Source organism: Abramis brama (genome assembly GCF_963993115.1).
Source record: "Abramis brama genome assembly, chromosome: 13".
Taxonomy (NCBI): domain Eukaryota; kingdom Metazoa; phylum Chordata; class Actinopteri; order Cypriniformes; family Leuciscidae; genus Abramis; species Abramis brama.
Genome location: NC_139975.1, coordinates 7,503,933 through 7,648,111, shown reverse-complemented (window position 1 = coordinate 7,648,111; position 144,179 = coordinate 7,503,933). Strand labels below are relative to the sequence as shown.

Below are 144,179 nucleotides of genomic sequence, written 5' to 3'. Positions count from 1 at the left end.
ATATCAGGACGTTTGTTTTTATCTCCAGATGAACTTGGGTCTGCACTTTTTGGTGAGTCTTTTTGCGCATCTTGCATTTTCTTTGACAACACGCTCTTGATAATGCAAGATGCCATTTGTGTCTTAGGGGAGCCATCATCTAAAGACACAGACTTCTGCAATGTCCTTTTCCTGTAATTTTGTGGTGAATCTGGTACCTCCTTGGAAAACACCTCTTGCACAAAAGCTGGTGTGCTATGTTGACGAACAAGGTTGTTTTGTGAGTGCCTACTTGTTGAGGGTGAATTCAAAACATTTTCAGAGTTCCCTTTATGTTTTGTTTCATCTGTGTTCCGCCTTAACAGTTGTATCTGCCTTTTAGGTACTGTTCTCTTTCCTCTACTGGACTCTTCTTTGCTCTCTAAAGCAACATCCACACACTCAAAACTCCCCATTTCAAAGTGTTTGTTTGGGTCCAGGCTGTCACGGGGTAGAAAAGATGAGCCATCGTTTTCATGTAACGCTGAGCCACGTAAGTCTGCGTAGGACATCCATGCAACAGCACCAGGGCTGTCTACGGTCGATTGCTGAGAAACATTTGTTGATGACCTGTGGCTTGAATTGTACACATCCAAATAATCCACCTGAGGGCTAGACAGACTTCTGAAGGCCAGATCTGTAAACCATTTTACTTCATTATCTGCTTCATCTAACTCACTTCCCATGCTGGAGTTCTCACCAGTATACTCAGGAGAAAGAAAGCCTGCACTGCTGTGTTTACCAGTTGACTTGAGCCTCCTGGCGCCACCCTTGTTCTCTTGTTGTGAGCCCTGAGATCTGAGCGGACTCTGTTGCTGCAGAGTTGTTGGGTGCGACTCAAAATAACAGCGAGCTGGAATTCCCGACTTTGGGTCTCGACTTGAGAGTGCTGGGCTGTGGCCTGCAGGCCCTTTTCTATTCCTGGCACTGAATGACAGCTCAACCTGTTGCCCTCTGTAACTACTATCTCTCATAGTCTCCTCCCCCTCTCCCTCCCTCTTTCCACTCTCCTCCTTTTCCCTGCATAGCTGGCTGTCAAATTTACCACCACTGTCCCTACTGATAACCCCTGGACTTTCTCTTAAAGCTACAGGCACTTGGCTTTGCCTCTTGTCACTGCTTGGGCAATCATTTTCCAACATTTCTGTTCCCTTGTTGCTATCATAAACCTCAATATGGCATTGTTTCTTTTCTACAGATGTCACTGGCATTGGCACAGATGAAGCCCATGGACTCAGAGAGGCAGGTGTTCCACAGACAGTTAAATCTGTTATGTTGTCAGTGACAATTTCCTGATTTTGCTCCATTTTTACTGTGGACGACCCAATACTTGAATGTTTAGATGGTGAATCTTGCAAGATCTGCATTTGGCTAAGAATTTGTGGTCCACCGCCTGCACATTCATCTGGGACAGATGGACTGCTTTTGAAGGTCTCTGTGTCAGCAACGTCATTAAAATGATCACTGTCTATTGGGTTAGGAGATTGAGGATTAATTTCCTTAAAGATTATGGGTAAAGGCATATTTTCTGCTTTTTCAAGAGGGATGGAAGGCTCGGTTTGGAGATGAGGGGATAGTGCCGTGTCTCTGGTATGGTCTGATGCAGTTGATGAGGGCCTTGATCTACTCTCTGGTGTTGACAAAAAGTTCCTTGAGGTAGGTGAGACAGAGGTGTCATTTCCAAAAAGAGAGTTGGAAGTTTCAGAAGATTTGCCAGAGACAGTTGTCTCTACCACAGGTGATTGTGTTAAATCTTCATTTGGTGAAACGTTATACGTGATGCCTCCAATCACAGGGGATTTTGTATTGTGTGGCAGAACACTATAAGATATTGTTTTGATTTCGGGTGAGCAGGTGACTGATCTCAATTCTAGTGAAGGGGTTGGGGAAATGGGCTCTGGTGTAAGGTAGTGTTCTCTGCTGTTTGGAGTGGAGGTAATGCTCCTTAATGCAGGCGTGGAATCTCTACTGCATGTTGGTGTTGCTCTGTAGTCATTTTCATTGATGGCAGGGGAGGATGGCAGGTCATCAGGTTCTGTTGAATAAACCATTCTCTCATTTGTAGGTGACTGGCTGATGGTATAACCCATTGGTTCTGATGAGTGAGCTGAAACGGAGTGATCAGAAGAGGAGTAGATATCAACGTGACAGCAGGGGGAAGATGTTGAGGCTTCAGTTTCAGTTGAATAAACCCCTTTCTCATTTGTAGGTGATGGACTGATGGTGTAACCCAGAGAAGAGTGAATGTTTACTGGTTCTGGGTTATCATGAGAGGAGCAGATATCTCTGTAGTCAATCCTTGTGCTTACAGGGGAGGATGGTGAGGCTTCAGGTTCAGAGTTATCAGGAGAGGAGCAGACATCTCTGTAGTCAATCATTGTGCTTAAAGGGGAGGATGGTAACGCTTCAGGTTCAGTTGAAGAAATTATTCTCTCATTTGTAGGTGATGGGCTGATGGTGTAACCCAGAGATGAGTGAATGTTAGCTGGTTCTGAGTGATCAGGAGATGAGGAGATATCTCTGTAGTCACTCTTTGTGCTTACAGGGGAGGATGGTGAGGCTTCAGGTTCAGTTGAAGAAATTATTCTCTCATTTGTAGGTGATGGGCTGATAGTGTAACCCACATGTGAGTTAAATATTACTGGTTCTGGTGAGTAAGCAGGTGCTGAGTGATCAGGAGAAGAGCATGTTTCATTGATCTCTGGTGATTCCAGACTTTCTCTGCCATCTATGGATGAGCACACCTGTCCTCTTGTTTCAGTGGAAATTGCAGACACAGATAGGGAATCAATTTCCACATTATCACTGGTAGATGTAGATACTGAAAAAGATGCACCATCAGTGTCTTCCAAGTTTGGAAACTCTGATGTGTTCCCCAATTGAGTTGAGCACAAATTCAGCAGCTCAGGTGAAGATCTGCCTGTGGATGCAGGTGTGGAGCTAATTTCCCTGCTTACAGGGGAGATGGAGTTTAATCTGGGCTCTGGCATGACACTGGGTATGGGTAGGATATTAATATCTCTGTTTGCAGGTGAAGTAGACATTTCCTGAATAGGACGGCAGTCTGTTGGAGAAGTGGTTGACAGTTCTGACGCAGAGCCACAGATAATCATCCTTTGTGCAAGGAGAACGTTTTCCTCTTGTGGACTATGATAGTTCATATTTTCTTTGCTCTCAGAAGACACCACATTATTTTGTTCAAGTGGATATTCTGCCAAGGGTTCACAGTTAGTAGACTCAAATATAGGTATGCAGTCTTGTTTATCTAAAAATGGGCTTGTACTTGTATGTTGAGGTGCTGTAATAAATTCTTCTTGCTCAAAAGTGGCAGGTTCTTTCTCTGAAGGGCAAGATGTAGGATTAGAAAGATCCTTTTCTGGAATAATCTGATTTATAGATGGTGTTGAATCCATGTCCTGTGGTTCAGAAGCATTTGTACATTTCTTTTCATTCACTGGGGCAGCGCTCACTGACACTTGAGGTTCTTTCCAAATGTTCCCAGTATGTGAAAGGTCATTAACATTCACTTTGGTTGCAGGTGGTGTGTAATCAAGTGGGTTAAGTCCATTTTTAGAATCAGATAAGATGTTTGATTCATCTGAATGTGGATGTGATTCCCTGGTGTCCGATGTGGAAAAATCCAGTATATTTTTTGGAGAAGGTGTGTTGTAAGTGACTTCAGTGTTGTCGCTTAAGTCAGATCCATTGGCAGTGTGATAAGATCCTGAAGAGTCATTGGCATCATCTATTGGAAAAGGCTGATCCACTTCTCTTCTGACAAATGTCACAGAGGCTGGGCTACTGGAAAGTGATGGCGAGTCGCCGTCATCCCCAAAAATGTCACATAGGCAGGTTGTTTCTGATATAGCATTACGATGGTTGGGGATTGAAGTGATGTCAAAAATCTCCACGCGATTTGGCCCTTCACGACTCTGCAGGTTGAACGTTTGTGGAGCACTGCGAAGGAAAGAGTAGCTGTCTCCCTCTAAAACCCAGCGCTCCATTTCTTCACTTCAGATAGCAGAGGCATTGGGTTGTCACACTTGAGCCATTTATAAATGCCTGAACTGGTCATTCAGCAAATTTTGAATGTTTTCAGACCTAAAACATCAAAAGAAACAGTCACGAAAACTTGTTACTGTAAAGAGAATATAATTCTCATGACAAAATGTTTTCTTGTAGCTTTATATACCAAGTTCATCTTCTGAGAGCAAATAATAGTTACTTTGCACATACAAAAGTCTGCTTAATAATAGTAAACAGTATTACTTATCAGATTAGAGCATTACTCTTATAACTACTCACAAACATACCTCATGCAAACTGACGCAAAAATATATACAGTAACTTTGTAAGGTGAAACATGTAACAACATACATGCAGATATCAAAGTTCACATAAAAGTCATCAGATATGATACTTGCCTTTTCTGGTGTTTTCTGTCCACATGGCGAGTTTGAATGGAACAGTCCCTCCAGAGAACAACTACAGGGGACAGTTATGCACTGTACCATGAGCTGTGAATGAGGCTCCAACAGGGGGATCCAGTTTTCCGAGTGCCAAACTGACCCTTCATCGTAACAGGCCACTCAGTGCACAGATATGTCCAGCCCCTCAAGCTAAGCCCAAAAAAAAAAAAATGCTACGACTCCTGTACCCTTAGCCCTGTCTGAGCTCACGGAGCCTGGTTATTTCAAACATTAATTGACACCACTTTTTTTTTTTTTAAAGAGACACAAGCATACACAGAAAAAGGACACAAACCTGACCTGAAGCTTTTTTAATCATGCTTGGACATGTCTCTGCCAAGCTTAATAGGGTGTTACAGCTAGGAGCAGGTGCTGCAATGGAATAGATAGAGTCTGTGAAAGGAATCTGACACACTAGGCCAAGACAGTCATAGAGGCTCACTAATTTTAGACCTCTTCTATTAGGGGAAACTTTGCTTTGAGAGGCTGCCTAGAGACACACAGAGGACAGAAAATGGCAACTTTACAAAATATACACCAACTGAACTTTCTGTAGTATTTGATTGCAACATCCAGCTCTTGAAAACTCTTCCTTACATTTACATCTATTTGTTTAGCAGACACTTTCATATAAAGAGCCTTATAAAAGATAAATACATCATAATTAATTGCTTTGAGCTTAAAAATGTTGTCAATTCAAAATTATTTACAAGTAAAAAAAATTGAATTAAACATCAGTGATTTAACCTAGTGACCACTTTAACTTGTGACATAAGCTATCTTCTCCTTTCCACTTTTTGTGCCTATTGTTCAGAGCATCAAAGTACATTTGTTTCATGTGATTATAAACTAGTCCACCACCTTATAGTGAAAGAATGCTGAGGACTTCTGCAATGCAGGGATTTAGTGTCCACACAACACTACTGATAGAAGCAGCATGACAGTACCAAGAATAGGTCTTTGATCATCTGATGGACAGTCAAAACACAATTCTCAATGACCATGAATTAAAGCTAGAGACTTGCATCTCATGAAGCCACCGGACATTTAATATCTTTGACTGAATGGTTGTGAGCTTTTACAAAACTTGGTTAGAATAGATATAGTTTCGCTAAGCAGCAATTTCTAGTAGTTGTGTCTGAAAAGTCAACTGAAAGCCAGCATGACTCTAGTTCACAGAAAACTGTAGTAATTTTAATAAGACAACACAAAAGCATTTAATAAAAAACATCTTTGCCTGTTATTGGTCTCTGTCTAGCGCAATGTACATAAATATGATTGCAGAAATCCCCCTGCAGTAACATGACACATCTCTATCTTGAGGTCAGTGTATTTAGATATTCTATTTTTTGACAAATATGCAGTGGGGGGGAAACTGCCCCACAAATAAAACAGGCTTAGGATGTCACTTGACAATTTGTATGCAAAACATCACACACAGATATGTGTGATATCAGATATGTTGCAGACTTTCTGAAATTCTAAAGCTAAAATTTTGTCCTTGCCCTGGATTACAAGACACCTGAAAAAAAAAAACAAAAAAAAAAAAAAACTAAAAATATGTAATAAATAGCGTATTTCAATTAATTAATTCTAACACTGCACCAACACTATTCCCTTATTTGTTAATTTCCTGCATGAACATCATGACTCAATCTAATAGAGCATATTCACAAACCATTGTTCAACTCCACAGCAGTTCTACATGAGGTAAAAGTCGCAAATAAAAAGACCAACATGTACACGTCTTCCCATGAATCCTTTCCAAAGTCATCTGTGGGTGTTGTTCATTTGATCAGAATCCAGTCTTATTTCTATTGATTCTGGGGTCTAATCAACCCTGATAATAAATAATGTAGCCTGACTGTGCAAATGAAACATTTTGTTGTTTTTATTTAGATAGGTTGAATGAACATCTCCAATTTTTGGTTTTATAGTCAGAAAGAGATCTTCTCCAACAGCTAATCTAGTTCAATTTCACAAGCTGTAAGAAAAAAAGAAACAGCTCTTAAAATCGAATTATCAACAATATGCACCGTTGATAAAATATCAAATGCATTTTTATTTAACTACAATAAATGGAAAGAAAATGAATCTGTCTCTAGGAGTTAAGTAAGTTTATGATCTGGCTGTGACAGTGACTCACGTGAGGGTTTTAGTCTTTGCACTCGAGAGAAATAGCGTGGAGCTAAAAACCCAGCAGCATCTCCAGAGGTCAAAAGCACACCGTTCTCAGACCAGAAGAACTCAATCCCATCTGAGAGAGAGATCATTAGGACTTCTGCACTATAAATATTAAATGTATATTATCTTTATACTGGTTTATACTTAATACCTGACATAGCTTTCGCAACATCAATATACACAGCCAACTCACAACTCTGTCTCATACCTATAAACAGAAAAGAGGTCATTGAACTGTAAATGAACTGAATTACATATAAGGTGAATTGCATGCTTGGTCTGGACTGCTTTCTGCTATCCTAATCTGTTGTGCATGAATGCATGCCTAAATCAGGCATGTGATTGGCTAAGGACAAAAAAGCAGGAAAATATACTGAAAAAAAAAAAAATAGAAATATTTTGTAACAATATACACTACTGGTCAGTAATTTGGGTTCAGTAATTTTTTTCTTTCTTTTTTTGAAATAAATCAATACTTTTATTCAGCAAGGATGTGTTAAATTGATAAAAAGTGATAGTAAAGAAGATTTATATTATTAGAAAATATTTTTTTTATTTTGAATAAATGCAGTTCTTTTTAACCTTTTATTCATCAAATATTTTAGGCAGCAGAACTGTTTCCAACACTCATAATAAATCAGAATATTAGAATGATTTCTAAAGGATCATGTGATTACTGGAGTAATGATCCTGAAAATTCAGCTTTGCTTCACAGAAATAAATTATAATTTAAAGTATAATAAATTGAAAACCAATTATTTTAAATTGTAATAATATGTCACAATATTAAAAAAAAAAAATCAGTATTTTTGATCAAATAAATGCAGGCTTGATGAGCAGAAGAAACTTCTTTCAAAAACATTAAAAATAGTAATGTTTCCAAACTTTTGGCCTGTAGCCTACTGTATTCCCCCCAAAACTGCACAACTGTAGGGTAAAACATTAATAAAAAAGTGATAATAAAAAATGCGTCTTAAAACTGACATGATTGTAACAAAATCACACAGTCTGGAGAACTCAGAACAACTGCTAACATTAAGTTTAAGGTAAAAATAACTGCCATGAAATTATAGTATCTTACTCCTATGCAATTAGATAAACTGTTCATTCACTACATCACTTTACCTCTGTCTTTATCCCCTTTTATCCTCTTCTCTTCTTTTTGGCACTGTATCTATCGCAGACTATAATGCTCATTTATAATGTGTCACGTAAATTCGGCCATCCGTCACAATCAGGAAACTTTCACCGCGTCTAGAACTGGCGCGAGCTGCCAGGCCCGTTTCTACGAGCCTGTGTGTTAAGCGCCCTCAAAAAAAAGCAATGCTGTCTATATGGATGCGGCGTCGCGCACGCTACACAACAAATTACCAACAACTGATCGCGCGCGCGCTCTGTTTCTGACGCACTTCAAGCACTCGCTGGGCGGGGAAAGATTGCATCTCTCTGCCATCTGTAACCATGTTGACGTGCCGCCCGGTGTGGCCGCGATTGTGGTTCCGTCCCGGGTTACCATGGTGACGGCTGTGAGATTACCCCCCCCCCCCCATTTTTTTTTTTTTTTTTTTACAGATCTGCATGATTCACGTAGGTCACATTTTCAGGTTGGAAAATCCGGAATTCCGGATTAATCCGGAAAAATCACATCCCTGCTAAATACATACATACATACTCACATGAAATATAGATCTCTAGAAAATAATCTTAATCTGCACGGCACTGCATGTCACTCACCACTGATGACTTCGCCCTCTCCAGGTAGCCCAGGTGCCAGGTGTATGTGAGTTCTGGTCATTCTGCTGAGGCCCTGACTGCGTATAGAGGACCAGTGTTTCATGTATGAGCCATGAACAGCTTCTCTTGGATAGTCCGGATCATCAAGTGCAACCTTTCTCAACTCCAGATCTTTAACCTTGAAGAGACACATTCTAGGATAAGTTAAATGAATACATAAATCACACAATTTACATCAAGTTTTTTTAAATTTAAAGAATCTGTAAGATTTACATTACATTTATTTATTTGACACTTTTCAGTGAATAAACTAGATTAGTATATCACAAATTATATATACATACACCTGAATAGGTACACCTGTTCAACTGCTTGTTAATGCAAATATCTAATCAGCTAATCACATGGCAGCAGCTCAATGCATTTAGGCAAGTAGACATGGTCAAGGCGATCCACTGAAGTTCAAACTGAGCATCAGAATGGGGAAGAAATGTAATTTAAGTGACTTTGAACATGGCATTGTTGTTGGTGCCAGACGGGCTGGTATGAGTATTTCAGAAAACTGCTGATCCACTGGGATTTTCACACACAACCATCTCTAGGGTTTACAGAGAATGGTCTGGAAATATCCAGAGAGCTGCAGTTCTGTGGGTGAAAATGCCTGGTTGATGCCAGAGATCAGAGGAGAATGGCCAGAGTGGTTCAAGCTGATAGAAAGGCAACAGTAACTCAAATAACCACTCGTTACAACCGAGGTCTGCAGAAGAGAATCTCAAGTCGTATCTTGAGATCTTGACGACTGTCGTACCTTGAAGCAGATGAACAACTGCTGCAGACGACACACCAGTGCCACTCCTGTCAACTAAGAACAGCAAACTGAGGCAATTCACACGGGCTCACTAAAAGTGGACAATAGAATATTGGAAAAACATTGCCTGGTCTGATGAGTCTGAATTTCTGCTGCAACATTCAGATGGCAGGGTCAGAATTTGGCGTAAACAACATGAAAGCATGGATTCATCCTGCCTTGTATCAACGGTTCAGGCTGGTGGGGGTGGTGTAATGGGGGTTATGTGTAACAAACTTCCGTATTCTGTAAAACAGGAACAAATATATACTCAAGATACCTTCAAAGGAGCGAGCAAAAAATTTCTCTTCTCACTAACATTTAATTACTTAAATCAAACAGAAACAATAAAAACAACTAGCTAGGTTAGCTGATTACCTTAAAAGCCCATAGATATAGCAGTCAGAAGTACTGCCGTTAACACTTCCTCCGACAGAGACCTGTTTGTTCATGTGATGTTGGGCATAAACCTTATGGTGTAGGAGGCACACTTTAGGCCCTTTAGTACCAATTGTAAATCATTTAAATGTTATTTATTGTTGCTGACCATGTCCATGCCTTTGTGACCAGTGTACCCATTTTCTGATGTCTACTTACTTGACTACTTTAAACCTATATATCTTAAATTAAGACTGTAGACTTTACGTGACTTCTGAACTACACTGACTTGCACTGAGTGACCCTGATTGGCTCGTATCTGAAGACGACCATTCTCAGTGTGGTTGCAAAGCTTGAATCGCTGTTTGTCATCGGTGGCCACCACTCGCTCCACATCCTCCACTGAAAATGACCGGAACTGCTGATGTGCGAGAATTTCCTCCACAAATACAAAGCCATCTGTGGACAAGGTCACATAAGAATTAGAGACAGACAACAGGGATGATAAAAAAATAAATAAAAAAACTGAATCCAAAACATGTGCTAAGTGAATGAATAATTTGCTGTCTAGTCCAATATTAACAGGAATCATCCTCCACAAGAACTTCATTCCACACAATACCTAAATAACAATTTTGTAAGCAGACTAGTTAGTTTGTGGATATCACTTCTCACCCGAGTTCATCTGAAAACCCATCTTATTGGCACCATGGCGTAATACATAAGTTAGAGATTTAGACAGGCGCACATCTCTGCTCTGAAAGACACACAAAACAGAAATAACAAATTCATTACAGTGCACAGACATAATGGCGTAACACATAACGAATGAATGATCGTTTCTCCCCCCCCCCACCTCTTCATTTCGGTTTCCTCGCCCTCCTCTTCCTCTTCTCCCTCGAGGTTGACAATCCATTTTTTCACTTGTTGTGATATTGTCATTCACAAATACAGCTACAAGATATATGGGCTACTGCAGTTATTTGTTTCGTATAATTCTTCTTGGATTATTTACCTGTACGAAAACTATTTTTTAAACTCCTTTCTATAAGCTTTCGTTGCTGAACTTCACGTTTCGATAATGGAAGCAGCCATTAATGAACCCATCCATCCATTGACCAACAGGGGGCAGTAAAGAATGTTTTATATTTTCTAAGTTTATGTGTATCCTACCTACGCCGTCTAGTGGGAGTGACTGCACTGATTTAATGTTTTTTGAAGAGTGAATTATCGATAAAACATTATTTAAATCTAGATTAAATAAAAAAAAAATTATTTGTTGGAAATACCACCGTTACCTCACACCATCTTGAAAAAAAATAAATGTTTCCTTTGTTACCAATAGTTATCGTCTTATTATAATCACAAGCAAACAATTTATTATTATTATTATTATTATTATTATTATTATTATTATTCAGCTTTTAAAGAAACATGCCCCGCCCAGACACAGAGAGGGGCATCACATCATCAGTCTTCCATCTTTGTGCGGGGCGGCTCGCAGACTGAACTGACGAGTGGAGCAACAAAACACTGCGGGCTTACGATCTCACTCTCAAAACAAAAGCCTGATCTTACGCCGTAGCTTTCTGTTCCGAGAGCTCGACAACATGTCCTCTATCCGCGGTTACCCCGTAATCGCCTGCTGCGTGCTGGTCGCTTTGGTTCTGGGTATAGAAGATGGCCCGGATCGCCCGGTTATCGGAGCTCCGGGGTCCCCGGTCCGTCTGTCGGAGTCTGACCCGGGGGTTATGAAAGCAGTGAAATTTGCCGAGGAACGATATAATATGGGCTCCAATGCGATGCATATACGCCGTGTTAGCAAAATCCTGTCGGCCAGCAAACAGGTAACGTTAACGTAAAATTATAAATCATCCGTTTGAAATTTCTAATATATACAATGTTTTTAACGGATTCAAAACCATTAATTCTGCATACAATATAACTGTAGACAGAATATAATAATTGTTTGTATTATCATGGTTCATGTTTTATTTATGACGACTATTCGTTATTCCGATACTGGACATGAAGTTTATTATAAGGAGTTATTTTTACCGCATTCATGTGATTAGACGTAAACAAGCGCAGAGCGTGCGCAGAGGCCTCATACATAACAGTGTTGAGCGGATTCAAGCACCACAACACTGCGCGCCTTTTGCGCAGCGGTTTATTACAGTAGATAAAAGGAAAGCTGCGCACTTATGAACATTTACCAATGTTTGTAGGACGGTATATTTAAAGGTCGTTTAAAGCCCACTGTTATATAAATACCACAAATACTTGCAGTTTGTGATATAATTGTTTCTGTGTAACCAATGTATGTATTTAGTTACATAAATTATTATAAAAAAGTAATCGTTATCAAGTAAATATATAATCTTTATTGAAATATGTAACCAATGTTTTAAGATTTCGGTAAATGCATTGGTTAACTTAACATGAACAAAGAATGAACAATACTTATGCATTTATTTATCTTACGTTAATCTCAACATTTACTACTACATTTTTATCATCAGAAATTGTATCTGTTAACACTGTAAACTAACATGAACATTTGTAGTAACTAACAATAACAAAAGTTGCTGTAAAAATATATTACACATTGTTAGTAAATGAATGTTAACAAATCAGAAGTGCTACCAAAATGTCTTTATCGAAGTTTGATATGACAGAGCCATAGTTATTCCCTTATTCAAAAAGAGTGATTTGTGTCTTTAATTTCTGTTCTGTCTTCCACAGCTGGTGAAAGGTATACGGTACAGTATTATGGTAGAGATTGGAAGCACTCAGTGTAAGAAATCCCTAGAGCTGAGCACTGTGGACACCTGTGAATTTTTCCCAGAGCCCCACAAACAGAAGGTTAGCAAACACTAATCCTTAATCCATATAAAACGTCACTACTCAGAGTCTGTAATGGCAAACTCTTAATAGTCAAAATGCACTGCATGAACCATTTAAGGTGGGATTCTTTTTTGTGTGTTCATTATTAGCATGCATGCGATTTTTATTTAATGTACAAAATGTGCAATTCCATTCAGTAGCACAAATCCAGTATGATGACCCCATGCTTTTGTTCATTCAAATACTAAAACAATTAGCAAAACAGCACCACTTTGGCAGAAGCTGAACTTGCCCATTGTAAATTTACTATACACATGATTCTCTCTCCTAAACCACACCCATTCTCTGTCTCTCCACAGACGGAGGTTTGTTTGTTTGAGGTTTGGGACATTCCCTGGGAAAGTAAATCCACCCTGCTTAAACAGAAATGCGAGCCTGCGGGTCAGTAGCCTGGGACAGATGGCAGATCTGTCCAAATCATCTTCATCACATGATACACTGCTGTAGTGTAAAACAGACATGAATTCTCATTATTATGTTTTAAGACAGGAATTAAAGTTATTTTTATCATACATCCACTTTTAATGGTTTTCTTCCCAACATGCATTTATATTTACTTTGATATTGTGTATGTCTTAGTTTCCAAGGAGCTCAAAAAGGTTGCATCTGTACCCCTAACCCATGGCAAACCCATGAAGGTAATGCAATGTACACTTCAATAAAATATTTGCAACAGTTAATTAAACATTTTGTGAGCTTTTCGTGATGCATTACTTTTTTGTTTTGTTTGCCGTTTTCAGGAAACTGTGGAGCTTTTGACCCAGTTTAAAAACTTTATAACCACATACAACCGAACATACAGCTCCCAAGAAGGTAAGACACAAGAAATTTATTAAAGAAATTAATTTTTTTAAGAAATTAACTATTTTATGCATTGAATTGATCAAAAGTGACAGTAAAGACATTTATAATATCACAAAAGATTTCTATTTCAAATAAATGCTGTTCTTTTGAACTTTCTATTCATCAAAGAATCCTGAAAAATGTATCAGGGTTTACCCAAAAATATGAAGCAGCAAAACTGCATTGTTAATAACAAATATTTACTGAGCAGCAAATCAGCATATTAGAATGATTTCTTAAGAATCATGTGACACTGAAGTCTAGAGTAATGATGCTGAGAATTCAGCTTTGATCATAGGAATACATTACATTTTAAAATATATTACAATAGAAAATAGTTATAATAATTTGTAATAATATTTCATAATATTAATGTTTTTTTCTGTATTTTTGGTCACATAAATGCAGACCCCAAACCTTTGAATGGTCGTGTACTTTAGATTACAATGAATTTGTCACACCTGTACAGTTTACAGTGAAATAGATACTCATAAATAGTAATATTAAAGTGATTTGTAGTTATATTTATGTATATTAAAGTGATTTTTAGTTATATTAATGTATAATGCCTATCACATGGATACCATAATGTAAACTGATAAGTTTTCTATATTAGTATGTCAGTTAATGTCTATTTGTATTAGATATACACAATTAAAAGTACTTAATTAACCACTGGTCCACTAAACTCCACAGAGGCAGAGAAGCGTTTGCGCATTTTCCAGGAGAATATGAAAACGGCACAAACACTGCAATCCCTGGAACAGGGGTCAGCCGAGTACGGGGTCACCAAGTTCAGTGACCTCACAGGTACGTTTATGGATTTTTAGATGATCATTTATTGCTCAGGAAAATATAGGGAAAATACCAATTAGTGTAGAGTGGCCAATTTTAGAGTGACAAGGTCAACATTTTTATAATTCAGATGTGCATTCCTGTTGTCCCAAAAACACACACATGTGCAAGTCTCTCTATAATGTACTAATCACATCGATGTGTGTAGAGGATGAGTTCAGAATGATGTACCTGAACCCAATGCTGAGTCAGTGGAGTTTGAAGAAGGAGATGAAGCCAGCGACCCCGTCCAGCAAGGCCGCTCCTGACAGCTGGGACTGGAGGGATCACGGGGCGGTCAGTTCTGTGAAGAACCAGGTATGACTGCCAGATTAACTCGCATCAGCCGTTTAGAATTAAAGGGATATTTCACCGCTGGAAAGATGAATGTGTATTTAAACTGGGTAATTTATGTAGTATAAATGTAAAATTATTTTAGCAGTTGGTGCTTTCTAGACTGAGAAAAGCCAGAAAATGTATTTTTGGCTCATGTGGATGAAAGACAACAACTCCCAGAATGCACTTGCTTCGCCTCCCTACGAGGCCACTCCCAAGCCACGCCTACCGGTTACAGATGGCAGTATCGGAAGAAATGATACAACTAGTCTACTAGTTGACTCAAAACTGAAAAGACGCCGTTTTATCGTGAGATCCCCCTATGGGCGGGTTGAAAACATGCGGAACTAGCTCCTCCTACTGGCTGGAGTCTCTCGGCTCTGGCCAAAAAAGCCTCTGATGACGCAAAATGACGATTTTTGGAGTCATCGGATGTTTTTTTCCAGACACACAATACAGAAATCTCTCGTCTCAGGGGGACATGAGGGAGGGAAGCACGGTCATTCGAAAACACTACCGGGTTTCTACTGATACAAAGCTTAATGCTAATCGGTGAAGTATCCCTTTAATCAGTAGGTGTAATTGAACGAAGCATTGATTTTTAATATAGCGCTTTTAGATGCTACAGTACACTCAGAGTGCTTTACAATGGGATAAGGGTTCATTGAATTAAGATTAATATGATGAATGATGAGTGAATCAACAAAATATGAATGCTTTGTATGTCTGCAGAGTTAAAGGGATAGTTCACCCAAAAATGAAAATTCTATCAAGTTGTTCCAAACCTGTATGAGTTTCTTTGTTCTGCTGAACACAAAGGAAGATATTTGGAAGAATGTTTGTAACCAAACAGATCTCGGTCCCCATTGACTTCCATAGTAGGAAAAAAAAAAAATATATATATATACACTATCTGTTTGGTTACAAACATTCTTCCAAATATCTTCCTTTGTGTTCAGCAGAACAAAGAAACTCATACAGGTTTGGAACAACTTGAGGGTGAGTAAATGATGACAGAATTTTCATTTTTGGGTGAACTATCCCTTTAAACTTGAATGAAGAGGTTTATTATAATTGTTTTAATTGACTGTCGGTTGCAGGGCATGTGTGGCTCTTGCTGGGCATTTTCTGTGACTGGAAACATCGAGGGACAGTGGTTCAAGAAAACTGGAGAGCTGCTTTCCCTCTCTGAGCAGGGTAAATATATACTGTACTACACTACCGTTCAAAAAGGGGTCAGTAAGATTTCTGTTTTGAAAGAAATTAATTCTTTTATTCAGCAAAGATGCATCAAATTGATCAAAAGTGACTAAATACATTAGATTAGAAGTATAATGTGACAAAAGATTATAAATGCTGTTCTTTTGAACTTTTCTCTGCAAAGAATTTCACAAATCAGCATATTAGAACAATTTCACAATTTGTTTTTACTGTATTTTTGATCAGAATGCAGCCTAAGATGCAGTATAAGACTTGTTTAAAAATAATAATAATAATAATAATTTCTTACAGACCCCAAACTTTTTGTTCCACCATTGTGCTAGGGTGATGTGGAAAAGGAAAAGCAAACCTCTCCTCAACAAACTGCACGATTTTAGGTGTCAATGTCTATATCACAAATGCTTCCAGATGAATGCCTTGCCTTAGCAAACACCATACATAACATGAGATAAAAAAAAAATAGGGTGTTATTCTAAATGTGAGTTTAAATTCCTTTGTTTTCTCTCACCTCTTTACATAACAGAATTAGTGGACTGTGATAGGCTGGACCAGGCATGTGGAGGTGGGCTGCCGTCTAATGCTTATGAAGCCATCGAGAAGCTAGGTAAGAAATAACAGAGCGGAGGTCATTCCCGAGAAGGCAAATAACTTACAGGGAATCTGTAAGAGTAAACATGTCCTAAATGTCCATGTCCTTCTTTTTTTCACCCCTAAAGGAGGTCTTGAGACAGAAACAGACTACAGCTACACGGGAAAAAAGCAGAGCTGTGATTTCTCTACAGGGAAGGTGGCCGCTTACATTAACAACTCTGTCGAGCTGCCCAACGATGAAAACGGTGAGTGAGAGAGATGAAAATAATAAACACAATTCAATTAAAAACATTAAAACAACACTGATGAGGGAAATACCTGCACTAGAGGAAATTAAAGCAGGAAATTAAAAATATCAATTGTATTTTATCAGAACATTTGGAAAGAAATATGAGCTATAAGCTAATCTTACTTAATTTAAAAGTATTACTTAATACTTAAATATGCAGCACCATTGAAAATTATAGCACACCCAGTGTTTAAAGGGAAATACACCACTGTTCAGAAATGTGGGGGTGGTAAGATTTTTTTTTAATGTTGCTCACCAAGGCTGCACTTATTTGATAAATTACAGTAAAACAGAAATATTGCTATAATAGGTTTACAATTTAATATAACCATTTTAAATTTGAATCTATTTTAAAATGTAATTTATTCCTGTGATCAAAGCTGAATTTTCAGCATCAATACTCCAGTCTTCAGTGTCACATGATCCTTCAGAAATCATTCTAATATGTTGATTTGCTGCTCAAGAAACATTTATCATCAAATGTGGAAAACCGTTACGCTGCTTATTTGTGTGGAAACAAATATTTTTCAGGATTCTTTGATGACCAGGAAATTAAAAAGAGCAGCATTTATTTGAAATAAATATTTTGTAACATTATAAATTTCTTTACAGTCACGTCAATTGAATCTTTGCTGAATAAAAGTTTTTTGTTTTTTTTTATTGACCCCAAAACATTTACAGTAGTAGTGTGTGTTTCCAGTCTGTCTTTTAGTCTAAAATGTCTTGATTTTTCTCATGTCTTGTAGTTATTGCTGCTTGGCTGGCTGAGAACGGTCCGGTGTCTGCTGCCCTCAATGCTTTTGCCATGCAGGTAACACACATGAACAATGGAAAATTATACTGTTAGCTTGGATAAATGTGTTATGAAAATATATTGCCTGGATAAAATGTTAAATTTGTAGTACACTTCAGCATACTATACAACAGGATGTAATAATGAGGGATATAAATTATAAGAAAACAGTTGTTTTTGTTTTTTAAAAGCACACATTTCTGGTGCTAATGTAGATTCAAGCATATATATCTGGTACAACAAAAACAAAATGCTGTTTTACCTGGTTACTTCCTGAAGTTGCCCTTTTTAGACTATTTTGTTGATGTCTTCAGTTCTATAGAAAGGGAGTGTCTCATCCTCTAAAAATCTTCTGCAACCCCTGGATGATTGATCATGCTGTGCTGCTTGTGGGATACGGACAACGTGAGTTATTTTGATTTAAATGGTTTGTACTGATATAGATCTGAACTTCAGGCGTTTAACGGCAAGGCTTAGCAAATGACCATTTCAAAATACCTTGGATAGACATTTATAGCTATGTAGAACCAGGCAACAGAGTCGCGTAGTGCCCGAAGTGATGCAGAGTTTTTCTGCTTTTGTGTGCAGGTAATGGCGCTCCATTCTGGGCCATCAAGAACAGCTGGGGAGAGGACTATGGAGAGCAGGTACAGTATGAAAAACAAAATCACCTGAATGTGCAGTATCACATGTGCAAATAAAATCATGTCTGCTTGTATCAGTCACACATGCCATGTATTATTAAGAAAATAGCAGAGCTCTAAAAATTAATTATATGCTCAAATGAATAATGCACGGCCTCTGTAGACTTCCATTCTTGACTGATGCTGGAAAAAAACATTACCGATGTTTACAAAGTGCCCCTAATATGCTTTTTCGAATATAACCTTTCATGCAGTGTGTAATATACTGTAGCTGGTTGTGAATGTAAAGCTCTGCAAAGTTTTAAGGATCAAAGTGCACGATAAATAAAGTTATTGTCTCCTTAAAGAAAGAAGAATCGATTCTGAAGTGCCTGAAACGAGTCGTCAGTAATTACAGTCTTACTTCTTGCTCGAACCTACATAGGTCTGTAACAAATTTGCATAATTCCAGCCTGTGGTCTTCATTGGCTGCCCGCGAACCACGTCTACTTTGACCCTCAAACCCTGTAGTTGTAGCTGAGACTGCAAGAGTTTGGTTCATGTTGTCAACATGTCGAGAAGACGCTGTTTTCTGAGCTGCGAAAGCAAATGGTTTTCTGACGCTTGCTGTAAGTGGTAGACCAATCACAACAGACTGGATAATCTGACCAATTGGAGCAGACTTTCAGAAAGGAAAAAACGTTTATCAAACCGTGACAGGGTATTCCTTTATCAAACCGTTTCAAACACTGTGAGAAAAGAGGGGATGTTGCAGTGTATATTATGAGAAAATTAAAGTGATTTTTGACTAGATGTATGTAAACCTATTGTAGGAGACCTCCAGAACAAAATAAGGAACCTTGAAAATAGCATAATAGGGGCACTTTAACATGTTTACTAAGTTTGATTGTTAGAAAATTATTAATGGAAAAGTATCTAAAAATTGTGTTATTTGCCATGATTAGAGTATTACATTACTTATACATGTAGACTTTCTGCCAAAATCATCACATAACAATTCTTGACAACATTTAGTCCTGCTCATAACTTATAAGTATGTCAATAGACTATGTAATATATATTATTACAGAAATGTTAAAGTCTTTCCTATACTTCTTTTATAGGGTTACTATTACCTGTACAGAGGATCCAAACTGTGTGGAATCAACAAGATGTGCTCATCTGCAGTTGTGAATTAGACACGCACGCACGCACACACACACACACACACACACACACACACACACACACACACACACAAAAGAGCATGGATACAAAAAAAAATGCAAAACAGTTATGAACATGCAATGATTCTTTACAGAGGTTTGTCATCATGTGACCTGTGAACACAAAAGTTTAAAACACATTCTGAACATATTTCATCCATATAAGCACATAATTCTCCATAGCTCAAAAATGTGAAGTATTTTCTCTTGAGATCATGTGCTTTAGTCATCAGTCATTCCATTCAGAATAGCTGAATTTAACATAATTTACCTCAGATCCTCATGTGCAGTGATGTTACGGACACAGCAAATAACCAAATAGCAAAGGACAAGATAACAGCACACTGTTTACCATGTTACTGATACAAATATTAAAATGTGTTGTGATTTTAGATAATTTAGTTAAATATTTTGTGCTTTACTTTAGTTTTGTTGTTCTGTATTTAATTATATAACTTTTAATTTAATTCCAAAAACACTGAATTGAGCTTGTGTCATGTTCACTTTTAAACCTGCTTAATAGATTAGACAATTTTCAACAGTGGATTTTAGACATCTGAGTGCATTTTACAGAATATTTTTAAGATACTAGTCTTGGAAACCAGATTTTGCACACTATGAATTTGCACAGTATTTTGTGATCATTCCGTTAATGTAAGCGTGGCTCTTTTCCTTCCCCCACATCTTCCTCATTTTTGAGCATATTTGGATGCATGGGAAAAAAGTTGCTGATGCTTCTTCCAAACACACAATGAAAGATTTCTTTGAGGTTTTGTGTTAGAAAAGATGAATCTCTCAGCTGTATCTCTAATGCATTATCAAACCTGTATTGCTGAATAAACTCCCAAATGTGTACGTTGTGCTTCCCGCTGTCATAACTGCCATGTTTTTGTAAGTTCAATAATCGAGCAATATTTAGGCTTAAATTAGTCTTAATTTCAGCCATTTTAAACTGCACAAAACATCCATGATGAAAGCAATCGCAACAGAAAATGAAGCAAGAGAACTAGTTAACCTCAGCGGTTTCTAATTTGTTTTGACACACTGGGCTAGCGTTTCTTACAAAATATTAAGTATACCAGAGTTAAAAGTGGAACTTGAATTGTTGCACATTTGAACATTAGAACAGGAAGTATAGTTTGACCACGTACAACCCTGAACCTTGCAGGAATTATTTTATATCACATACATGTACATGTGTTAGTTGGAATAAGGTCAATGCTTTGAAAATTGTCGAGCGCTCTCTAGTGGTTTTTTGTGGTAGTTTACCTCAATGTGAACATTATTTTTCAAGCCTTGCAATTCACATGACACCAAAATGTTAGCATGGCATTGACCCCAACAGAGATTACACAGTTATAAACATGTCATGTTATTTTATTGTCTTAAAAAGTTACACAATCCCCAAGGGAGGGATTTAGTACACTAAAACATTTAACAGCACAACTACACAAATGGGGATTTTTTTTTATTTTTAATATTATAGACTTTACCAAAAAAAAAAAATCCCCCTTGTAGGTTTTTATACTTAGCTTGACAGATAGCCATCTCTTACAGAATGACATAATGTCACAATAAGGAACAATGTTATTGAGAACCATAAGAAATCCATCATGTTTAGGGAAGACATTTCATGGACTATCAGTATTTCGTATGAAATATGTTCATTATAAACAACATCCATTTGGATGATTTTTTTCCTTATCCTTTTTACAGTCACCAGAGAACAGGCATTAGTGCAAACATGGTATAACAAGGTAGTCCTGGCTGCAGTTTATCCATTTATTCGAGAGCGTGACATTTTACAGTCCTCTAGAACTCATGAGGGGACTCGTACTCTGATGAAATATGACAGATGTTCACTAAATGGAGCAGTGAACATCATTTCACAAAAAGAAAAAAAGATATTCTTTCAGACTTATTTCATAACTTATTTAAAAACTTAGAAATCACTGATTCTTGAATACTGGGACAAAACAGGGCACAGAACATAAAAGTTTATGCATCAAATAATTAACTTGCACGTGTTCAGAGGCATTTACTTTGGCTTGGTTGCTATTTTATAAATCATTTATATATTAACTCATTCACATGTCAATACTGTCATGTTACACGATTTAATAGATTTGTCAATATTTATGATACATATCTGAAATTAATATTTATATTCACAAATCTAGCATTTAGATTTAAAGGGATGGTTGGATGCAAATTAATTGTAAAAATTAAAAGTAATTAATTACTCACCCTCATGTCGTTCCAAACTTGTAAGACGTTCGTTCATCTTCGAAACACAAATTACGATCTTTTTGATGAAATCTGAGAGCTTTCTGTCCCTCCATAAGACAGGTATGAAACTGACACTTTGACTTTGAAAATGTCATAAAGAGATCGTAAAGCGTATCTATATGAATTGAGCGGTTTAGTCCAAATTTTCTGAAGAGATTTGATCGCTTTATATGATGAACAGATTGAATTTAGGCTTTTATTCACATTTAAACATTCATCAGCAAATATAAACAGAAGATCAAACGTGCTGCGTAACACAAGAACGAACCTCATTGGTTCTCACACGTCATGTGAACCTGTTTGATATTCTGTTTGACCAATCAGTTGGTCAATGTTTATATGTGAATAAAAGCCTAAATTAAATCCGTTCATCATATAAAGTCTCTTCCGAAAATTTTGACTAAACCGCTAAATTCATATGGATTTACGATCTCTTCATGAACTTTTTGAAGCGTCAAAGTGGTAGTTGCGTAGCTGTCAATGGAGGGACAGAAAACGCTCAGATTTAATCAAAAAGATCATCATTTGTGTTCCGAGGATGAGCAAAAGTTTTACGGGTTTGGAACGACATGAGGGTGAGTAATAATGACAGAAATAAAATTTTGGGGTTTAGAATTTGAAAATTTTAACTATCCCTTTAAGAATGATGAAAATATGACGCTATCATAACCATATTTTGTTGACAAAACAACCACACAAGTTTTAATTGCAGTAGCCACTTTATTTTTCTGGTGTTGCTACTAGGTTGCTAATAGGACTTAAACTATCCCATACAATTTTATTACAATCTGTAAAATGGAGTTGGCAAATTATGGTCAGGGAATAAGTATAATTACCTACATTAATTTTATATATATAAACCTGTAATTCAGAGTCACATTATCCTTCAGAAATCCTTCTAATATGATGATTTGGTGCTCAAAAAACATTTTTTAAAAAGGTACACTATGCAACTTTTGGCCCTCTAGCGGTAAAAAAACAAAACTGCATGCTTTTTGCGAAAGAACATTGTTTTGGTTGTGCTTGGGCTCTGCGTGATTGTGCGGGTGAATATGACCCTTCACAATAGATAATGCTTTACAATGAACTACATATGGCAATTTATCTGTTCAATAGAATACCATACTCACCTGTTGAGTAATAAAAACACCATAATCTCCACATCACTTTTACAACGTTACAAATCCCTCAGTTCTCACCATCTCCGAAGAGCCAAGCCAATGTTGATTCTGGTTTTATTACGAGCTCTGTCACGTTCTCTCTCTTTGCCAGCAGACTAGCCTCTGTTCGGTGGCGATTCTCCGGAGGTTGGAGATTTATCTGCTCAACCTTTCTCGCTCATTGTGACAACTAACCTATGCCACTCCAACACCATATACGCGCCAAACACTTCTCTATTTAAAGATATGACAAGACACGCACGGACAAGTGACGTATGTATGCAGTTTCCCGCAAAAACCATCGTGACGGGTCTAAATTATAAACACTTATAATAGGCTTAGCATAATGAATCCAGGTAAGACAAAAAGCAGTAAGAAGGATTGATGTATTGACTCTAGGGATGCACGATTTATCGGCCACCATATCGGTATCGGCTGATATATTTTTAATGTTATCGGCCCAATAAGAAAATTTGGCCAATATATTAAAGCCGATAAATAATGGATTATTTTTCTTCCGCTGAGACAGATGCGCACTGTTCGCCTTGATGGTTTTGAATTGCTTGAAATATGATTAGAATTACTTCAAAAAATGAAAATACAGTTAGGTACAACATGTGCAACGTAAGACTGTCAAATAGGCTACATAATATTATAATGAGAACATTATAATTGTGTGCTTGAGACATGGATTTTTAATGGTGAGACTTTTGTTTTTGTAATCAGGCTCTCAAAAATGATATAAAAATTTGGATCTAGATTTAGCGACCAATATATCGGTTATCAGCTTTCAAATATAAAGAATTATCGTTTATCGGTATCGGCCAAAATTTTCATATCGTTGCATCCCTAATTGACTCGCTTAAAAAAAATAATAATAATAATAAATAAAATTACATAGTGTACCTTTAAATATCATTGTTGAAAAAGTTGTGCTGCTTATTTGAAATAGAAATGTTTTGTAATATTAAAAATGTCTGTTGTCACTTTTGATCATTTTAATCCTTGCTGAATAAACAATAAACATCTTTTTTACATTAGTGGTAGTACATTTTATATTCAATAATTCTTTTTTGTAATTATTCACCAGATAAAATTGACATGTTTGGCCCCACATCTCAAGAATCAGTGAAATATTGTTCTAATGCTTACCATGAATTTGTGTACTAAAATAACTGAAAAAAAAGTAATAATAATAATAATAATAATAAATATATAAATAACAAAGAATTGAACATGGCTGGACATATCAGAGATATGAAGTTCTAAATTATCCACTCTATATGGGTCCTATATGATTCCAAACTCTACACAAGTCTCCTCTCTGTTACAATGAGATTCGGCTCTATTAGTATGAGAACAGTAGGTTACTAACGCTTTATGATCGAGATGTGATTGAAAAGCACTAGCAGTACATTCACAGTTTGCAAGCTGATAGTGGTTTGTCTAATACAGCGGACCTAAGGTGGGGGGTGGACGTCACTCTTGTCTCCCTCTACGACTGTACAAATAGTGGAGGTAGCAATGTGTGTATTCTGTGTCGTCTAGTAGTTGAGCACCTGGTTAAAAAGAGAAAAAATCGGGAAAAAATGGATTCCAACTTTTTTTTTTTTTTTTTTTTTTTTTTAAAGAATAACGGTCCATTCATTGAGAAAGCACCAGTACTATTTAAATTGGTATTTTTTTTTATAAACAAATAATGCCTTGGTGGTGGTATGTTTTGTTAAGTTTCAATAAACTACAAACATCCCAGAAAAAAAAAAAAAAAAAAAAAAAATCCCAGGACAGTGGACGATACACAAGGATGCAGTAAAACGATTCCAGCGGAAACAGATGAGCTTGTTCAGATTATCGTGGCCTTCAAGTTACGGCCAGCAAATATGAGCCAGTAAGTCTGTAGAGTTCAGAGGGACCTGAGCGTACAGAATGAAACACTAGACACAGCGATGAATGAATAGGCAGAGGCAACGCAGCCAAGTTTGGATCAGAAGACAGTTAAGACCCGTAGTGGATACATTAAGCTATAAAGGACACCTACAAATGAGTCTGATCAAGGATTTTATCCCAAACATGATCGCAGATCAGCGTAAATTGAGTCCTAATGAACTGACGTGTTTGTCTGCAGTAGTATTTGTTCCAAATATCAAAAAAAGTGAAAGATACCTCCAGTGAATAATGATGACCTGCGTTTTCTGAAACGCGTCTCTATTTGAAATGACAGCTGGAACAGGCGTCACACGAGCTCAGGACGTCCTGCCTGTAAGATTGTAACAGTCCTGGTGAAGTTCAGTTTTGCGGACCCCATCACTACACGCTGGTGATGGAGGCCTGTTTCTCCGTGCGGTTGGCGGGCGGCTCACGGATGGTACGGAAGCTGGGGGGCTGGTAGGGCGGCGGGGGTCTTTTGGTGCCAATGTGTCCTGGACTCAAAGCCATGTTCTGACGCCTGCTATTTTCCACATTACTCGAGGTGTTCGAAGCAAGGCTTTCCCGCGTGCTGAAGCAGTACAGAAGGACAGAAAGGGAAAGAGAACGCAAGTGTTATGAAGAAAGCAGAAGTGGGAAATTGATTAGCAACACGCTGAAATAAGGTTGGAGGGGGGTTAATCAAAGTTTAACAATCACAATCTCGTTATTAGTGCCGATCAGGGTTGTGCACCATTCAGAACTGAACTGAGAATGCCTTTTAATTTCCAAATAAACTCCAGAATTTGAAGTTGAAGCAAACAGGATGTAGAATTCAAATTAGATTATAAGAAGCATAATTAAAGGGCATTAAATTCGAAATGGAGCCAAACACACGTTCTTGTCAATATCTTGCGGTGGACAATGCTTGTGGTGCTGTAAAGCCAAATTAAAATCTATTAGAGAATTTTGATGATTTTTTATTATTTTTTATCTTAGTTGAGAGAAGAATGTCCAATAGACCAATTTTTTTATTTTATTATTCATAACATGGAAAAGATTTGTCAAAATTAATCATTTAATCATTTCTGTTTTGTTGTAATTAAATTCCTGCTGAGTGACTTGAATTTCTTTCAATTAATTTCTGGTAAAAAAAGGAAAAAAAGTCAGCACACCATGGCTCCAAAAATGTGAAAATTTAATAATAGACTCACACACAGGTTACCTTACCTCGAAACGTTACCACCTGTGTGTGAGTCTATTATTAAATTTTCACATTTTTGGAGCCATGGTATGCCGACTTTTTTTCCCCTTTTTTATAAATTTTCTTGTCGAGCACCCAATTTGAGCAACATATTGCTTTGGATGTGCGTGCTTTTGATCTGATTTTAATTAATTTCTGGTAACCATGAGATTCTTTGATAAATTTAGAACGTAAAGAACATTTATTTGTAATAGAAATGTTTGTAACATTATAACATTATAAATGTCTTTACTGTCAATTCTGATCATTTAATTCATCCTTGCTAAGTATATATATTTTTAAACTTACACCAAAAAAATTAAACAGTAGTGCTATAATAAAATATATACATAATGTATATATGTTTGCAACAAAAATTATTTTACAAACATTGTATTGGACTAATGAAATTTCTACTAAGTGACCATGTTGAATTTCTTTGAATACCTTCACTTTAAATTGGAACTTCATTCAGAATTGTGCCCAACTCTGACACTAAATGAAAAGTAGATAAAGGGAAATAGAAAAGAGAAAGGACAGTACAGGAGCAAGAAAAAAAAGTAAGACTATGATAAAATGAGAAATACAAACCTGAAAGAACAAATCATTTATAAAGGTACGGAATTCAATGCTGACTAAAAGCACCCGTGCCACCAGATGTTTCTCGCAAAGAGCCCAAACATGGCCAATGTAAGAAGCAGGACTATATGAGAGGTTGTATAAACGTCACATTAATTGGTCCATTTACATGTGCCTGCTCAAATTTAAAACGGAGAATCTAAATTTAAATCAATCAAATGCAAGAGGAACCCATTCAGGTGACATACAGCTCAGCTCCAACTCTAACTAGTTCATTCAGCTGTAAATAACCAGCACATAAATTAGACATCATGATCAAATTTCAACCCATTCGAATATATCACTCCTATATAGTTCCTACTCGGTCAGATTTGGAAGTTAGCAAATCTAGATTTTTTGTACGTTTCATTTATCAGTATATTTAGTTTGTTTTTAGTAGTACAACCGTTTTCAAATTGATAAATATTACAAACTATACATTTGATAGAGGCTTACAAAATACTGTTGGATGTGTTAATAATAATAATAATAATAATAATAATAATAATAATAATAATAATAATAATAATAGTTATTATCGGCCCAAGAGACTACAAAACGCAAAACAAAAAAAAAACAAAAAAAAAAGGGTATACCCATTAAAGAGTTAATAATAATATTTGCGATGCCTTTTTTTATGTATAGGACAATAACAGGAATTTAGTTGTTTTTGACATACCGCTGTTTGAAACATACCGTTTCCCTTTTCTATGATGTTTTGAACATGGCTTGCCACCAAAATGAAAGAGGGGAGAATGAAAAACACAGGAAGGAACTGCACAAAACAAACACACACACACACACACACACAGTAAAAACTACAACTGAACCACTGTATGAAAAACAACATACTTTAATTTGGGGAAAAACAAAACAAAACAAAAAATATCACAATTAAAAACAAAACAAAACATGGGGGCACATTTTGTTCCTCAAATGTTTGAAATGTCTCATCAGGTTTTTGGCACTGAGCGGGCTTCGCTGTCACTACAGTAAAGTGAACTTGACCCGCTCTGCCTCACAGGGTGACCTGAGTAACAGTACAGTGCTTGTTTTTCTTCATCCAATCACATTTTTCTAAATGCAGACAGAAAATATCCACTTCATCAATTTCAGCAGTTCAAGAGGTCTGATTTTTAAACCGCATGGTATATTTCCTCAAGTGGACGCCACAAACTTCTTTATATCACTCTGGATGATAAGTCTTTTTTTTAATTGTTGGGTTTTTGACTGCAAAACAGACTTTGCACTCAACTTTAAAGTGTTTTCTGAGTCAACATTATTGCACTGCAATATCAGAGCATGAAAACGTCTACTGGAAGTTTGCAGTATGAGAGGTTTCAGACATTTGGAAGACGAGATCAAAGGGTTTGGGTGCAGGTTGAAAGGGAGGACAAGGATAACGTCAGGACGTAAAGTTGCACCAGTTGCATCATGTGCTCAAGGTAATTTATTATTTATTTATTTAAGTAAGGCCTCAAACATATCAATAGATAAAGTGACAGACATGTGCGTATCCATTATATCATGATAATTTTGAGAACAATTTAATTAACCCAATGGATTTTGGTTGAGAACACACAATGCAACACTTACAATACAAACAGGATGTTCATTTAGACAAAAATGACAAAAGGAGCACTCAAAAACAACACATTTAAACAAAAAATTCTGTTTAAAACAAAAGCAAACAAAAACAAATGGTGTAAACCCTTTCAAAGATTGCAGTTATAAAACTGGTAGTGGTTGACCTACATTATGGTGTATTCAGTACCTCTCATGTGTTAGGGCCTCCCCCATTTTAGTGAAAACCTGATACATAGAGTAGCATTAAGCCCACAAATACTCTACGCAAGTATGAACCGTAGCATTGCAAAATTTATTAGAACGCAATTTGTAATGCAACATGTAAAATTCATTCTCCTCACTTCTGCAAGGGCCACTATAGTGGGAAGTTATATTTCAGGTCAACTACTGTCATGGCAGAACAACAGTTTTAACAGTATCTTGCAAGTTAAAGTTAGTTAAACTGTTGACATGTTTATAGTTAGTTATCTGAAATATGACCCACAGGTTGAATGGCACAGACATTTTAACTGAACTCTATCAGACTACTGAGGTTTGTTACCGCCACAGAAATGTAAGAATGCAAGTTAAGTGTATAATAAGACAGCATGCTTACAATGCATTGGCCAAGCACTGGCGTTTTTGTACTTGCATAGAGTATGTTTCTGGCCTTAATGTCATTCACAGAGCTGGTTTATTGCTACTTAAAATAAGAAAATGTAAGGTTTGCACAACTAGGATTAAACTAAGGCAATACGGAATTTGTCATGACTATAAAAGCAAAGAACCCTAAATGTTTCTGTGAGTTAACACTGAGTTAAAAAAAAGAATATGTCTATTCATAGAATAGCATACCCCTCATTTAAGACACACCCTATTGTCAACACAACAAATGAAACAAACCCTTAAAGTGGCCCTGAGTGCCTTACCGTGGGGAATTAAATCCACTGTCCACAGTCACACTGCTGGAGTCCATACTGTCCAATCGGGTAGAATGGACCGATTTTTGGCTGTTGTTCCCCTCACCTTCCTTGGGACTTAGAAAGGTTAGGTTCTTCTCAAACTTCCGCTGCAAATCCCGCTCCTTCTCCCGTTCCAGCAGCCATTGCATTGTCCCTCCCTCTTCTAGAACTTTCTGCTCCACCCGGTTCTTATGACTAGTCTCCTCCGAGTCGTCATCCGACACATTGTAATAGTCAAAGGTTGTTTCTGCACATGAAGCCTGCTCCTGAGCCGAGGATGGAGGCACGGTCAGTGGAAGAGGTTTATCGAAATGCTCCTGAGTCCCGAGGACCTCCGCTGACTTGGTGTGAGGGGACCTACCTATCGTACCTGGCCTTGAGAAGCTGCTCTCCACGTAGTCTGGAGGTTTAAACAAAGTCTCTTGGCTGTAAACCTCTGGCATTTTGTCCAAGTCACCTGAGTCGGGATTGTGTTGGTGCATCAATCGTCCATTGGGGAGATGCTCGGGAGTTTGGCTCGTTGTCGCTATAGGAGTAGTATTTTGTCCCTTGGCTGTCTCCTCTTTATATTCTATAGGGTGAGGTGGTGTTAGATGAGGTGTCAATCGGTCAGAGGAGATCCCCTTCCAGACACTATCCGTAAAGTCATGGCTGGGTTTTACAAGAGATGATGGGGCAGAGAGAGAGACTTCATTTGCCGCAGTGCACTGGAAATAGTCATCCACAGGTGTTTTGGGAGAGCAAGACTTCAGGTCATTGTAAGCAGGAAGACTATCCCTGCTTTTACTCTTCTCCAGCGTCCGGTAAAGTACAGCATCCTCTGAGGATCCTCTTCCAACATCAGGCACACAAACTTCAGAGTGTAATCTAGCAGCAGAGAGCATGATGCGGGAATAGTGGTTTGCCTGCGCAGATGCCCTCAAAGTACCATCGTCAGTGTAGTACCGACTCCTGTCATCGGGACTGCACTCAAAGTCCTCTGGGCCACCTAAATATGGACCACCAAGAGGTCCCTTGGAGTTGTCCATGGAGCGTGACCTTTCTTTGGCCTTGTCCGACCTCTCGTTTCGTGACTTTCTCTCTTGTGTGTGACTATGACTTCGGTGGACTTTGGAATGTGACTGTGCCCTGGAAGGTTCTGGGAATGGCATTTCTGTCCGCCGCTTTGCCAGTTCCCCAGAAACATCCCACTCTGGAGCAGTGGTAAAGTGAGACTCCACAATATTGGGGTTGCTGTGAACCATATACTTCCCCCTATTCCGCTCCATGGACATCATGGTTTCACGTGGAGAACGAACCAACGAGGAGCTGTAGAATCTGTAATCCCGGTCATAGGATATGTCCAGGTTGGATCCTTCAGACGGATCCCCCCTGGACGCTCGTGTTTTGCTATGGGAACGTGAGGCCTTGCCCTGCTGGGTCTTTCGATGGCTGCGGCTCCTCTTGCTGCGTGCACTCTGCTGAGCCGAGGAGTTTGCTTTGTTCCTCTGTGCCTTCTCCTCCTCCAATCGCTTCATTACGGCTGTGTGGCGAGCAAGGTTCTCCACCGTAAGATCTGGGTTGATCCGACGGATGATCTCCATCTCCACCTCTCTGGGAACGGTGGTGGGTGTCTCCTCATCCCGCAGTGGCCACTCCTCAGGTGGGAACTGGGCGGAAAACGTGGCTAGATGTTTCGTCTTGTCCTTCTTGAAGCTCAACCTGAAGAGCTTCAGTCCAAACTTCTTAGACTGCTTCTCCCCACTGCTGCTGCTTCCATCTTTGTGTTTACTGTTCGTCTCTGTTTTAAATGGAAAACTAAGCGCACTCTTACTCTTCTCTGGTGGCTGCTGAGGGGGCGGAGACACAGGAGAAACCTCTTTATGCTCCTTAGACCTTCTCTGTAAGGTTGAGGTATGTGTGCTAGGCATGTCCTCCCGGTAGCTGTTGTTGTAGGAATCATTGTGGTTCTTGTGGTGAGGTCTTTCCCGGATGCATCCGGACGTGGAGGGTGTCATGGTACCTGAGTGAGGAGAGGTACATGGCTGCTGCTGCTGCATGCGATCTGGTATCCTCTCGTCTAGGTGGTACCACTTGCTGTTAGTCCTAATGAGGGAAGGCGTGATGAAGTATGTCTGCTGGGTGACAATGAAGTAACCCTCTGGGGTGGGGTAGATCTTCCGCTCTCGGACCAGCATGTTGAGTGTGTGCCGCAGAATCTCCATACTTGGAGTGGGGACGCCTACCGGACAGAAAAAGAGACAGGAGATGATCAGTCCAATACGGCAAAACAAATACCTTGACACCAACAATATTCATTTGACACTGATAGTATAACCTTAATCTGATTGTAACAAAGTATCACAAGGTGTGATTCCACATAATGACAACATTATGGGATTTAAAAACATGCTGTAATTTTTTGTTTCAAGCACTTACAATTCTTCTTCCATGTATAATAACGTTTACTATGCTTAACTCAAAGGTTGTCTCTCATTTTATCCCCTCAACAGTGACCAATATAACGGATCACAACATGAGTGCTTATAGCTGCATATATGTTCATTGCTCAATAAAGCTAAAATAAACGGCCTTTCGTTAAAATTCCATTCACATTCTGTCCTGTTTGATACTATAGTATAGCTGTGTTTAATGCAGCATATAGACATGGTGCAGTGGTGGCTGTCTTCTGTGCTTGGTTGACCGGTTTCAGAGCTTTGCTCCTCTGCTGGCATTACTCCCCATTACATCATGGAGTCCTTAAAGCCAGCCTAGTGTGACGCAATCCCACCCCCCACCCCCCACTGCAGCTAAAACATAGTAGGCAACACCCCATTCAAATGTCCACGCTTCAGGTGGCAAGTCTACTGTATACATGTATGTCTCTGTCTGTGCCATACACTTCTGTGGTCCAAATAGGGATATTTGTGACGTCACAGTTTTATAAGAGAAACACATTCCATGAGCATTTCTTCCACTCCTGAACTCTTTCAAACAGTAAAGAAGACCCTAAATGTGACAAAATATGGAGTTAAAGATTTGAGCGATGTATCAGTTCTGCGTTGCCATTTGCAGTACACTGGTAGTCCAGCGCACTTCTATATGTAAACGCTGAGGCGGAGTGGGGTTGCCTGTACTTACATCATAGTTGCTGCTTAGTTTCCCTGTCAATGAGGTGCAATCCTAATTCAACCTTACAAACACTCTCTCTCTCTCCCCCTCACACACACACACACACACACACTTAAACAACTGTCTAATCCAATCGAGAACAACAGCCTATCACTTATTGCAGAAATTCACTTTGGTTCTAAACACTTAGCTGTTGAGTTGAGAAGTTCTTCTCAAGATCTTGATAGACGCATTACATTCAAATAACTATTAAACAGCAGACATTTTTGATGTATTAAAATGCTACAAAAAGAAAAAAGGCATCTCAAGATGCAACAACCCAGACAAATGTCCATTCTTCCAAGTTCTGGGAATAAGTTCAGAGAGTTTTATAAAAAAAATAATCAAATCACTACTAGCATTCATTTTCGTGCGGCCACAGCTTTCTCTTGTAGTCGAAGCCTTTTGTGCAGTCGAGGAGGTGCTCGCATTGCCATATATACTGTAGTTACAATTACCAACGTCACATTTGTATTAAATAAAAGCTAACTAAAACATAACAGAAATTTTGTGTTTGTGTTATTTGTTATTTATCATTTCATGGGAATATGGCTAGCATAGTTTATTTATCAGACACAGTTAACTATGACATTTAACTGCGCACATACTTGTATTTTTAACATTCTAGTTTCTAGTTTATAAATATGATGTTGTCAGAAGGCCTGTATTAACCCCCTGGAGCCGTATGGATTACTTTTATGATGGATGTATGCGCTTTTTTGGCCTTCAAAATCTCAGTTACTATTCACTCCCATAATAAAGCTTGGAAGAGCCAGGATATTTTTCAATTATACTCAGATTGTGTTTGGCTGAAAGAAGAAAATCATATACACCTAGGATGGCTTTAGGGTGAGTAAATGATGGGATCATTTTCATTTTTGGTTGAACTAACCCTTTAAGATATTAGTCTAGTTCTAGAATTTCCCTTAACTAACCACAGATCATTTTCCATTCATTAAAAACAATAAAGCACTGCAAAAAGAAAAAAAAGAAAAGAAAAAAAAGGATAACAAATTTGACTCGACTTCAACCCTCTAGTTTTATTCCTCACAAAAAAACTGTCAAAAGAATACACTGAGTCTGCACTACAGAAGTTTCCATCTCAATGTTTTACTTTTATGTCAGGAAGTGTTTTTTCTCCAAACAAACAGACTTTGACCTCTGAAAAATGAGCAGTAATAATGTGATTCTGTGTGCCTCACAAAAATACTTTTTTTAACAACAGGATCCATGCAACATCCTCGTAATAGCAGCTTTCTCCAAAACAAACACAGTGGATTTGCACCTGAGCCAAAACAGAAACTTCACGGGGGATTTTTTTTTTCTGCAACATATGCAGTGAGATGAACTGCTACATGACTCATATCAAAATGTGCTCTGTGGAATAACATATTACATTTCAATGATGCCTGTATGCTTTATTTTCACATTCAATGCGCCAGTCTCTCCAACACACTTTTATCTTTCTAACTGAACAAAACTATTCCCATTAGACTTTTATACACACTCAGATGCATACCTACATTTACATGTATTATTTGGCAGATGCTTTTATCTAAAGTGACTTAAAGCAGTTCAAGGTAACCTTACAAGCTGAATCAAACCAAACCTACTCAGGTGCCCTATTCTCCTGGTGATACTGGAAATATGGTCTAGAGGAGAGGTTCAGGTGTGCAAAAAGTATATGTTAATGAGGTGCAATCCTAATTCAACCTTACAAACATGTGATCATGATTATATAGCAACTTCTGTGTTCACTACAGATTCTATAGCAACCTCACTGCATAAGGGACACAGAGATCATTATGACTCAGCATCTGCTGCATCTCTTTAGCTCAGTCTCACTATCACATGATATAATCAACATCATACCACTGAGATGCTGAAACTGGCCATATCTGACCACAACACGACTGACATGTAACAAAACAACTATGTTTTGTTACAACAACTACAAAGCTGTGCTAACATTTATGGCTAGGCAATGCATTGAATAATCACAATGTGCTTTCTATGATTATACTAGCCACATTAAATTAATCAATAATCTTAAATACTGCAATGATTTTAATGCAGCGTTATTTTTGGGGGGTCATCAAGTTTCCTAAAGACTAATTTCACAATCTTTTCTTGTTTCTTGTATGAGAGCATTAGGATATATAGGGCCACTGATTTAAACGTCTTGAATAGTGCCTTTGATTTAATCATCGGTAGCAAAAATGGCATTAGAATAGGTACATTTGAGTTACAATTCAAGTGAGTTTTGTAGAAACACCACCTCAATGTTCAAGTACAATCAGGTTCCTGCATCTACAGCCCCATATAACCTAAACGGCTGTGGCAAAGTAATTTTGTACAATGATACAACCTGTAAAACCAGCCTTTCAAAAAATAAAGAATATCTAATACTTGCGTTTAGCTGCATCACAATTTAAACCTTAAGAATGCTGATTCACTATGTGTGTGTATCACATTCTCTGAGAAAATATTACACATTTTTCCCATAATCCAACCACTGATTTCAGCAAAACATCATTATCCTGTGCTGTGTTTCTGCAATAAGAGCATATAACAACGGATGTTAAACTTTCCATATCACTGCTGTGACCACATCATGCTTTATAGCGCTCTGAATATGAGACTTTATCCAAATGTTCCAGGATATGGCTATTATCATGTGCAAATGGCTGTGTAAACAGTTACGACTGGTGTTACTGGCAAAAACTGAAGAAACTAAAATCACTGAAACTAAAATCATTTAGATCTATTATTGCCACATGGAATCAATGTTGATGCCGTTGAAATTCTGCAGCAGAGCGATGACATCTCAGATCATTATTTAATATGTATACTTAATTTAGCCAAGGTTGCAAAGCCGACTCTGTGTTATAAATATGGTAGAACTATCACTTCTACCACTAAATATTGCTTTATAAATAATCTTCCCGATCAGTTTCATCTCGTCAGCATCCCAGATAGCTTAGAAGAACTTGATGTTGCAACAGAAATGATTGACTCTCTCTTTTCCAGCACTTTAGACACAGTTGCTCCATTGCGCTTAAAGAAGATTTAAGGAAATAGTCCAATGCCGTGGTACAAGGAGCACACTCGGGCCCTTAAGAGAGCAGCCAGAAAAATGGAGCGTAGCTGGAAGAAAACAAAATTAGAAGTTTTTCGCATTTCGTGGAGAGAGAGCACGATTGCGTACAGAAAGGCCTTAAAAACTGCTAGATCTGCTTATTTTTCAACACTTTTAGAAGAAAACAAACACAACCCTAGGTATTTATTCGAAACAGTGGCTAAATTAACGAAAAATAAAGCCCCAACACCGGACGTTTCCAAACAGCACAGCAGTAATGACTTTATGAACTTCTTTACTTACAAGAATGATAATATTAGAGAGAAAATTATAACTATGCAACCGTCTACTACAGTATCGCATCAGACAGTGCATTGTAGTCTTCCTGAGGAAAAAATTTCAATCATTCATTGCTATAGGAGAGGAAAAATTGTCTAAACTCGTTAAATCATCTAAAATCAACAATGTATGTTAAACCCAATACAGACTAAGCTATTGAAAGAGATGCTACCAGAGATCAGAGATCCTCTTCTTAATATCATTAATTCATCTTTTTCACTAGGATATGTACCGACAACTTTTAAGCTGGCTATTATTAAACCTCTTATTAAAAAAATGCAGCTTGATCAGTATGGAGTACCACAAGGCTCAGTACTAGGGCCGTTGCTGTTCACCCTGTACATGCTACCCTTGGGAGATATCATTAGGAAGCATTGAATTAGTTTTCACTGTTATGCTGATGATACTCAGCTCTATATTTCTTCGTGCCCCGACAAAACGCACCAATTCACAAAATTAACGGAATGCATAGCTGATATAAAAATTGATGACTAGCAATTTCCTACTACTTAATTCTGAAAAACAGAGTTTCTAATTATTGGGCAAAAAAATCTCTGCACGTACTAACCCAGAATACTGTCTAACACTTGATGGCTGCTCTGTCAAGTCTTCGTCGTCGGTTAGGAACCTGGGTGTGCTCTTTGATACCAATCTTTCATTTGAAAGCCACGTTTCTAGCATCTGTAAAACCGCATTCTTCCATCTTAAAAATATATCTAAATTATGACATATGCTTTCAATTCATAACCTCAAGGCTAGATTGTTGTAATGCTCTACTGGGTGGTTGCCCTACACGCTTAATAAACAGTCCAGTTGGTCCAAAACGCAGGAGCTAGAGTTCTCACTAGAACCAGAAAATATGACCATATTAGCCCCGTTCTGTCAACACTGCATTGGCTCCCTATTAAACATTGTATAAATTTTAAAATATTGCTGATTACTAACAAAGCACTAAATGGTTTAGCTCCGCAGTACTTGAGTGAGCTCTTAACGCATTATAGTCCTTCATGTCTATTGCGATCTCAAAATTCTGGCCAGTTGATAAATACCTAGAATATCAAAATTGACTGCTGGCGGTAGATCCTTTTCCTATTTAGCACCTAAACTTTGGAACAGTCTTCCTAACATTCTCCGGGAAGCAGACACACTGTCAGTTTAAATCTAGACTAAAAACGCATCTCTTTTACCTGGCATTCATATAGAACATTATACATATCTATTATTCAAATCAGTTAAATGATTATTAGGCTGCATAAATTAGGTCAGCCAGAACCAGGGACACTTCCTATAACTTCCTATAAGAAGAATGGCATCTATGCTAATGTTAGTCTTTCTGTTTATTCCAAGGTTTACTGAAGTCAGCCGGATCTAGGCCGTATCCAGATCAGATGGTGGACCTGCGCCTAGACCCATTCACAACGCATCCCTGAAGTGCCAGCCTCATCAGCCCTGTGAAGGCCTCATCGACACGACAGCCATCGGCACTGATCCTCAACAAACTCATCTCCATATCGGCGTGATGACTCCGACTTCCAACCAGATGGAACTGGATAAATATTCTGAATATTCTGATCCAATCTGACTTCTGACCTGTAATGCTGCCTGAATCATAATCATACACTGTTTGTTCGTTGGCCAGGCGAGAACTGGACCCCGACTGAGCCTGGTTTCTCCAGAACACTGAATGAAGTTTTTTTTTTCTTCATTCTGTCACCTGATGGAGTTTTGGTTCCTTGCCACTGTTGACTTAGCTTTTGGCTTGCTTAGTTGGGGGCATTTAATATTCAACAATATTATTGATCTGCCTTACTTAAGGTGGACGATGATGCAATTTTCTTCTAGAAACAAACTTTTTTGTATAGTATAAGTGCTATATAAATAAAGGTGACTTGACTTGAACCGTTATAAAATAGATTCAGCATTTAAGATTTACAGATGCTTCCAGCATCTTTTAAAAAGCATGTCTGGTCTCCTGTAAAGATAAAAAATATTAAGCTCAACATTCATGTCTATGCTGTGGCCTTTGGGTTAGAGCATGGGATCTGAAGCGAGGTTGAATCTGGCTTGTGACATTTAAGTAAATCTCACAAAAACATATCCAGGTCACATCACATATCACCTTAAATTTAAAAATGAAAAAGAATTAATATTTTGCATTTAGAAAATGAAGCCTATTTTAGGATCATTAAGATGTTTTGCATTGTGACATTATTTTCAATGCAATTAAGCACATTTCCTGCACTTATGTTCTGTGTTATTATTGAAGGACGTTACCTGGGAAGCATGTTGCTAGGTGTTCGATGAGAGTCTCTTGTGTGACGGTCTTACGGGCAGAGTTCATGGCAGAAATGGCCAGGCACAGGATTTCTCCCAGTGGTATAAACTGGGATTGGCTGATGGGAGACATGCTGATAGGAGACACATCACCTGCAAAGCACAGAGATCAAAGGTCAAAGATGTGTGGCAGAGGTGAAAGGTTAAAACGTTACACTGGTGGCTTTAGGAGTGCAGAACAGGTATCATGACTTTCTAGAGGAACTGATCAAAGTTGGTGGAAAGTTTGTGTAAACTTATAAATAAAGTTATATAAATGCACTAGTAACAGAATGATTAACTGTCCAATATTTAAATTATTTCAACATTTCAAGAACACCTACATCAGTCGGTAACATTCTAAAATCAACAAAAAACACTATAGATACACAGACATCAAAATTTTGGCAGATAACAATAGGCCAATAATTATTGGGATAAATAGCCATTATTTTAATTCTCTATTTTGTGTAAAAAAACAAACACTTAAATGCTACAGTTTTGACATCACAGTATTATTAACTGAAAATATGAAAGACAGATTTACAATTTGGTAAACATTACATTAAACTGTGTTTTTAAATGATTAGTGTTTTTAAAGCGTCATGAAACCCCCGTTTTTGGCGCTCATCGTTCACACCACAGACTTGAAAAAGACTCAAGAAATGGCCGTGTAAAGCTGTGGAAAAGTGGGAAGTGGGAACCAATAAAACACAGTTCTGAAACACACTCATTCAGACAAATGAATATTAAAACCTTGATGCATTTTAAAAATATAACCCTATGACAACAAACTCAAAAATCTTATCATTAGAGACTACTAACAACGATCATGAACAAATCAAATACGTTTTCTTCTGTGTATCAAAAACTTTGTGTCATCGCATTTATAATCAGACGTACCGCTGTATTAGTGTCTTTATTTGCACATATATATTTCGGACATGATGAAATATGTGCGCATACACTGTGCGTGTTTATGTTTGGAGCACTGGTAAATGAAATATATACCCCAAAAAACTTTGAAAAATGGTCAAGATATGAACTATGATCCATAAATTGATCCGTGTGTTGTTACATATTAAATATCGTTACAGCCATATTTTCCATGTCTTGGTAGTCAAAATCCAGCTCCGACTGCATCGTGGGGAAAATGCAAACACTTTTTTTTTCTTTTTTTTTCTGTACTTAGGAACACACACACTTACGACATGTCCGAACACGAATATGAACCGCCAGGTAAACGAACAGCGCTGTATCGATCATTTGTGACATTTGAATTCTCTGCTGTAATGCGATCTCATGCATAATACAGTGCAGTGATTGGATTAAAAGAGTTTATTCCCATGAATAATGCAGAGAAAAGCTCAGAAACTGAGAAACGTACTCTCCAGCCACTGCAGCCAATCTCCACTCCGAATTAGCGCATTAGCCTTTGAAAAACCCTTATCAGTTGACCTCTACAATATACTCTCAAAACTACACCTTGGCAACAGATTGCTGGCAGTCCAACAAAAATCACTTTCCAAAAACGTTTTAGTCTTCAGTCACTGTTTTCGAACGGCCCTGCCGCAGAAATGACACATCCCACCTTCAGCCTACTGAAATCAAATCTCTGACTTTGACACAACTATAGCATCTTTAACTATCGACTTAACACTTGCTCTCTGAACCAACCTACATTCTGTACTACTCAAAGACCTCTCCTAAAAATAGCACAGAACATCTGGTGCTATACTCTCCAGTAAAGGCCCTGGATGAGACATCCAGAGGAAGCCGCACTCCCAGTCAGCAGGCCTTGGCACCTGGGTAAGTAGCTCAGCATGGATCCCTGGCTCTTAGGATCCAAATCGGGCTTATCAAGCGTGCAAAGCGAGGACAGAAACACACTGTTAATGCACCTTCCTTGCAGGTGAAGAACAAGGGTAAGCTGATTAAGACAAAACACGTGAGACGTGCACAAAGTAAGTTAGTGTCCATGTGAAGGTGGAAAGCAATAACAGGGCAAGACTGATAAAGATGAAACGCTGACATAAGATCTGTTTGATGCCACTTGGGCTGTAGATGCAGGAACCTGATTGTAGATGAACATGGAGGTGGTGTTTATTCTAGAGGAGAATCACATGATCTACAGATATGCATAGGTATCCCATTTACAGTCTGGCCTGGTGCCATTACTTAAACAATGACCAAGACGTTGTCAAACCTGCTAAAATTACCAGGTGTACAAGTAACACGAGATTAACAGAACACCAAACAGTTATAGTGAGCAGTCTGGGATCAAAGGCAACCACATCACAATTATGTACAATGAAGAATACCTTTTAGTATGTGGTCACCTGAAAAATAGTTAAGTGCAAAACAAGAGTCTTAAAATGGACTAGTGAATTAACTAACCAGAGACTGTCATTCACAGACCATCTGATGCATACTGCACACAAAAATGCCAATAGCTGGCTGAAACCAGCTTAATCCACTGGAAAACAAAGCCATGTTACAAGGAAGAACTAATCAATTTCATTTGTCACAGTTTGTCAGGTTAATAGCATCAAAGCTTTGAAATATACTAGAATTTTGAGGCACATAGTAGCAAGAAAACTAGGTACCTATGAACATTACATTCTGCTTTGTAATCTGAATTTCTGCCCATCCAAAAGTAATAAGAACTATGTCCCAGATGCTAAAAACAAAATGAATTGGTTAGTTGAATTGGTAAAATCCCCAAAACAAATAGTGCTTAGTCACTTTACATTCTGGTTAAAAAACATATCTCAAATCTCTTCTATTCTGAATGTGCAGTCTTCAATCAGAAGCTGTAATGTGGACCAAACTTTGACTAATAAGCAAATGAAAAGTAACCAAGAGTATGTATATGTATATGTATATGTTACAGAAATAACTTAACTAAACGGTGTGCCTAAACATCCTGAGCATGGATATATTTCAGTCATATAATGTTGTTTCCTCATCCTCATTCTCCATCTCCCCTGTGAGATATTTTACACCAGACCACCTCTCCTCACAGACACTGACATCACTGTTTTCCTTCTCCTTCCAGGAAAGAGCTCCAACCGCCAGACTGGGACTGCGGTCCTGCGGCCCAGTCACTCGTGACCACAGACACTGTATAGTAAACACACTGCAGTCCAAACATCACTTCACCAGCGGTCAGAGCAATTTCTCAGTTCATCACTACAGTACGTCTCACACAGAGCTCCTGAACTAGACAACCTTGCATCCACGGTTAGGCGACATGACCAAAATCATATATTACGATATCAGTCATTTTATTTCATAACAATATATCACGATATAGTTATTTTTGCTTTAATAAAGGTTATGATATCATAATTATCACTATTTTCATTGTCATTTAAAAACTAATACTAGCCTAAAAAAAGACAAGTAAACCGTGATAGAGAAAGAGCAAGAAAACGCACTACAATAAAACAAATGCACAAATGAAATAGACCTACCTGAAAAACTTCAAGCACTAGAAATAAGAAATACTACATAAATTGTATAAAGTAATCAAATGTATAAAAAAAAAAAAACACTGCATACCGGTAGTCATCATTGTGTAAATTAAATAAACATTCATATTAAAGTTACAAAAGTAATTCAGTCAAGAGCAATGAGATTTCTCTCTTTTTGTTGTTGTTTGATTAACATTAATAACGACAGCAAGTAAATTTGGATGCCGTAACTTTAAGACCGACTGCATGGATCTATTAAACTTGTGCGTTTTCTTTCAGCTGATTACGTATACTTAAGACATAAATGACTGTTTACTTGCAAACACATGGTCATTTTGATACACAAGTACAGTATGTGTATTAAACCGTTCCCAAGCCCAATTAGGCGGCAAAAAGAACTCTGTTCAGTACTCATGCACTCTATATGCAGCGGCTTTATATACTGAAAATAGTTGTCTTTCGCTGCTTATTGCGCTTCAACAGTATTAAATCAGTTGTTTTTAAACCGCGATGCTTAAAAACGCATGTAAACGATAAGCTTTGTTGACCGCGCAGCACAGCAACGTCACGTGAGCGTAACCACGATAGAGACGATAGTCCAAAATCACTACCAGATGACAAACTTCTACTGGGTAATCATGTCTACTGGTATATCACCCACTCCTAGAGGAAATTATCTGAAAAAGTGAGAGGGACACATTACACATCTCATCAGGGTTGTTCGAGAATATTTGGATGATGTTCGGTTGGTAGACCATAAGTAAGACAGAAGTAAGTAATGCTTACTTTAAAACACACAACATCCTAGGTTTAGAAAATACAAAAAATACAATCCCAGCAAGACTGTAAAAAAGCAAGAATATTCCAAATCTCCAAACAATCATTATGTTTTCACTACACAAGTGCACTTTGGCATAAACGCTGTTTTCCGATAACGCTAGGTCTTATTCCAGAAAAACTGGTTTCATTACACAATAGCCGTAGTGAAAGAGGACAAAAGGGGAGGAGCTGCTCTCTGCTTCCTGAGTGAGCTTTGATCTCTCTGATGGTCCATGCGTGTTGTGATGGTGATGATAGCATTCAACAGCAGGACGCGACCAGCTCTCTGCATTACAATGAGGACTGAAACTCAAACATCTGCAGCAAACTGTCATGGTGTGTTCGGACTCAAAGTCCTGCGGTTATTTCAAATAAAATACTCAATAGGAAATTTGGGTTTTCATAAAAGGTGAAAAAAGAAAACTACTAGCGATCGAATGTCAGATCTTATACCAAGGCTCTCTGGAATACTTGTTTCTGATTGGTCGATGCAGTCAGATATTTTTGTAAAATTACTGCTGATGTGTATATTTGATTGTTGTACAAGCCAAACCAATTCCTACACAAATAACATTTTCCACACACCATCATATAAGCAACAATTCAAATGTCATTTGCTTGTGAATTGGACCTTATTAGAATTAATGAACACATTACCCCTTATACAGCATATTTAAAAATCATCAAGGTACTGTAACTCATTTCAATCACTTACAACAGTAAAACTGTGGTAAGATTCAAATTAGTCATTAAAAAGAAGAAAATGACCACACACACAAAAAAAAAACCTCACAAAAAAAATGTTCTGAAAGCTTCTTGCACAAAAATTTGGTTTTACTTTTGTGTAAATTGTAGAGAGGGACAATTCCAACACTTACAAACAAGTATTCTTTAAAGTATTTTGGATGTCAATAGCATATAAATATGGTAATCATTCAGTACTATGGTATATATCAAATTACTATGGTACTGCTATGTGATGCCATCACTGTATCACAGTACTTTAAATCGCAAAAAAAAACCTCAAAGCAAATACAATGCTTTAAACTTCCAGATGCTCTGGGTGAAAAAAGCATGTCAACTGAACCGTGGAAACTTTCACAGATATCTGGGAAACCAGGAAGTGACCTCACATGCAACAAAGAGCAGCATTATCAGAGGCAAAATGGAAAACATGTGGTGTTGCTGTCAGCTTTAACCCCCAGCAGGGAGGGAGGAAGAGAATGGCAGACATTTTCAGATCGTCCTGCTCCATTTGTCCACCCCCACCCCCCTCTAAACAGCAGGCCCAGAACAGGGGGCTCGTCTGATGGGTTCGACACAAGTGTTGAAGGGTTGAAAAGCAGTCCTTCTTTATCTGATCCAGCCTGCAACAGCTGCATCACTGCCCTGGTGAGATCAGCACGGCACTGACAGGGTTAATAAAACACAAGCGAGACACATGACATGGAGAGAAACGCAGAGGAAAAGAGGATGATAGAGACAACCATCCTTGAATTAGCAAACATGAATGTGCTTTGCTACGGAGGCGTTCGACATCAGATAATGGAGGAGGAGGTCCGCAGAAGACGCGCTCACGCCTGACGCTGCGTAGTAAACAATCCCCCCACAGCTTGGGCTCTTTGTCCAAACACCTCCCGATCAACCCCACCCCCTCTTTTGTGATTCATTCTGACAACGCAACAGCACACGCGTGCAGATGAACGTGCGATAGAAACACAGCCGTGGCTGTGATGAAAGAGAGAAGAAGATCAAGCTCTACCTCGGTTTATTCCGTGTGGCTCCAGCTCCTAAAATCCAAGCAGACTTTGGGATCCTTCCGAGAGCCTTCCACAGACAAATGAGCATTCACTCCAGGGTCTTACCCAGCATGCTCTGGTCCACACAAAGAGAGGGGAGGTGTGACCAATCACATTGGTGGCTGAGCTTGCACTGTGTTTTTTTTTTTTTTTTGGGAGGGGAGGGGGGTCCTTACAACACTTGCTCACTCCCAGGAATGCCCACTGACACAGTCTAGTGGGCGGACCCTTACAGAAAAGGTTGTTATGGCAACGCATCCCTGTTGTACCTAGTGCCTGTTCTTCCACGAGCCACATTTTCTCTCTTTCCGCTGCTCGGTTTCAGGTTCCACAGATTTTCCCCAGTATGCCACATTATGCTAATTAATAATTGAAGGAATCAGGCTCAAAGCACATTTTTCCAATGTGTAATAAATGCATGACTTTTAATACTCATTAAAAAAATTATTTTTTTCCATCTTCGGAACATCACTTGTATTAGACCCTTTATCTCTAGGCTTGATGCAGAGAGGATTATTCATGCTTTTATTACATCTAGGATTGATTATTGTAACTTACTTTATTCTGGTCTACCAGCAAATTCTATCAAAAGGCTGCAATATATATAAAACTCAGCTGCGCGTTTTGAATTATACATCACTCTAGGGGTTGAACGACTTCTGATTTTGAAGTCGAATGTCTGAAGTCCACATTTATGTGATTAAAGTGGAGTCGACTAGTCGCTGATGATGTCATTAATGAACAAATAAGCCTGAACCTCGAGCTGAGACTCGAACGCGGGTTGCCTTGTGCACAGTTACAGCATATGACACAGTGCTCCAAAATATTTTTCAGTTTTTTTGTCTTTGGGTTGTTATATTTCTCACAGATTTCTGCTCGTTCTAAATCAGATACAGATAAAGTAGAACAGTAAAGATTACATTTATATGAATGCATATATGGGTGTGAATCATTTCTACCTTGCAGCGTCTCTACTAATAGTGAAGCTGTGGGGTTTAGTTACTAAGAAATATATGCTAGAACTCTTCAGTTTCTAAGCTATTTTATTGATAAATCACAGAACAGTGTTGACATTACATTTCTGCGCCACTAAATGTTTGTGTGCGCGATCTCCACCTGATCTGTGAGCTACCTTCTGTGTGTGCGCGTGCGATCAACTTACGTGTACAATAAGCTGTTTAAAACGTGCATTTCAATGCTCAATTTTGAGCATCCAGATGGTATAATCAAACATATCTTGTGGAGAGCTCTCGGAGTACGCAGTTATTTGTCATTTTAACTGATGGAAACGGAGCATAAAAGTGGACTTCAAAGATTTCTTATCCTGTTGCGCCCTCTATAGGCCATGATCAGCGACTAGTTTGACACTAGGGTGACCATACGTCCTCTTTTTCCCGGACATGTCCTCTTTTTTTGGACCCCCCCCCCCCAAAAAAAAAGTGTCTTTGTGAGCGTTTTTGCATTGCTTTAGGTCCCGCCTTCTCACACGCCACCATTGGTCGGTCGGTCATGTAAGTAACGCAAACATTGGTCAAACTGCATCTCAATCATTACCCTCAGCACAACGGCTTGCTTGTCAACAGTGGCACATGGCTCCTGAACAGCATTTAAAGCATTAAAACAGAGAAAATTCCTGTGTTTTCGCCTCGGTCGGGATCCGTGTGTCATGCTTTGCATAACCTGCAAAGCTGGCACGTACGTGTTAGTGTCGAATACAGGTGTTATATAGCAACCTAGAAGCACACATAAGGAAAGTATACCAAATAACATCAGGAGAACTGAAATAATTTTTTATTGAAAGTGTTTTTTTTTTTTTCTTTATGGCAACTTATTTTTTTATTTTATGGACATGAAAAGAAACAGTGTCATGTAAAAGGTGTTAAAAGCTCAACTTTTTTTTATTTGTTTGTTATTATTCTATTGTTGCGGGCCAAAAGTTGAATAGGAAGGATGCATTACTTTATGTATTAAAGTTCAATAACATGATTTTTGATATTATATACTTTGTATTATTTGTTATTTTGTATTCTGTAACATTGTAGCACTCTGAGTATGAGAAAGGCACATTACTAATAAAAATGTACTATTATTATTATTACTACTATAACAACAACTGCATTTTGGGGAAGGAGATTCCTGTTTTTTTTAATAATCGGAGTGCACAAGAGTCGAATGACATCATGCACCACAAATGACCCAAATCCAACGTCACTTCCATGTTGAGGCAAACGATGAGTGTGTATGATCATGGTACTGGTAGCTGTTATTATGGCGAGTGGGTGTGAGGAGGAGCTGGAAGGAAAGAGGGGGAGGGGGTTATCACGAGAGAGGGGGAGGGGTGGTCTCTTAAAAGGACAATCACAAAAGGCTCAGGCTTTATTCAGAAACACAGAGGATCTGCTGTCTCATGCAGTCGGCCCCTGAAATTAATTCAGGTTCCCAGGGTTGACTGACAGATCTCCCTATAAAAGGAACCGTTAATCACACTGTGAATCAATTCTGGGTGATAAAATAGTCCCATTTACTTGGAAATGGAAAATAAATGGTGTTTTTACCAATAGACTGGTTTGCAATTTAGTCGTTTTTTTTTTTTATTCCATCTGAGCCAAGTATCACTATTAATATTGTATTCAGCAAGAATGTATTAAAATATTAAAAGTGACCATAAATGTATTTAGAATGCTAAACATTTTTTTTTTTATATAAAACGTTACAAATTATTTCAATTTTTTTTTTTTAACTTTGTTTAAAGAATCATATATATATATATATATATGTGTGTGTGTGTGTGTGTGTGTGTGTGTGTGTGTGTGTGTGTGTGTGTGTGTGTGTGTGTGTGTGTGTGTGTGTGTGTGTGTGTGTGTGTGTGTGTGTGTGTGTGTGTGTGTGTGTGTGTGTGTGTGTGTGTGTGTGTGTGTGTGTGTGTGTGTGTGTATGCATTTTTTTATATTGCATATATATATATATATATATATATATATATATATATATATATATATATATATATATATATATATATATATATATATATATATATATATATATATATATATATATATATATATATATATATATATGCAATATAAAAAAATATAAAAAAATGCAGTCTGCTGTTCCAAATGTCATTGACCCTTTAGAAGCTTTATCTGCTTCACGAATAAAATTAAATGACTTGCTAATTACAATAGGCTTCTCTTGACACTGAAAAAAGTGTAAGGCCTGTACAAATTCTAGAAATCGTGAAAAATGGAAATAATTAGCAATCGTGTAACAAACAATCGTGTAACAAACGTTTCCCTTTGTCCATAAAGACGTTGTGGTCTTGTATATGCTCCTCACCACATCTGCACTAGAACCTAACCATTCGGTTTTTTTAGTCCATTTAGTCCTATATCAATAGATAAATGTCCATGCCGACAACAACTTCCCCCATAATAAGTACTAAACAAATAAAAAAGTTACAAAAGTGCACTGTTGCATTAAACATTATAACACACATGCTCTACACACAGACAAAAAGCACATTACAGCGGTCACTGTGGCATTCAGTGTCAGGATATCTGACCGGAGAGACCAGATGCCACAGCAACAAATCACCTTATAGCTTGGTGAGGTGGGACTACATGAGATGCTATATTTTATTAGAGAGACGGTTAAATCGTTAAGTGGAGATTATCTTCTAGAAAAATAATTAATTTGTCAGAATTTAATTTTATTAAAATATGGCCATGTACAAAACGTAATGATACACCAAAATGAAAATTCTTGGATGCAACCAAAAATTGTGCACACATTTCACCTTTAATTACTGATACCAACTGAACATTAGGCCTAATGGTGCACTGCGTTCATGTTATGTCGAAAAGGTTGTATTTACAATTGTAGATTTTCTTTAAGACCTGATGTTTATGAGTTGGCGGCATGTCAGTGAGAAACATGGCGGAGTACCACAATATTTATAGGTATTTAGCAATGACATTGTCAGGCTTTTTTTATTTACAATAAAATTCCTTGCACAAAATATAATAGCATTGTAATATATCAATATCATATGTAACGATAAAGTTCACAGTAGCTTCATAAATTAATAAAAAACTTTAAAAAGCAAAACACACCTGATGCACATTCTTTGTTCTTCATTTTCCAGAAGTAGACTTAAAAAACCTTGTGTAGTTAATTAAGAGAAGGTACACTGCCATCTTGCTCCGACGAAAGTGACTTAACCGCACCTGACTTCCTAAACACGACTTCTCAACTCGTAAACACGAACTTCCCAGGAGGACTTGAACGCGCCATAATTCCCTAGTTACTGTTGGTTGTAACACTAGATGGTGGTAACGGAAAGTCTAGACATGCAGGGTGAAGTTGGAAGTGCCACAGATATGAAAGAATTCCAATTTTTGGCTACTTAAATTTTGCGTCTCGTCTCCAGGATGGATCAAAACGTTAAAAAAAGCTGTCAGGCGGAATTTTTCCCCAATTCGTGTGGCAGCATGTTTATGCCCCGTGGATCTGCCCGACTTCAATCACGGCACAACCTAAATGAATGAGATGTGTAGCCTCTTAGAAAACAGAAGCTCAGACTGTTTGGCACGTCTTCCACACAAAAAATGACTTTGTTTCATGGATCGGCTCAAGGGGAGACATCAAAGAAAACTAATTCTAGCTCAAAATATGACTGCCCTCCACATACCCTCGACAGATCACTTCAGCATTACATCTGTGATGCAATAGGAGCTTGAAATGTCGAAATCGACCCTAAGTTTTAAATATAATACAGAAATCATTGGCTTGTAAAGGTTTTGATGTGAATGATTACAGCTGTATTGCCAATACCCCACAGTGCAGCAGGGGCTTCCGTCGGCTGCTTTGTCATTCAAATTGAACCCATTCAAAGAGCGAGTGCTATGGCAACATTAAACAAACAAACTCGACCAAACAAACACACTGGCTTGATATTAAAGACCCAATTAAAATTGGATTTCCGTCCATGTCTATTAGCTTTGAGGCAGTCTATATGCTAGTATACACATTTAAAAATGTAAAATATACAATATTTTGGAAAACACACCAAAATATTGAGGACTCACGCTTCATTGTGCAGCAGACATTTGTCCGTCAATCATATAGTCTCATGTGCTTGCCAGAGTGATATCACTATACCTGTTCCGCTGCGTGACCCTGAGGACATGACACCCGAGACTCCACCAATGGTGTGTAAACACTAAGGAAAGGTGTGTACACGATTGTGTGAGAAGAAGCGTTTACATTGTTCTCACACCATTAAAATAGATTGGATCATTGCGTACCAAAAGACACTTTGATATGAAGAAAAAGAAACAAAAGAGCAAACCAATATACTGTACTGTAGGTTGATAGATTTTATTTCAAACCACATCATTTCTACAAAGTATGGATAAAAGCAATGTTTGAGCAATAAATGTTTGTTAAGGTTTGCTTTGAACTAGTGCTTGGCGATATGACCAAAAAACAAAATCATATCTCTGTACTTTTTTGGTTGAACGGCGATATACGGTATATAGCTCTGTATTTTCTCTATTTTTCTATTTGGATATTCTATTTATAAAAAAATAAAAATAAAAATAACATCCTGTCCAATGTTGTCCTACAAACAATGTTCATATTGGAGGTATGAAAACAAATATAGTGAATGTAACAGGCTACGATAAATAGCCTATTATGTGCAAAAAACAGGTTAAAATCACATTACATTCTAACATTTTTTACATTGTTACATTATTATTACAATGATTTTATTTTTTATTATCTGATGGAGGGCAGCCGCTTTAAACTATACGCGTTAACTATATCTTACCAGTTTTTTTAAGTCCTTACAAAGCATGGCTCATGTTTAGGACAAAGTGAATTATGCACCTTCCCCGTAGCAGCTCATTCTGCGTCCTCCGCTATTTTTCAGATGTGCTCGTATCAAACTACTGTATATCGATATAAACTGTATTGCCTCATTCCATATCGTTTATAAAAAGCAATATATCAGATATAATCGATATACCGCACAGCCCTAATTTGAACCCTAGCTAACATGCTAAGGGTGTCCCACGAGCTCGTACAGCGCTGTCAAAAGAAATGTTGAAATAAATGTATTAGAAAACGTTTTGCAGTTTATTTAGTAATTGTTTAAGGCCATTTCACAATTTCAGTCATCGTACAGTCTCCAACCAAACCTTATGAATATGAAAAAAAACACATCCCTGCTAGTGCTTGCTTGTGCAATAATCTCTTGATTCTAAACTGATTCTGTCAAAAGGTTAACTCCATAAAAGTAAACATTGTGAATTATACTCAAGACATACTAGTTTAATTTGACCCAGAAGTGTAATGCGTAGGGCTGATGATCAGATTCAGCACACTCACACTGACAGAAGTATTTGACTCCTGACGCTCTACACAGAGTTACGGATTATAAAACGCACTAATCTCTGTGCTAGTGCTCCGTATCTCTGATGACGATTTGGGTCTTTGGTATGTATGTCTTTGATATCTAAAACAACAGAATCAACCAAAGCATGTAAAGTTGCACATAAGCTATTGCACATTTAAATGAATGCAAACACGTGTGAGGTATTTAGACATTCATACAGACATACAGTTGTATGCGTGATACTAAATGCAGGGTGTTAAGCTGCATGCTCTCACACTCACACACATGGATTCCATCCATCATTTAACAAATGTTCTCCAGTGTGTTGGAGAGATAAAAATATACACTGAAATGCACAGGGCAAATCATGTACACGCAACATACACGCCGCATAAACCAGGTCAGAACACCAGCAGTTACACAGCGAGCCATTTCCTCTAGATTTAAATATCATTTAAAGGGATTCATTCACAACTCGTTTTCAGTCAATGCTAAAATGTTCATTTCTAGATGAGCAAATGCATTATCACTTATCTTTGATTAAATGCATCTCTTGACTCAAAACAAATCAGTAAAATAAACCTCATGAACTAAATATAAGTGCAGAGAACAAATTTGTCTCCTCTGCCTGGGTGCTTATGAAAGATTTATTTAGATATTCAAAAACAGACATTAAAAAGTGAGTGTGTGTTGGTGTAAATGTGCAAGTATGTGTGTGTTTCTCCACAGGGGGCATTCTTGCATCAGGCAGCCGAGGGGCCGTGGCGGGTTAACGGGTTCATTCTGTATCCCAGCATGCTCTGCTGCATCCTTTATGCCGCAGTGTATGTGTGGGAGCCGACATGTCAGAAAGAGATGATGTGCATATAGGTGAATGTCCATGTGCGTATGTCAAGTGCAGTCAAAAACATTACCGGAATCTTTTCGCTGATGTGGAACAAGCAAATGATTCTGGTTTAGACACTGAACTCCAACTGTTAACACAGTTAATATCTGAATCTGATAAAGACAATAGTGATCGAATTTACCCTTCGCAGGGAGTTTAATTGACAGGCGATCCGACCAATCATAATCCACCATCCTCCGAATCCGCCATTTTTGTCCGACAAAGCAGTCAGGAGAGTTAGATTAACGTTGGAGGATTTGAACTTGAAAAACTGAGTTTACTGACGTCTTTCCGCAGTTAAAACAACATTCCTTCTTATGTTCATTCAGGTTTATTTGATGCTTTAAATTAACTAGAAGGAAGAGATGATCGGTTCACAACTTGCTTTAACTGAGGCTCTACAGCAATCTGTCAGACATATTAAAGAGCCACAAAACGGTATTTATTGTTTAAATTTCTTTAAAAAATTTGAAAGTTGAGACTTTGTTTCATATCAGAAGTATCCTGGTCTGTCCTGTCTGTCAGCATGTTGTCAGTGTCCTCTCTGCTCCTCGATGTATGTTTCACTGTGAGAACATGGTGTGGCGTGAGAGCGGCATCGCTTTTCGGACATAGCAACAGTAACTAAAGGGGGTGGGTCTTTGCGAACGGTCAATTGCCAATAATGATGGCTCAGGCCTCGCTCAGGACCTGAGGCAGTAAAAGGTGTCATGGCACATTAGTCATGGGTCACGACGGTCAACTAATCAACTGTGTTGTCAAAAATTGACTAGTAGTCAGTGAGCTCAACTGGGTTATTTCTTTCTATAGTATTCCATCCATCCATCCATCCATCCATCCATCCATCTTACATTATTATACATGCACTACCATTTTACAGTTATCAAATAAATGCATAAGAGAGCATTAGAGACTTTTCAAAGGAAAGCTACAAATCTTACTGATCCTGTCAGTCAGTATGAACACCTTGAACTGAGCAACTGCTAAAACATTCTCCCAAAATGCAGATTTCAACTGCTTACTGTAGCAACAAATCCTAAAGATCTAAGAGCTCAGATCAAACCAGTCACGGTCTGCTGACAAAGCCAAAACACCAGTAAAAACATCTGGAATAAAAGACTCTCAGACAGAGCTTCAGTAAATAAATATTCATTTAAATGAATTTGTCATATGAATTATGACCTCATTACACAACACATAAACAACACAACTTTTGTTTATCAGGACCAAATGTAATTCAAGATCTGAAATACTGTGGTAGGGCATTCTGTAAATATCAGGGAAATGCAAAACTACACATTTTCATAATCAACCGGACAGTGGGTTGTCTAAACAAGTCGAGCGTAAAGACGTCAGTCTCAAAGACCAGTGAAAAAACTGAAGCCTGAAAGCAAGAATGTGCATTTAGCTTCAATATTTCTTTAGTGTTGATCATTTAAAAGGGACTTCAACTTCTCAGAACTTTGCTGTTTAATATTTACAGTTTAACAAGCTAGAGCACAGCATACTAAAACCTTCTCAGAGTAGCAGCATCTCTGAATTCATTCCCCACCTCCAATTTAATATTAAAGATAAAAAAGAAAAGATAAATCCACCACAAATTAATTGTCAAAACTGATTTAACTCAAGGCATCGCCTCAGCGGGACATGTATCGAACTGAAGCGTTCTTTTAGTCCTATGGCGAACGGCAATAAACATGACATACTCCAAAATGAATGCTGTCCTTTACAGTGCAATAAGCTGAAAAAACCACAAAGAGTTCTGGATATGTTTGAAGTTTAACGCTCTTTCATTAGAAATGCATGCATGACACTGCACAGCCCTTCTCAAAAGGAGGTGATGACAACCTTGTCCGTGTTAAAAAGGCTTTCTATCCCTGCATTCTTGTCACACAATCTGCAATTTACAGCCTGAACTGAGTTTCAAAAGTATAAGCTTAATGAATGAAAAGATTAAAAGAATGCTTGAGACATAAAAAAGGCAAAACAAGGAGAACAAATAAAAGAAAGTACATTAGTATGCTGAAGTCATCTTTGAAACTTCAAGGTTAACAGCTTCAGTCACTTCTGCAATAACTGGAAGAAAAAAAAAATGAATGAAAGTAAAAACTGCAATTATAAATGCCAAAGGGCTGCATAGCAGATTTTAAGTTAGCTGGAGAACTCGCAGAGGCTCCGACGTTGGGGCCCACAGACATCTTACAGTTTACTGAGACTGTGTCAGCTAGGATACGAATGGGAAAGGACAGAGAAAATATGTGAAAGACCAATACAGAGATAGCTGAGAATAGAGACTGTACAGATCCAGGAAAAGGCTAAGGCTTTTAACACGTTAAAGAGAATTCATAGCATTGGGTTATCAAATCAAGCTTTCCACTCAAATCCATGTGTGCTACCTGATGCTCCAATTACTCGGTTCTACAATATACTAAGCGTATCGTTTTAAAGGGCAAGTGTTAGGACCCATTTTATTTTCCATTTAAATAACATATGTCATAGAACAGATTTATTTAGGCAAGGACCCCCAAATATGACAATATGACCCTCTTTTTAAAATATATGAGGGCAGCTATACATTTTCATGTATAAAGTCTCATTTATACAGTGTGAGAAAAAGAGTATGTTTTATATTATAAGAGCAACAGGCTTTTATATTGTCATTCAGGGTTTTTCCTGCATTAAAGTGTGAACACTTAAAGCCACACCGCGGAACTTTTGCGGGCGCTAGGGGCGCTAGACCTGTAACTTTCACGTCTAGCGCCCCTAGAGGCCACAAGCGCCGCAGCACTGTCGCAAAAGTCTGCTCCATGAGTATATCAGAGCCTATGGTCACGTGATGGCCGTAAAGCGATACGTTCTCCAGGTCACATGACCTGGCCAACGACGGTCCGTCTTCTCCAAACTTACATAGGCGGTATTTCAAGAGGGCAGCCCCGCTCGGAGCATTAATAGTGTCAAACGCTGTATATTGGCCTGAGGAATCATTTAAAATAACTCGTATGCGTCAACTCTTTAGGTCACAAAGTCCGCGGTGTGGCTTTAACAACAAGGTTTCATTCGTTAACATTAGTGTGTTTGTTAATCTTTGTTAACGTTATTCAATAAAAATACAGCATGTTCATGTTAGTTCGCAATGCATTAATGTTAACAAATACAACTTTTGATTGTAATAATGTATTAGTAAATTATCATTAACAAAGATTAATAAATGCTGTAAAGGTGCAGTTTATTATTAGTTTATGTTAACTAATGTAATTAACTAATGAAACCTTATTGGTAAAGTGTTACCCCAAAAAAAGCAAAAGGTGATAGTGACAAAGAGAAACTGTTGCATTAAACATTTTTAATTAATATCTTAAGTTAACACTATGACTATGATAGCCCTAAAAAAAGTTCTCTCAAACTTTCTGTGGATACGCAGTTTGATTTAACACTTCACTTAACTTCATACGCTGAATCTGAACTGCCATCACATATGAAGGCACTCGCATTGGTTTTGGGATTGAAAGACTGAGAAAGACGGCAAAGAGAGGCTGTTGAGAACTTCGCGACATCTTCAGAATCCCAATAAATCATGGACAATGAAAACATGGTGTGCAACTGTGTGTGTGAGATCGAGTGTATTTGTGTGCACTTGTGTGGTGGGACATGGCAATTCTGAGCAGCTTGCCAATACTTAAGAGTTCCCATCCAATCAAATGGCTAGGGAAGCGTTCCTTTTCATGGCATCCAAAGCTTCTCTCTAAGAGTCTGGAAGAAAATGCATAGAGCACCAGAAAACAAACAAAAGCATTCAAAAAAATGGCAATCAAGCCCAAATAGTCTCCAACAATCAAAACAGCTTGTGGTAAATAACAGTCTCAAAAGCCAATCTGATGAATGACTGGGAATGACTTAGTAAAGGATTTTCCCAACAAATAAACATTAATTCATTATAACTGTTCATGACATAGAAATGTTTGATGTTTTTTGCAAGACGTTAATGGGACGCATATGACAAGGATACTTTAAACTGTGCTTAAGAGAGAAAATATGTAAAAGTTTCTTTCTCAAGACAGCTTGGTGTCTTGGTGCTCGCACAAAAGGCATTCTCAATCCTTATGAGTCCACAAGTTTTGTGGCAAAAACAATTCAATTTTTCATTACCATTTTCAATTTTCATGAACTCTAAATCGCAAATGATTCTGAAATTAAATTAAATTGATTTTTTTTAACACTTGACTTGAGTTTGGACAAAATCAAATAAAATATAGCACAATGTTTGCAGAAAGCTTCTGTGCTCATTTCTGAATATCTAATGATCTTTAATGGTTCAACATCATGTCCTGACATGATTTGGTATAAAAACAAATTACATGCATCAATGCTTAAACATTCACAAGGACACAATGTTCTGATTTTGTCAAAACACTATTTCATCAATTACATCACTACTATGATATGATATGAAGCTTAACCTTAAATTAGATGCTAGACCAGTATTAGTAGTTGTTGAGGAAGAAAAAAAGAGAGAGCGAGAGCTGGAGAGGTTGATAAGGGTAATTGGTCAAATGCAGTCACATGGTTTACTGACATCTAAGCTGGTCCCATCAACTATTGCTCTGTATGCCCTGAACAGCAAGACCAGCTGTTATTTATTTTAGAGCTGTTATGTGACACTACGCCAAGTATGATACCAGTGGGGTCAGATTAGAAATAATGACTGCATACAAAGAGTCAAAGTAAAGTCTGATTGCAGCATTAAGAAGCCTTTCAAGATAAAATGGTCTCTGATCTGGGCAGTTAGCTATTTAAAATAAATGGCCTACAAATCAATCTCCTAATATTTTAATGGCAAACTATCCAGTACCATATGTGCCACGAAATCTGGGTCTTATTTTCAATTTAACTGAAATACAAAGTTTAAGATCCCTTAATGCAGAAAATCTTGGAATATTATGGGACATAACGCAAGTAAATGTTATGAAGGAACTGCAGGTGGAAAAAGTCTATCCCATAACACATGTCCAATTTTAGGCATCTACTGAAACAAAATCTGGGATTTCACCAACATTTAAGTGAATCCCTCTATAATCCCTGAACTGACACGGAGCTATGACATTTTCCTTGCGACTAAGAGAATGTGTGTATACGCGTGTCCAAAGAGGATCCGAAAGACTAAACATATGTAGTGGTTTGAAGTTTCCATTTTAGGCTAAAAGATATGATAGGTTTTCCTAAATTAGCAATGCACAAATCTTTCCTCTTACTGTAGCACAATTTTTCTCCAGGAGACTGCAACCAAAAATGTATTACTTATTGCCTCAAATTAATTACACATTTGAAACCAACACAGACTTCCCTAACATTACTTTCCTAATGACTCTGGGAACTCCTCCAGAAAACCCCCTATAGTCAGTCAGTGTAATTTTGTGCTGAGCGATAGCCAGGTAAGATAACAGTAAATCTCTCTCCCAACTCACCCATGACAGAATAAAATTCCCTATAATCGTTTTAAAACTCTTCTTGACTGAGAAAATACTAAACTGGGGAAACGCAGATTTCAGATACTGAAAAATATAATTGGACTAAACAGGAGACAGTCAAAACAATCAGATAGAAATTCTAAAACTCCACAAAACCTGTCCAAGTACAGCTGTAAGTTATCAACCTTGTCCGTCGACATAATTTGCATGTGCATATTGCATACCATGGCTTCCCCACTGACCTGCACGGATTAGCACTCCACACTAGGCATGTGTTACTGGAAATACAGAAGAATAATGAAAGACAAGAAAGCACAGGGTCAAGTTCAGCATTAACCGTAAAGCCAAAGCCTACAACTTTATCTCTAAACAATGCGGATGATTGTATGACCTTCCCTTAATAGTTTTTACCTTCCCACCCCCAACTAACACTCCTCAACGAGAAAGCAGGCCACAGAAGTCAGGCGGTTTGTACAATCCGCAAGCTCACTCGACCGGCAGCACACCGCCACCACACTAAAAATATCACATAAGCCATGTGAGGAATTCAGAGTCATTTGTTTTTCCTATGGATTTTAACATATATCGGGGAGCAAATGCTTCCAACAGTTCTTTGAATTATTACAAAAAGATGATAATGACATGATGTCAAAGTACTTCATAACCGTTTCTTTCCTGCATGAATAAAATAAAAACAATAGTCCAAAAGTGAGTTTAACAAACCAAAAAAATATGGAATTTGTGTGAGGAACCTAAAGTAAGAAACGCTAACAAGATTTGACAGATTAGCTTCATCAAGATTATCAGTGAATAACAACGTAAATTTCTTATTTTTTTGGTTTGTTAAACTCACTTTTGGACTATTGTTTTTATTATTTTATGTGTTATTCTTTTCACAATAAGTTTCAATTCTTTAACATTTCACGCATTAAATATAATAAGCTAACAATGAACAACTTGATCATCCAAATCACTTGAAATCCATCAGACCACCAGTTTGAGAACCACTGCTTAAAATCTATTAACGGTGCTCTGATCAGGATTTTTGGGGCCGATTACCGATAACTGTAAGCAGTATTGGCCGATACGATCACCGAAATAAATAATACTATTCTAAATGACAATGTATTTAAGTATATGTAAAAATAATAAAAATAAAGCAATGACAAAGTATCATAAATCGACAACTCTATTTATTGGCAAGCAACGTGCAACATATTCCATTACCTCTCTGGGAGGTGATTAGGAACTTAAATATAGCATTCCTGTGAAATAAAAATAAATAAAAATAAAAACAGAACAGTCTTTATCAACAAAGTAATCAAATGCAAAAACTGCATAGTCTTCACTGTATAAATTAAATATAGATTAATCTAGTTAGTAATTTTCTCTTTGTCTTATTTGATTAACATTAATAATGACAGACAGCAGCAGGAATATTAGGCTGCTTTTATTTTAAGACCGATTGCACGGATCCAATGTACTGATACACATGCAACTATTTCCCAACTTTTTATGTTCACTTAAGACATTACCAGGGGTGGGTTTACCATTTGGAGCGCCTAAGCAAAGTCAGGACGTGAGGGAGGGGAGGAACGAAAGCGCACAGATGTGAAGGAAAGAAATGCACTCAAATCGCACAGCCATAGTTTCTTGCTGTAGTGTTGCTGTCGTTGCAATATCTCCACAAAAATGTTGCAAATTTATTGTTATTGTCCTTTTCAGACACCTGGTAGAACTGCCTGACCGGTGAACGTAGCTGTGCATAGAAAAATTGTCACACAACCTTTGCGTCATCCGATTGGCTCTTCTGATCGGCCATTTTAGAGACCACTGATCAAACTATATAAAGCTATTATCGGCCAATAATGATCGGCGCCCGATCAATCGGAGCACCCTTAAAATGTTTAGTCGGCTCAGGCAAGAATTTTTTTTTATTTTTTATAAATGAACAAATACTGACAATACATGCAGATATGGTCTATATGCAACCCTTGTACACAGTTCTGGGTAGCTACAATATTATTCATACAATTAGAGGGAAACTAACAGAAAGAACATTAAGACTGAAAAGAGCAGATGTTTCTATGATTCCTTCTGATTGCAGAAATCACTAACTGCTGAAACGGCCTCTTCAACATAAACCAAAAGCAGACTTTAAAACCAAAACCAAATGCCAGTGCTTTGATACCAGTCACAACAACTCTATAAATAATGGGTTTTAAGGAACTGTACAGAACAATCAAGTTAAGATTCACAATCGTCAAGAGAGTCATCCACCCATTTTAATAATCTTTAAAACAGAACCTCCCGCTAGCCAGTGAAGAAGCCACACACATTGAATTGCATGCTAGTGCTTTATGCCCCAAATGACACCCAAACTCTACAATCACCACATTATTTAACCTTTGACACCCAATGCTGCTAAAGAAAAAAGGAAGGATCCTCAAACCAATGCATTTAACCCATCACTATTCAGCTTTACCTCAAGCCTCTGGAACGTGGCTTTTTTACGCAGGCCAGAGTAAATTTGAGCTGTGAACCTTCACGCATGTCAACCAATGAACCATAACTCACCTACCATTGACGCCATGGTATGGATGGCAAAAACACTTCAGGGAAACAACAGGTGGTGCCCTTCATGTCAAGCTTGGGCTCACACAATATCTATTCTTGGACTTTGTTGGTGAGACTGCTGGACGTAGACTAATCAAACTGGGATGGGGTAATCCTTGGTCATCGCCACTTAATTCTCTCGTTAGCGCAGAGGAGAGCAGCTGTAACGAAGGAGTTCTGGCACAGCGGTAATAAGAGTATTTATTTTTATTGGAGCACTCTGTTGTTTCAGGCCTTGAGCTTGGGTCTGGGATCTCTCTGCAGTGATTCGGTATAATGACATCCAAGAGGAAACCTTAATTAGCCGATCAAAATATGAGATGCAGTTTATCCTGTTATATATCGCCCTCTGGGTCTGAACAAGCCGGGTTAAGTATCACAAAAAGAGCTAGTGTAATCAACGTAGCTCAAATATCATAACTACAGTGGGTCTCAGTACATCCAGTGTACCTGATTACAGCACATCACGTAATACATCTAAACGAAACAGGGTTGTGCAAAACTACGCATTTTAATTTTGAGGATTTTAACAATTATTTGGTTTTACATCATAGCAAGCAGTTTCTCACAGACAAATATTTTAGAGCTGAGCTACCAGAACAATTTATATTAAAAGAAAAAGTCTACAATTTAATTATTTCTCTGACTTTTCTAGGCCTGGAAATCACAGCATTAAAATTCCCTGTGGGAGCACTGATTGTATCATTAGGCTGATTTAGGGTCACGTCCACCAGACCCCGATCAGACGCATTTCTTACTAAGATAGAGTGCAAGAGAAAGTAACAGAATGCAATCATCTTAAGATGCATTTTTAAAATCTTTACTATTTTAGCTTGATGTTGCCTTAAAAGCGCACCACTTACGCAGTGAGACGTGACGCACGGTGCACACAGACCAACATTTAAAAAAGCAAAAAGCCTAACTATCTATAACATTTTATTGCACAAAACTATCTGAAGTCCAATAATAATTCTCTTGAAATGTACAGTTTAAAGGGGTTCTATTATGCTTTTTTACATTTTCAATTTTCTTTAGTGTGTCGTGTTGCTGTTTGAGCATGAAAAAGGCCTGCAAAGTTACAAGGCATAAAGTCACTGGCCTGGTTGAGTTGCTTTAGTAGTGTGTTCAAACTCACGGTTATGGTAATTGGTGTGACATATCCGAAACACGCTCGAAGCAGTTGACCAATCACAACACACTGATCCAGCATTACAAACAGACTGGGAAAAGAGGTGATGGAAAAGTGAAAAATAAAGTGTTTTTTGAATATTGAAGAATGAAAACTAGACCGTAAAACTTGAAAAGTGCACCCCAAGAAGGGCACAATAAGTCCCCTTTAATGCGGTGGATTTGAAATACAAGTTGCGCTTTGGTGAAAGTAGCGGCGCTGATTTAAGAGGATGAATTTACAGTTGCAGCTTCTCAGAGTTTATCATGCTGACATACTAACAGCGCACTACAACCAGCATCCCAAGATCCTCTCTGAGAGGTAGCACCCCCTAAAGTCATCCCCTGACAACCATTCCACTAAAAATAAAGCTAAAAATCAAAAGCTGAAAAAAAAAAGAAAAAAAAAAGTCATCCATCCGGATCCATCTTGAGAAATTTGCACGTAACAAAAATAAGCATGATCTATAAAAAACATTATATATATTTTTTTTCAAAACCTGGAGTGGCCACTTAACACAAGCTCCAGACGCAACAAAACTCAGCTAACCACCGCACACACAATAGCATGTTCAGACAGTGTGGAACGAATGCTAAAAATAGCTGACCTGCATCTGTAATGCAACAGCCATAATCATCTCATGGCCCTCGATCTAGTGAAAGTCACCCATTCAAAAATCAAGCTTTAAATTTGGGATTCAATTCAAAAACAAAAAGCAGCAGGGCTGTAAAATCAGATACACAAATTAATGAAGCATCACTTCTGTCAGTGGAGCGTAAAGGACAACTGACCTGTTATCATGAATCCTCTAGGGGAGTGCGAGATGAAGTGTTTAGGGTACTGTTTGTGGAGCCGGTAGTCTTTCTCGCTCCGTGACCGAGTGCGCTCGGAAGCACGGTCCGAGAATTCGGAACTGGGCCAGGCCCTGCGCAGAGTGGTGCTGCGTGTTTTTTTCATGATGAGCCCGGATAAACGCAGCGTGCCGGCACCAGCTCTGAGATCACACCACCACGGTCACGCTTCGGACATGGCAGGACAAGGCTCTATCCACCTCTTTCTTCTTCCAACGGTCAGGAAAATGCACACACACACACAAATCACAGATGCTCGGGTTGTAAAGCGGTTGTGGAATCCCTTAGGAATGGTTTCGGGTCCTCCCGATCCTGAATCCGTCAGCTGCGGATGCATCCAGCGACGCATCACCCTCCACGCACCTAATCCTGGCTTACGGTTTCTGGCTTCATGTGCAAACAGAGGCACACATGCAGACTACTCTCACATGCTCTGCGACTGCAGCGGCATGTGGACGGAAGACGAGGAGGTGTGTGGGAGTGGAGGGAGGAAGGGTACGAGGGGACTCATGTGGGAGAGTTGGAAGGAGGGGATTTCAGAGGGGTCGGGAGTGGGGGGCTGCAGGGTTTTTGCACCGTGAGAAGAACCCTAGATTCAGACAAAAGATCAATTCAGCCAAGCTTCAATCCACTAGTGCAGAGCCGTCGAGACAAAAGAAACCCCCAAAAACAAATTAGACTTTTAAGACCAGAGACCACAGCGGAGACAAAGTCTCAGGCGGTTGTCTTCGTGTACAGGGCAGGGGTCCTTCAACCATGCAGAAATGACGGGGGGGTAAAATATATATAATGCAGACACAAGATTCAAGTCCTCCCCCTTCTCTGATTGAAATCCAATCCTGGAAAAAGACCGCTCAATCTGTTAAGAAAAATAACATGTCACACAGACATCCCACTTGAGTGCGTTGAAAGACTTGGGAGATTTCTGATGCATTCATAGTCTGTGACCAAGATAAACACTGATGCGAAAACAGGCGTCCAGAGTGAAAGCACGTAGAACAACCGTCCGTCTTCTTGTCCTTCTCCAGACTGTGTTGTCTGACTTTCCTCTCCGCATGCAGCTCCTGCTTTTGTCTGCGCACGCTGATGGCTTGAGATGTCCCTCTTCAGACTTGTTGATCCAGTCAGGGTGAGCTTCTCACCACAAAACCTTCAGGGTTTTCTCTCGCCGTCTCTTTCTCACTTTCTGGCAGTCCGCCCAGCCTATGGAAACACTGCGCTTTATTTACATACGCTGGCTCGCAAGCTCCCCAAACAGCCAAACCATTGCAGTAAAGAGTGTGTGAGAAATGAGGATGAGGAGTCCCTTATCTGCAAGCGACGAATGACAAAAGAGTTGAAGCGGTGCCTTTTCGAAAAGAACTTATTTTCTCAGTCTCTTCTTTCACTTTTCTTCTTTCACTCCTCCAGGCAGAGTCATTCACAATTCCCACTCGTTCCTGTCAGTCGAAGCACCAGCTGCAAGAGAAATTCCTCTGGAATGCAATTAAAGAGATCCCTCCACGGCAGCACGAGCGGGAAAAAGGGGTTCGGGGAGCAGTGTGAAATGGTGAATGGAGATCTCTCTCCCCCCCTCCCTCGCTCGCTCTGTCACGTTGTCATCCCTCCTTACCTCTCCTGACAGGAGCGCAATAGCGCAGCTGTTTGAGAACACAGCCAATCACTCCATGGCAGCAAATGGAGAGAGAATGTGACAGGATCTCTCTCTTTCATGCACTGCAAACATACATTGCATTATTTAGTCAGTTGCAGAGGGGAATACGACAATCATAGCGATACACACAAAAAGAACAATGATGTACATTTACGAGTGTATATTATCCATACACACAAGGACATTAGTTCCAAATTGCATTAAAAAGGTATAAACATAATTAGAAATAAAAGGTGTTTCAATAAAAATAAAAGGCATGCATTAAGGGTGTTTCTTCAACTTTGGGCACTTTTTGTGACCCAGGGATTTTTATTAAAACTAAAACAATAAAAATAATTTTTGTTTGTTTGTTGAAGTTCACATTAAAACTAAAACTTTTTAGCATGCCTGTATTTAATTTTAAATTTTAAAATGTTATCTTAAATAATTACATGCTTAAAACTGCTTATCTAAAATATATGTGTGTGAAAACCTGAAATTGTGTGTATTTCACAAAGGTATACATACTTTTAAGAGTACTGCCACGGTGACAAACTGTTATACTTTTAAAGGTAACATTTTGCACATTGTTAGTACACAAAATAAACTAGTAAAAGTGTTTATTTTCTGAAAGTCCAATAGCGCACACAATTAAGGAAACACCCTAAAACACCATTTATACAGGATCTCCTGAAGACACTGTGCGTGAGATGCTTTTCCATTTTGTTCAGTATAATTTGGCCCTAGTTTTCCACAAGTTGTATTTAACAAGGCTGCTCTTGCTCTTGTTCCCCTTCCTCGGGGCAGATCATTAATCAGAGGGAGGACCCTCTCTCTGTCCGGCCAAATGAGCAGCGAGAAACTAATGTTTTTCCAATAAGCCACAGATCAAAGGTCACCCATCCATAAAGCAGACTTCCACCATCTTTCTCATTAATATCAACAATCTGTGCCCACGGCTTGCTGCAAACAAATTGACATCAGCGTGTCCTGAATGAAATCACACAGACTATTATGATTCAAAGAATGGAACAAATAATTTGTAACTATTTATGATGAACCAAACGGTGTCTTTTGAGCTTTGGAAATGGTTTGCCTGAGCGGTGATGGTTTGCAGGCAGAGGGTGTTGGGTTACAGAGCTCTTAATGGAACACTACAGATTCATGGAGAGCAGAAACCTGCTGTAGGTCAAACTCAACCTTGGCTTATTAGTACAGACTTTGCAGGAGTCTTGGCAAATGCAGTTTACAACTTTCCATGAGGTCTGGACCGTTTCGAGGAAGACAACACTCCTACTGTAACTAGATTTATCTAGTTGGATGTAGAGCATGGAGCTAGGAACACCAAGGTCATGGGTTCGATTCCAAGGGAATGAATACGTAGAATACATTACAAGTCCCTTTGGATAAAAGCGTCAGCCAAACACATAAACATAAATGTATCTTTCAGATTGTTAGCATTTAACATTCTCTGACCAATTGCAACCCATCAACACCAATTGTTTTTCCTGGACATCTTGGCACGACAGTTTCACCGGAAATCATTTCATGCCTTGCGCAAACTCTAAACGCTCCATTCCTCCATGGCTCTCAGTGTCTGGTTATCTCCAGCCCGGGCCATGGTGCCAGTTCTCAAGGTCCGAGTTCACATTTCCTGGGTCTGTTGTGGCTCATATTTCTTGTTGTGTTATGTCAGGGCCGCCAGTGATGACAGGAATGCAGACGAGGGCCAACGGAGCACATCTTTCCTTCCAGAGAAAGCTGACAGCGTGACCCGCTGAGGGTGTTAGTGATCTGTAGCGCAGTCTGGTGTAGCACAACACATGGGGTGGCGAGTCTAAGGCGGCGCAGTCTTAAAACAACAAATTTATCAAAATAATGATAATCGATAATGAAAATAGCAACAACAAAAGGTGCATTGTGCAACTTTTACATTGTTACAAAATATTTCGATTTCTATTCCATATATGTTTATTCCATATATGTTAAGAATCCTGAAAAAAAAAAAAAAGAAAAAAAAAAAAGTAGCCTACCATTGTTTTCATAAAAATATTAAGCAGCACAACTGCATTCAACATTGATAATAAGATATGCACCAAATCAGCATATCAGAATGATGGACCTGCTGAAAATTCAGCTATGCCACCAATTACCAATAACATTTTAAAATATTTTTAAAATAAGTCATTTTGATACAATAAATGCAGCATTGGTGAGCCTAAAAGTCTTCTTTCAAATATGATCATTTAGTCTTGCATAATTCCCATCTGATTTAGTACCATTACCATCTAATAACTTTACCATAATTCCACTACGCTGGAATGCTTCCTCTAAGAAAAGCCATTTAAAGTGTCTCTTCATTTCAAGACGATGTCATTGGGTTCCATCAAACCACTGTCAGTCTGTTCCTGTCCTCTCCGAGTGCCTGATCCCACACTTGTACTAGGTTGCTGCAGGTTTTTTTTAGTCATGAAGTTCATAGCACGCACCCATCTAGCAGCCAGACCCCCGAATGCATGAGAAAAACGTGTTCTGAATTATCAACCCTACCCCCCACTTTCAAACCATACTGTTTTCCTTCTCTCTCACCCTCTTTTCGTCCAGGATCATCACAATCTCCTTATCCCTCCTCTCAGCACCCCATACTGTAAGAAACACACTGCTGATACTCCCACGCCAAACAATCCCAAACACGCCTTCATTAGTGAGTGTCAGAAAGCGCTCCAAGCTACACAGACAGCTCTGTTTGCCCATATGTAGGCCATTCCACCTCCAAAAATACCACAAATCACTCTTATGCTCATTTTAATGAGACAATTGGACAAGCTCTTCTCTGGCGATAGGAATTAGCGTGTTGAAACTAAGTTGCCTCTTATTTTACATCAGCCTGAACATGCAATCACATGTACATCATGACTTTGGACTACAGATTTCAAAAGCACCAATGCTCCAAATCAAAGTATAATTACCAAGAAAAAAGAAAACCACTCACTGCTGGCAATTTCATTTTTTGTTGACCTGAATAATTTAGAAAAACCCTCAGTTTAATTAATTGAGAAATACTTGAAAACTACATTATATTTGTTAATATTACCTTCATATTTACTTGGAAAGGAAATAAATAAATACATACACATTAGGGATCTTTTTTTATTACATTTTTTTACTGTGGTACCAAAATGGGCTTTGGTAAATGTAAAATTCACCGATATTGCCATCAGCTACTGAAACTGAATCTACTAAGAATTCTGTTGCACCGGCTTTGAGAAAGAATGCAGATGGCCAGACACTTTAATCCCAGTTAAAGTCATGTGAAACCCTATTGTACTTTCTTGATCTGGGCACTTTGACTCGGTAGTGTTACTCAATGGGACCCACAAGCAATGCATATCTTCAATGTACTCCTTATCTAACTTGTATTCCTGTGGCACCTGATTCAACCGCTCTTCATCTCATTAATAAAGTGCACATGATCTGAAATGGGTACATCTCTTGAGAGCACTGAACAAAGACACATGATCATTTAATCAAATCAAATAAATATGATTAAGAAATAAATATGTAATTTTAAACTGTAAAATATAACTTTTCACTTACATTGTTATTCTGATAATATAGGCAAAATATCCACACACAAAAAAAAAGTAGACAAACATTTGAACACTATTCCATGTGTCAATTTAGTATACTTGTTAACCCGGCCACAGTCTGGCTACAATGAAAGAGCAACAAGAATAAGCTGGAAAGTCCTACTGACACACGCAGCAAAATGTGCATGGGAGTCTGGAGCACGACTGAGAAACACTGATCTAAAACCATCTCCATTAGTGGCCTTCCACACAATCTGACCAGAAACAACCAGCAGTAATGTCTGTTTACAAGAGTCCATGTTAGATGTGGAGCGTATTATGAAGACAAGCTGGGAAAAGCACATTGCTCTCGGTTCTACTGACAAAGGGTGAATGTTTTGGATTATAATGTTGGTCTGAGGACATTTCTAAAAAATGCAGTGTTATTTAAATGGAATGTGTTCTTTCCCTATAAGCCCTTAAAGGGGCCATATCATGGAAACAGAAATGTTCTTGCTCTTTTGAAATAAAAGATTTTGATGCACTATCTATGTAATATTTACAACTCAAAGTTTCCTCCCTAGTTAATCCAGAACATTTATTTAAACTATAAGCTACAGGTAATTGCGAAATCACGATAGTTGTGGCGCAATAAGTAAATTATCATAATTGCTCATATTTACGTTTCAAATCATAAGTTATTAAACTGTCCCCATGTAGTCAATTTTATCGCTTAAAACTCGTCTTTTAAATGTGTTTTTCCTATGAATTGTTTATTCATGCCTTAAAATAGCTTGAATGTAACTACACTCTTGCTCAATTTAGTATACGCAGCTGCATGAATCCACAAATGAGCCCCGCCTCCACTCACTCATACAGTCTCTAATAATCAACTCAGAACATCAGTGGAGAAAGGCATATAGTTCATCGTAACATCGTAAAATACATAATATACATAACTCAACCCCTATATTGCTAAATGTACCCGAATTTTCATATCAACAGAAAAACATACCTGGATCTCCTGGCTTATCGTGTTTTTGAGACTCTTTTCACTGCAGTTTTAAATAGAAAATACTCAGCAATGGTGTTGACTTTGTTGTGTTTTTAATATGCTTTAAATGTTCAAACAACATTAAAACCTTGATTTTCACCACAATGTGCAATACATGTGGATGCTGTATGCAGAACAGGAATGAAGAGTGCTCTCCATGTGCATGTCCTGAGAGGAAAGTGCCAATGCCAAACTGCTGCCAATGAGGCCAAGCCTCATGACTCCTCTGTAGCCTAATTTCAGTAAAAATGAGCAATTATAGCCTGTCATTAAATAAATAGCCAGCGCAAAATTACCTCTGCCAAACCACAACTCAATGGCCTCAGTCCAAACCTAAACCATACAGGGGGAATTTCAACATTCATTAGGTACCTGAGCTCAGCATTCGCACTGTTCTAGACAGGTCTGTGGATCTCTAGGGATGGCAGACTGATGCGTTTAAAAGTTGTGGATGTGAAATAATGTGATCACACTGTAAAGATTAAAGAGAAGATGGACTGGAGGTGGTTTTGAATGACATGCCGCTCAAAGTACATTAGAGCTGCGTGATTGTGCTAGTAGGTTTAAAAAGATTTAACCAATTTAAAGGGGTCCCATTATGCTTTTTTAAAATTTTCTACTTTTTTTTGGTGTGTAATGTTGCTGTCTGAGAATGAAAAAGGTCTAAAAAGTTACAAATTAAAGTCACTCCAAAGGGGGTTATACTCCATACCAATAAGCACTGTTTCCGAAGCTATCCGGGACGATTCATTGGTTTGTAGACCTCTAGCTGCAACAATGTCAAATGTGGAAAATAATGTGTTTAACATTCAAACATAAAAACCTATTCTAGTATACCTCAAAAACATAAATCAAGACTTTGTCTTTAAAGGGGACCTATTATGTCTCTTCGATGTTCATTTCCCTGAAGTACACAGATAGAATTGCTTGCTCTTAAAACTGACGGTTTGCGTCCTTTAATACTTACGGTACCTTTAAGACTTACAGTTTCAACAAACATTCGGTTTCTGCATGGCCCTTGCATTGACCCTCTGTTTTTTTCCTTTCACCCATACACACACATTCTACAGACACCCCAAACTCTTTAATCTAATTTTCATATGACACATGCCCTATATTAAGTCAAGCTGCCCACATTAGGATCTCGCCGTTTCCATTTTCCAGGCACAAAAAGCTCAGATGATCAACAAATCACATACATCTTGGCATTCTGACATGTGTTTGGCCATCCCTGAGTTCTTGTCTTCTGGGGAAACTTTTATCGCTCACACTCCCTGAAACCACACACAAACTATCTGCAATCCTGTTCTACATCTTTCAACAGGCTGGACTTTTACAAAAGCATGGCTTTAACAGAGAAAACTGAAGCTGCCTGACAGGTTTGTTAAACGCAACATAAAAATTCAAAGATATAGTTTGTGTTACTGTAATACAGTAAAGAAAATCATTCTGTTCAGTTTTATAATTCTTGTCATTATTAAAGTTAGCATGTGTCAACTTTCGAACTCAAATTACATTTATGTAACACTCAGAAACTGTTTAATATAAAAGGACTATCAATTCAGACATGTATGTAAATAAAGTAATTTTCAGACAGACTACTACATAAAAAAAATAGAAAGGCGGCGAATGCCAACTGAACAGCCGCTTCCAGTTTGGACAGCTCTGTTGATTATAATGGGAGCGATCTAGTTTCACTCGCGTCTGGTGTAGACACGCGTAACCCAAACGTTTTTGACAGATGCACGTACTCAAGCTTGTTTGTTGTCGTCACCTAGGCTACAACTGCTCTTTTGCATTTTAGGCTTATAATAAGCTTTTATATTAAGGCCAATTCACATCGCACCGACAGACACTTGACAAACGCAGATTCAACATGTTCAACTGGCAAAAACGAGAGCCGACCTCTGTTGCCATTTGTCAGCGTCTGTCGGTGCAGTGAGAATTTGCCTCCTTAAAGTCCCCGTGAACCGAAGTTGAAAACGACTTTTCTCCAGTGTTGTGACGCATTTCCAAGCGAAACAGAATATTGAACAGAGGGCAGGGTTTTACTCTAGCGCTCCTCCTCTCCATCTCTTGCTCATAGCAAGCGTTTTCAACCCAAGTCGTCAAACTGACGTCATCAGAAAAGGAACGGCATTCCAGACCGGAAGTAAGATTTTGTAAGATTTAGTAAGTAAGTAAGTTTAGTAAGACTTTTCAGATTTTGATTAAAGATTACCAAGGCAAACAATTTTTATCTGTGTATTAACTTGCACGGATTAATTGTTCACCACAAGACTAGTAATATGCGCTAACAAAGTAAATAGGGTCAATTTTGATTTCATGTCAACTTTAAGAGAGCATTTAAAGTTATACTCCAACCCATGGGCGTCGGAAGAAAAAAAAAAGTGGGTGGGTCCTCCCCCAGAAAAATGTTACTGGAGTAAATACCATTTCATGTAGGCTATTCTGGTGCCTTTTAATTAAGTAAAAGTAAACAAAACTCCACTTCACGTCGGGCGGTTCTTTGCCTCCAAGTCGTGCATTAAATGCACAGCTATCCGTGGATTATCCCGCTAATACCATGGTCATCTGCCAGCAATGACAATTTAAAGCTGTTATTGATGTTTGCAACGCAATATTTGACTGGAAAGGTACAACGGGCGGTTACTTTCGTCAGTTGCGGCTCGTTGAGAAATATAATGTAGCGATTCAGCGGAGTTTAATTTATTAGGGAATTCCCTAATAATTGGATTTGACTGACAGCGCGATGAAGACAAATGCGCTGAATCAGAGACGGTAAAAGTAAGTGGGTCCAATATCATTGGTCTTAAAAAGTGGGTGGGTCTTGTCCCACCCATATACAATGGTTCCGACGCCCATGCTCCAACCAAAAATTAAAGTCCCATCATGATTTACTCACCCTCATGTAGTGTCAAACCTGTATGACTCACTTTTGTGGAACACAAAAGATGATATTTTGAAGAATGCTGGGAACAACATTGAAGCATTGTATGGACAAAAAAAAAAACATTTCTAAAAAATAAAAATAAATAAACTTATGTTCCACATGAGAAAAAAAAAAAAAAAAGAGGGTGAGTAAATGACAATTTACATTTTTGGGAAACCTTAAAACCCATTTCCTCTCTTTGTTTCCCTCTAGAGGACAGGATGAAGACTTTCACCCTTGTAACGGTAACAAAATGCAGAAAGCAAAAACTGATTTGCGGGTCAGATCTAATGATTTAACTACATGAAGGGTCGCATGAAAAAAAGAAATGCATATTTTTTTCTGATTTTGGGTGCTTATTTGTCCTGAAAATAATGTCATAATGCAAAATGTCATAAAGTAGAACCAGAAATATAGATCTGTTGATGCCATGTTTTTCCACAGCTTTCATGAGGTGTCTTTCTTTTTTGGGGGATTTTGCCTGTTAGGACAGCAAAAAACAAAATGTTTCAGTGATGTCAAACCTAAAAAGAACAAGAACAGAGCAGAAATCTGTAAATTAAAAAAAAACAAAAAAAACAAACCCACAACCTACATATTTTTTCAGAGAATACAAGATGCATCATTAAAAATACAGCATAACAAAAAATAAATGGGACGTCTGATCAACCTGCGAGATCAATAGCTGTGAAAGTGGCGGTGAACTCGGTTCGAACTCTGGCTCAGAGGCGGCGCTGAATTTATGCAACTAGGTCGCCTGTGCACGAACGACAGCTTCAGTCAGGCAGCCTGCCACCGAACGAGGGCCCGCTCGCTCCTCGCTGCTTCATTAGAGAGCTCGGCACAGCAGTTTCAAACAGAATCCATCATGTGAAGTCGATTGAAATCCAAGCAATTAAAGGGAAACCCCTCTGCTCTTCAAAGGCACCGGGAACGAGCGGGAATAGCTATCTCTATTGCCCCCCTGCCATTTCACAGCCGAAAGATGACCACAACGTCTTTGTTGAGTTGCTCGCTCATAATCATCACCGTAGAATCAATGTATTCTGGCTTCAAACGTACAGAGCACTACTTTCATGGTCTGATTGTAAAGCACTCCGGTCCAAACCTTCCGCGTGGCACCGTGGCGTTAAGTTAAGCACTTGGCTGGCATTAATATATGCCGTGTCTCTCCGAGGGCCTCGTAGCGATCCTCGCCAAGGCTAATCATGGTTTGGCAATGAGCGCAGTGCCGAAAGTTTTATCGTAGAAGTCATAATGAGTGCACCATACATTTGGCGAGGCCAATTTGAGCAGTGTCCAAAAAAATCTTAAACAAGAGTCCTGTCTTTCTCTTGAATGATCCATTGAGATTCAGGATCGTCTGAGATATGGTCATCGATATGTTGTGATCTCCACTGCTTCCGATTCAACAGCGGTGCAGCACATGGGCATTGGCCCGCAGCCCGGAGAGGAAACTTCATCATGATTTGAGCAATATAATATTTTAGTAATTTATTCCTGGGGTCCAGTGCCAGACTCGCATCCAGGGTTGATTTAAGAGTCCCTGCTTTGTTGTAACTTTCGGCAGACATTCTGGAAGAGGGCAATTTCAGCTCAGCTGTGTGTAGTTTGGAAACACACCATCATGGCAGAATAGAATAAAATGAAAGAAAATAAAGCCTTTTTAGACTCCGATTTAAAACAACACAGCTCAGTTTCATAAAAATACAGCTTAGACATGTGCAAACGCTTAAAAAGTGAGAAATTGTTTTATATAGCCTAAAATGCACTAAGCAATAACAGAGGCATACATATCTTCATTATGTTAGACTTGACAGAGTATTTAAGGAATTAATGGAATAGTTCACCCAAAAATGAACATTTTGTCATCATTTAACTCACCCTGGTGTCAATCTGACCATTTATTATTTTCTTTCTTCAAAGAAATGCAAAAAGAGATGTACTGCAGAGTTTAGAAGGCACTGGATTAGGTCAGTATCAGTTAGATTTCTTTTGTCTCTTATGATGACCAGGGCTGCATTTATTTGATCAAAAAATACACTAAAACAGTAATATTGTGAAACAGTATTACAATTTAAAATGATTAATTTAGTATTTTTAAAATGTAATTCATTCCTGTGATCAAAGCTGAACTCCAGTCTTCAGTGTCACATGACCCTTCAGAAATCATTCTAATATGCTGATTTGCTGCTCAAGACACATTTATTATTATCAATGCTGAAAACAGTCGTGCTGCTTCATATTTTGGTGGAAACTGATTCAGTTTGTCAAAAAAACCTTAAAAAAAATAAAAAAATAAGTCCAAAAGACCAGCATTTATTTGAAATGGAAATCTTTTGTAACATTATAAATCCTTTCGTTTCCATGTGAACCATTATTCACCATTATTAACCGTTGTTGTTGTTTTTTTACAATAATCAAGAGTAAGGACTTAATCGCAGTAAGATGTTTACATGACAAGCAAAACTCTTAGCTCCAGTTTACATGCTATTTTCATTATTCGCTATAAAAGTGTGGTTATTTTTACCACCATTCATCACATACCCCAATGCATAGCACAAATGATGCACTCACATACAATAGGTGCATTACTGGCCAATGGCCACGGTTTTAATTCACTTAAGTCAAATACAAAACACACTTCTATGGACGTATTGGATATTATTCGGTGCTGTGATGAACATACAGTAGCAATGGCCGCCACGTACTTCGCACCATCTCAAGATGAAGATAAGGAGCAGAGACTGCCCCTTACGAAAAAGAAGTTTATTCAAGTGTGCTATTAGTATACTTCTTTTAAACTAAAAATAAGAAAGTATACTTTCAGTCTACTTTTTATGTACTTCTCAGAAATATACTTTATGTACTTCTCAGAAATATACTTCAAATTCCACTTAAGTATACTTGACTTATACTGACAGAAACGTCTAAGTATATTTGGCCTCTACTTGTTGATCGAGATATACTTAAAAGTATAATTAAGTATTCTAAGTATTCTTGGCTTGTACTTGTGTTTACTATTTTGATTGAGTAGCTTATTAAATACTTTTTTAAAAACATAATATTACACACTGTTGTATAAACTAACATATTCAGCTTTATATAGTAACAAACTTTCGGGTGGAATAGCTTATAGAGTAAATAAAATAAGCATGGAAATTTTATTCAGGGTTCTATACTTCTTTTCAACTAAAAAGAAGAAAGCATACTTTCAGTCTACATTTTATATACTTCTCAAAAATATACTTAATTACACTTACAGTAAGTGTACTTGGCCTATACTTGTACTCAATCTTTTGATCGAGATATACTTAAAAGTTTAATAATTCAAAGTATACTTGGCTTGTAGTTGTGTTAACTCTTTTGATTGAGTAGCCTATTAAATATACTTTTTTTTACACCGTTTTTCATATACAGTCTTATGAAACTTTGTTTGAAAATATTGATTAAAATATTGATATAAAACAGATATGTTTCTAATTCTGCGTATCTGAATTTTTGTGTAGGCTAGTCCACTGGTGTACATAGGAATTTACTTTAATTCAACTTTTCCCCACCATTGACTGAATTTTCCAGCTATCCATGTTTTCACTGGTATACGGTAGGGGGCGCTATGACACATCTTCTAGTACAGAATCTCCGGATCAAAACACAGGAGAAGAAGAAGAAGCTGAAACAAGTGATAGAAAATTGCTCACTCAAATGTAAAATAATGTGATCATCAAACATTAAACAGCTTGTAAATCAAAACTGCTTAATGTTTCTAAATGAAGCGTAACCCATTAAGAGAAAACGACTGAAGCTGTGGGGGTGTCGGACTCGATTTACTCCATCTGTGTTTGATCATCGTTCTGGATCTGATCAAGGCGTAGTCTTTGACAAAAATGTGATTTTCTCAACTATTTTGTTTAAAATGTTGCCTTTCTTTATGAAACTTACCGACATTCAAGTGTTGATAAAAAGGATGCATGAAGCTAATAAAAGGTTTTTAAAATTAAAGTAGAGTTAAAGGTATTTTTCAAGTATAAAAAAAAATAACATTTGAACATAGTAGTATAGGCCTACTGCAAGTGCAAAAAATGTATATAAATAGTAAACTATAAGTATAATGTTAAGTTCACTTAAAAGAAAACTTGTAGTATAAAACTACTAAACTAGTAGTTTACTGTGACTACACTAAAAGAAAACTTTCTAATATACTTGCGGTATAAAACTACTAAACTAGTAGTTTACTGAGAGTACACTAAAAGAGCAAAAATAATATATAAATGGTAAACTATAAGTATGATGTTAAGTTCACTTAAAGAAAACTTGTAGTATAAAACTACTAAACTAGTAGTTTACTGAGAGTATACTTCAAAAGTTGCTACAAGTATTAAAATAGTAAACTACTAGTATACTCATAAGTTCACTTGCAGTACAAATGAGAAACATAATTATGAACTAGTTGTGCACTTAAAGTTTACTACTGTTACACTTATAGTACACTTAAACATATACTTTTATATACTTCAAGTGGGCCAATTTAGTCCCAAGCGGTATTAAAATAGTACACTTACAAGTTTACTACTAGTACATATTGACATTAGTATACTTACTACATAAAGTATACTTAAAAATATACTTGAACATTACTCAAGTATACTTCATAAAATGAACTTGAAGTATACTTTTTTTTCATAAGGGGCAGTGTTGACAGAGTTTAGCGATTATGGTTATGAGCTTAATCACATTAGTTCGATCAAAGTATTTGTTTACATGAAGTAAAGTTTAATCGCGATATTGACAAAATCCCATTATAATAGGATTGTAAACGTACTACAGTCTTTACTGTCCCTTTTGATTTACAATTTAATGAATACTTGCTGAATAATAGTATTCAAAATCTAACTGACCCCAAACTTTTGAAAGATAGTGTGCTGTATACACAATGTATTTATAAGAAATTATATTTATTAACATTAACATTTTAAATGTCTCCACGGTCACTTTTGATGAATTTAATGCATCAAAAAACAAAAACAGCAAAAAAAAAAAAAACTCTTTCTACATTTTCAAACACAAAAATATCAAATAGAACTGGAATACGGCTCACAAGTTGCATGGGCTACTTTTATGATACTTTATTATTTCATGCTTTTTAGCCTTTTTGATCATCCATGCTCATTTTATAGCAAAGAGCGGTGCTGACATACTGCCTTCTGTCGGGTTTCACAGAAGAAAGGAAATAATTTAGGGTTTGAACGACAAGGTTAAAAACTGACAAAATGGGTATTATTTTGAGTGAGGTACTCATTTATTGCATTGTTTCTTATCCAGGAAATGGATGATAAAGATTGATCTGCCAACACCCTGCAGCAAACTGGAAACCCGAACATTTAAAAATAGCTGTAATCAATGCTTTAATCAACTAGAATAACAAGTCATCACACACACACACACACACACACACACACACACACACACACACAGATGGTGTGTGTGACTAGGGTATGTTCCAACAAGCTGAAAAGCTTTTCATATACATCATTTTATTTAACGAGGGTACAAATCCCGGCTACGTATTGTGTCATTGTTGTGATAGTCATTACTGTATAATCATCATTATCAAAAGACAGGCTGCTCTTTATTCCGGCACAAAAGTGCTGCCTGGAATAATGAAAACCTGATGATTTTGTTCTCACTCACTGGAGAAGGCGATTTGAGAACGCACAACGTTCAAGCTCAGTCTAACTGGCTGGATTATGCTAGTCTATGGTGGATACTTGCTAACTGCTTTATCCAGAATGGCCAAGACATGAACTAGAAACAAGAAGTTTGAAATATGCCATTTCAAAGTGCCTTGCAGATGACAGCCATATCTAGAGATAAGCAAGCAAGCCCTTAGCAACACCCTCACAACCACCTAGAACATCTTAACCTGCACTGACTTTTCTGACTTCTCCATTTTGTTTAGAAAATATAAAAATCTACCTCATTCACAACACTAACTCTTTTCTGGCCAAGAAATCATCTAACCCTCCAAATTTGGAGACCACCCTGAACTTCTAGGAAAGAAAGAGACAGAGTAGTGAGGACACAAGTGAGTGAAAGCCAGTGTGTGAATGTGTGAATGTCATCTGGCCTGCCTGAGCAGCCCATTCATAACTCCAGGTCATAAGGCAAAAGAAAACAAAGAAATCTGAGCCAAGAATTTAAAGCTTTGTTTTCCTTCTGTGAGAGAAGACCTGGGACTGAGTTCCGGAATCATTTGGCCAGTGTCCCCTGTTCCGCAGTTTCCATAGAGCTAACAGGATGTCTTCCAGATGACATAAGAACTGAATGGAACCCCAATGGAGCGACGCTGAATGAAGGGCAAGTGTGCTGAAGGACTAGGCGACAGAAAACATTCATAAAATATTAGCAATATTTATTGTATATTCACTCCCAATATTTATACAATATTTAATAATAATGCTGGTGAAATAAAATCAAGCAGCAGCATGAATCATATTATTTGTATATTTTTTCCTAAAGCTTAACAAAACTTTACGGCATCAAAATATTGTTAAAGTTGGTAAGTTTGAATAATTTATGTGAATCAGTTCTAAACTCAGATCATCTACATCAACACTAAAGAACTGTTCACAGAAGTCTCTGCTTGCTATTATTTTATAATAAATATTAAAATACACACTACCATTCAAAAGAATATTAAGATTCAGTAAGATTTTTTTTAAATAAGTCATTTTATTTAGCAAAATCACATTAAATTGATAAGTGACAATTCTAATGTTACAAAAATATTTCTATATCAAATAAATGCTGTTCTTTTGAACTTCTAAACATGAAAGTTTCCACAAAAACATTAAGCTGCAAAAATGTTTTCAACATGTATAATACGAAATGTTTCTTAAATCAGCATATTAGAAATTTCACAACATTACTGTTCTACTTTATTTTTGATCAAATAAATATAGCCTTAGTGAGCATAAGAGCATAAAAACACCTTACTAACCCAAAACTCTTGAAAGGTAGTTTGTTTGTTTTTATTGTAAAAAAACAGTATATTCATTAAAACATTTTAATAGGCAGTAGTACACACATCAAAATAATTAAACATTCTGTGTAAATTTAGTGTTTGGGGGTGGAAATAAAAAAAATAAAAAAATAAATTGTGTTGTAACCTGAAACCTGAAATGTCACTGAAAACAATTTCAACAACATGTCGACATGAAAGTGGGCAAGAAAGAGGATCCTTCTATACCACAATTGCAAATGGGTCACTTTGGGTTATTTTCTATAACATTTCAAATAAGAGAGCTTACTCAAGAGATTACACAATGAATCTTTTCTGGTAAAAGACATTTTAAGCTTCCCACAAATGCTTTTTAGAGCATATAGTATTAAGCATCGGAATGTTGAAACAGATGGAAATAAATGAAAATAGAATACAGGCTGATCTCAGACACATTCACTTGAATCCAGTTGTGCTGTTGAAAAGCAGAATAAATCCAAACCAGAGCTTCGCTGTCACACATCAATCAAGGCAGATGAAGTGAAAAGAACAAACCATCAACATGTGATGCATTAGTCCTTTACAATGCATGTTAAACATGGTCTGACATCACATAATGACTTCATAAATACAGTATCATGTTCCCCGTATGCCTGCATGTTTGAAGTTAGTAAACTTTTCTTTACAAATGCATTTAGTTCCACTCAAAGAATTAAAGACTCCACTAAAAACACACCGGAGAGGATGTAAAATGAAAAGCATTATCAATAGGCTTGTCAGACTGTCTTCATGAAATGGTTTTAAGTGCCATTTTCTAATCAAATTCATTCAAAACATTTTGTTCCTTGGTGTTTGAGAGAGATTTTTTGACATGATGCTGCCTGCGCTCATTCTTCAGATATTTTCCCAGAATATCAGTAACAAATGACCAAACTAACTATCCAATACGAATGCACTGAATGTCTAACGTCACAGGACAACAATCAATCACACAGCTGATTCCTCATTCACCTCTGCTGGAATCAGGTCACACTGGACTGTTATTGATTATCTGTAGACCTTATGCACCAGAGAAACAAGCGCGCAGCAATCTTTAGAATTTTGTCTTTGAACTTCCATTTTTGCGGTAGCCCTGTATATTTCCATGGCATCGCTGTCGAAGAGTAATTGGCTGGATTTACTTACTGTAGAGTTAAAGGTGCTCTAAGCGATGTCACACGTTTTCTAGGCCAAAACATTTTTTGTCAAATCCAGCAAACATCTCCTCACTATGCGCTAGCTGCCTGTCCCCTGAACGTTCTTTTTTTTCAAGAATGTTGCACTCCTGTTGTTTGTTATTCTGCACGAAACTTCATGCCAATAAATAAGAAATATTGCTGACTTGTGCGTTTCCAGCGCTCTCTTTACGTTGAAAATGGAAACGTCTTTTATTTTTAGACATGGAAAATCGATTTTACAATCGATTCAATGAACACTTATGTCTCAAAAATCGAAAATGATTTTTTCACAAAAGTGACAGCCCTAGTAGACAGCTCAGGCTCCACAAACGGCAAGAAAAACAAACTGGCCCAGCCTGGAACACAAAACATAACAAACAGTGTTCCAGCCAATAACCGACAAGAATGATTTGGGGGTGGGGGTTGGGGGGGTTAGTGCGCGTGCACATGAAGGGGGGGTGTGGGGAGTGGAGGAGAGAGAAGCATGAAGAGGGGAGTTAGCTAGAGGAGAGATGTCCTAACAACGACCAACGTTAAAATTTTATATTCTCTTGAATTTTAATATATGGCCGACACACGACCAAAGAAACGACGTTCCGATGAACAAATAACAAAGAAGAGGGAAAAGGAGAAGGAACGCAAAGTCCCGAATTTACATCAGAAAAGTAGCCTGGCAAGCCAGACCTACATCAAGATGTTAGGTCTGGCAACTCACCATAGACACGGCTCAATCCGAGGGGCGGGATCAACGGTTGTCTTTCAAATTCCCTCTGCACGCAATAGGACAGCGCTTCAACCAACCAGAGCGTTTTCCCAACAGCGGAGCTAGTTGATAGATTCAACTTTTGCCATATCTGGCCGGCAAAACTACGAACACATCTTCCTTTTTTTAAGAATGACTTTCTCAAAGAAAAGCTTAACTCCAAGTCCTCCAGAGTTGCAGCCAAAGCCGTTTCGAAAGACCGCTGTTCTCCAGCAGCCGCCATTCTTTGTTTTCAAGTAGCAGGGAACCGTCACAACTCTGTCGTCATTATGTTAAGCCCGCCCCGCCTACTCTATACACGACGTGATTGGCCTGACCCAATTTAGGTTTTTGCAGCTCGAAAGTCAATGGAGAGTTGCTAGACTACCCTGGCTGCAAAATACATTTTGCTGCCGCTAGGGTGCGTCTAGATTTCTAGGCTATCGGAAAAGCGTTCAAAAGGTGGCGAGAACTCTGCTGGCAAGAAGGGCTTCAAATCCGACATTCAGGTGGCTCTGTTTTTGCTGGACAGGTGGGTAAATCCAGTTTGTTTTTTCTAAATGGTTCATGACTGTTTCAGGAAGCACGGGAGGGAGGGGGAGGGGACGGGATGAGGAGGAGGGAGGGTCGAGCTAGCCTCCGTTTTGTTTGACAATACTTCGAATGTCAACAAGAAGTGACTTCACCCAACATCGCTTAGAGCACCTTTCACGAAAGTTGTCATGAGCATTGACATATTTGAAGCAAATGTCATAATAAATGTCAGTAGATCGGGAAGATTTTAAACTGTGCATAAGATCTTACCTTCATGCTGTGGCAATACAAACAGGACAAGACGCTGAAAAGGAGCGGAGCTACATAAGATAAATATGAATACATACTCAATGAATATGGAAAGCAATTATTAAGCACACACAAACGTTGCTTCACTGAGGGTCAAAAAAGAATGGAAGTTTTGTTTGAGAAGAGAGTATAAAACACCAAAAATGTGACAAGCATCTACTACTATAGTAGGAACATTAATGGGATTAAAATTCGGTCATGATTTACTCACCCTCAAGTTGTTCCAAACCAGTACGAATTTCTTTCTTCTGCTGAACAGAAAAGATGTTATTTTGTATGGCTCCATTGACTTCCATTGTATTTTTTTTTCCTACTATGAAAATCAATGGGGTCCATCTACTTTTTGGTTACCAACATTCTTCTAAATATCTTGTGTTGTGTTCAACAGAAGAAAGAAACTCATACAGGTTTGGAACAACTTGAGGGTGAGTAAATGATGACTGAATTTTCATTTGGGTGAACTATCCCTTTAATATTCATTCCAAAGTACTTCAAAGATACAATAGTAGCAGATGGTTGTCACATTTTTGGCATTTTATACTAACAAAAACTTTGGGGTGATACATACCATGGTAATACCACTGCAATATGTCTTTGTAATTAGAAGCAAAAAGCAAACAAAGAAAATAGAACAATCTTAACTTTGGGTATAAAACAGGATGAAAACATGATTGTTAAAGGACTGGATGAGAGCACTGTGACAGCAGTGTAAAAAAGTTAAATCTTATTGATAATAGGGTTATTCTTGTAATGGTGTTGAGATTAAGCTATAAACAGAATCGCCCAACATAAACTGGACATTCAAATGGTAAAACGAATTATTATACTCCAAATATGTATTTCTTTTAAACATTATGCACAATAGCATTCAAGCTTTGCAACAGCAGTCCTGTTAGTCCAACCAGAGATGCTCTTATTATTGATAATGAATCTCTATCTGACTCTGCCCTCTAGTGGAGAGAAGCAGGCCAACACCACAGCAACCTATTACACTAGAAGAGTCATCTCTGAACTCTGACACTTTAAAAGATTAATATCCTTGTGTTGCAATTTATGTACGCATTTCTAGAAATATGCTCATGATATTTACATTACATCAGGAGGTCAGCCTGAACTGATTCTTTAACAGCCTGAAACATATTATCAAGCAGATTCCTGGAATGAGTGAGAAAAACCAAAACCATAAAATGTCAAACCCAGCACTAACACTATGTTCCAGTGGGGGGTGTGTGTGTGTGTGTGTGTGTGTGTGTGTGTGTGTGTGTGTGTGTGTGTTTACATTTTGAAGGGCAATATCTGCTCAAACCAAAGTAGAGGAATTATTTAATTCAACCTTAGGGTTATAATCATAAAAGAAAACAATATGATTTACATCTTTTAAAAAAGTGAGTTTAAAATTTAAACTTTTAATAAGTTTCTAATAAGACATACTGTAAATAGAGACATGAATATGTACTGAACAGGACTGAGCCACCAATGCAAGTCAACATGAAACCCTATTTTTTATGTTCTACTTTGACTAGCATTAAATAATATCTTAAATAATGGCTATCTTTGGAATAATAAAAGTAGGATTAAGATTTAGACCGTTTTGATTTCATGCTGACTTTCACTAGCATTAAATTCCCTGAAAACTTAATATTAAGCACTAGCTCATATCTGTGTGGTCAGATGATGTTCGACATCATTCAAATATATACGCTCACAATCACAATCACAATCCAAACAGCAAGCAAGAATAATTTCACCCATACATGAAGCCTCTTAGGTAAATCTCCAGGCATTACCATGTATGCAATCACAGGATGTGTTCGATTGCCATGAGTAAGGCGGATTTAGATTAGTGTGCAAAGCACTTGATGAATCTTCTCAGTACTGCACCAGCAGAGGGAGCCGTGCACAACTCGCCTCAATGCTCGCTAGGCTAGCCTGCTTCTGATCCATCTTAAGTGGATGAGAGGAGAATGACCTCACCGCTGGGACTACCACGGACACCACCACACCACTCTGGTATTTATCAGCTTTGTGACGGCCTTTTGTCCATGTGACGAGTCACATCAAACCGAGTCACCATCAACCCTGCCTCTCTAGCATTAGTCCAGTTACGGATTACCAGCCTAATCCACAGTAATACTGTAATTCCTAATTCACCTAAATCAAGCCTGTCAAAACCTGTTATTAAATATCATTACGGTTCAATATTTTGCCATCTTTTTAAGCAATCTGACCAACATCCACCTCTCCACGAATGCATGACTGGATGTATGAATCAATGACTCCCACAAACCAGGCACTTTGGAATGTGTCTGACTGGTGTTAGTCATCCATAAATCACTAACTAGATGTCATGCCAGTATAGTTACTGCAACCCGCATCTAACCACATCTGAACAGATGCCAATCAACAGCGGTTGCCATGTCAACACGAGCCAAACAGAATGGAACAATATGAAAATGAGTTTAATCTACTTTCCTCAAACGCGGACCTTCACTGAATCTGATACTAAAATCCGGGTGAATCTCACACAACAATGTCTGGGTCATATTTCACCCTAAAATCAAAAGAAATAAAAAAAGAAACTAGATTCTGCTTAATAAATAAGATAATAAAGCCTATTTTAGGATTATTAAGATTTTTTTTTTTTCACTGTGACATTTTTTCACAGCATTTATATTTAAAAAGCTTTATTTATACACTACTAGTCAAAAATTATGTGTGTTGCTTGTGATTTCTTGGTCAAAAGTCTTATGTTATGCTTTCTTTACAAAACTAGAATAAAAAATTAAAGAAAAGATATCATGCAACTAAACCCATGAGGTAAATGGATCAGCTCCTTCATTACCCTGTGATTGGCTTAAACTCTTTGACAGCAGACTGCTTACGTTCGATCCTTCTACATGCTTTATAAACAATCAGCTTATTGCTTTGCTCACATGCAGCATCAATTTTTTTAATTTACAGAAATGCTACATCATGTGTGTGCGTGCGTGCGTGCGTGGTGAAAAAAAAAAAAAGTTAATTATACTTTGAAACATATAGGCTGAGAAAGGAAACTATAAATCTGCTCTTAAGTGCAGGGTCGTGAGTTAAAAGCAATGCTTAGCATCACCGCCTAAAAGTGAGATTAGTGCTGCTCTTACACTGTTCTGAGAAGGTTTCTAGTTTCTCTTATAATTACTGAGCTCAGGATTTCAGTGCAATAAAAAGGTCTTGGATCATTGCACAGGAAAATCTCAAACCAGGGTAAGATTTATGAGCAGAATAGTCAGTTGAGGGAATGGCCTTCACTCCCCTCCCCGGATTCAACCTGTACAGACACACACACACACACACACACACACACACACACACACACACACACACCTGAGAGAGCTGACTGGAAACAATGCACACAGGTGAGACCACACAACCCTCATTCAGCCACGGGCAGATCAGAAATGTCTCAATCTTACACACACACACACACACACACACACACACTGTGTGTAATGCTGTTAAGACATGCTTGCCTGAGTCACGGTACAATTTTCCAAAAAGTAAGATTTGTAATTTAAAAGCTACCATTTTAAAAAGTGCATTATCTGCATAACTGTACTGCACACCCTAATATTATCTGAGCTTATGATATCACATCTTCTAACACTGGCTTTCAGTTTGAGACGATACGAAGAAAGCTAACAGCCACCTTTTAACACTTCAGGATCAAAGTTTAGTGCAAACAAAGGAACAGATGGTTTTTCTAAAGTGCTGTTAGAGATGAAACTGAATAAAAAAAAATGATATCACGATTATTATAGTGACCAAAATGATCACGGTTATCAGTATTATCATGGTATTGATAAATTTGCTGAAAATATTCAAAAAGTACTGATACACACACTGAAATTTCTCCAAGTTGTATGAATGAAAGAAGTTTTATATTGAAAACTGACAAGCAACAAATAAAACTGGCAGCACTATGCACTTTTTCTTTGCAATAAAATAACATTAAAAACAGCCAGGTTTTAAATGAACAAAAATTGTTGGTTGGGTGACTTATGCACTACATGTTCAAACTTCAAATAACATGTTTTTTTTAATGATAAACCTCACATTTCAGCCTTTAAATGATCAAAATGAAAGGAGTCAAAATTATTATAGGTATTTTATGTGCTCTGAATAACTCTAGACAACAAACATGGTCCACATATGTAGTATAGCCTTCTCGGTCAGCGGTTTGAGCGCTGCTGAACGGATTCTTAAACACCTCTGATTGGTCATTGTGTTCACGCGCTCAACATATATGTCTCTGATTGGCTACAATGATCAATGCTTCAAAAAATGTCTTCACTGAGAGCTTGCACAGATACACACGGGAGCGTTTGAAAGCAGGCGTCTTATCAGCGGATCAGTCTATCAGTGGATATATTAGGGATCCGGTGATAGACGCCTGCTTTCAATTCAATCGCTGACCACATTAGCCCGGTTCTGTCAACACTGCATTGGCTCCCTGTTAAACATCATATACATTTTAAAATCTTGCGGATTACTTACAAAGCACTAAATGGTTTAGCTCCCCAGTACTTGAGCGAGCTCTTAATGCATTATAGTCCTTTACGTCTATTGCGATCTTAAAATTCTGGCCAGTAGATAATTCCTAGAATATCAAAATCAACTGCAGGCGGAAGATCCTTTTCCTATTTAGTATCTAAATTTTGGAGTAGTCTCCCTAGCATTGGGTCCAAAGTTCACGGAAAGGAAACAGAGACGGCAGAAAACGGCATCGTGCTTGTTTTCTGTATTTTACAAAAACTATACAGTTTTGAATAATTTTTTTGCTTCTATCCGTATGACCTTAAATTACGGAGTAACAGGTTCCTCAGAAGGACAAAAATTCCTGTGATCGCGCCGACGCCTCACACACGCACGCGTTCTAGCATTGCTAACTTGACATCGCAGCATGTTCATTATCAAAATAAAATAGTCAACCAAACATATAGAAAGTTAACCAAACCATGTCCATGCTACAGAGGTAGCCCCTCGTTTAGGAACGAGCTCCTCGGTTTGTCTTGGCTGGTCCTTCTCCAGCTCGGAGCCACTTCACTCGCCATGTTATTCACGTTTCTGCCTGCATGATCCCCATGGTTGGCGTGTAAGATTGTAATCATCCAAATGATGAAAAAGTTGTCATAAACAATGTTTCTTGCGACACCACAATATAAACAATAGAGCATAATATGAAACAATAGACTTTTTATATCGTCCATACGATATACATCGTCATATCGCACACCCCTACCACAACGCATGTAGTCAGCCGGATCCGGGCCGGATCCAGATCAGATGAAGGACCTGCGCCTAGACATGACAACAACGTATCCCTGAAGTGCCAGCAGAGATTGTGTCAACTAGACTCTCCCCTGTGAAGGCCTCATCGGCACGCATTGATCCTCAAACTCGTATCCATAACACCGATCTTCAACCAGATGGAACTGGATAAATATTCGGAATGTTCCGATCCAATCTGACTTCTGACCTGTAACGCTGCCTGAATCATATCATTCACTGTTCGCTCATTGGCCAGAGGAGAACTGGCCCCCCGACTGAGCCTGGGTTCTCCCAAGGTTTTTTGGAGAAACTTTTATGGAGTTTTGGTTCCTTGCCACTGTCGCCTTTGGTTTTTGGCTTGCTTAGTTGGGGACACTTAATATTCAACAATATTATTAATCTGCCTGTATTGACACCATTATATGAGAACTGAACTGAGCTGGACGATGATATCACTGTTTTCTCCAGAGCGGCTGTAGATAAATGATCTAAATTAATGACTTTTTTTACAACAGAAATGAACCAATCACTGAACTTACTTAAGCTGGACTATGACACTATTTTCTTCTAGATCTGCTGTACAGCCAAAACAAACTTTGTTGCGTTATTTTCCTGTTATCATTGTAAAGCTGCTTTGAAACAATCTGTATTATAAATAAAGGTGACTTGACTTGGATCTTTAAAACTTTGTAGATGTTTTACATTCACAAGCAGCTATATTACACAATGCATGAAAGGTAATATTCGAAAAAGCATAATAGGGGCACTTTAAACACTTAGGCCTATGCGGTTTCTCTTTTCTTGGATGATCAGAATTGTCACACGCCATTGAAAACATTACCCATCACTTTCTGAACTCTTTTTCTTGTCTTAAACACTTTAATGTAATATCAAAACGAACTAGATGTGTAAAGTAGACATGCAAAGAATGTCTCTCTCCGTCAATAGAGGGTTTTTCCACAGCTGTTCCGCAAGACATGTCAAACACAAAGAGACGGATACAGAATAGCTCTTTCTCCTGCAAAAATAGGGGTGGGAGATCAGGGATAGAAAGAGATAGACGCGAGTAGAGTTGGAGAGAAGAAAGAAAACCCTGATGCCTACAGCAACAGTTCTCAAAAACCTGCTATGTGTCAAGGTCCAAGGCTTCTTCCTCTATCCTACACTCCGCTGAGAACACGCACAATACACAGATCTGTCCCATAATCTCTGAGCTGCAGTAGCAGTAATGGCTACAGATAAAGAGCGCTGCTGTCCTCAGTGTGTGTCCATGGGGCTGAATATGGGACAGCAGTTTTCTGCACTAATTAGTCTGAATAATGGAGCCGAACGTCAGGGGTCTTAATGAGGATGTGAGTCTTAGCTTCATACACAACTTCGAAACTTTGAATATATTCAAAGAGACTAATAAAACCTTTACTTTATTCTTTATAGTACTTTAATAGGCCTTAAAGGGATATTTCCCCTCATTACTCACCCTCATGTCGTTCCAAACCCGTAAGACCCATGTTCATCTTCGGAACACAAATAACAATCTTTTTGATGAAATCTGAGAGCTTTCTGTCCCTCCATTGACAGCTACACAACTACCACTTTGACGCTTTAAAAAGTTCATAAAGAGATCGCAAAACTAATCTATAGGCCTATTATTTTCTGAAGAGACACGATCGCCTTACATAATGAACAGATTGAATTTAGGCTTTTATTCAATCATGTTGAACTCAACTCAAGCATGTTCGCTTGACATGCGAGAACCAATGAGGTTCATTCTCATGTTACACAACACATTTGAGCTTCTGCAAGAACCAATGAGGTTTGTTCTTGTGCATCAAGCAGGTTCGGTTGAGCTTCAGTTTATGTTCACTGATCAATGTTTAAATGTGAAAAAAAAACGAAATTAAATCGGTTCATCAAATAAAGCGATTGAGATGTGAAAATTTGGACTAAACCTCTCAATTCACATGGATTAGTTTTACAATCTCTTTATGAACTCTTTGAAGCGTCTTTTGCAGCTGTCAATGGAGGGACAGAAAGCTCTCAGACTTCATCAAAAAGATCTTTATGTGTGTTCTGAAGATGAACGAACGTCTTACAGGTTTGACACGAGGGTGAGTAATTAATGACAGAACTTTCATTTTTGGGTGAACAATCCCTTTATGACTATAATTCTCACAGAATGCAATAGCACCACCCTGATGCTGATGGGAAGGCCTGTTCCTTTAAGAGGAGAACAAACATGACATGCATCCTCTGCCTTAGAAAGATCACAAGGAGGTTTCAGGTTACAGGTGATCAAATTCCTCAATATCTCACAGCTGAAGACAATGGCAGTGTCTGAAACTTGAAAACATTGCATTTTCAAGGAGTATTCGAAGGCAGGAAGGCATCAATTCACATCTGAATGTTTTCACAACACCCTGTCTACTAAGAAGACTTCTACATTTTAGATCATTAGACTGGATACTATGGCCTTGTAAGCCATTCTAGAAGAAGAAAACTTTCCTACAAAAACATTAGGTTATCGACTGACTGTATAAATAAGCAGCAGCCTTTGGTTTCAGACACAAAATCACTTCAAAATATTGATTTGTAAAGTGCCCATCACAGAACAAAGCAAGCACAAGCAAATCATGTTTTCTAGGAAAATTAAATAAATAAAAAAACACAATGGAGGACACTAATTTAGGACAGTATCAAACTCAAAAGCATTAAAAATATAAGTTTCAGAGGTGGTCAATCATATTCCTCGAGATGTACCACCTTGAAAAGTTTACGTTGCAGCTATAAATACAACTTTCAACGTAGAAAAAACATTTTTACTATTAAGTTATTAATATATCATGGCATTTGCATGGTGTTCCAAAGGTTCAGCAATGAATACTATGAAAATATTAATTTTCAATACAATAGCACTACAATGGTACATGTCCAAAAAGTACATATAATTCCACGGTACTCTGACATTTGCTATAATATTGAACGACTGCCATTTTCACATACCATGGTATTTGCATTGTGCTGCAATGTGTAAAATTACCAGCACACATCCAAAAACAATGACACTATCATTCATGGTGCATAAAATATCATAACAGCACAACATGATAATAATTCAAAAGTACTTTGATATACCATGGTACTGAATGATAATCATATGACAGTGCAAAACAATGCCATGACATTATTATAGAACATGTCCACAACAACCAATGGCACTTATGACTGGTACCATGTAGCCTACAAACGCATGGTAATACCATGGTACTTCGTTAAATGAGAATCCCCAGGAGAAAGACTTAAGTCTTTAGCGTTGTATAAACATCATATATGCACCATATAGATCATTCTTACCGAGGTATTTGATGTCGAAGCCCTGCGGTGGTTTGAGGGACCTCCTCATCCAAGCCTCCCTCAACACCTCCAGGTGATCCTCCTTTCCCTGGATCAGTAAAACATGCTCATCTATCCAGCCCAGGAAAAAGGTCTCGGCTATGGCATCGGCCACCATCTTATTCCAGAAATATTTCATGTTCAGTGATTTGAAGTCGGCGAATATCTCGTAGCCGGTGTGATGGTGCGGAGGCTCCTCGCTCTCCGTCACCCCGGGCGCGTCCTCCGCCACGACGCGCGACAGCACGATGGCCAGCGAGTGCGGCGCGATCTGCAGGAAAGGCTCCATTGATCCTCTCGAAGATGCTTCGTTAGACTCGACTCATTCCACGCGCGTGGAAGCGCAAATAAGGCGATTGATTGATTGACGGATTGATTGACTGATTGAGCGCGCGCCCGCAACCAGACAAAGAGCGCGATTGCGCGTTAGTTCATTTGACCTGCCTGTATAAGGTGATGCAATTGCTGTAATAAAAGAACATTATGGTGATATTTAAAGGATAAGACCATTATTATTCCAAACAAAGGCCTGGGTGGATGCGGGATGTCATTTTAAGGGTAAAATGCGCAGGTGATCATGTTATTCTCCGCTGAAATCGCCGCATATTATCCATTCCTCACCTTGATCAGAGGCATCGGCGTGAAAATAATGACATCCTCTTCCAGCAGGGATGCGGGATGGAGAAAAACATTATTTTAACGTCCATGGATGAAAAATGGATTTGCGCCGAAGCAAAAATGATATTTCTCGTGATCTTTTTCCCCTCGTCGAGATGCGGTTGATCCCTGCAGGCCGGTGCGTGACGATGCCTGTGTGGTTTACGGTGTGTAAAGCAGGTTATTACCTTGAAGCTCCCGCAGCTCAGATAGCGACGCCCTCTAACGGGGGAGGAGAGCTACTGCAGGCGCAATGCCAGGCAAAAATCACTATTCTCCCAGTTACTCACCCTCATGTCGTTCCAATCGCGTTTTAACTTTCTGCATGACTTTCTTTAGCTTAATAAACACAAAATAAGAGTTTAATAAATCTGTTTTGAAAGCATTGTAAAAGGACAGCTCACCCAAAAATCGAAAATGTTGTCATTACTCACGTTATCCAAACCTGAATGAGTTTTTCTTCTGTTGAACACAAAAGAAGATATTTTAAAGAATGTTGGTAATCAAACAGTTGACGGTAGCCACCATTGACTTGATGGAAGTCAATTACCATCAACTGTCTGGTTGCAACTGCATGTCACACTGTATGTACGGTGACTCCTTGGCTTAGCAACAGTATGATGACCTACAGAATATTAGAAATATTGATGGAACTCATTTAAACTTTCACTTCCCTGGCCATGAGCACTTTTTCAGAACTTATTTGTATTACAGCCACTGATCTGTATAGAGTAATTTATTTAGATCAGTGATTACATTCATCATAGTTTAACGGAGGTTACATCCCTCTCACTATCACAAACTATTCTATTGCAAGTGCAACAAATTGCTAGGGAAAAAATCCAGACATCCTGACAAACTTTTCAAAGCAATTATAGCATCTAGACTGCAGAGAATCCCCTTATTTTATCCCACATATCTATCACAGCTAGAAGAGGTGTCAGTTTGATAGGTTTCTTCTGTTTTACTCAGGCTCAGACATGTAAACATGTCTCTGGTGTGCTATTTGATTCTCCTGTTTCATAATAACCACAGGCGATGTGTAATTTAATGCTTTAGAATGAAGACGCTGAGCATGTTGCTGACCTGCGGGAGGATTTTAAACACACCTTACTCCATAACACTTTCCCTTTGTTTCAGTAAAAGCAGGGCCGTCGCTACCGGGGCGAAAGGTGGTGACGATTCTAGGGGCCTCGCAATTTCAACCGACCCCTCACAGCAACAACCTTCACCGGGGCCCCAGATACCCCTGCTTCGGCCCTAAAGGTATAGTAAAGGTATATGCTGGTATCTAAGACCAATCAAATCTTGTTTTATATATATATTAAAAAAAATATAACAAAAATTATAACTCACAAAAACATGTCCAGGTGACATAAGAAAAAAATAAGATAAAATAAGAAAAATATTTACCATCATGAAAACTAGATATTTTTTTTCTTGGTGACATTTTCACAACATTTAAGCACATTTTCCCTACAAATTGTCAATACCATAATACAAGAAGATATTTTACTTTTGTTTTTGATTTTTGTCAAGAATGTTGAGTATTTGAGACATTCACCCAAACAGAAATCAAATCCCCAAAATCTCAAACATGTGAGGCCCTGCTAAATGACACATCGACAGTGTATATTAGTTATTTGGCAATGATCAACTATTTTCATGCCAATAATGCTTCCTGAATCTGATATCAATGGTTTAACAGATTTAGACAGACTCTAAGAAATCAGGGCTTTCTGCTGACATTTTTCAGGCAGTCATTTCCTCCTCCAGTTTAACAAACTCACACACACATCAGTGTAAGGTAATATGTTTAATGGAAGCCAAAGTGTGTTGGGTGACTGAAAAACCAGGAAGCCGTAACCTCATGTAGCCTGGTTAGTTTCCAAGTCTGTGAGCCGTAAAAGAACTTGTGAGAACAAAGAGAATTAGCACATAGGAAACAAAATCTAAATCTGATAACTGTTTTTTAAGGAACCCAGCAGGTTAGTCTGTTTTTTCTTACCTAAATGTGAGTTATAGCCTACACAGTAAATTGACATTTTAAAAGAATATTTCACTTCAAAATTAGAATTCTAAATGATAAGGATCAGAAGTAACTGCACACAAACGTCTTGCATATGGTGAATGCCCCAAGTTTACTTGCGGAAACTAAACTTTTTCTGAAGACATCTGAGAAGTGTTCTGGATTCCTGCTCAGGATCAACTTTCCCCTCACCTCCAAAACTGAAATGCTTAGATAGTCACCATGAAATCAAAATGGACATGAAATTTACCATGAAATTTAAATGGAATATTATTTATCCGTGCACATAATAATCTTTAAGCAAAATATCTTCCCCTCCCTCTTGCAATGCCATCTCTTCTCTTCTCTGATGATGTGTTTACTGGCGTGAGGGCGGGACAACCTGTCACTCACATGAGTGTTAATATTAATACTTTTAATACTTTATGGACAAAATCAAGACCCGCCCTACATTTTTTCTTGTTCGAGAAGCTGTTTCATTTAGATTTGGTTTGGATAATGAAACTGAAACACCTGGTTTTTGACCACAATCATTTATTATTATGGTGTAGGGCCTTTTTTACGGCCAATACAGCATCAGTTAATCTTGGGAATGACAGAAACAAGTCCTTCACAGTGGCCAGAGGGATTTTGAGCCATTCCTCTTTCCTCACAGTGGCTAGATCAGGTAGTGGAGGAAAACATTTTCTGACTCGCTCCTCCAAAACACCCCAAAGTGGCTCAAAAATATTTAGATCTGGTGACTGTGCAGGCCATGGGAGATGTTCAACTTCACTTTCATGTTCATCAAACCATTCTGTCTTGCTGTGTGTATTGGTGCATTATCATGCTGATACACAGCACCCCCTTCAAGGTACAATATTTGAACCATTGTGTGCACATGGTCCTCCAGAATGGTTCGGTAGTCCTTGGCAGTGACGGCCCATCAAGCACAAGTAGTGGGCCTAGGGAATGCCATGATATTGAAGCCCAAATCATCAGTGATCCACCCCATGCCTCACTCTGGACAGCAACAGTCCGGGTGTTAAGCTTCTTTGGGGTTTCTCCACACCGTAACTCTCTCGGATGTGGGAAAGACAGTGAAGGTGGACTCATTAGAGAACAGTACATGTTTCACATTGTCCACAGCCCGAGATCTGCACTGTTGGCATCAATGAAACTGACATTTGGCATTGGCATATGTGACCAAAGGTTTGGCTATAGCAGCCCGACCATGAATATTGACCCCGTGGAGCTCCTGACAAACAGTTTTGGTGGGAACAGGAAAGTTGAGGTGCACATTTAATTCTGCAGTGAGTTGGGCAGCTGTGGTTTTATGTTTTTTGGATACAATCCGGGTTACATCTCTTTCAGACAGCTTCCTCTTCCGTCAAGTCACTCCTGTTGGATGTGGTTCGTCCTACTTGGTGTCGGTTGTATGCCGATGGTATAACATAGCTCTCAATACACCACAGGGATTTTCTGTCCTGGTCAGATGAGCCAGCGAGACGCGTACCAACAGTTTGTCTTCTTTTGTACTCTGATGTGTCTCCCATCATGTTGTGTGAATTCATTGTTCAATATTTTATGTACAGCTGTGCTATTGCTCTGCTAATTCAATCTTAACTGTCTGCTCTTACCGATGGAATGTAAAATCAGTGAAGATTGGCCACATATAGGTTTGAAACATCAAATGCTATATTGGCCAGTGTTTAAGTTTCAGTGTCCAACTTTTGTAAGTCACAATAAGGAAGAAAAGACTATCACAACTTCCGTTTCATGCCGACTTTAAATCCTGGAGTTCCGACTAGGTATTTTTACTACATTAACATTATGTTTTTAAAAGACACTTTCTTAATATTCACAATATGATGATTTTAATGGTTAAATTATTGAAAAGGGTTGTGTAATTTAAACAACTGTTAAGTATATTTGGTAACACTTTACAATAAGGTTCATTAGTTAACTACATTAGTTAACATTAACTAATAATGAACTGCACTTATACAGCATTTGTTCATCTTTGTTAATGTTAATTTCAACATTTACTAATACTTTATTAAAATCTTGTTAACATTAGGTAATGCACTGTGAACTAACATGAACAAACAATGAACAGCTTTATTTTCATTAACTAACATTTAACAAAGATTAACAAAAACAGTAGTAAATGTATTGCTCATTGTTAGTTCATGTTAGTTAATACATTCACTAATGTTTAATAAAGGAACCTTATTGTAAAGTGTTACCGTATATTTATATATAAAATCTTGAATAGACTACAGTGCGCGCATATGGTATGGTGACCTGAAAATTAAAATTCTGGCCAATCACACGGCATCTCTTAAGGGACACAAACCACAACAACCAACAGCTTCTTCACATCAAAGCAAAAAAGTTTAATCACTCTCCACACCTTATGACAACAGCTAGTGCTATGTCAGTTTAATGATTTCTAACATTTTTTAGTAGTTACGTAGTTTTAGTTACAGGGTCATTTTCAAGAACATTTTAGAGATCATGAGAACTGTAGATGAAATCTGTTAGATTAAAAAACAAATCTTATGCAGGGCATCATTTTAGCCTTGTTTAACAAGCAACATCTAGACGTCTCACACAACAAATAAATCAATTGAAATCCCTAATATTTAATTCACAAGTTCAAATCATTAAGCTGTAAACGTGTTCTCTTAGGAATGTTCTGCCTTCATCCCGCAACGTTAACGATGACGCATCAGAGTTGGGAGATGTGCTCTTCTCTTCCTCACGCTGCTTCTATAGAAGTGTCTCCGTTTCGGCCCTGAGGCTGAGAAATCAGAACAGACACGAGACAGAGACCTTTACGCTCTTGATACAATCTCACAACACCACAAATTTAGTTTCATCCATTATGGTTGGGCAGATTTTAAGAAATGGCTCACAGGATGCTGAACTGGAATTTGAATTGGAATGACAGAAAGATGAATTGCAATTCAATGAAATTCATTGAATTTCATTCATTCACTCTGTCTCACAACAGAGGAATTTATTTGGTTTTGCAGAAATGTTTTTTTTTTTCAAATGTATACATTTTTATAATTTTTTTACATAATATAAACAGCATTCTATAAAATGAAAGTTAATTTAGTAAATATTTTGAATAATGATATAATATAATAGAGCATTCTACAAAATGAAAGTTAATTTATTCAATATTTTGAAAATATAATATAATATAAGCATTCTACAAAATGAAAGTTAATTTATTAAATAGTTTAAATAATATCATATAATATAATATAATATGAGCATTCTACAAAATGAAAGTTAATTTATTAAATATTTTGAATTATAATATAAAATAATATGAGCATTCTACAAAGTTAATTTTAGTTTATTAAATATTTTGAATAATATATCGTGAGCATTCTCCAAATGAAAGTTAAATTATTAAATATTTTAAATAATATAATTCATATAATATAATGTAATTAATATAATATAATAACTCTACAAAATGAAAGTTAATTTAATAAATATAATGAAGCATATGATTGATACTATTTAATTTATAGCATTTTCTGGAAATAACCCATACATTTTATGTATTATGATTTATAATTAATTGAATGGTACACAACATTATCTTACATCCAGCTTCATATGTGTATAATTTGTCGCATGTCTGAATAAATACCTTGACAAAAATGCGTGAAGGCAGAAACCGGCGCAGGAGTTGACTGGAGATGTTTGGAAAGCGCATCAGGTTGATGTTGAGCTGAGGGAGGACTTGATATCCCGCCATCAGAGGATAGAAATTATACAACATCTCCTGTTCTCCACCCGGCAGAATCCTCATCCGCACCTGCACAGACACAGAATGAGAAAGACCTCCTGAGTAAGTGAGTGTGGTGGCAATAGGAACAACTACTTTTTAAGGGCTGTGGGAAAGATAACATTGATTTGTTGATAACCAACAAATTTTTTTTTTTTATCATTTTATTTCATACTCTCTGTATAGCTTTCGGACATCCTTGGACTAAGTGTGAGTGAATTTACTCTGGATCAGCGTTATTATAGTTAAACCAAAACTGAAACTAAACCATAAAAACATTTTTTCAATACTTGAAATAAAATAAACGTTAACTGAAATAAAATAACATACCTAGGAAACTTATTTCAGCTATATACCAAGGAAACATTTCTTATTTTAATTTAGCCCTGTTTACACCTGGTATTAAGATGCGTTTTGGTCGAGCGGATCACAAGTGGACGACTCTAAATACAGGTGAAAACGTTTTGAGCTCGTCTATTTTCGTTCGCTTCCAGATTCAGTCGAAAATGCATTCGACCGGATTGCTTTCGTAGTGTAAACACTCATGACCTAACGCGTGAACATTATGGGAAGAGCTCTAGACAGACGGGATTTAAACTGTCGGCTGAAGACCCAAGTTCGGTTTGAAGATGAAAAACAAACCATGCACAATGTTCATTCCTGATCTTTCAATGTTCATTCCTGATTTCTAACACACACGTGTCTCTTGCGGCTGTCAGAGCAGAAACGAAAGCTGATGCTCTCTGTATGTTTTTCTGTCGTCTCCGGTCGTGTTCATACGCAAATTGCGCAAGCTTATTTTGTCCATTAGATCGAAAGATCTGAAAAAACAAACAAACATACATTTCCCTGCCCATAGACCTTCTCCTCGAAGAAATCAGGACAGAAGTGGTTGAAAGTAGACAAAAGAGACTAAAAGATTAAAATACCAGGTGTAAACGGAAATGTCTCTCTCTCGTCTACTTGTGATCCGATCGACCAAAACGCATCTTAATACCATGTGTAAACAGGGGTTTGATGAACAGATTGATTGTAAATTCAAAATAAGTTATTAAATTAATCAAAATAAGACCGAAATAGCAATATACTGTATGTTATCAAATCGCAATTATTAAATCAAAGGCTGTGATTTAATTACAGAAGTATAGTATCTAGCATTTGGAGACGCAATGTGTGCTAGGTTCACTTTCTTTACATTTACATTCACATTATTTCCAGCGTTTATGTGGACAGAGGTTTAGAGCCTTTCACCAATATTTTACCAAAAAGGACTTGAGGATTTGATATTTTAAAAGCTTGAGAGTTTGAACGTTTGAAAGTGAACAATTAAAACATAAATATTTGCATTGTAACTTGGTGTTAGTTGGTTCTTGTAAAGAGTGAACCCAAGTGTGAACACCCTTAGAATTATCTATTTCCATTTGCAGCACTTTGTTCTTTGTGACTGGATGTCTCAGCAGTTGCAATATGAGACAATTTTTTATAAGAAATGAACACTTAAAAGAGATTACATATTTTATCTGTTTACTTGCATGTCATTTGACCATTAATAGACATCAAATCGCTATATATGACAAAATCACAATACTATTCATCAAATAAAATGTATGTGTTGTGAAGGACATATGAAGCCAACTTCTGCTCTGACCTGTTTGAGTCCACTAAACATAAATGCATCGCTGGGCTCCACGCTAATCTCTACATCCTGAACCAGCCCGGTCCGATTCTCCAGATGGTACCGGACAGGTAAAGACTCGCGCACACAACCAAACGATGGCAGCTCTACAAAAAGAGGACGAGCAGAATGAATTTATAAGCAACAAAACAGAAAATAAAACTGAGAAAGTAAACAAAACAGTCACAGATGAGTCAATCTATATTACTAAATTACATTTACTATAAAAACTTAAATCGAAAGTTTTTGTTAGACTGACCTGCATGGACGTACAGAGGAATATTCTCTACCATCACATGTGGCAGAGTAATGATCGTTCTCACCATTGATGTCTCAGCAGATGCTGATTTTCTGGATTAAAAAAAAAGTTCATGCAGGAAATTAGCATTCATCAAATAAACATATACATTTTCGTTGCTTGAAATAAAATAAACATTAAACTTATTTTAATTCAGCTAGTTGTCAGGGCATCGTTTCTCACTTTCATTTCATGTAACTATTTACATGGCATGAAAAAAAGGAAAGTCATCACTTTCAGTAAAATATACAGGAACATTCTGAGTAAATGTGAGAATACAAGAGCGGCATCACCTCTTCCAGGAGATGATGTAGTGTCCAGAGGCGACAGTGCTGGTGCCGTTCTGAACAGGAGGACATTTGAGCAGGAAACACTCACTGGCACACTCACTGGTCTGCAGAGTGACTGGACACCACAGAAATGAATCGCATCAGTGAGCATGAACAAATAACCAAAGTCGACAAAACAAACACATTTATTAAAATATAACCATCAGAAATAATGCTCTCCCACCTCCTTCTACTTGACTCAGGGGCTGATCGATGGCAGTCATACTGGAGGCCAGCTGTACTTCACTGTTCACCAGCTCGATCGGCCATGGAGACGCACTCAAAATATCCATCATCAGCAAGAACGGGATGTCCACATACACACGCTCCAAATTCTCAAACTGACACACATAAAACAGATTACCAACCTTTTAAAATATATGCTTAAAACTGTGAACATTTAAATGGACAGTTCACATAAAAATAAAAAATTCTGTCATCTATAGAGTGCAACAGTGCCGCCCACTTTTTCAGCTGCGTTGGTTCTGGAAGTATTTTCTCCATTCATTCTCCCATAAGGATTTCAAAAAAGTTGACGTTAAAGCGTTATAAGCCATGACCCAAACCAATCAGCTACATGGTGAATCATAACATTACAAACTTTGATTTGAAGCAAAGAAGAATCTGAAATGCAGACAAAAAGGCAAAGGTTCAAGACTGTGTACTTAACAGCTTTAATGAGGGAAAGAACTACAATCCCATGAAGCATTGCGAACAGCATAATTGAATTAAAAACTATATAAAACTACTAATAAAAAATAATAAAAAAAGATTTTAAGTTTATTGCAAAATATGCACATACACTGCTCAGCCCAATTATTATTATTTTTAAATCGCTGATTGGATTTAAATAGGCAAAAGCTTAAGAGTCTATGATTGGATCATTATTGCTGTGATTATTATATTTCTAGCATGTTGTATGTTTGGCAACAGTTCTTCTAACACTAACTGATGGAGTGAGTAGCTTTTTATTTCTTAAACAACCATGTAGGAAGACACATCATGGCCATATTCCAGGATGACAATGTCAAGATTCATCAGGCTAAAACTGTGAAAGAATAGATGGGAGGAGCATGAAGAATCATTTCCACACATGAGTTGGCTCCTCTGATTCCAGATCTTAAAATCATTGAGAGTCTTTGGGATGTGCTGGAGGAGACTTTACACTGGACTCTTGAATTGTCAATACAAGATCCTGACCAAAAACTGAAGCACCTATTGATGGAAATAAGAGTTGTGATGTAATTTCCATCAAGAGGTACTTCAGTGTTTGGTCAAGATCTTAGCTAAAGAGATCTTTTAGCACGTTTTGCTTGTTTCAACTCTCTGATTTCTCTATGGAAAAATGTAATATAGTTTTACTTCCGGAAGCCGACTGATGCACTCTATTCATCTTCATGTCATTCCAAACCCATATGAGCTCCAAAAATGATGGAATAAAGGATTATGCAAAGGGATAAATGCATCTTGATTTGAGAATGTTTAGATATTTGTACTGGAAATCAAGACAAACAAACTTTGTTAGAAAAACATTTTTTTGCAGTGTAGGGGAAGTTCATGGTCTGCTCATCACACATAGCTATCGTATGACTTCAAGGAATACAGCGTATGAGTCGTATGAGCTACTTTTATGCTTTTTGTAATTTCTGGAGCTTGACTGCTACCCCTATTCACTTCCGCAGTATAGAAAAATAGCAGCTGAACATTTCCTTTCGTGTTCCATGGAAGAAGAAAAAAGGCATTTGGGTTTGGAACAACATGAGGGTGAGTAAATGATGACAAGTTTCATTACTTAAATCTTAATGTACCATCTAAGTGAACAGGTAGGGCAGCTCTTACCTTACTGGACACAAACTTCATGGCCACTTCAAAGGGAACAACCGTTTCTACAGTAACAGTTTCATCCTACAGTTGAAGAACAAACAATACAACTCTGTGAGTGAAACTGAATACCGGTGTAAAGATTATACCACAAGCAAACAGGGTTATGGGTGAAGTCTATGTTTGGCTCTGACATGATCATCACAAAACTATTTCTCAGCATTCAACAAGCAATTGAATGACGGTGTTAGGATTTTGCGTACTTTGTGACACTTGCAGGTGATGTCCTTGCCCTCGACTGTGGCACTCACAGAATAGGCTACGTGAAACAGTAATATTCTGGATCCCGTGCTCACACAACGGATATACAGGGGCTTCACAATCTGACACACAAGAAAACATGTACACAATAGACATACAGGAGTCAAGATCATGATCAGTTTCAATCAATTTAATCTGTGAGAATCAGTGAAAAGATGCTGTACCTTCTGTCCAGGTTGCAGATCTCCGAGGGGAATATCAGGAAGCAGGGCAGGATGAGAATCATCACACACCTCAGAGCCGTTTAGTGTGATTTGGGTTGACTGTGTGAGATTGGCATCCTGACCTAATTGAAACAATAGAAATGTACAATAAACACACACAAATGCATTATAATTCGCACTCAAGATCTTCACACAGCACACGTTTTTGCAATGCACTTTCCCCCCCCCGTTTTTTCCATTTCTCTCTGACAATGTCAAAATACGGAAGAAAAGATGATCTGTTGGTACTTTTGTGTAAGAAACATTTAGTAATTATTTTAAAGATTTTCTTGAGTACCTGGTTTGAGGCCTGCAGTCAGTTTGAGGTCTTTGGCCACAGTGTCCTCTTCTGATTTGATGGTAACAGTCATACAGTACATCTCATTGGTCAGTGTTGGAGGCTCATGAGTCAGCTCTACAGAGATTTTGGGCACTCTGGAGATGATCCTACAAGGCATGATGAGAAATAAAAAATCATTTTATGTTCATACATTTAAAACTATCCAAAAGAGGCACTTTTAGGAATGTGAATCAAGAAAGTAACTTGGCTTTAAAGTTATGCAATAGCATGCATTTAAAGTTCTATTTTCTAAATGCATGTTTTTGATCTTATCCATTCATGTTTATTTATTTAATAAATTCTTAAAGCGATAGTTCACCCAAAAATGCAAATTCTGTCATCATTTCCTCACCCTCATGTTGTTCCAAACCCTTTCGTTCATCTTCAAAACACAAATGAAGATATTTTTACAAAAATCTGAGAGAATTCTGTCCCCCCATAGACCGCTACGCAACTACCACTTTGACACTTCAAAAAGTTCATAAACTAGTCCATATGATTTGAGCGATTCATATTCATATAAGCTGTAGTTGCGTAGACTGTCAATGGAGGAACAGAAATCTCTTAGATTTTATTTAAAATATGAAGATGAACAAAAGACGTGGGGGTTTGGAATGACATGAGGGTGAGTAACTGATGACACTTTTTTCATTTTTGTTAACATATCTTCTGTTGAAACGACAGACTTCTCTCTGGTGACACATGATGAACTTCTCCAATCATTTAATCCTTTTAAAACCTGCCACTTTCCTACAATCGACTGCAAGCTCGCATTTGCCTCTACCCAATGAAAAACAGATGAATAGAACCAAGACCCTCCTTACATTTTTTAATAATAATCTGTTACGATCAGATGTAAGAAAAGATCTGTTGCTTCGGATTCATGGCGATTTTAATAATGAAAGAAAATTAACTACACCAATATTTTTCTGTACTGACTGACAGTGACATTCTACATTTCCTAATATTTTTTTTCCAACTTACATAGTGCTGGACTGTATAGACACTGTGTCCCAATCCACCTGTTGCTCTGGGAAGCGTGTCCTCTTCTTAAAGCAGCGGGACGCCAGCAAAGTCTCATGGGAAGAGGCTGCATCCCCCCAGCCGCCCCGCCAGGTCAGATAAACGTAGCGGCCCGTCTCTCTGCCTAACATGAGTCCCACACTCGTGATCTGAAAGACAAAAATAAAACAAAACACTATGTACAAGCTGTGGCACCATTAGATCTGTTGAAATTAAGTCAATGAAAATGTATATTTTACCTCAACCTTCTTTCCGACATCTTCCGTTTTGGCTACAAATTTGAAGCAGTATTTGCGGGTTTTGCCGGGGACGAGACACATGTTCTCCTGGCTGGAAGATTCTAGAATATCCTTACCTTTAGAGGCGTCCTCCAGCAAACAGTACTGGTTATATTCCTGCAATTCAAATGTCGCCATTAAGAAAAAAGCCAAATGTCAGGGAGTGATGTGTGTCAGTGTTAGGTGTGCTGTACCTGGTTGCTGAGGCTGACGCACAGTTTTGAGAAGCGCACAGGATGTGGGCAGTCGGCTCTCACATAGACGTGTAGCTGGACAGGCTCATCTATGTGGAAACTAGGGGACAGGAACTTGGCTTTGCACTGAACTGAGAGGAGGACATGAACATAAACATACACATCATGTCAGCCAACATAAAAATAATAACATATACACTATCGTACAAAAGTTTTTTAAATTACTAAAAATACTTTTATTCAGCAAGAATGCATTAAATTGATCAAAAGTGACAGTAAAGACAGTATCAGTTTCCACAAAAATATTAAGCAGCACAACTGTTTCAACACTGATAATAAGAAATGTTTCTTGAGGCAGCAAATCAGCAGCATATTAGAATGACTTTAAAAGGATCATGTGACATTGAAGACTGAAGTAATGATGCTGAAAATTCATCTTTGCCATCAGAGGAATAAATTAAAATATATTGAAAGATATTGAAAAGAGCTATTATAAATTGTAAGAATGTTTCACAATATTACTGTCTATTTTTCTAATCAAATAAATGCAGGATAAGAGACTTGCTGTTCATTTTTCAGGTTTTGTAATCAATGATTTAGACTGATCAGCTCCAAAGCTCACCAAAGGGCGCATAGTCCTGGACCTCAATGGTGATCTCATTATTGCCGGCCAGAGAGATGCGGTCACTCCACAGTGACTGGGCCGCCTTCACGGAGACCGGGTCACAGTCTGGTTCAGGCTCTGGAACTTCATTCTGGCAATCGAAAAAGAAAATATCAACTTTATAACCCCTACTAACACACCATATCTATCTAAAGCAGGACTTTCAGAATATTCAGTACAAAAAACATAACATCAACATTTTTCAAATATATTGCCAAGCCCTCTGAACAATATTTCCATACATACCATGAGCACTTTAATCAGATTCTTCTCAATCCTCGACTTCTGCTCTTCAGGGAGGATAGAGGCTAAGCGCACACATATACACGTGTTAATACAGTAACTTTTGAATGTGGTGAAGCTGAGTCTCTACACATGGTGTTCATATACCTCTGCCCACAAGCTCCATGGAGTAGGTGATGTAGTCTTTCACTTGACCCATAAGGTAGGAGCACTTCAGAGCCGTGCACAGGATAGACGTCAGCAGAGACCACCAGCGCTCAGTACGGTAGTCACACATGACATAATCCAACAGTCTGAGGAGTCACAATACAATAACTCATATTAGGAATACAGAGCTGTATCTGTGTATACTGGAGTAGAGTGTATTCTGAATTTAACTCACTTTAATGCTTTGGTGTAGTCTTTTGCATGATAATACTCCTCTCCCATCTGGACCACTTCATAAGGAGACAGAAAAAAGAGAGAGCAAGAATGTTATTTGCTTTACTATGCAATTAAATAAAGAACTGAAAATCTGGTTGATGAAGAATGTGTGAAAGTGTGTTTCTGGACTAACTGAGATGGCTCTTCATTCGTGGACACTTGTACTTCTTAAACTGGGCGACAGCATTACTGAGGAGAGCAATGATCAGCTCCTGACACCAGAAACACATATATACAACCATAAGGAGAGAAATATTGCTGAAAAATATAATATATAACTGTTCAAATTCCTAAAAAGGCCCTTAGCATTCCTTACTCCTCATGACTGACTCACTTTGAGAATTCAATACTTTCTGACCTGAACATTCACATCTTAAAAAACATGAGTCTGAAATCAAATTCACAAAAGAACCTGAAGATATAACTTAATGTATGTCATGAAATAACAGGTATTGCAGATATCCCACCGAGTGAAGCACATCTCTCTCTTTGACTTGAAGAGCGAGGATGCCTTGTTTCTCCTTCTCAGAGTCAGGAGGGTCAATGCCTGAGGGTCAAAGGTCACTGGGTCAGAAATAAGACTTCATAACACCTAGGTACAGTATGTAAACTTCCAAGCTTCATATTTATTCATGACACCAACAACTCATGCCATACTCACACATAAACTATTTGGATGAATAAAAACACGTCTGGTAAAAAAAGTAATTTCAAAAATTATATTTTGTATAAAGTCTATTTTAAGGAAAATTCTATAATGACTTTAATAGTCTTGGAAACATCCAATCAGTAAAGTTGTGCAATATAATGGGCACGTTTAGAATATGGCACTAAAAATGAAATGTATTATTTCTTGTTTTATCGTTGTTGGGACTATTGAATTATTGACAGCACGTAAAACCCAATTGGGCAAGCAGAGTTTTTTTTTTAAATTACAGTAATGAGAATTCGTTTTTTTTATCCACATTATGATAACAAGGAGTCAATATGCTTAATAGTCATGAAAATAACAAAAATTAAATAATAAAATATACAATTAAATAACTTAATATTATATATAATAATAATTTGCTTCTTTGGATTTGGGGGCGAAACACAACATGTTCTTGACAGGTTTTGTAAGATTCACCCAAAGACACAGATAGATTCAGAAAGGGTGATAGTGCTTCCCAAGCCATTACTCACTCTGATGTCCCTGTCTCCAAGGTCTCTGTCCGTAGAAGTCTAGAGCTCCGGAGGGGGTCTCTAATGGGTCGGGTGCAGGATAGCCCACACCTGGCTGGAACACGACCATTTCGCATCACAAACTCAAACAAATGCAGATGACATTAATGATGCATTGCATTGTGGGTAGCAGTACCTCATGACCACAGAGCTGTCCGGCTTGCTGCTTGCGCTCCTGAGCATAATAAGCACCCTGTTGATAGTAGAACCCTGGGTTCTGGGTCTGGATGGCGGTGAGGCCCAGTTTAATAGCTTCATCGAACAGATCACCAAATGACTGAAACCTACAGAGAGAGAAAGAACAATCAAGTGAGTGCATTTATGAATAAAATTCAATTTACATGTATTTGTATAGCACTTTTCACAATACATATTTCAAAGCAGCTTTACAGAAAATGCATGTGTCTACATTACAGTTTAGAGTAATTTGTTATCAGAGGTGACTGTGTCCCAAGTAATGTCCATATGTTAGAAATGTACAGTTCTAAGATAATACAAATCATGCAGTTAGCTAACATCATGTATTCATTTAGACAGAAACAATCTCATAAAAGCAGTTATTACAAGTTGTGATCATAATGATTACAATATATTAAAAAATCAAAACAAGACGTCAGCAATAAGTGGAATAGCTTTTCAAAAATGAATAATTCTAAACTTCTGAGTTGACTGTGCCGAGTCAGTATTACGTTTGTTGAGCAACATGCGTTGAAAACATTACGCAATGAGGCATTTGGTGTAGTGTTGAAGGATGGTCTAAATGATTGCTACTTCAAAAACAAAACACCCACACTTCTTTACAATGTTCTGGTGCTGAGATATGTCTGGTTAATTAAAAATATCCCACTCCCTCTACAATGTTCTGCTTCAGAGATATCCCTCTCACTCCCACTTCCTCGCAATCTATCTACACAATGGGGAGGACATAAACTAACCAGAAACACAAGGCATCAATTAGAGAACAATAAAATAATTTAAACTACAAATCATAGTCAAACTGTGACATGTTTTAGATCTCTAATTAGACCCAAATCCCTAAAAGCCCCAAACCCTTTACCATAGATAAAATCTTTGTCTAAGAACATGAAATAAGAATGCATGCATATGGCAGGGTTGAATCTTACTGTTTAGACATCCAGGCGGTGTGTTCAAACGCCAGCTCTGCACTTCCAATCTTCTTCTTGCAGAGGTCGATGTGTTTGCGGAACTGAGCGATGGCGTCCAGGGGGGTGTTGTGCTGAAAACAAAGCCTGCAGATCTGCGAGAGAAGACCACTGTTAGACACTGAACCAAATGCAACTGAACGTGACAGTGCTGTTTAAAAGAAAATGAAAACAGGAAATGAACAGAGTTTCCTGTGCAGTATTTACAGCTGTTTAGATGACACCTCACACTGGCCGTGTGCAAGCACCACTCACACTTTCCTCAGAACATCTAATAATCTAGTTTACCTTGTAGTTGATGAATCCAGCCATGGTTTTGATCTCAAGCATGTTGGTTTCATGAGCTCGGAGTTCATGAATAAGAACATAAGCAGTCCTGTAATATCTGTGAGACAGAACACACAGAATGTGTGAGGGTCCTTATGAATAAATACTAAATATTTATTTAGGCAATAGACCCTAGTCAGTGTAGTGCTATATTTACTTTTTGACAGGAATGAAAACGAGGCTGTGAGGGATAGAAATACAGTGCGTTCAATGGATTGTACTGTCGTTTAACATACAGATTGTAAATGTATTTAGGAAGAAAACATTCAGTAGACAAAAACTTCATAAAACAGTTTTGCCATTTGTGAAATTATGTGATCTAGGGCTTTTATAGAGTGTGTTTCATTGTAAAGACTGTGGCTGCATCCAAAATCGCATACTCTCTTGAGCAGGTACTTATTTTGAATAAGTAATTACTAAACAACCGCTAAAAAAGTATGTTCTATACAGTATGAATGTGTGTAATATGACTGTGATCTGGCCACACTACATCTGCCATGCTGTCATTAACACGTGACCGACCAGCGTCAGTTACATTGCTTCACTTCCATTCACAAATCCTCTCCTGTGGCCTCAAGGGATAGTAAAGTGTCCATCATTTGCACACTTCAGAATCTCGCTGGAAGTAGTAATAGTCGAGTCCCAAAATAGATAAATAGCCCTGGATAAGATGCAGTAGGCATTTTTGAGGAAAAGTACTTCAAGTGTTATTTCTATATGATTTTTAGGTGCTGAATCCATTTCTGCCATATAACAAGTTGTAAACATTACTGTTTTGGCATAAACAATAAAAACAAAATGGCTGCCCAAAAACAAAACAAAAAAACAAACGTTTTAATGCATTTATTGCAGTTCAAACATTAAACATTAGAACTAAACTGTGCATTCTCAGAATATTTAAACATGTAAACACTGAAAAAACAACATTAACATGAAAGAGACAGTTTTTAATGTTTAAATGGCTGCTGGAACTCTGAAATTTCAACAAAATCAAGCAATAATACTGTGATCACAGATATTCCAAAAGTTATTTGTTCATACAAGTATCATTGGACTTTCTGCATTTGCAAGATGCAGTGCATGGATTAGGCTTGCAGCCGCATCGGGCTGTCTTGCACCCAGTGGTGCAGGCACAGGTGATTAACTCCTCACAGGCATCTGGAACTGGTGGTAGTGACATGAGTTGAGGAATAAGGGATTTCCCCCTCTGTCTTCCATCCCATGGTTTCAGGGGGTGGCAGAACTGGCTGCTGCAAGTGGGCCTGCCGCCAGACCAAAGCCTGGAAGTGAGAGCGCTGAATGTGGAAATAGAGAGCGTCTCTGGGGGCAGTCTTTCTATTGTCATGCCCTTGACAAACATGCTTGCTCGAACTTCATTGATGTTATCAGCATCCTTTACACCATAGAGTTTTCAGAAAAACTGTTCTGCATTCTGAATGGTGTGGTCACTCAGTTCAGGACCTTCGCCAAGCCCCGTTAGTAGATGTGAATACTCTATGAAAACTTCCCAGCATGTCTTCTTTGAATGTCCTGCAATGTATGAAGTTGAGTCACTCCCAGTGAGAGCATGGAAACCAGGAAGTACCTGTGGCTCCATCTGCAGTTGTTCCATTACAGCATGAACTGGGACGTACTTTCTCTCCTTTGCTGTACCTGTCTTCATCCAGATCTTTTGGCATGGCATCATGTGGAAGTGGGCAATCAGCAGTACCAAGATGTCAGTGTCTCTTGCAGAGACAACAATTTTTGATGCTTTGCTTCTGATGCAGTGAAGGATAATTCTTATGTCTGCTTCTTCATGTTTAGCTTCCAAGCTGTCAGTGTTAAGGGTTGTATTAGATGCTTCAACCCTCTCTTCATCTCTGAAGCCACCTGCAGCAACTATATTCTTGGTATCTGGTGCTCTCACAATCAGCTGTTGTGATAGAAAGCGAGCAAGGTCTGCCTTGTCCTCGTGAGCGATACAGTTCTCCCATTTTGTGGGAAGAGGTAAATCTCTGCCCTCAACTGGTCTTCTGATTGCCACCAAGCCTCTTCCACGCCTTTTATGTGTTCCACTCTTGATTGAGTGTGTGTGGTAGCGATCAAACAGAACATCAATTCGCTGGAACTGTGCTCCACTTCGGAGAACAGTTTCCACAAAGATGTCTGCCAGGTCCAAAAGTATTTGCTTCTTGTGGCTTCCCAATAGCAATGACCAAAGCTTGACCATCAACGATAAGCATTGATTCGTCTTGTAGGTCTGTGGCACCAAGGTGGTTGGGACATGGAATGTCAGCAGTCAAGACCTTAGCAAGTATCACCTTTGAACCTGAACGAAGCTGCCCATTAACTTCTGCCAAGGACAGAGGTACAACGAATAGTTCATGCATCATAATGCTTTTGAGGTTGACTGGGCGTCCTGCCTCATATGCAGCAATGAGGCACTGTAGAATGTTTCTGTCTGCCTTGACAGTTTTTGCCTTCCCAGTGATTGGGTCTGACTGTTGAACTTCAAACAGGGAAGCAAAAGTCAAATACTTGTTCTTTTTCAGTTTGTCCCTGAAAGTGACTCTTCTCCCCTCAGATGGCAACAGCCTCTCCTCTACAAATGTATCCAGTTGACTTTGCCCTTTCTGTGTAGCTGTCAACAGCTCATCTTCAATATTCCGGGTGGCAAAGTCTTTGTTTTGCAGTGTCTGAGGCAGGTTAGCAGAAAAGAGACCAAATCTCTGCAATACTGCAAGCAAAGCATCTTCATCTATTGAGTCCCGTTTCATTCTGCCTTTTGTGGTTTCATTGTGGATGTAGTCATCATCTGTATCCAGACCAAAGGCAACTTTTGTGTCATGGGCAAGATGGGATCGGAAGTTGAAAGACATGAGCCCATCTGCCAAGAGCTGAAGATGTCTTTGTGATACCAACAATTCCTCCTCCCTTTTTTCCAATACAGCCTAGCCACTCCTGACTATGATCGGGATCCACTTGGTTGAAGCGATGTAAAGAGCGCTTGACTACAAAGTTTCCAGCCTTCACTGACATATCCAAACGCTGTTGTCCCTGTTTTGGTGGCACTGCATCAAATTTGTTACAAAAAGGGCTAGACATTTGATCCCTGCATAATGCTCATGGCACTATTTAACTTGAAGTACAACCAAAAACACTGTTTTTTTTTTTTTAATGCAGTGGTCAATTGAGATTTTGTGTTATTTTGCTTCCTTAACTTGTATTCCTTCAGATCAGTGCAAAGAAAATACACAACAATACAAAGCACAACTGTTAATTTCACTACACTTTGTCTATTCGAGTCTGTGGATTTCAATTCCGATATAAAAGTTTAGATTATGCAAATTAGCACATATTTAAATAGATAATGCCTCATTTGCATATGTAAACATGACATTTCAGAAAACTTGTAATACAAAAAATGTTTGTCTCTATGTAAGTGAAAAACTGGAAAAGTTTTATGGTGATATCTATATCTTAAAAATTTTACCCTATCCACCTGTAGTGTTTCGGCTGTGAATAATGCACCCATTGTTTCGATAACAAATACAAGAAAATGGGACCCTTATTTCAATGTTATACGGTGGATCCTTATTCAGGAGACATTGAACTTTCTAAAAATGTGGTATAACAACTTTTCCTCAAAAATGCCTACAGGGTTACACAATCTTGAAGATTCGGACCTGACTATAAGTCATCCAGGTACTTTTTGCCTACAGTACTCCTTTATGAGTAATGTGAATTCAGACATACTTCTTTTGTCACATGTAGTCACAAAAGTTGTCACTTTTGTCTATATAGTAGGGAAGTATGCGATTTCGGATGCAGCCAGTAAGTTTATCCCTCACAGCTTTTTCTTCATATGCGTTAAATTCATTCCATGTTAAAAAGGTTTTCAAACCCTAATGCAGGGAAATAAAATGTTATGTAAAAATAGCAAGGTAAAAACTCCTGTTAACAGCACTTACTTGAGGGCGTTCTGAGTGTCCTGTTTTAGTTCACTAAAGAAGCCCATCTTAAACTGGTGCCTGACAAACAGCAACTAGAATTCAAAGCATTCAAGGGTTTTGCAGAAGTTTTTCACACTCAACAGATGACTAACAAACCAAGAACCATAATAAAAATAATGGTTATACTTCTAATTTAGGTTCCAATTCTCAATATTAACTAGTTGCTTATTAGCATGCATATTACTAGGATATTGGCTGTTTATTAGTACTTATAAAGCACATATTAATGCTTTATTCTGCATGACCATATTCTACATCCCTTAATCCCAATCCCTAAACTTAACAACTACCTTACTTACTATTAATAAGCAGTAATTAAGAGTTTATTGAGGCAAACGTTGTATTAGTGAGAATTGGACCCTAAACTAAACTGTGACCAAAATAATAATTGTGGAGTACTTATTTTGCATGAGATCATCTGCATGTCCTATTCTTTATGTAGGTTATGCATTCAAAAGATGTCACTTTCGTATTGATTGTAATGCCTCTATTTGAGTGTTATGAACTTAACACACTTGCACAAAGGTTAAAAGTCATTTAGAATGAATTCAGGTGTTTAATTTTGGAGTACTAGAATGGGCTCCTAGTTACCTGGTGTGTAGTTTTGTTGAGAAACTCCTTGTGAGATTTCACTCTCCTGATCTCATTATAATAGTAGGTCTGAGCATGTTCGTAGAATGCATTCTCCAACCTGCAGGCAGATAAATACACCAAATTAAAATATTAATGAAAAATGCACAAAATTGTCTGTCAATCGCTTCCGTCACTTTGTGTCATGCATTCTGGGCTGCGATTGAGGCAGTAATTCAGTTCTTTAATTCAGTGATTTAGTGAACTTTTAAATACCTTTATAAACATAACACAAAAGTAAATAAAAAGGACCTTATATTTATGTTTTTTGTAGACTAAAATTACTTTTATATTTCTATTATTATTAACATATTATTCATAAAACATCTTATGCTTTTATTGAATTTATATGTTTTTAATGAGTACTTAGCAAAGACGCGTTTTGGTCGATCGGATCACAAGTGGACGAATCTAAATATAGGTGTAAACGGGGTCTAAAACGTTTTGAGCTTGTCCACTTTCGACACTTCCAGAGGTAGTCGAAAAAACATTTGACTGGATTGCTTTCGTAGTGTAGACGCTCATGTGGTCGAATGTGTTCGAACAGCCACAAAGGACCACCTACTCTCCGCCTACTGACCTAATGTGTAAAAATTATGGGAAGTGGGCTAGACAGACGGAATTTAAACTTAGACCCTCCCCTTGAAAAAATTAGGACAGAAGTGGTTAAGCGTTGACAAAAGAGACGGATTAAACACCAGGTGTAAACGGGTATGTTTCTCCCTAGTCTACTTGTGATCCGATCAATCAAAACGCATCTTAATACCAGGTGTAAACAGGGGCGAGACTAACCTAATGATGTACCCCACCAGGTGGTCAGTATGGGGCAGGACAAACAGGGACTTCCCAGACAGGTCACAGGCACCACATAGAGCAGAAGCCCTCTCAGACGCCACCAGATCTTCACCTGAGACACAACCACATCTTTACCCATTAACAACTAGCCAAGACACAGATTGAAGTCTGTGTCTGTGAAAGTCTGTGAAACACGGATTTTAGATTTGTGATACCTGGTGGGAGAGGAGTTTTCTTCTGAATCAAAACAACAGCAACCTTTGTGTTTCTTCCCTGTAAACTTGTCCTGTGAGAAAAAAATATGTCTCTGATCCGACATCAACAAACAACAATTAAAAACACCTGTTTGGATGTGTTCAAAATCTCTATTTTGTTCAATTGATTTTTCACCAACCATTAACAAACGTTTTTGCACCCATGTATGGAGATTTACACTACTAATTAAAACTTTAGGGTCAATACAATTTGTTTTTTTAAATAAATGAATACTTTTATTCAGAAAGGATGCATTAAATTGATCAAAAATGACAGTAAAGACATTTATAATGTTACAAATGATTTCCAATTCAATTATTTATTTTTTAAATCAGTTTCCACAAAAATATTAAGCAACTGTTTTTTATATCGATGATAATAAATGTTTCTTGAGCAGCAAATTTGCATATTAGAATGATTTTTAAAGGATCATGTGACACTGAAGACTGGAGTAATGGTGGTGAAAATTCAGCTTTACATCACAGGAATAAATTGTATTTTTAATCAAATAAATGCAGCCTTGGTAGTGACTAGTTGACAATCATGACTCGTTTATAAAACTTTACCTGACAATTTCCACTTTGGTTGCACATTCGGACTGCTTTTCCTTCCATTGCGGATCATCCCAGTCCAGCTCATAAAACAGCACGACCAGCGCAGGCACCAAGTTGAGATGTTTGTTCATCCAACCCGTCTTCAGAATCCCTTTAGGGATGTACCACTCATACGATGTTCTCTGACAAGAAAAGAGAACACAAAAGCCAAGTGGCAAGAGTTAAATTAATTTGTTTTCTAAGTAATAAACTTGGGTACGACATGTATGTAGACTGTTTGATGATGACACCTATTGAATCGTAGGCTACGACACAAGTTAGTAGGCTATAGACGAATAAAACATCATCAGCATACGGATATTGGTAAACAAATAGAGCCAGATGAATTATACTTTGGCAATTGTGGTTTTTATTTAACCACATTATTTTTTTTATTTTGCAACTGGAGTTTGAGGCAAGTAGTTTTACGTTTTAGCGCCATTTCATGTTGCATTTTTTTATTGGCTAGTCAGTAGATGTGGTCTCAGCAGCAAACACACTGAGAGATGATCATGCTAAATTTATGACACTGTCAGAAAATGATCGCAGGCTAACTTTGGTCGCAAGCCGTCTTTAAACAACCGGTTAGGAGCCGCGACCACAGAGATCACCACGATTGGTCAACTTTCATCTGGGACAGGCCAAAATCATACAATGTGTCCCTGGCATAAGACATTTCTGAAAAAATCTTTTGTCTCACCTTGGTTCTGCACTTTGGATACTCATGGTCTCCTGCCAGAACTTTGAAAGAGATAGGTACTCTGTCTGCCCGCCTGTTGGTACAGAAAGCATCCCATATGGCTCTGTGGATGGCATTATAAACCACATCCAGGCCTGTCAGTGCCACAAAGGCCATGGGCCTGCAGCACAGCTCTGGAGGAAGATCCCATTGCGCTGGACTCATGATACGGCCTGACCAGCAAAAAAAAAAAATCAACACAGATCAATACACACAGAACAGCACAGACTTCTAGATGACAATCAACTGAACACAAAGAAATAAATGGCCGTGGTTTATGGAATATGGAACATGGTTTATGTTTAAGGATCCTGCAGAGAGTGAATTGAACAACAGAAAACTCGGAATATGAAGACAGTAGCTCAATGACACACTGAAAATGCGTAACGTTACATAAATTATTTTATTTATGGTTGAGAAGTCTGCAATTTGGCTGCAAACGGTCAAAGGATAAACCGCAAATCATCTGATTCCTTCAGTTGTCACCCGTGACAGCTGATGCTATTCTGTGAATGCTAAAGCTAACACTCAGTATCAGCCAGTTAAATAGTATTAATATGCCTAGCGCTGTCACTTTTAACGAGCAAACATCAGTCTATGAACTGGAATGTATTTACCTTTAGGTTCAAGTAGTGTTTTGCACGGTTTTTAGCAGGCTGGCCTACATTAATGTTCAGCTCTTGCTTATAATTCAAACCCCACCTTCATCATCATAACATATGACTGACTTCTTTCTCTGCGGCTTTTCGCGTCGTTTTCCAGAAGTCGCGTCTCTTTGGCGCCACCTGCACTTCACCGGCTCTATAACAGTTATGAGAAAATTGCATACATACCATGTCCAATTTTTCCCTAATTAAATGCTCCACATCAACCCAAAATATTTGTGTATGAATGCAATGGAAAAATAATAAATGAAATTGTTTTATCGTTCTCCCATGTTTTCCGCTGATATAATCTATAGCGTCCCCTGGTGTTCATAGGAGGGAATGCAGTGACGTTTAATCTGTGCGCCCGCAGAGTAGCTGCATTTCAGTCGCAGGTTCATCAGATCGGCTCTCTGGAGCACCATGGCCGATAAAGCGCAAATACAGGAGGCGATTAAAACACAAGGAGAGGTCGTCAGGAAACTGAAATCAGAGAAAGCGAGCAAAGAACAGGTTAGTATGAGCTCTGAAGCGTTCTTTAAAGCTTAATGAAGGAACACATGGTGTGACCAATGGCTGCCTGCTTTATCTTTCAAATGAGAAAACCGGAGATCATAAATTTTTAGGTCTGCTCTGCATGACAGGTCATGAGCTGTTTTAAGAGATGGAATTGCTTCAATATCATTATTCAAGATTTAATGAATGGTATTCTACATTAGATATGCGGCATGATGCTAACGGTTAGCCAGCTGATGCAATCTGTCGGCCATGGTGGACATCAATACTGTATATAGATGGATAAATAAATTTATTTGTAGTAATTGCTTGGTTTAGAATGAAAATGTGAAGGTATTGTGACAAATCACGTGATCTCTGATTGAGAAGTGAGACTGGATGTTGATAGTCCCTTTAAATATGACCCAAAAAAAAGCCCCATGTTTGTAGTGTAGTGTGTATGTGAGGGATTTGGCATTTCAAGGGGTGATAGAAAGCCCTAATGTGGTTAACTAAGAGGTGTGGCGTGATTAACTCAGTTTGGGATGCTGGTGGATTTTGACTGCCTCCTCTCATGTTTTGCTTCCTCGCTGCTGTGATGCCTCTGTTACTGGCCCCTAGTGACAGGGTTGCTCACCACTTTTCTCCTGTTCTTCCTGCTTGTTGCCACGGATACCACCAACATCATCATCACCGCACACCTGGAATATCCCTGCTGTTTGTGGGATTGGACCGTTCACCTGTGGATGCTTTTGGACCGTATGGTATTGTGACTGGTGTGTGTGTGTGTGTGTTTGGACTGCGTAATGAACGCTCTGGGGCTGGTCTCCGTGCGCCTGTGTGCTGGACTCATGGGCCGTCGGTCTGCTGTCCTCCTGCCATCTCTGCGTTTCTCTTCTGGAATGACTTTATCACAGGTGCCTTTTTATTTCAGTCACAATCCAGTCACTGCTGCTCATCTTATGTCTTTTAGCATAAGATGCCATCTGTCATTTGTTCACATCTTGTTTCCAATCCAAAAACATACAGAATTTATTGAAGGCTGAGAAAATAAAAGGTCACATTTCACTTCAAATCGAAAATAGTCCAAATTTTCTGAAGAGACTTGATCGCTTTATATGATGAACAGATTGAATTTAGGCTTTTATTACCATGCATTGCTGTCTAAAGAAGGCTTTTGTCTTTCGAACACATTAAAATGTACAAATGCACATCATTTCATATTTACATGCAATGCAGGGATTCCCCAACTTGTCAGCTGAACTTTTTTTTACCTAATATATTTACTTGAAGTAAGCCAATAATAGGTCAATAATAAAATTAAGTAAATAATAATAATAATAATAGTTATACAAATAAAATTAAGTTTACGGTTCTGTGATGTTGATTAAAGATGCATTGTGTAATATTTAGGAGGATCTGTTGACAGAAATGCAATATCATATACATAACTATGTTTTCAGTGGTGTATAAAGACCTTACTTAATGAATAGTTGTTTTTATTACCTTAGAATGAGCCATCTCTATCCCCTTACATTGAAATGCGCCGACATGTTTCTACAGTAGCCCTAAACGGACAAACGCCCAGATTTGATCATTTTTACCCCTCCATCTTGTTTGGACAAAATACATTTTTGAAAAAATTAAAAACAGCATAATTTTAATTCAGTATGTACAAAAAATAGTACCATAATGTAAGTTGTTTGGCAAAAATAAATCCTTCAAATGGGCTTCTTTTGATTTTGGGGTGAAATATGATCTTTATTTTCTTGATAAGTTTCATGTTTCTGCGTGTTGATTATACTGAAGGTAAAAACTGCTGCTTGTTCTCAGATTGATGAAGAGGTGGCCAAACTGTTGCAGCTCAAAGCTCAGCTGGGAGGAGATGAGGGAAAACATACGTTTGTTCTCAAAACAGCCAAGGTATGACACGGTTTGTGGGATTTTAGACACACAGGTTTGTTTAAAGTGAGCTACTTTGTTCTGAGCTGATCTCTTCTTTCCTCTCTGTAGGGGACCAGGGACTATAACCCCAAGCAGATGGCTATAAGAGAAAAGGTTTTCAACATCATCATCATCTGCTTTAAACGCCATGGTGCTGAAACCATCGATACCCCCGTCTTTGAGCTGAAGGTCTCTTGAACAGGTTACACATCAGTTTGTGCGTCACATACAGTGCTATGCATAAGTTTAGGCACCCATGCTAAATTTGACTAAAAAGAGGAATAAAAAATCATCTTTTGGAAATTGAACTTAATGCCTTAATTAAAAAAAATAGGAAAAATCCAACCTTTAAGGACACCAATTTTCTTTGTGAATGAATAATGTATCGTAAATAAATAAATGTTCTTCCTTAAAATACAGGGTGCATAAGTCTGTTAAATTCCCATAGAGGCAGGCAGATTTTTATTTTTAAAGGCCAGTTACTTCATGGATCCAGGATACTATGGGTGCTTCTCAATATCCCTCCTCGTCTCCTCGCTCCTCCGTCCTCCATCCTATGACCCGGAAACCGATCGAGCTCAGCCATCTTGAAGGACATCTCAATTCTCTAATTGCACCGCGAGGAGTCGAGGATCGAGGAGTTAGGAGGCTTCCTGAGGAGTCATGAGCGAGGATACACAGGTGTATCCTATGCGGAAGAGTTTTATCGACTTAAACGTGACGCACGTCTAAATTCTCCTCCCCCTTCACATCGGTCACAATCATTTTAATTTATACTTTACCTTTGCAGTTTATATAAACCACACATCTCACATATTTCAACAGGGTATCTTGCTTTATTATTATTTATTATGAATTTCTTAAATAAACAAACTTCAACAACATAAGGGCAGATCCTTTGAGCGCTGCTGATGACGCGATGAAGTGACGCTTGAGTGATCAAGTATTCCAATGTATTAAAAAAAGTTACATTCGAATCCTCCATCCTCGCGTCTTTTCCTTGCAGCCTTCCCTCGCATCCTACAGGGGGCGGAGCTGAGACGCGAGGAAAGGAAGCGAGGATGCACAAATAAGAAATGAGAAGCACCCTATGCATCCTGATAAAGTTCCCTTGGCCTTTGGAATTAAAATTGCCCCACATCATCACATAGACTTCACCATACCTAGAGATTGGCATGGTTTTATTTCAGTTAGTCTAATAGCTGGTTTGATTTGCATTGAGAGATGATCTTATGGAAAGTGCTCCATGCCAATCTCTAGGTATGGTGAATTTAACATAGGGGTGTCCAGACTTATGCACCCTGTATTTTAAGGAAGAACATTTATTTATTTACGATACATTATTCATTCACAAAGAAAATTGGTGTCCTTAAAGGTTGGATTTTTCCTAATTTTTTTAATTAAGGCATCAAGTTCAATTTCCAAAAGATGATTTTTTATTCCTCTTTTTAGTCGACTTTAGCATGGGTGTCTAAACTTATGTACAGCACTGTAATTGCATTAACTCACTGTAATAACCATTTACTTGCGTTTCTGTAGGAGACACTGACGGGGAAGTACGGAGAAGACTCTAAACTCATTTACGATCTGAAGGACCAGGGAGGAGAACTTCTGTCCCTGAGATATGACCTCACTGTATCCACAAGACATTTTTATTGATCTTAGATTGTATCTTTTTGCAGATGCATAGCTGTTGGGGAAAGTCGGATTGATTTGCATCTGTTAGGTTGTTTGATTTAAACCTAAATTACCTCTTTTTGTGTGTGTGTGTCAATGTGAGATATTGGTAACACTTTTAATTGCATTAACAAACATGAATTAGCAATGAACAATGTTTTTACTGGATTTATTAACCTTTCTAACTGTTAGTTAATACAAATGTTCATGTTAGTTCACAGTGTAGTAATGTTAACAGATACTACTTTTGATCCTAAAAATATATTAGTAAATGCTGAGATTAACATTACAAAGTTTAATAAATGCTGCAGAAGTATTGTTCATTGTTAGTTCATGTTAACTAATGCAGTTAACAAATGAAATTATTGTAAAGTGTTACAGAGAAATTAACAAGCAAAAAGCAAAAGCACATAGATTGAAAGTTGTAGCATAGTCTAGTGTTTATATATATTAATTATACTAGATGCTAATATAGATGCTAATATCTAATGTTTGTTTAAATTAATGAATTCATAATTTGACATTTAATGCTGATTGGTGTCTTTATTATATTGCTGTAAAAGCCATCTAGCATATGGTCCCTCACTGGCTGCATGAATGGCTGTAGCATATCATGCAAATGCCTGTGTACAATCTCATCTCAACTCCATAACATTTTCTGAAGATTCAACAGTGCTGTCTGCAGTTGGCTCCTTGACTTTGTCCTCCTCAGGTCCCGTTTGCCCGCTATCTCGCAATGCACAAAATCACCAACATCAAGCGCTACCAGATCGCTAAAGTGTACCGTAGAGACAACCCAGCCATGACCCGGGGCCGATACAGGGAGTTCTACCAGTGTGTGAGTACCTCGCTCTGGATTCTGGGACCTGTCTGGACACCTGCGCTTTCTGTTTGTTTAAAGAGAACCTATTATGCCATTTTATATAGGTTTTACATGCATCCACTTCTCTCATAATATGCATTGCACATCACCTCATTTCTCAGTGTCTCAAAATGGTTGGATAAAGGATCCGGTCTCTCTTACCCCGCCTTTCTGAGAGCCTCCTTTACTCTGATTGGTCAGATGGCTTATTCTGTTGTGATTGGTCTACTGCTTACAGTGTGTGTGGAAACGAAACGCCATTACCATATATGAATTTCAGCTCCAAAGTCTTCCTCAGCACTTGATGCATATTCATACGAACAGTAACGATGCTGTTGGTTTTAATGGAAGTGCATGCTTAAAGCAGTGTTCACCAATCTCGGTCCTGGAGGGCCGCTGTCCCTGCAGAGTTTAGCTCCAACCAGGTCCAACACACCTGTTTGAAAGTTTCTAGTATGCCTAGTGAGACCTTGATTAGCTGGTTCAGGTGTGTTTAATTGGGGTTGGAGCTAAACTCTGCAGGACAGCGGCCCTCCAGGACCGAGATTGGTGAACCCTGGCTTAAAGTGCAGAAAACGGCGTCTTCTCGACATGTCGACAGCATGAACCAAACTCTTCCAGTCTCCGCTACAACTACAGTGTTTGAGGGTCAAAGTAGACGTTGTTATTGGGCATAGGCTGGCATTATGCAAACGAGTTACAAAACTACATTGGTTCGTGCAGGAAGTAAGACTGGAATTACTGACGACTCGTTTCAGGCAGTTCAGAATCTTTTTTCTTTTGGGAGACAGTAACTTTTTGTCATGCATTTTGATACAAGAACTTTTACATTCACAAACAGACAAATTTTACACTACATGAAAGGTAAAATCCAAAAAAGCATAATGGGGGCACTTTGACATTTATTTATACATTACTACATTTTTAATTTCTCAAAAGGCTGTACGTGAGATATGATGGAAAAATGTTTTGTACATGGATGCAGGTTTGAATCTCGAGGCAAAACGCCCCTTAATAAAGTCAATTATTAATATAATTTATTATTATTTTTTATCATTATTACTAGTAGTATTAGTAGTGGTGTTATTATTTTCAAAATTCTAAATATAAATAATTCTTGTTCTCTGTGGCTGCAGGATTTCGATATCGCAGGTCAGTACGACGGCATGATCCCTGATGCAGAGTGTCTGAAAATTGTCTACGAGATCCTGAGCGAATTAGATCTTGGAGATTTTCGTTTAAAGGTTAGTTGCTGGTCAGCATTGGGAAAGTTTGTGGTCATTCGAGTCTTTGTAGAACCTCTTGTGTCAGCTTGAGATGAATAGTCACTGTTGTGGTGTTTCAGGTGAATGACCGACGCATTCTAGACGGAATGTTCGCTGTGTGCGGTGTTCCGGACGAGAAGTTCCACACAATCTGCTCCACAGTGGACAAACTGGACAAGGTGAGAGATCAAACCACAAGAGAACGCTTGAATATTTTTAATCTTATGAAATGGTGGATTTTGACAGATTTCACAAATCAATTCCAGTTCACAAGCTTGATTCGATTCAATCTTGATTCGTTTGTATATAAATCAGGTATAGTACATGTCAATTTCTTCTTAAGGAAAACAAATGTAGCAAAGCACAAATCTTATTGCAATTATTGTTTATTGCAATTTAGTTTTTTTTTATTCACATATCAACAGAAAATGGACTAATAGATGGATTTTTGCTATTTAATAATCTATATTGGTTCATCAAACTGAAAATCGATTAAAGTCAGTTCATCTGTACTGTCAACCTAGCCCTAATTTAATGTTTCACATGCCAATTGTTGTGTTTGTAGATGGCCTGGGAGGATGTAAAAAAGGAGATGGTAAATGAGAAAGGTCTTTCAGAGGAAATTGCCGATCAGATCGGGGAGTATGTCAGCATGCAGGGTAAGTAACATTCATCACACCATCTTTTCACAATCACTTACAGTCAAATTTTCCCTGTCCAGATATGTTACCTGGGGTGTCTTCTACATCCATTGACATCTTTAACCTTTAGGTGGGAAGGATCTGGCTGAGCGACTGCTTCAGGACCCCAAACTGTCCCAGAGCAAACAGGCCTGCGTTGGGCTCATGGATATGAAGCAGCTCTTCAGTTACCTGGAGCTCTTCCAGGTCACAGACAAGGTGAGGTCAGAGGTCAAGAACGCTTCAAAAGAAAAGTCAGTTATTTCCTATTGTCCTTAATACTGAACAAAAAGTGAGTTGTACCCACTGATCTATATGAATGACTAGATTGCTCGTTGCGATTTAAACTGCCGGCAGGCGGTGAAGCCACATTGGTATTCCGACAGCATCATACACGAAAACCTTGATCTAAAATCACCCGCTTTGCAACGTATCAGTGGGACAGGATTAGTTTTGTTGATACATGTATGCAAATGAATTGTTACTTCAGACGTTATCTGTAACGTTTATGGTCTTTTCGGGCCGGATAAGTGATAAATACCCTGAGTCTGAAATCGTGTACTGTCTGAGTGGGTACTACATTTGAATTTACTTTGCAACTGTTAAAAAAAGTATGTTTTATATAGTATGAATATGGATAGTGTGAATGAAATCAGACGTACTACATCCAATGGTGAATGTTGTCAGTCGAGTCGCTTCACTGCCATTCACAAATCCTCTCTCGTGGCCTCATGGGATAGTTTAGTGTTCATTTAATGCGCACTTCAGAATCTCAGTGGGAGTAGTAGGTAATCCGGGTACTTTTCACCTACTGTTTTTGAAACACTATGTACTCTTTTGGCGTACTGTTTTTCGTATACTATGTAGAAGGGCACTATTAGATTTTGGACCCAGCGATAGAAATTGTGTCTTCTGCACACTGCCGACACGGGTAACTGACCGAACACAAAATAGATTTTTTTATCTATGTAATTATGCAGAAAATATTAAGCATGAACAGATATCTGGGATTATTCGCAGAAATTGATTTGAATATACAATAAATATTACAATACATCCAAGCCCCTATTATTATATTGCATATATACTGTTGGATTTTTGTCACCAATACTGGCAAATTATCACTTTTCTTGGCAAACATTAATGTAATTTAATGCCTAATGCAAATATAAATAAGAAAAGCTCATCATATTGCTCAGAGCGACAGTATAAATGCTTGGAAATAAGGCTTGATGTCTTTAAATCCATACGCCTGACAACGCAAAACAAATAACCATTTAAATGTTTAGGACGTTTGCATTGTAAGAATGTATAGGGAGCCTAACGCTGATTTGTAAGGTAATGTTTTCTCATTCAAATCTGATGATTTCCAATTAATTCAATAGAATGTGATGAATACACAAGCGGTGGCTTCAGTTTTTATGACGTCATGAGCAATCCAGTCATTTATATAGATCCATGGTTGTACCACAAGAGTCTTAAGACCAGTATTGAAAATGCTTCTACTTCGTGTATTTTCTAATTTAATGTCATCAATCGATAGAACTTAAATTACATTTATCTTTTCTTATTTATATTTGCATTAGGCATTAAATTGCATTAATGTTTGCCAAGAAAAGTGATAATTTGGCAATATTGGTGACAAACATCCCAGCCAATCAGAGTGTAGTGACAAAATTCCAACAGGTTAGAACAAAAAACTTGATTAACTTGAAAGCAATGCTGTATCACATCACAGCGAATTAATTTTTTTATGCTCCACATGCATTTTTCTTATATTTTATGACCCATTAGATATGAAATACACACCCTATAAAATTTATTAAAGCGGTTTTTCGTTTCAGTAAATTCAGCTATAATTTCATGTTCATTATTGCTTTTTTCCCCACACCCATTCGCTGGCTGCATCTGTGGTCCTGTTCTTTTCGTTTGCCCCCATTAATTTTTAAGTCTCTCTCTCTCTCTAGGTGGTGTTTGATCTGAGTCTGGCGCGAGGACTGGACTATTACACCGGTGTGATTTTTGAAGCGGTGCTATCCCAGACCGTCCCAGCATCAGTGCCTACACCCACAGAGCAGAACGGGGCGGATGAGGCGGGTGTAAGCGTTGGCAGCGTGGCCGGCGGGGGGCGATACGACGGTCTGGTGGGCATGTTTGACCCCAAGGGTAGAAAAGTGCCCTGCGTGGGCGTCAGCATTGGGATTGAGAGGATCTTTTCCATCATGGAGCAGAAGGCCGAGGTGAGTAAGAGAAAGAGGGGCAGGTTTGAGGGTGTATAAAGACACAGGAAAAAAAGATGGGAGTTTATTTATAACTAAAGTCTGATTTGGAAGCAAGTGTTCTACAATAGCGTTTTAAGAGTACAGTTAAATGTAACATGAAATTGCATTTGCAACACATTCACCTTCTGTACTGTGACATTTCTGAGTGTTCTTCTAAAATTGGGAAAACATTAACGGTAAATATATTTAAAAAATATTGAATTCCATTTAAAAATATATTATTATTTGAGCACATTTATAAAAGGGTGCCAATGTGTTATGAAAGGTATTTAAAATGTAAAACTGGAAAGATTAATGATTCATGTTAAATATTTAATGCTTTTTAAACATCTTTATTTATTAATAAAAATTTTTTTTTTTGAATTTTGAAGTTCTATTATGGAAGGTATTGAATCTAAAATTAGGGAAGATCAATGGTCTGTTTTTAATTATTTAAATGCTATTTACACTTTATATTTAGTTTTTAATTATTAATAATTTGAGTACATTTTTAGAATGGTGCCTCGGTTTTATTATGAAAGGTTTATATCATCTAAAACTGGGAAGATTTTTTTTTTTTTTTTATGTAATCAGTTTTAAACATTTTAAAATGGTTCCACTGTTTTATTATGAAAGGCATTTACAACCTCAAATTTGGGAAGATTAATTGTCTATTTTTTTTTTGTCTATTTGATTTTAATTTTATGATATTTAAAATTATTTTTATCTATATTTATTTTTTTATTAATCATTTGAGTATATTTTTAGAAGAGTGCCACTGTGTTTTAATATGAAAGGTATTTAAATACAAATATGGAATATTCCCATCTCCTCCAGTTATCTTCAGAGAAGGTGCGCACCACTGAAACTCAAGTGCTGGTGGCTTCGGCACAGAAGAACCTTCTAGAAGAGCGACTCAAACTGACCACAGAGCTTTGGAACGCTGGAATCAAGGTCTGTATATGCTTGGATATCATATCAAGAAAACAAATGAGTTAAGTTGTATTGTGGTTCTCTGACTCTGTGTATTATGTGCTGCAGGCTGAAGTTTTATATAAGAAAAACCCAAAGCTGTTGAGCCAACTGCAGCACTGCGAGGAAACCGGGATTCCACTGGTGGCTATTTTAGGAGAGCAAGAACTCAAAGACGGAGTTGTCAAACTGCGCAACGTGGCCAGCCGAGAAGAGGTTAGATCTGGGATTTGTTTTAATCGCTAATGTGTATGTAATTTATATACAATAATTTGAAATGCCATTCACAAAACATTTAACTAACTGATTATTAGCGCTGCCCCTGACTAAAGATTTATCTAGTCATTAGTTGACTAATCACATGCTTATATAAATTTGAACGTGCCTATAGACAGAAATCCACCATTCATATGGATTACATTATCAGAGAGTATTTGTTTTTTTTAATTGGTTCGTTTAAAAGTAGACATTTCGAGCTTTCTATAGATATATTTCTCATGTTTGTGAGGCAAGTAGCCTATATGCTGAGTTCAGTTCATTTCTGTGATGCACTCCAGTTCCTGGAGACTGAAACAGCAGAAAGCGCATACTTAAGCTTCAACACAAACACTTGGATATGCAGCTAATAACAGTGCACAATCTGCACATTTATTTAGGTTAATGTTAGAGAGAGTGTCCAAGTTAAGTTGCTACTACTTAAATGTTTCAAATGATAAACCATTTATGAGGTTGATTGATTATAGGCGAACGTTTGGATTTCCTACCTGACGTACTGTAATTACCACAAGGACCCGCCATTAACAATCTGTCTCTCACGGACTGTGACTTTGTTCACATCAACTTCGTATCTAAGAGGTCAGCTAAAATGTTGGGTATATTGAGGAGGGTTTGTCCTTTAGTTCATTCCTCAGCTTTTTTAACCTTATATTATAGCTTTTTGTTTCCATTCATTAATTATTGCAATATTGTCTGGGCAGCTACCTATCCTACCTACCTGAAGAAATTAATAGTCATACAGAAGAAATATCTTAGATTTATTTCTCATTCAAATAGATATGCACCCGCGGCACCCCTTTATAATAAATTCAAAGTTCTCCCAATTGATAAGGTAAATATTTATCAAACATGTCTATTTATGCATAAGTTTATATATAGGAAACAAGATCTACCAGACTCTTTTCAGAGTTTGTTTATCCCTATCTCACATGTACACTCATTTCAAACTAGACATAGCAATAATACTTTACTCTTACCTTACACACGAACTACAAGACATCAATTTAATATTTCTTTTAGAGGTCCTAAGCTCTGGAGTGATTTAAGTCCAACGTTGCGATCGATGTCCTCTTATTCTGCTTTCAAAAAGCATTTGAAGAGACTACTATTGCTAGCCTGACGCCTTTCATGTTATTGAATTGTTGTTTTGTATTGTTTTTTTCTTCTGCTTATGCTCTTGCTTTGTTTCGTTTGTTTTTTTATTTTGTTTTTTTGAGTGTTTAGTCTGCATGTCTCATGAGTTAATATGAGCAGGAGTGGAACTCTGTACAAGCCTAGAGTGGCTTTGTTCCCTCCTTGCATGGTTTTGTACTTGTACTAAACATGTGCTAAACTTATAAACTAAACTAAACTAAACTTTGGCACTTTCTGTGGAGTTTTTTTTTTCTGCGACTAGCCAACTAATACAATTTTGGTCGACTAACGTTTAGTTGACTATTAGGGGGCAGCCCTACTGATTATAGAATAATTTTATGCATTATTCCACACTAAAACAGACTACGTTTGTCTCATGACCCCATATTGCATGTTTAATCCAGTTTTCATCTTATAACCTTCAACAGTCCGATCCAATAACGAGTCAAGAACATTTTTAAAAATCACAATTTTTTTGTCTGGTTTCCTGCAGGTGGATGTGCCCAGAGCAGATCTGGTGGATGAAGTCAAGAAACGGACCTTGTAATCTTAAAAACAGTCACCAACCATATAGATGGAGGAGAACAGTGGACCTATTTACTACATGCCAGTTCCAGTTTTTCAGTTGAACATGTACATTAAGAAACACATCAACACAACTCTTTTAGGGCAGGATAATCTGATTATGTCAGATCTATCAATAAACGAGTAACTAAGATAATTTGTTTGTCTTTTCTTTATGATGTTTTAATGCCACATGCAAAATGCACCTTTAACATTTACATTTTCTGAAATTCTATGCTCATCTTTTAATTAAGAGAGCCATAAATATTAGCCTGGGAAAACCCAGACAAACTTCCAGCAAATTTAGATTTGCTTATAACTCAGTTACTACTGAGAATGGTCTGGTTTTAACCAGGCTAATAAATATTAACATTTTACAGCTGTAAAATAATTGTATTTTATAGTACTACTGATCAATAAAATTGTGGGCCAAATTATACAACCTTACAACCAAGCATGACAAACCTGGTGCTTTATTGGAGAAAAATAGATTTAATTCCTAATAGTAGCACATCTCTCCTCAACCCATGTGATTTGAGGTACCATTCATATCTGTAGTCAAAGTTTAATAATTATATTAGGGCTTTTAACTTTGTACCAAAAGTATGAGCAATAGAAGGATGTTATTATCAGGGATGTGAGCAATAGCCTGCACAAGTATTATTTCTTGAACTTATTTACTTATTTCTGTACAAAAGTCATTTATAGCCAGTACAACCCATCAAACAAGGAAACACAACAGCACACCATGCTAAGTCAGCAATCGTGACAAACACGCAAAACAAATCGTGAAAAGTCAAATACGGTGAAAACATTCAAAATAAGTTGTGAAAACATGCAGTCAACCAAATGTGATGAGGCTGCCTAAACATAAATGATTCATATTACATAGTTAAAATATCATAAAACATTATATCAACAAGAACATAATACTTCAAACCACTCTCATAGTGCTGAATTCAAGAGCTTGTAAAATTAAAAGAAATTCACTGCCTAGTTCCTCTTTCTTTTTTTACAGTAAATGAAATACTTCCGCGTATCATAAATTTCCACTCATTCATCTGAAACTAGAACAGTACATGCCTTCAAACCATAATACTGAACGTAAAACTGATAATGTTACATTACATTAGCAAAAAGCAGCTCAAATTTTAGAAAGGTCGCAAGTTTGAGACCTTGCACATGGTTTGGATCACCTGCTCGGCGGCGGCCCGACAAACTTCCCCCTTCGTGGCTCGAGCGCTGGTGCTTGGAAGGATCTGGACGGCCCCGTACAGAGGCAGAGGGAGGCCTGGGATCAGGACTTTGAAGGCGAAGTAGAAGAAGCCGTCGGGGCCGGTGTGATTGTAACGGACTTCGTACTGCGGTGTACCGAGTCCGTTCGCCTCGCACATCCTCTGCAGCTGAGACACGGGGTCGCGGTTCACGGGGGGTTGAGCCATCATCTCATCTCTCACCGGGGCGGTCGGACCCCCCACGGCCCGGAAGAAGGGCAGGCGAGTGGGGTGTGCTGGGACATCATGATGAGAGAGCTGAGGATACAGGTGTGGAGGGCTGAGGGAGGGTTTACTGAGGGGTTTCAGACCAGGTGAGGTGAAGCAGTCATCTTGTTCGGTCTCCTTGATACGCTTGGACTTGGAGAAGGACGTCCAACTGACGGTAATGGAAATGCCGCACTGCTTCCTAAAAGCTGGAATGACATAAGAAATACACAGCCTAAAGATAAATGTTTATTATTTCATGGTAGGGCTGGGCGATAAAACAATAAGGGCGCAGCACAAGATTACTAAGGCAGATGTGTTTACACACTTATCGGTCTCGATCATGTGACCACTAAAAAGCGATGTGACAACAACCGTTTGAATTCAGTGTAGAACACAAATGTCTCTGAGTTAAACTAGTTTCAACCAGATAAAACAGCGCTGACATTCTCAACAGCAAAACATGTGCTATGAACGATCCAGTTAGAAGGCTTTTTGATCTACAAATCGCCATCATTTACCATGGATTTACAGTAGTAACACTAACTGCACCATGGTTTTGTGACAGAAATGTGAGAGATTGAATTGTATTATATTATTTATGTAGATATGTATTAAATGCATTGGAGTAACAGAATATAATTTTGTTATTAAGCTACAGCATTTGTGCATTTCTAATTATACTAAAAGTGTTTATGCTACTGTTTTTCATGTAAATACCAAAGAAACCATATAGTTACATTTTACCATAGTATCGGGGTGCTATATGCGTGGTTTTGTGTATGATACTATGGATGACCAATGGTTACATTTTAATAAAACTAGAGTCCTAACTCAAACAGTTAGAATATATAAATTTAATATTATTAATATTACAGCCTGCACTGCAAACTGCTGAAGATGTGTGCCATCAAAGTCGTACAACACAAACCTGTTTCATGATTTGAAACAATCACTCATTGCACGAAACTGAGAAATACATTTTTCTATCAAGATATTTCTTTTGTTTAGAAAAAAAGACTCAGATTTGTGAAATGTTCAACCGTTTGGCAAGTGTTTGTCATGTTCTTACAATTAAGAGTAACTTAAAACCAGTCTAGTTTCTACAACTTTCACTTGGGAGTGAAAATCTGCCTTTAATCTTGAATGAATTAAAGATTTGACATTTATCGTGATAATTATCTGCATCGACTGATATAAAACATTTTACTGTAACAATTATATACCCAGCCCTATGGTGACGTAATATGTCCAATATTAAAGGTGACCTATTATGCCCTTTTTCAAAGTCTTGGTTTTGTTTTTGGGGTGTACTAGAATAGGTTTTCATGCTTGAATGTTCAACAAACACTAGTTTTCACATATTTTATATTGTTGCAACACCTGTTTTCCCAGTCTGACAGTAATGCTCTGTTTAGTTCCTGTCTCTATGAAGCCCCTCCTTCTGAAAAGCACAATGTGCTCTGATTGGTCGGCTGGACCAACGTGTTATTATGATTAGTCAATTGCTTTGAGCACGTTTCAGAAATGTCACACCCCTTAACATAGCCGCACGTTTCAACACACTTCTAACGCAACTGAACCAGGCCTCGTCCCCCTTTTTTTATTTTGTGTCATGTTTGTTCCCGGAAGAAAACACAAGACTACAATCGAGGCGTTTCAGGGAGTTCAGTAAAAAGTGCGCACTGATGCTTTCTTTTTAAAACAGCCAATCATTTCATAATCAAAATATTTCCATTTCCCAGACAGCATACCTTCTACAAGCACTTTCTTGGCCATGGACGCCGCGTAGTGGGAGGAGTAGTTCACTAGAGCCACGGCCTCTCTCCCTTTGGGCCCGGCCAACTTCAGCAGGACGTCCTCCACACCCTCAGACATCATTTGGAGCATCATCAGCATCTCCGCCCGATTCACGTTAGTCGGAAGATCCCCCAGACGCAGCTGCCGCTTCTCCGTGCTCCTGCGAACCGTCAGACACACCCCCTCCTGCAGAGGGTACTGATGGAGGGTCATGACGGCGGTGGATGCGGTGAAGGGGTCGCCGTACTTTGCGTAGGCAAAGCCCCGGTTCTGCCCGCTGAAGTTCATCATGAGGCGAAACTCATAAAGAGCACCGACGCTCTGGAAGAGAGGAATCAGGCGGTCCTCGTAGACATCATGTGGGATCTGACTGATGAAAACCTCGCACCCCGGGCCGGGAGCAGGGCGTCGCCAGTCTGGAGGAGGAGAAGAAAGGAAAGGTCAAAATGAGCAATATTTTTGATCTTTTCTGCAAAAACAAAAGTGAATGAAATTAGATTTCAGAAGGACTTCATGAGTAAAGTTGAAACAAAGTATGAGAGCAGTATGAAACTGAAGACTTGACCTTGGGCAATTTATGCATCAATCCTGTTAAAATTGTCATAATGACAAAATTAATAATCATAATAACCATTATTATTAATAATGATTAAGTCAATATGTAAATGAAATATCACATATATAAAGTATAAATAAATATACAATAAGATAAATAAAATACAATATAGTCATTGCAAATTACAAATGTGATAATATTATTATTAAGTGACTTACATTTAAGGCAATATTGCATGTTTTGGCTCTATTTTGGCGATGGAAATAGTTCCAAACAAAGCAACAGGACTTTTTTTTTTGAGTCTCTGAGCAACACACAGCAGTGTTTCATTACTGAATAAACAAATCATTTGAATGAATGATTCAATGACTCACTCTTTCCTGAATGAATCAGCCGTTTGATCGAATCGGTTGAAACTCAATGACTCACTCATTAACAGTGACTTACTGCCACCTACTGGGCGTTTTAATTTCATATTTAAAATCTTTTCTAATTTCAATTCAGCGTTTTATGTTCAAAACATTATTTATGCATTTGTAGCAAGTTAAATGCATTAATGTCGACTCTGAGCTGCATTAAACAGACTGTGTAAATACATAAATGCCACTTCAGAATGATGCAGTGCAAAGATTGTGTTGTAAATAAATATACTATAATGATTTATACATGTTAAAAACATCTAAAGGGATCAACACATTAGAATTTAAACTCCAAACCTTTCATCAACCATCTAAATCTAATCTAAAACCTTCCAATCAGCATTAATTGAGCAGCAATGAGGACTTGCAGCCTAATTGATCTCCAGGTGTCCATGTTTCAATGAGGTAGAGGCAAAGCACAAAAGAGAGGCATGGTTCAAACTTTCATCAGATGGCTACAATGTATCATTCCTTCTTGACAAGCTATTTTAAACCGAAATGATGAAGATTTATGCTTAAAACCTCTGAAAAGAGAGGCCAGAAGCAGGCCATTGTGCCTCCGCACAATGTTATAAAGGAAAACGAGAGGCTTCTTTAAGTGATGCCATGTGTTACAGCTCTGTCTTCATCCACATGAAGCTTCAATCTCATGCAATGAGACATAAAAGAGCTTGAAATGCCACAGGTTGTGTTTTAATTGCAATCGGCTGATCTTAGTTCAACTCAAGAGCACTTACCCGGAGGAGGACCACCATATTTCCTCTGCCCGTTGACCTGTGTTAAAGTGATGGAGCTTTTCTGCACCCATTCTTTCAGTGACTTCAGTCTCTGCGGGTTCAAAACCTGCCAGCAATCAAATTAAAGAGGTGATGTAATGCTAACATGTTATATCGATGAGCTCACGTGCTCTTTAACGTCAAACAGTGATGATGCCACACAATAAACTCCTCTTGCGCAAAGTTTAAAGTTTAGGCAAAAGTATGTTGTTTATAAATATCCACAGTAAATAAACTCGCTTACCTGCTGTTGCTGTGGTCCCTCCATGTCTCTGACTGTCCGCATAAGATGATGACACACCTGTAAATTGGTTGAAAAGTCAAGCAAAGGTCATTAAAATAAACCGCATGACTCCTCTAGAGACACTATTGGACACACTTGAGGAAAGTGGGCGGATTCTCATATTTCAGTCCTTAAACAGAGATGATACTGAGACTTACAAAAACAAGACTTTATATACAGATTGATGAATGTATAATTATTCATGTATGCATTCGTTTCAAGATTTAACACTTTATGTAACTTTTTTAAACGGGTTTACCGTAATTGGGCAACTTTAATCCCAGACGTTCCACTCTTCGCCAGCAGGTGGCAGCCGCGCACGTGATTTTTAAAGTGAACGTCATTCAGCACCCTTGGTCACAGTGTCGCTTTTAAAAAACGTTTTGATTTAATCTTTTGAGTAATATATGTGCAAATACGACGATTTATATATATATATATTAATTATTCAGTGTACAAAACAGCAGGACATATGGAGCTCATCCTATGTTTTTATTCAAGTGAAAAAATAAATGTTTTATTAGGTGTCCTGCTGGGCTGAGTTTGTCACAGGTCATGACCCCTGCACCATAAAACTGTCTACTGAGAAACACAGCAGTGGTTTTTGTTGTTCTTGGACATTCCATGTGTTATGTTATGTTATAGTTCATTTTTAAAATTGGAATAAAACCCAATATAACTGTTTATTACTCACAAAATAAATAACTTGTTTTCTTTATGATAACTGGATGAAATTCACCGAATTAAACATACAAGGCGAGTTCATATCTTTTATGCCCTAAATTATTGAAATTAGCTTTGTAGACAAATATAGCATAGATAGATAGATAGATAGATATCATACAAATACGCTGATTTGCTGCTCTAGAAACATTTCTTATTATACTGTTACTTTTGTTCATATGTGACCCTGGACCACAAAACCAGTCACATGGGTACATTTTTTTAAATTGAGATCTATACATCATCTGAAAGCTGATAAATAAGCTTTTCATTGATGTATGGTTTGTTAGGATAGGATATTTGAATAAATTGAAATATTAAGAAAATCGGCTTTAAAGTTGTCCATTTATGTTCGCGATTGTGCTGCATTCACTCACAAAAATACATGTTTTATATATTTATGGTAGGAAATTTACAAAATATCTTCATGGAACATGATCTTTACTTAACATCCTAATGATTTTTGGCATAAAAGAAAAATCGATCATTTTGACCCATACAATGTATTGTTGGCTATTGCCACAAATATACCCGTGCGACTCGTGACTGGTTTTGTGATCCAGGGTCACATATGACAACAATATACCATACTGCCATTTGAAATGTATTGTTGCATACATACATATATATATATTTAAATATTGCAGGCAACAGTGTGCACTGCACAGAGTTCCATTCCAAACGCATATTTTTCCACACTTAATTTTAAGATGTCAAGTGTGAATAAATAATCTCAAGATATTTTTTTAAAACATGCATTTTTTTTACTACATGCTAAAAACCTGTCTTTAGACTCATCCTAAAAATGCACATTACTATGAAACCTTGTTTTTGAATATTCATGTCTAATTTAAATAAACACTGAGTGTTTTTTTTTTTTTTAATGATGGAAAATGACTTAAAGAGTTTCAGCTCTGGCCAAGTTACAATAAAATGTAGGTCTGGAGCATAAATGACATGAAAATGATCAAAGACGGTATTTTATGAAGCGGCTTTTGAATTAACAGCACCTTAGCGAATGCATGAATTGCAGGTACACAGTTTGTCAGTGTAAAGTGATGCTGTGGCAGATGAAAGGCAAAAGCTTGGCTTAGTTCTCAGTGTGGCCTGCAGCTCTGACTTTTTAGCAGGAGAAAATCCCTCCGTTGCCTTACAGCCTTTTAATTCTCAGAAAAGAAAAACAGACAGAACAGACAACTGGCATTTCCTTTTCTTACTCCCGTCTGCACCTTGCATCCTTTGCATCTTTCAATTTTCCTGGCGGTGAGATGTGCGATATGTCTTTTTACCGTACTGCAATTAAAGTTTGTTTGTGTGGAAATCAACACATCAACACTTCCTAATGTAGCGAAGGTCATATAGACGCCTCACATTGTCACACGTACTGCAGTCACCGGGATAATAATATTAAACAGTTCATTTGATTTACAGTCTGTGCATATCATTTTCACAAATTGGACTTGTGGAAAATGTGACCTGCTAGTTAGGTCACCTGTGGATTGATGATTTTATCCAGCATCAGGTTTGAAGGTGATAACAAAGAATCATATAAGGAGTTTTATGACAAGCATAATTAAGTTGTATTAGGATCTTACTGTGTTTCTTGTTTATACAGTGTTGTGTCTGCCTTTGGCTAATTAATTTATAACCTTTTATATCTAAAGATTGAAATCAGGCCTATCTGACTGATGTTATCCGGTTGCTATGCAATGTGTGCTTCATAGCGACAGCAGTTACATTGCCGTGGGGTCGTCACGCACATCTGTGAGCCTGTCCTGAAATGCGCACACACACACACACACACACACTCATACCCCACCCGCCCCGCCTCATGAAGAGGCTGATCCTGCCCCTCCGCCTCCTCGAGGCTCACCGAGGGACACACAATCTGTCCAATGTCAAAACTCATATCCTCAGTCCTGTCACTCACCCTGTAAAAACTCGCACTAACTTTCAGAGCGTTGCAATGAACTTTAATCTTTTGGCATTTAGGAGGAGTGCTATATATATACTTTTATGCTCTAAATGTTTGAAACTAGCTTTGTAGACAAATATATAGGATGGATGGATGGATGGATGGATGGATGGATGGATGGATGGATGGATGGATGGTGGGTGGATGGGTGGGTGGATGGTGGGTGGATGGGTGGGTGGATGGGTGGGTGGATGGATGGGTGGATGGATGGGTGGATGGATAGATGGATTAATGGATGGTGGATGATGGATGGTGGATGATGGATGGGTGGATGGGTGGATGGATAGATGGGATGATGGATGGATGGATGGGTGGATGGGTGGATGGGTGGATGGGTGGATGGATGGATTAATGGATGGGTGGATGATGGATTGATGGATGGGTGGGTGGATGGATGGGTGGATGGATATATGGATTAATGGATGGTGGATGATGGATGGTGGATGATGGATGGGTGGATGGGTGGATGGATAGATGGGATGATGGATGGATGGATGGATGGATGGATGGATGGATGGGTGGATGGATGGGTGGATGGATAGATGGATTAATGGATGGGTGGATGATGGATGGATGGGTGGATGGATAGATGGATTGATGGATGGGTGGATGATGGATGGATGGATGGGTGGATGGATAAATGGATTAATGGATGGGTGGATGGATGGATGGATGGATGGATTGATGGATGGATGGGTGGGTGGATGGATGGATGGATGGATGGGTGGATGGATAGATGGATTAATGGATGGGTGGATGATGGATGGATGAATGGATGGATGGATGGGTGGATGGGTGGATGGATGGATGGATGGATTGATGGGTGGATGGATGGATGGATGGATGGATGGATGGATGGATGGATGGATGGGTGGATGGATAGAAAGATCCTTCAGAAATCATTCTAATATGCTGATTTGCTGCTCAAGAAACATTTCTAATTATTATCAATTGTGGAAACTGTGATACTTTTATTAGGATTATTGGATGAATACAAAGTTTAAAACTAGCATTTATCTGCACATAACACTGTAAAAGTCTTTACTGTCACTTTTGATCCATTTAATGCATCCTTGCTGAATTCTTTTTAAAAATTTTACCAAAACAATGAAATTCTGTTATTAAAATATATATTCATAAATAGTCGAAAACAATAAGTAGGTGTGACTTCTTTTAAATGGCAGAGTTGGACACACACACACACACACACACACACACACACACACACACACACACTGGTTCATTTAAAATTGACGCTAGAGGGTTAACAGTTATCAGTTGATAATCTCAAAATGTTTGAATATCAGCCTGAATGATATATTTAGCAAAATGTTACAAAAATTTTCATATCTCAACAGACTAATGTTTATTCTTAATTTGTTCTTTTGACTATAGCTATTTATTCATTCATTTATTCAGGAGGTAATAAAGCAACTTCCATCTTAAGTGCAGGAAGAACTATCATTTCTTAAAAGCCTATCAGCGCCACAATAAATAGTAAACAGTAACTGTTTTAGAGAGAGGAACAGCTTGCTCATGGCTGAGAGGCTCCCTGATGTTTTAACCTGGGGAAATGGTGACTGACGTTTCTGTGAGTTCCTCCCTCTGGCTGCACTAAAACCTGATTCTCAGAAACTACTGCATATGTACTTACAGGTAATCATCACTATTATTATTGCCCATACCTAAGTTTAGGAGTTTCAGCAGTTTGTGGTTACTGTGTAACTCATTCAGCTACACTCTTAAAAAGAGTTTAACATCCATGGCACCTTTCCACTGCAAAAAAATAATAATAATAGAGTTCTTTATAGTGCATTTTTAGATTATTAAAATGTTCTTGCACTAAGAAAATAATGGTTCTTTTAAGAACCGGTTCTTTGGGGAACCCAAAAATGGTTTGTCTATGGCATTATTGCGAAAATCCCCTTTTAGAACTTTTGTTTTTAGTGGAAAAAGGTTCTTCAAATTATTTAAATATTATTTGCACAGGGGGAAAAAATGTTTTGTTTTGTTTTTAAGAACTTTTCGCCAAAATGTTCTCTGGGTAACCCTAAAATGGCTCTTCTATGGCATACCTTTATTTTTAAAAGTGTACAGACATGGATGACACCTCAAATCTATAAGATTTACAGGCAGAAAAATATTACATAGAAAGAGGAACCAAAGCCTCTGATTAAATCTGAAATGACATTTCTAATTTATGAACTTTAGCTTTGTGATGCGTGTTTGTTTTTTTCATGTGCATTTATGTGTGTTTCAGTTGGACTCGTACCTGCTGAGCACATGAAACGTGTTTTGTGATTTTTTTTTGTGTGCCACATGCTCTTATTTGCTGGATGATTGCATGTGCAGTGGTGAGTGAGTATGTTTGTGTGTGTGTGTAAGTGAAACATATGAACACTAGCAATCAAGGTGAACAGACGCTGATAATTCAGGTTGCTGATAAAACGTGTCGATGGTCCTTTGTGGGACTTTCATTACTGTAGCGGAGTCGTGCGTCTGTGTTTTCTGAAGCGTGCTGGTCAATATTAGTACTAGAGTCTATCTCAAAGGGACATGTTTGTTCTTCCTCCACCCCACCCTCCTCCTTTTCTCTACCATCTCTCTTTCTCTCTCGCTCTGTTGTGATGGGTCTGATGCTGACAATGAAGACAAAGCCTATCTACAGGAAGTTGAGGTGAACATCAGCAAGGACAAGGTCCTTATAGTGAACTTAATAACACTTTACAATAAGGTCCCGTTTAAAACATTAGGTGACTGCATGAATTAACAAGAACTAACAATGAAAAACACTTCTAAAGCATTTGTTATGTTAATATATACATTTACTAGCTAATACAGGGGTTTCCAAAAAAAATGTAGTGTCAGTCGAAGCCCTTAGACGTAAAATATTAACTTGAAGTACCCTCTGAGATTTTAAGTAATAATTTAACGACACATTCGCATTGATTTTGTAGTTGGACTTTAAAGTGGACTCAAACCTCTTTTTACTTTTGATAGTGTCCACATTCAAACTGGTGTTTTAGAAACACAATCAAATTGAATATTATTATTATTAACTTTCATTACAAAAACGAAGACAAATATATTACTGCAATTCATTTCACTACAGGTTACAATACTAATATTTATGTCTTAAATTCTTCACTTTCAAATGTTCAAAGCCTCAAGCTTTCAACATTTCAAATCCTCAAGCTTTTATGTTGGTGGAAATGCTGTAAACTTCTAAGACCTTTCCAGTGCTGAATGTAGTGTATAAATATGCATAAATGTTTGTTGAGGAGAGGTGTGCTATTAGTTTAAGTTATCAGAATTGCAATTTTTCCCTGGCAGATGATTATACAGGCTCTGGCCCGTGTGCAGGACATCTACGCATCTCAGCACGATTATACTGTACAGCAAGAAAAATATTGAAGGATTTCAGTTTAAAACTCCAGCAGGGGTCAGGGGTCAGGGCCAGATCCTTCATCAGTGGCCTGCAACCACAAATATCAATAACTGCATGCATAACATTTACACAACTTGGCATGCGTTGAACATTCATATTTGATCTGCTTGTTTTTGCCTATTTGCCCCCTAGATCACAAACAGAAAATATTAATTAAATGTTCTGTGCCAGATGCAGATTTTTAAAGTAAATTTATTTTTTAAACCTTCTATCAGACAATTAATGTGTTTAAGCGCTAAGAAATTGCATTATGTCATCTCAAGCTGAATTAATACAAATTAATATGGGTTATTCTGAATAAGTGATGGGATGAAATATTTCGAACTAAAATTTCGGGGTTATGGGGTTTTCTCATTAGCATTAAGATTCAATAATTATCTAGTAGTTTTTAGTAAAAATAGTTTTTCTGTCTATTTTATGTGACGGGGTAGATATGTTACGCTTCACCTGCCAGGCATGAAAAAAATAAAATAATTATGAATCCTAAATGAGAGAAGAACCTGACAACTTTTGAACATGAAGACTCCAGTTATGTCACTTTCTATTCATTGTGTCATTTATAATGATAGCTCACAATTATTGATAAGTTTTGTGATTGGGGGAGAATAAAAATGTGCAGATATAGATTATAGATTAATAGATTATAGATTAATACATATTTGGTCATGCTGTTCTTTTGTTAATTTTGTGGGTTCTTTTTTCTTTTTTATATATTTAAATAGAATAAAAATATTGTGAAAATCATCACACACATAGATAGATAGAGATGGATGGATGGATGGATGGATGGATGGATGGATGGATGGATGGATGGATGGATGGATGGATGGATGGATGGATGGATGGATGGATGGATGGATGGATGGATGGATAGATAGATAGATAGATAGATAGATAGATAGATAGATAGATAGATTTAGCACACTTCATCAAATGTTGTATTGTGTTCACAGAATGACTCATACAGTCTATGACAAATAAAACTTTGAATTTGTAGTTGTCTCTTGCCAAATGTTTATTAACATGTTCATACATGCTTTCATTTGATCTATTTTAGGCCTATAATTTACCACCAGTCATAAAAAAGTCTATCAAACCATTGTGCAAGAGAGATACAAAATTATGAATTCTTCCTGCTGACAAATTCTGTGAGTAGGCCTAGTCGTTTAGCAATTAATAATAGGCTATATGAATTAATTACATGAACTAAAGCAATAGTGCTAAAACTACTTAAGAAGCATGACTGTGATTGTGTGTGTGTTTGTGAAGCACAGAGGCATCAAGCTGTTCTATCTCTGAGAGGGAGACATTCAAACTGGCCGTAAACTAAACACATCTGCCAACTTCCTCTTTTGGCCTCAGGTTATCAAAGCCCTGCAAAGCCAGTGATGTATAAAAAATCAGTTAGGAGATTTTCTCCACCTTCTCTTCATAACCTTGGAGATGTGAAAATATTTTATTCAGTGGATTTAGTCGTTTTAATGTGCCGTGTATATCCCCGCTGCTCGAGCTAGGCTACGCGTGCGCGCTTATGTGTAGTGCTAGTTTGCATGTCAAAAATAGATTGCGAGAGATGAGAATAATGTTTATAATTGCAAAGGCCTTTGTGTTTATATGTGTGTGCGTGTGTGTGTTTAACATGGAGAACTGGTGTAGTGTGAATTGCAGTAATTGCCTTGTTTGTTTTGTTTTTGGCTGGTTCTGTGAGCTGGTAAGCCACTGCTTCACTGCCTCTGATTGTTTGTCATTTGCCATTTCAAGTGGAACTAACAAGCGTACAAACCAAGTGGGATCGAGAAAGTGTGTGTGTGACGTGTGTGTAATACTCTGAAGAAAATATATTGTCTCTTTTTTCTCTTCTCTCATCAAGCAAAATATTTCTTCCACCAACGGACATTTTAATTTGTTACAACGTCCACATCTCTGTCATGTATTGTACACAGAGCTGGATGATTATGTGCCGAGCATAAGTGTGTGTGCGTGCGTGCGCGCGCTGGACTTCGCTTTAGTGTGACACCTGAGTCACTGGAAGTACATTATCGCTAATGTCCACTTCTGTGAAGTGACCTCATAAATGACCGCTCGGCTACACTGGCAGTGAGATAAGAGTCTGATAGTGGAGTGCCACTGAAAAGGTCACAGCCATCGTAAAGCAATGATGAGCTGAGCGAGGGATGAGTGGAGAGGAGAAACAGAGAACAAGAGAACAAGAGAGGAAAGGCGAATGGAAAATCTTTGTGTTGATCGAGGAAAGAAAACCAGTGTGGAACTGTGGGAGGTAAAACAAAAATGTTTACAATGTAACCGCATAAATGGCCTGGCGACCACCCATCATCCCAGTCATAGTGTAGCTTTTACAGTAGGCCTAGCGAACTTAATCGAAAGTTTTGCGATTTAGCGAGAACAAACGCTTTATTGCTGTTGTCTGATTAGAAAAATAAACAGACACGCTCACCTAAATTGTCCTCTTAGCGTTGGAAGGTCAGATTATTTCATGTGAATCGATTCATCCTAAGTGATCCGCTCTCTTAAATGTAGCATTGGAAAGTCCGATTCATTCTAATGAATCGGTTCGTTCTAAATGCTCCTCTTTCATATGTAGATTCATTCTAATGAATCGGTTTGTCCTATCTAATATGTTAAGTTGGAAAGTTTGATTCATTCCAGTGAATCGGTTCGTCCTAATTGGTCCTCTCTCATTTGTTTATGGAAAGTCTGAATCATTCTAATGATTCTAATGTTCATGTAGGCCTAAATGAAATAACTAATTCGATTCCCTGCAGTGTAGGCCTATATTTTCAACTCAGTTATAAAATAAAAATAAAAAGAGTGTTTTTGTAGTAGGCTATTTATTATACATTTAGGTCTACTTATAAAATTTGATGCTGTAGTCTTAATTGCGATTGTTCACTCAAAACTCCAGTTAGCTATAGCCTACATTAAAGGCTATCAAGTAGCTTCGCCAACACTGTAACACTGTGGTGGTGAGTTTTGCACATCAGTCAAGCACCACTCACATCTTTGAAAAGGGTTGATAAAACGGCATCTTACATTTGAAAAGAGGACAGAAAGAGTGGCCAGATTGCTTGAAAATGCAGAGGACAAAAGAATAAGTGAAGTGTGGCTCTCCAGCCCCTAAAAGTCCAACCAGATGGAAGCACTCAAAGTGACGACTCAAGAACTGTGACATCATCAGGGCAATGGCTCTGTATGGCATTTACTCTGATTAGTTAAATGGTCATGATTGTCTGCCCAGCAAGTCTCAGACACACACACACACACTCACACAGATGACCATGCAGGCTGTTGCACTGCGGTAATCAGCCGAATGTGTATCTACATAAGCCTCCTGATTATAGCTCCAGTTGTTGGAGTCAGACCACTTGGACAAATCAAATTCTCATTAAAGTTTAATTCGCAATTCCTGAAATTGGAACAAATGTACAGCCTTGGCATCTCTGTGTTGTCCTGCCAACTAAACTTCAAAATCTAAAGTTCTAACAGTGTTGTGTTCATAGTATCCACGGTCTGGACAGTTCAACGGCCTTATGGGATTTTTCAATATGGAGTTTTGTAAACAAACTGAAACAGAACACCCTGTGAACTCTCCCGATGAAGTCTCGCCTGTTCCCATATTTCTGTATTGCTTCCCTGTTAAATATTGTTTTGTGAGTGATCTTTAAAATCCCAAAAATCCCAACTGACTGGGTTTATTCAAGTCACACATATTTTTTAACATAATTAAATTAACCCAAATACATTAGGTTATCACAAACATTTTTATAAAATATCCTCTTACACTCAAAACAGTGGTTTACACAGCCATAGGAGAAGCTTTAGAATTTTCGCAAATATGCTAATATAATAAACTTTCTTAATCTCAAAGGAACCATACAGCCAAAAATGGTTCTTGATCCTTTAATAAATCTATGAACTATTTAAGAACCATTTACTAATTGGATCTTAAAAGGATCGTTTTAAAAGCTTTATTTTTAAGATTGCACAGTTTGACTGACCAGTCTACTTTACTTTTTTAATCGCTGCAACATTTCACTACTGCTGAAAGAATCACTTGCAAACTTAAATGCTTGCAGCGCAGGCTGAATTTCTGTAGCCTATAGGAGGACCGACCCAGCTCTCCAGAAGGCTGGTCAGGGATTTTGCATGGATGCGCCTGAGAATGCCCGAGCCAATCACTGCGAGGCAGATGCATGTAAAATTCGCCGCTGAGTTTGAGGACTGGATTGAGCACATTGTGCTGTGGGACAGCAGGAATCACGCATCTGGGGTCGCGCTCACATATAATAAACTGATGCGCACTAATGCTCACACTGGCTCATCTGACGCGCGCCTTTGGTTACGCGTCTATCATGGTGGTACTCGCTTAAATCGGGGATTATTTTAGAAAGACTCCGATGAGTAGGCTATAAAGGACATCTACTGCTAGTGCATTTGACAGTTTGTAATTATTGCCTCGTTTGTTGTATGAAATCATTGGTCTGCTCTTCGGACTTCCTCTTACGCATTAGAAAGCTTGTGATATCGCACAAGTTTGTATTTGGAATTGATTTTCGGACACGTCGTTTTGGAGATTTCTATCAGTCGGACGGTGGTCCTTTTGTATGGATGTAGTGGGTCGGACTGAGTCGGACCGATCCGGGGGTTCCAGACGCGCTTCCCCGAGATTCCCCAGCAGCATCACCGTCCAGCAGCAGGCGACATGATCCTTCTGGGAATACTTCTAAATCTGTTCTTCATTAAGGGTAAGACTCTTAGAAACAGCCTCCATGGCTTATTTCGACACATCAGGGTCACACTTATATGACCATGTTTATGCAGTATATTTACATAAAGTATTTACATTACATATTTACATAAGTAAGTACAGAGTTAATGAACAACGTGCATGTCATTATTTTGTAGAGCTGCCTGCAAATACACTTTGTTAGAATAACTGTGATAAATTGTATTTACATATAACGTAAAGAGATAGATAGATAGATAGATAGATAGATAGATAGATAGATAGATAGATAGATAGATAGATAGATAGATAGAGTAGTTTTTTTATGAATGGCTCTTTGTTTTAAGAAGGCAAACTAAATGGGACTGTTACTATAATAAAACCTTGGTATTGTACATTTTCTAAGAAAAAAGCTAGATGGATGGATAGATGTGTACTTTATTGATCCTGCGTGTTAGGAAATTGGGGCTCATTGACAGCCAGACACAGACTACAAAGCATACTACAATTCTTATAAAAAAATAAAAAAATAAAATAAAAAAAACCCCAGAAGAATAACAAATTAGAAGAATACGCATTATAGATATCACAGACAAAAGTGCATCTTACACAATAAATTCTACCAGTTGGACACACTATGCTGTGGATCATTGCATGTATATTGGACAGAGATTCACATTGTGCATGCATTATATTGTTCATGCAACATAGCTTTGCATCAAGAACATTTGTAAAAGCCAGAACAGCAGTGATTAAATTACAATTGCATGGAACTGATTGCACAGGTGTGTTTTAGGGGGACCGCTGTGCCATGTGCTTGTGCTGAAACAATAGAAAGGGCTTGATTTTCTAAAGTGCTGTACGCTGAGCAGAACAGATGTGTCTGTCACTCCCTACACATATCTGTGTACTTGCTCATTGTGTTTAACAAGCACCGTACACTCTTAAGAAAGAATATCCCAAATATAAACAGAATTCTATGTGGCTTGTAACAATAGCAGAACCCTTTATGTTGTAAAAGTAAAACCAACATAAAGAGCTTAAAAGAGTTTAACTTTTAATATAATTTAACTTTTAATATCATATATTATCAATATGAAATGGCGTTCAAGAAACACTCTTATTATAATGTAGCATACTGTGTTAGACATTTTGGTAATACTTTAACAATTTATCATAATATCATGCTTTTTTTTTCTTTGTTTTAGACAGTTACATTTCAATCAGAAATCGAGCGTTTAATAGCCAAACAGAGCAGTGCGATTTTTATTTCAGTCAATTACATGCATTTTATTTGTTTATTTTCTTACACTTTTCAATCACACCAGCATAATAGTTTTAATATCTCAAACATTTCAGGAGCTCGATAATCTGTACAGACCAGGACTAAAAATATAATTCTGTCAACAAAAATGAGACATCTGTCACAGTCAATATTATCCTAATTATGTGATGGCAAGAACACACACACACATACAAACAGAGACAGATTAGGCTGGTAAAGGGCAGCTCCATGGAGTTCCCGTAGCACAGCAACCAGCATTTGAGGGATCTGACTTTCTTTCCCCACCTGGGACGACACGCAATATTGCAATTGTCTAGTGCAAGTGCTTTGTAGCCCAAGTGGCATTCATCATCATGAGTGGTGTTTGTCGCACCCTGGTGCCATGAGAACACGCTGTAATGCGCTCGCTGATCGACAGGTTTATTTATTAGCTGTGTTAATGATTGCAGATTTGATGTGCTCGCTCGTGCTGTGTGTATCCCTGGGGGTCGGGTCGTATATCAGCCGCACGAAACGCATAGGGACCCCCTGATGGAGATCAAGTGGCAAAAAGACTTCATTTCCACAGTGTATTTGCATAAAGACTTGGCTGCTTGAATATGTTTTTAAGAGGCGACCTGAGGTGGAAAAATGTGTGCAAACATACAAAATCTCAGATGGACGCGTAGTTCTCAAAAGCAGAAGTCGTCATTATTGGGTGAATTTCTAAATTGGTGAATTGAAAATACAGCATTTTTTGAGTTCTTTAGCTCCAATAAATCTCCAGAGGTGGTCAGAACACTCTTTATTGGCATCTAAAGTTCCACGAAGACCCTT

At 38.0% G+C, this 144,179-nt stretch overlaps 8 protein-coding genes across 13 annotated transcripts in view; 3 read left to right on the top strand and 5 right to left on the bottom strand.

Moving 5' to 3' along the window:
- LOC311095445 (uncharacterized protein) overlaps window positions 1–6,012 on the bottom strand; it is a 10,020-nt gene extending 4,008 nt beyond the window's left edge. The window contains exons 1-2 of the mRNA XM_084133951.1: window positions 4,443–6,012; window positions 1–4,119 (exon numbers count right to left, since the gene is read on the bottom strand). The exon at window positions 1–4,119 is cut by the window's left edge and continues 4,008 nt beyond it. Of these exons, the coding sequence (XP_083990077.1) occupies window positions 1–4,022 (4,022 nt within the window). The 5' untranslated portion in view covers window positions 4,023–4,119; window positions 4,443–6,012. The remainder of the gene's footprint in view (window positions 4,120–4,442) is intronic.
- A 342-nt stretch (window positions 6,013–6,354) lies between these two features.
- trpt1 (tRNA phosphotransferase 1) lies at window positions 6,355–10,753 on the bottom strand. Its single transcript, XM_084133957.1, has 7 exons — window positions 10,487–10,753; window positions 10,306–10,387; window positions 9,920–10,089; window positions 8,406–8,583; window positions 6,823–6,879; window positions 6,634–6,744; window positions 6,355–6,471 (listed from the first exon to the last, which is right to left on the bottom strand). The coding sequence occupies exons 1-7, from the start codon at window positions 10,544–10,546 to the stop codon at window positions 6,449–6,451; spliced, it is 681 nt and encodes a 226-aa protein (XP_083990083.1). The 5' UTR covers window positions 10,547–10,753; the 3' UTR covers window positions 6,355–6,448.
- A 318-nt stretch (window positions 10,754–11,071) lies between these two features.
- On the top strand, window positions 11,072–20,148 carry ctsf (cathepsin F). Its single transcript, XM_084133956.1, has 14 exons — window positions 11,072–11,477; window positions 12,376–12,495; window positions 12,837–12,918; window positions 13,117–13,175; window positions 13,278–13,350; window positions 14,077–14,190; window positions 14,384–14,532; window positions 15,651–15,747; window positions 16,295–16,375; window positions 16,488–16,607; window positions 17,398–17,462; window positions 17,759–17,849; window positions 18,033–18,091; window positions 19,192–20,148. Exons 1-14 carry the CDS (start codon window positions 11,241–11,243, stop codon window positions 19,264–19,266), a joined length of 1,422 nt encoding a protein of 473 aa, XP_083990082.1. The 5' UTR covers window positions 11,072–11,240; the 3' UTR covers window positions 19,267–20,148.
- Window positions 20,149–24,370: 4,222 nt separating this feature from the next.
- stox2b (storkhead box 2b) lies at window positions 24,371–89,376 on the bottom strand (the record flags this gene model as incomplete). Of its 4 annotated transcripts, none has more annotated exons than XM_084133953.1 (4): window positions 24,371–25,239; window positions 29,004–31,257; window positions 37,879–38,031; window positions 61,341–61,622. In XM_084133953.1, 4 exons carry the CDS (start codon window positions 61,504–61,506, stop codon window positions 25,050–25,052), a joined length of 2,763 nt encoding a protein of 920 aa, XP_083990079.1. In that variant the 3' UTR covers window positions 24,371–25,049. The 4 variants fall into 4 exon arrangements, with proteins under 4 accessions (XP_083990079.1, XP_083990080.1, XP_083990078.1 ...); XM_084133954.1 differs by lacking the exon at window positions 61,341–61,622 and adding an exon at window positions 43,975–44,146; XM_084133952.1 differs by lacking the exon at window positions 61,341–61,622 and adding an exon at window positions 89,049–89,376 and having other exon boundaries at window positions 24,911–25,239.
- A 4,751-nt stretch (window positions 89,377–94,127) lies between these two features.
- trappc11 (trafficking protein particle complex subunit 11) lies at window positions 94,128–113,850 on the bottom strand. 2 transcript variants are annotated; one of them, XM_084132277.1, is made up of 30 exons: window positions 113,717–113,850; window positions 113,061–113,272; window positions 112,334–112,503; window positions 111,728–111,819; window positions 111,510–111,624; window positions 110,679–110,778; window positions 110,046–110,119; window positions 106,054–106,150; window positions 105,727–105,860; window positions 104,739–104,886; window positions 104,564–104,657; window positions 103,846–103,925; window positions 103,512–103,590; window positions 103,338–103,392; window positions 103,103–103,248; window positions 102,959–103,020; window positions 102,671–102,803; window positions 102,049–102,179; window positions 101,816–101,971; window positions 101,538–101,725; window positions 100,512–100,660; window positions 100,175–100,296; window positions 99,953–100,072; window positions 99,708–99,773; window positions 98,053–98,209; window positions 97,833–97,944; window positions 97,501–97,592; window positions 97,215–97,348; window positions 95,429–95,596; window positions 94,128–94,558 (listed from the first exon to the last, which is right to left on the bottom strand). In XM_084132277.1, exons 2-30 carry the CDS (start codon window positions 113,262–113,264, stop codon window positions 94,517–94,519), a joined length of 3,420 nt encoding a protein of 1,139 aa, XP_083988403.1. In that variant the 5' UTR covers window positions 113,265–113,272; window positions 113,717–113,850; the 3' UTR covers window positions 94,128–94,516. The 2 variants fall into 2 exon arrangements, with proteins under 2 accessions (XP_083988403.1, XP_083988404.1); XM_084132278.1 differs by having other exon boundaries at window positions 111,728–111,798.
- On the top strand, window positions 113,827–126,030 carry hars (histidyl-tRNA synthetase). Of its 2 annotated transcripts, XM_084132279.1 has the most exons (14): window positions 113,827–114,256; window positions 114,860–115,155; window positions 116,072–116,161; window positions 116,252–116,371; window positions 117,722–117,817; window positions 118,572–118,697; window positions 119,858–119,965; window positions 120,067–120,165; window positions 120,552–120,645; window positions 120,758–120,885; window positions 122,634–122,906; window positions 123,765–123,881; window positions 123,969–124,115; window positions 125,803–126,030. In XM_084132279.1, the coding sequence occupies exons 2-14, from the start codon at window positions 115,045–115,047 to the stop codon at window positions 125,854–125,856; spliced, it is 1,563 nt and encodes a 520-aa protein (XP_083988405.1). In that variant the 5' UTR covers window positions 113,827–114,256; window positions 114,860–115,044; the 3' UTR covers window positions 125,857–126,030. The 2 variants fall into 2 exon arrangements, with proteins under 2 accessions (XP_083988405.1, XP_083988406.1); XM_084132280.1 differs by lacking the exon at window positions 114,860–115,155 and having other exon boundaries at window positions 114,095–114,256.
- A 512-nt stretch (window positions 126,031–126,542) lies between these two features.
- dnd1 (DND microRNA-mediated repression inhibitor 1) lies at window positions 126,543–131,204 on the bottom strand. The gene is made up of 4 exons (XM_084133411.1): window positions 131,150–131,204; window positions 130,867–130,972; window positions 129,109–129,570; window positions 126,543–127,563 (listed from the first exon to the last, which is right to left on the bottom strand). Exons 1-4 carry the CDS (start codon window positions 131,189–131,191, stop codon window positions 127,025–127,027), a joined length of 1,149 nt encoding a protein of 382 aa, XP_083989537.1. The 5' UTR covers window positions 131,192–131,204; the 3' UTR covers window positions 126,543–127,024.
- Window positions 131,205–141,575: 10,371 nt separating this feature from the next.
- The window catches only part of gfra3 (GDNF family receptor alpha 3), a 26,283-nt gene continuing 23,679 nt past the window's right edge, over window positions 141,576–144,179 (top strand). The window contains exon 1 of the mRNA XM_084133791.1: window positions 141,576–142,097. Coding sequence (XP_083989917.1) covers window positions 142,055–142,097 — 43 coding nt within the window. The 5' untranslated portion in view covers window positions 141,576–142,054. The remainder of the gene's footprint in view (window positions 142,098–144,179) is intronic.

Excerpts from the sequence above, each read along its gene's own strand:
- hars (XM_084132279.1), top strand. The coding sequence starts at position 115,045 with ATGAACGCTCTGGGGCTGGTCTCCGTGCGCCTGTGTGCTGGACTCATG. Across the intron at positions 117,818-118,571 it reads CCCTGAGATATGACCTCACT|GTCCCGTTTGCCCGCTATCT; the intron begins GTATCCACAAGA and ends TGTCCTCCTCAG. Across the intron at positions 120,166-120,551 it reads CAGTGGACAAACTGGACAAG|ATGGCCTGGGAGGATGTAAA; the intron begins GTGAGAGATCAA and ends TTGTGTTTGTAG.
- trappc11 (XM_084132277.1), bottom strand. The coding sequence starts at position 113,264 with ATGAGTCCAGCGCAATGGGATCTTCCTCCAGAGCTGTGCTGCAGGCCC. Across the intron at positions 103,249-103,337 it reads GACTACACCAAAGCATTAAA|ACTGTTGGATTATGTCATGT; the intron begins GTGAGTTAAATT and ends GTGACTCCTCAG. Across the intron at positions 101,726-101,815 it reads ATGTCGGAAAGAAGGTTGAG|ATCACGAGTGTGGGACTCAT; the intron begins GTAAAATATACA and ends TTTGTCTTTCAG.
- ctsf (XM_084133956.1), top strand. The coding sequence starts at position 11,241 with ATGTCCTCTATCCGCGGTTACCCCGTAATCGCCTGCTGCGTGCTGGTC. Across the intron at positions 12,496-12,836 it reads CAGAGCCCCACAAACAGAAG|ACGGAGGTTTGTTTGTTTGA; the intron begins GTTAGCAAACAC and ends GTCTCTCCACAG. Across the intron at positions 13,176-13,277 it reads CCCATGGCAAACCCATGAAG|GAAACTGTGGAGCTTTTGAC; the intron begins GTAATGCAATGT and ends TGCCGTTTTCAG.
- trpt1 (XM_084133957.1), bottom strand. The coding sequence starts at position 10,546 with ATGGATTGTCAACCTCGAGGGAGAAGAGGAAGAGGAGGGCGAGGAAAC. Across the intron at positions 8,584-9,919 it reads ATCAGGGTCACTCAGTGCAA|GTTAAAGATCTGGAGTTGAG; the intron begins GTCAGTGTAGTT and ends TGTCTCTTCAAG. Across the intron at positions 6,472-6,633 it reads GCAAAGACTAAAACCCTCAC|CTTGTGAAATTGAACTAGAT; the intron begins GTGAGTCACTGT and ends TTTTTCTTACAG.
- dnd1 (XM_084133411.1), bottom strand. The coding sequence starts at position 131,191 with ATGCGGACAGTCAGAGACATGGAGGGACCACAGCAACAGCAG. Across the intron at positions 130,973-131,149 it reads AGGGACCACAGCAACAGCAG|GTTTTGAACCCGCAGAGACT; the intron begins GTAAGCGAGTTT and ends GATTGCTGGCAG. Across the intron at positions 127,564-129,108 it reads CAAGAAAGTGCTTGTAGAAG|CTTTTAGGAAGCAGTGCGGC; the intron begins GTATGCTGTCTG and ends ATGTCATTCCAG.